Here is a 140,264-nt window from a genome sequence, read left to right as displayed (position 1 = left end):
ATCACTGCAGGCTTCTCAGAAGCCTGCTCGGTTACTGGGTTTGAAGGTACAGCAGCACCCTCCCTGCCTGCCCTGTACCCCTCTTTACACCCCCTGTGCCAGCCCTTCCTTCCAAAAGGTATTTCCCTCTCTGTAGCTGATGTATCTAAATTGCCCGCATCACTGCTTTATGCTTCAATATCCTTCAATATGCTTCAAATGCTGCAACAGCATTTCCCATGGCAGTGTTATTTCTTCCTGCGAGGAGGTAGATGTGGTCTCCACCCGTACTGCAGCTCAGTGGGGCTTCTACTCCAGGGTGCAGGATTGAACCCTGGCACGATGCAGGGATGGGGCCAGTTAGGAGCTGTGAGTTGGCGACAGCTTTCCTTGTCCGCAAGGTGCTGGGAATAGCCGTAGCCTCCTCAGGTCTTTACATGCCAGGTGAGCCATCCACCTTCCATGCTCTCTTAGTGACTAGGTCGCTGTGTTGGCTGCTATGTTGGCTCACTGGAAAGAGGTCTTGAGGACGGAGAGGTGGCTCTTTTCTATGTAGTTTTTCCTGTCACTTCCAATATGACTTTTCTTGTCCAAGCTTGCTGGTGGGAACCCATGTAAGCAAAGGAAACATCCCTGCTGTTTCATAAAACAGTAAACACTATTTCTAGAGTTTTTCTTGTTCCCCTGATTTCATTCTTCACACTTTCTCCATCAGCGCTTTCTCCATTTCAAGGGCCCCTTTTTCAGTCTGTTTGCAAATAATTTTGCCACTGTCCATCCCCCTTTTCCTCAGACAATAAATTTTCTGAAGCTGTTGGAGAAATTGTTCAGACATTCCCCCCAGCAAATAGAAGCTTGAAGTTGTTCCCCGACAGTTTTACTTCTTATCCCTTTCATTTACAGTGGGGGGGAAACAGAGATAATTGCAGATCCTGTACATCTCAAACTGTTTGTGGTGGTAGTTACAATTATCTAAAATAATTGGGAGAAAGATCTGTGGACTTAATGTGCAGGGCTAAATTAATACTTTAAATGCTTGCATTTAAACTGCCTGTGTTTGTGACATTGCCTGTGCTGCATCTTCTAAAATGGCCTAAATTGGCCATGCTGGATGTAAGGAAGCATAAAAAGGTTTCTTATGTCATTTTAGATTGAGGTTCATCTGACCAGCTATCAGGAAAGACAGGGAGGAATATCATTTGCACCCACAGGAATCTACTCTCTCCTCAACATAACTGTGCAGCCTTCATCCCTCAAAGACTTTAAATAGAGACAAAATTGTCATCTGCAAGACTGATGCGCAGGTTGTCCAGACTGTGTTGCGCAGAAAGTCAGCCTCCATTAGTGTTTCTCACCCAGTTTGCAAGTAAAAACCTTCTTCTGGGTTCCTGCTTCTGTGGGAGGCCACTGCTTCACATAGAAGATGGCAGAAGCTCATTTCTGCTGGTTTAAGGGAAAGGAAAACATCTGTAACTACTGGGGGTGCATTCCCCTTTCCCCAGAGGTGCCTGACTGATGAACAGTGTTGCTGTCCCCAGCAATAAAAGACTGAATTTGTGATCAGATTTAGCCAGAGCTAAATACTTGTGAACATCTTACACTTTTAAGGATGAGCTTGGCCATTCTCTGGATGGAGCCAGTCAGAACCTTCAGGAAAGGGAGATAGGAAAGGGATGGGGGGATGCAGACAGAGATGGTGCTTTGCCTGTGGCCACGCAGGTGGCTTGGAAAACAGAACCATGGCTCCGGCCTTTGCCAAGAGACCTCACTCCCCCACCAGCCAGACTGTGGGGAGAAAGACATTGGGAGTGAAGGGCTGACAGAGACTGACAGAAGCTTAGCACCCTGCTGGATCCAGCATTTTAAATCTGTGATGAAAGACACAATCCTCTGCGCCTCGATGGCAGCAAAGTCCCTGGTGCAGCCCTTTGTCTCAAAGATGCCAGTGAAGACTGTGCCAAGGTGCTTTTCCCTGACCATCTGCCTTATGAGCCCACATGCCAGGGTTGATGCAATCCAAAGCGTGATAGCACACAGGCCTGCTGGTTTATGAGAATCCATTTCGCAATTAAAACAAATATTTAGGATTTTTTCTAAATGAAGTGGCCAAGTCCTTGGAAGCAAAGTCTGGTGGATCTGAATGGGATAAAGAGGCTTCCCTTGCTCTCATGACAGATGCAAAGAGCATTCAAGGAGTACAGAGGTCATATATGTCATTAAAACAATCACACTGGACCTAGACAGAAAATAGAAAGGACTATAGGAACTCTAAAAGTCCAGAGGGAAAGCATGCTGGCTGTGCTCCAGGGTAGAAGGCACATCCTCTCCCTTCTGCTTGACTTAGATCTCATAGAGATAGGCAAGGTGTAAAATGTAGATGTTATCCAGTTACCAGGGATGCTGACTTTGACTTCACGTTTCCTTTACAATGTGCCACCCTGGGTCAAAATTCCATCCTGGCTCAGACTGGGTCATTTTCATACTTCTGCCTAAGCTTGTGGGGGCAGTTTCTCTTGCAGCAAGGCTTGACGTTTCCAGAACTTCCTTCTAGTGCTACCACCATGTTAAACAAATGCATATGCTTCCTGCAGTTCCTTGGCAGCCCTTTGAGTGTCTCCTACATGGTAATGATGAGGTCTGGCATGCCACTGTGCAATCCAATGGTCTCACACCCCAACACAGCTCAGCTGCAGGTCATATGTTCCCCTCTGAACCACATTTTCTGATGAAAACCTTTTTGGCTGCAGCCTCATAACCAGCTTGACTTAAGTCAACAAGACAGAGGAGATGACTTGGCCAAGAGAAAATGGCAAGTCGATAGCAGAGCTGGGACTGGAATGGGGTCTCTGGACTCAAGGGTGGTTCTTTATAGCTGTGGTCGATGAGCACAGTATGATTGCCAACCCATCCTATTAGTGCCATGCACACCTTCATCTGCTCATGCGTTTCTGATGAGCAGAGAGAAGGAAGAGAACTCCTTTATGCATATTGCCAGCCATGCGGTCAAGTATCCATCCTGTATCTGGGAACCGTATCTTTTGTTTTACGTTGATCCAGAGATGGAGGGAGGACAGGCTTTAAGCAGCCAATGTTCTTGAGACCCTGTAACTTAATGTGATATGGTTTTGGCTACAGTCGCCTAGTGTTCTGTGCTGGTGATTAAGGGACACTCAATTTGCTCTGTCTCCCTGTGCTACTCTCCCTTTTTAAGCTGTGCTGTAAAAAGGAGTGTGGGACCTCCTTTTTTTGCTGCTAGCAGGGTTCTGGCTATCATTCTCTGTGGATGGTTTCTAGACACACATTCCTTTGTTTAGGAAGACCCTGTATTATGTTGACACAGCAGCATGTGGCACTGGAAAAGGAAATAGAAAAGGCTTTTGAACACAAACTGGACTAGCATTAGAAGAATGCAGGGGTTTGCGGACAGTCCTGCTCCCTTTCAGGAAGAAAGATGATTAAATATCGGGGAGCTGTTGAAGTCAGAAACACAGAGATCTGCATCTTTGCTTTCTGAAGAATGTGGGCCAGTGATTTATTCGATTTGTAGAATGTTACCAAAGCGGGCTCAATACTAACATGGTGAGGTTCCTTGGGTAGCGTCCAGCAGGGAACTATGTTGGGTATTGTGGGTACTAAGAGCAAGAAAATGCTGTGGAAGCTCTTCTGGGTTCTTTGCCTTGTTCTTGCATCGTGTCACTTGGTGGTGCAGTAACTCCCACTCCCTAAGCCTCAGTTTCTCCTCTGGGAATATTAATGCTTATTGGTAAAGTGCTTTCAGGGCTTGTCCATGAATTTTTAAAACACGACAGAATTGCCAAAAAAATCTGTGGTTTGGTTCCAAGTCAATAATTTCCCAACCCCTAAGGACCATGTCCTCAATCAAAACACATCTGTTGCAGTCAGCGAGGCTCCATCAGTTTTTAACACCTATGGCAGAACTTTATCTCTGTTTCTCAACTTGTTTCCTAATGGATATTCCATGAAATATGCCTCTTGAATGGCATGCATGTCCAGGGCGGCTCTTTCCTGGGATTCCCAAGCATAGATTTAATTCCTTATCTTGCTGCAAACTTACCCTAGGTCTGTGCACAGAAACAGCATTTACACTTTTACCTGGGACTCATATGCATCGTTTCTAGCTTAACTGTTGCTGTGACTGGGTTAAGACACATGAAATAACCATACAGGGGTTCAGGCTGGTGTGATAACAGGGGGGTTTGGTTGTGTGTCTGAGCCCCCAGTGAAAGCAGTATGTAGGGACACTTTACACCATCTGAAGAGTCCTTTTAGAATAATGCCATAGGGTAAAACAGCCTTACAGTGTGCGAGAAATAGGTTTAATCTCCCCATGCCTCAGCTGTGCGGCTGTAAAATGGGGATAACTGGTATTTTTCATGGGGCTTTGCTGGTCCAGGTTATAAGGACTTTCAGAGTAGGCACCTAGCATCCCTCTTGATGTCTTTGGATGCCTGGCAAGGCAGAGTACCAGCTCCATGTGGCGTGATTGCAGGACAGGGAAGGGGCACAGAAATTGCCCCGCAGCCCGCAGGTCTCGCTCTCTGCGCTTTCCCTCTCACTCCTGATTTGTTTATCTCTTGGGGGCCTTTCTGTTTTGAATTCCATTGTTCCCTCACCTGGGAATTTCAGGCTATTATTTAATTTCCTTCCAGACTTCAGCCCTTCCCCCTTTACCTCCCATGTCTCCTGCTCCATCGCCAGCCCCATCGCCTCGGAGAAGGCGTTTCACTTCTCTGCCCTTCTGTGCGAGTTGGTTTTCGTTGGCTCTTGCAGCATCTCCTCCTGTCAAGGCATTATCCGGTGGGGAGCCTGATTATTTAGATTCCTCCAGTTTCCCCTTTTAATATATCTCCTCTGTGTCCTGCAGTCTGACCCCTGCCAAAGGACCTGCCACGAGGGTTGTTTCTCCCAGTCTGAAGCCCTCCCCCAGCTTCCCTTTCATCTGTGTTTTCTAAGAGGTCTGTGCTTCAGGCAGCAAAGTCAGGGAAGGGTTTGGGGCCTCCGGGTCCACCGCCGGATCCCTCCCCCATCACCTGAGAAAAGGCAAAGGCAAAAACCACTTCCAGGGCCAGTCCTGGCAGGGGGTGGGGAATAGCTGAGCCCGGAGAGGGAAAGGAAACCATTTAATCCTTTCTCTTTTAGTTTGCGGCATGGTTCCTAGCAGACTGTAGGCACTCTGGGCCAGATCCCGTGCTGTGCCCTGCAGCTTCCAGACATGGGAAAAGTGAGAAGTGGGTCCCTACAAACCAGAAAGCAGATGGTATTAATGCAGTGCTGGCACAGCCTGGCTGTGAGCTGCTGTGCTGAATGTCAGCACCCGGGAGCGCAGTCTGGGCTGGTGCTTGATGGGTCCAGTATGCCCAGTGTCCTGAGGGACCAGTCTGAAACCCCTCGTGGTGACCTCAGGGGGGAGGTTAAATATGAGGGACAGATGCTGGGTGATGTGATTTGATTCTCTACTCTGTAGAAGTATTATTTAACACTTCTCGGCCAGGGGTTTTGCATAGCAAGGCATAAGCAGTACCGATGTAGTGCCAAGGTGGAAATGGAGGTAGGCTATCTGGGATTGCTGCTGAGTATGTGAACCTGGTGCCTGCAAGTCTCTGCAAGCATAGCCAGAAGAGAGAGAATTCACTCCAACGAGGTTCATGTTTTGAAGAGCTCAGGGAGGCTGCTTTAACAGTGGGTGCGCATCTGGACACCTTTCCTATTCAAGGTGGTACAACTGCTGTGTCATTGAATCCATCACGGTTGCCCCCTACGTTGGAGCTCCCACAGGGAGGACTGGCACCAGCTGCAGTTGTTGAGATACTGGGAGCAAATCCTCCTGTGATCTGTGTGATGGAGAGCATATGCACAGCCCAGGATCTGAAGGAAATCGCCTCGCATATGAAGAACATAAACATGTTTTCCTAGATCTCTGCCAGGGTTTTGTTTGTAATATTTCTGGAGAAGGAGGAGACCCCTGGAGGTCTCCAAGCCCTAGACCCCAAATAAACTAATTCCAGAATACTTTTAGCGAAGATGATGTTGAACACAGAGAAATGGAATGATGGGGAAGGAGAGGGAATGATGGAAAGATGTATCTAGCGAAGCTATTGAGGATTTCTATCCAGAAAGCAGAGGCATTGTCTGAATGCTTCTGTGGGTGTTCCCTGCTCATGGCTCAGGTAGTGTGTAAGCTGAATGCAATCCACTGGTGCTAGTGATGGTACTGAAACCTGGCCCTACCTTCATGTCTAGGTATGATTCCGTGAAGCAGAGTTGACTGCAGTAACTTTGCTTCTCCCCAAGGTATTGTTCAGTGTGTGCTGCCCACCAAGACCCTTAGCCTGATGTCGGTGCTAAGAGCTACTGTTAACAACTCTGTCTTGGTTTAGTCTTCCTTAATCCAGCCTTGCAACAACACACAGTAAAATCCTACTCTTGCAGAGAGCTGCCTCCTTTGGAATCAGCCAGCACTGATCTAGTAATTGCTATGACTTGTCATTCCCCATCCCATCTATCACCCAGCACAACATGACACCTCAGCCAGGGAAATTCAGAAAGAAGCAGTTTTCTGTCGGCTTCAATTTACCAATAACGAGTGAGAAAGGCTTTGAAAACAGGGCTTTAAATGACTATGTTCTCGATGAAAATCTCTCTTATAAAATGTAACGGGACAGTTCTCTTGGAGGAGTATTTTCCTCCTTTCTCTAACACCATCCACCCTCCCCGTCAGGCCAATAATACCATCAGATTTGGCTCTAAGCGTCAAGGCAGAGCCCCTCACCTAGGGATGTGACCCAGCATTCATTTAAGTCCAAGCATCTGAGCAGTCCTGCTTAAACTCCCCTTGCCCTTGATGAGATACAAAGGACAAGTTATTAGTATTAAGCAACAGCTCTTCATTGCTACTTTCAAGGGGAGGACCTAGGATCAGTGAAAGACAATTTCATCCACAGCTAGGACTCTTGCAGCTAAATTCATACAGATCCTTCCAAGTACTGCGTGTCCTGGTATTCCTATGAATTGCTGAAGTTGGTACCACTCAGCCAAAGTGGAGGTTTGGGCTGGTAATAAGCGTGTTGCAGTTCCATGCCTCTGTTAAAATGCATCTGTATCGCCTCCGATATGTTAAGTTTTCAAACATTTGGTTCCAGAACTACAACAGCACTGTCATATGGTTTCAAGTAAGCCCATGCTTCTCCAGACCAAAGACTGTAGGCAACCAATATTACAGGAAGCAGAGATTTGACATCTGGATTAAAACTGCAGTCCAGTTACCTTCAGGTTTAAAAACTCCCCTAGCATTAACCTCACCCTTGATAGTTACCATCTTGCCTCTCTCCTACCTGTCTGAACAGGGCTGTAAATATAACTTCCTGGCTGATTGTTTCCGTGCTCCAGAATGTGGTGGGAAAAACTTACATGGTGCGAGAAGGAGAAAAATCATTTTTCTCTGTTGTTCTGCAGTGTGCAAGGTGTCTAACATTAGATTTGCATTATGGAATCCATGGAGTTGTCTGCATCCTTTTTAATCTTCTCTTTTTTTGGTATATAGTGAGGTGGGGGAGAGCCCATAAGCAGAGTGGGTTCAGCAAGGGCGGGAGTGAATGAGAAGGCAGGCTGAATGTAAAAGGAGCAAGGCATTCCTGCAATGGGGAGAGGTCTCATGTGGAGAATCTGGCCTGGTGAACAGCACAGCAGTGATTATTTTCTAACACACAGCGCACATATTAACTCAGAGTTCAAAATTCTTTGTTTTCCTTGGCATAGTGAGAAATGAGACCTAACATGGTGATCATACATAATACATGAAACAAGCGAAAAGGCAGAAAGCAAATAAAAATGTGATCAAATGCACAGGATACACAGCAGTACAGGGCAACCCACCACTTGTGTGCTGCTGCTAACAGCAATAACAGCAGCTCTCCTCCTGCCCCTTTCAACATAGGATCCCCAAGTACGTTGTAGAAAGCAAAACTAACTCAATGAGCATCCCAGTGCCTGTTTGAAAGTGGAAGGGAGGGGGAAATGTTCACCTCTGCAAGGAGCAAAGCCACCATCCCTAGGGGGAAAGACAGATGCTGTGTAACCCCACAAAGCAGGGCTGGATGGGTGTTAAAGCCAGGCATGGGAAGACACTGTCCATACTGCCTAATTCGGACTCCTACAGTAGCTGTGAGGCACCTAGTTGGCTTCTCTAATATAAATAGAGAGAGAAATACTCTCTATACAATACAGATATATTGTATAAGCTATACAATACCTTATACAATAAAGAGAGAAAAACTGTCACAGAAGTTGGGTTTAAGCCAGACTTGTCCTCAGTGTGGTTTGGACAAGGATCTCTTTTTCCCTGCCTCTGAGTTTGGATTGGTGCCTCTTCTTGTCCTGGGTCAGTTTACCAAGAGGCAATGAGTGATGGAGGCCTGGTAAGCATCATGTAACCATCATTGTCATGGGCTCTGAGCATCCCTAGAGAGAAAGGTGGGTCTTCCTTAAGCAATCCAGGTAAAAGAATATGCCAAAGCTTCTAAAAGATACTAGAGCTCCTTTGACTTTAATGAACTGAGTCCCTACCGAATACTCTTGTCGCTTTTGGGTTGTATGAAAGGACGTGTGTCTTGGAAAACAAACTGGAGAAGAAATAAGAATCTTGAAAGGGCGTTGAGCAAAATGAGGGAAGTCAAAGTATTTCTTCTTTGTTTAATCAGTACATGGTGATTTTTTCCCCCTAGCAGCATGTGACACATCCACCATCCCCCTACACACACGCATGCACCAGGGCAACTGCTTGGAATTTTATTGGAAAAATATAAACCGGCTTTGCATTCTTACCTTTATTTCAAGACCTCCTACAAGAAACAGGAAGGGTAAACATGAAAGATCTGTTTCCTTTAAATTGTGAGTGTGGGGGAGTTTTCCTGTAGTGAAAGGACTGTTTTGAAAAGCCCTAAATGCTTTTGAATTGAATACATCGAAGTAATGTACACACGGTTTGAATTTACAGTTCTGGGTCTCCTATCCCCCTCCATATGAATCCTATAAGTCAGACGTGTTGCTACAGTGATTCCCACCGGGAAAGTCTGGACCTAGACTAGGAACAGCTGTAGATCTACAATCCACCAAAGTCGGCTTCTGAAACAGATATGAATTATTGGTTCAGTCAGATAAATATGGCTTTGCCTTTCCCCCACAGGCAACCACATATGGCACTTGGAAAGAATTAAAACCTTTACCCTTGGCCAGGTCTGGTTAAATAATGGCTCTTTCTTATACTTTCCCCCCTCTCTCCATTTCCTCTCATTCATTCTTCTTTTAATTTTCCTTTCATGATCTTTTTGGCACCAGTATCCGAAATGTCACCTCCTCAAAGTGACCCTGAATTTTACAGTGTCACCTACAGGGCTGCGGGAGCAGGGGCAGGCGAGCGTATGGGAAAAAATGTAGTTGTTATTCAGCGGGGATGGAGCTCTGAAAGGAGAAACAAAACCACCTTTCTGCCTCTCAGCGTGGCCACGCTGAGTCCAGAAAAGCCTCCGAGGCTGCAGCTACTCTATCAGAGCCCAAATTCACCCACCATCCCTGGAGTGTACATGCAGGAGGATACTGCAACGCCCTTCTCGAGGGGCAGAGCTTACATCCTCTCAGATGCCAGCAGTGCCAATGTAGATATGCAGGCTTTTTAGTGTCTCTGTGTTACGGCTTGTGTTAAACAGCTCTAACAGTGCGGACCAGTGGTCTGAGGCTGAAGCATCACAGGGAGGTGCAGGATGTGAGGGTTCGGCTGCTGGCTCTGCCATGAGCAGCATCGCTCCAAGCCAGAGCTGTGCATGGCCAGGCACTGAGCCAGCCCTGTTCTCCCTTCCCAGGTCCCTGTGCTGCTGGTTGTACGTGTGCCAGCATCTGTCCCTCCGAATCCAGGGTGTTCAGGTGCAGAATAGCATCCCTTAGAGGAGGATTCAACCTCATAGCTAAGAAATGCTCTTACCTGCATCTCTTGGGGTCCCTGATACCCCCTCCTCCCTCTCTGCTCCTCTTTTCTACCCTTAGTCATCCATTCTTTCAGCCTCACGAGCTTGAGGAGGCTGCCCTCCAGCCCAGCCCTGCACTAGATTTAACCCAGTTCTCTTCCTAAAGTTAGTTCATGGGCTTAAAAAATCTGGAATTAAGAAACCTGTAACTTGCTGCTTTATCTCATTATCTCCTGTTTTGCATTTTAATGTGCCTGCTCTAAAAAAGACCTCATTGATATTCTGGTTCGGCATGTGTTTGTTTGTGTCTCTTGGGAAAACTGGCTACAGATATTACTAAGTCAAAAACACAGGAGAGTTTGCTGCATATTTTCCTTTCTTATTTTTCCTTCTTTGAAAGAAGACATTATTTTCTTCACTCGATTGAATGGCAAGCAAATTGAAATGGCAGAATTGTGAGACAGCTCGAGATGTAGGATATAATCTACTGATTTTGGAGACATCTTTCTCCAGCTCTGTGGCTGTAGCTCATAGATTCTTCCTCCCCTCTGCAAAAGGACCCCAGAATCCTGCTCTGAAATGCAGGTCACTGTGCCTGGCATCCTCCTACAGCTTCCTATTCGTGCGGTGCCTCTTCCTGAAGTCCTAAAAGTCACAGTGCTAATAAGGGCAATCCAAATGGTCAAAAGCAACCCTTGGGGACCTCAAAGGTGACCCCAAAGGCTAGTGTTTCTTGCTGTGAATGTGCCCCCCAGATCCTGTGGGCTCCTAAATGTGGAGCAAGCACAGCAGCCTTGAACAGATAGGGTGGCCCCAGATCATCCCTGGGAATTCACATTGCAGCACCACCCTGACTCCAACAGCAGCTCCTCAGAGGTTGTGTAGCTCAGAGCGGTAGCTTCCAGCAAGGTATGGGTGGCTTAATTTGGCTGGCTTTCTTTCCACTAGTGACTGCTCCAGCAAAATACTGCCAGAGCTTTTTTCTCCTCTCCCTTGTGACATGCAAAATTCACTTTCTGCCCTTGTGTTACCATTAAGGATCCCTCTGGTGCTCCTCTCAAATTGTCGTTTAACTGTGATGGTCCTGACATGTTTCTACTGTGTAACCGTTTGCTGCTTCCTGCTATAATCCATGACTAGGAGGTCTTAGGGTGGGAGAAATAACCCTCTGGAGGCAGCAGTGCCTCTCCACTGACTAAAGAGGGATTTTTAAATAGCTACTTCAAACTAGATGTTGAATTTTTTAGGAGAATAAAAATGAGATGAGGTGAAGCCTAGGTTGGCTGCTTGGGAAATCAGTGTCAAGCAAATCTTTGAACTGATTTTAAAAATGCAGTTGTTTTCAATGTGTCTTCAAGAATGATGGAAGTTAAAATACCCACCGTCAGCCTGGGACTCTGTGTACAAGGACTTCTTGATTGTGTCTCCTTGGTTTTTGGCACTGCATTTGTATAGGTGGCATCTTTGTGGTGGGAAACGAGGGTATATGTTAATAAATGGAGAGGATCTGGGCATGTGTGCATTGACCTCAGAACTAGGGTAGGTCTAGGGTTTACCTTGGGCAGGAGATCATCTATTAAGCCCTGTCATCACCAGAGGCCTTAGGCTGGATAACCCAGGTGTCTTCCCACGCAAAAGACGTTATCCCCTTTATTTAGTCTCTTCCTTGTGTTGTGATGCTCCAGTATAAGCAATGAATGCAGTTCTCACTACACAAGATGTCCATCCGATTGACGGCAGTGAGGCTCTGGGTGTTTTTTGCTGCTTTTTGCTGCTCTTTTTGCAGCTTTGAGCAGTGCCACAAGCTCATCTGGCAGCCTTCCCACCCTCCCTGAGTTACCTGTCTATCAACAGCAAATGAAAGCCTTCTAAAGAGTTTATCTCTCATTTTCTAGAGTGCTTTGCCCTGTATGAATTGGAGCAGTGAGCAGCTCAGTAGCGCTAATGGCAAAGACTGCAGTGAAGCATTTTTCATCTTCATTGCTCTTCAGGGGCCCAATGCAGGAGACTAAGCAGGGAATTTTCATACAGAGTTTGAACTCTGGGGCTGGATCATGTGTATATGCTCTGCAACACAGTGCATTCAGATCCCTGTGTGGTAGATAAAAGTGCTTTCACCTGCATTACAGTGCTTGCAGCACCACAGCCACCACCCCAAACCTCTGCAGGAGATGACGGTGTTGAACAGAAGCATGTCCCAGTGGTCAGGGTGCCTGCATTTATCACAGATCTCTGCACCAGCAGGAATCCTCTCTGACTTTGTGCTGTGTCACCTTTGAGAAAGCTTCATGTCTCGGTGGTTCATTTTGCCATCCTGCTTTCTGGACTCCCAAAGGTGAGGCACGAACAAGACCTGCTTTTTGAAGCAGACTCATCAGTTCCTCAAAATCAGGCTCCTTTATGGCATCTTAGCATTAAAATACGGGGCTCCCTCTCCCCATGGCAGTAGCTTTATGGGTGTCATCAACATGCGGTGTATCAATGTGTCTGCATGGGTGTAGGTGGGACATGGACCTGCTGGAGGCAGGCAGTGAGCACCTCTAAGTATCAGCAGCATCCCTGTATCCCACAGCCCACACCTGGGTGCTGTGAGCCGGTCTTTGACAGCAGCTGACTCACAGCCACTGCAGCCCATCTCAACACACCCTCCCCAGCAACATGGATCTATGTGAGGCACCATTGTGATCTAATGTTTCATTGCCTGTATTTCTACCTCTTAGACGCGCATTTATTTGTTGTAGATGCCTTTTTTTTTTCTTTTGAATGATCTTTATATTTTCCTTAAGTTTTCTGATATTTCCAATGGGACTATTGAGGCCAGCGCCTTTCTTTTTCACCTTGCTCTGCTGACCACCCCTACACAGTAGCCCCTGTCAAAACTGCAGTGAGTAGGAGCAGCTTTCAGGGGGACGGCTGTGCAAGGGAAGAAATGGCACTGTTGACAGATGCTCCAGAGAGCAAACAGTTTTGGAGCCCTGTGATTTCCCACTGCTGTATAGCAGAGGCTGCTGCTGTACAGAGGGCTCCCAACAGCACCACAGCCATGCACTTAACTGACTTTAAAAGGGACCGAGGTGAAGTAACCCTTCTTTCTTTATTTTTTTTAAATACCCTGTGGTGCCGAACTGAAATTGCAGCCAGCTTCTATTTTCAGAGGCCTCGGTAAGAGAATGTTTTTATCTGGAGATACAATGACTGTCGCCCTGTAGCCTGCAGTTCCCATGCTGGTGCTGCCAGGGCCCATGAATGCGTGCTTTATGAGCTGCTCTCGCAGGTGTTCGGGGGGCATGTAATCACTAATGAATAGTAGGGAGACATAGAAACTCGAGGCAGGCTCTGGCACAGGGAGCTAGGCCAGGCTTTTTTCATTCTGTGAGAAAGAGGGGAAAAAGTACAGTGCCTTTCCCCTGCTCCCTTTGCATACTTGACTGCGGAGGGCTCTCCCAACCTCTCCTGGGTTAGCTAGTTACCCGCTCCATTTGTACCGACACAGATGTAAATCTGGCCATAGGGATGAACACACTTTTTATTAATGCTTTGCCTCCCTCAGGAAGCTACTGCCTGTGGAAATCCTGAGCTGCTGGAGCAGGCAGTGCTCCCATAAACGTGGAGTTTGCAGGAGCTGGTCTTTAGGATTTGGCTCGGGATGTTGCGCTTTATGCTCCTTGCTCTCTTAGTGCCAGGGCTCATGCATAAAACAAGTCAGGAACAGGGACTGCAGGACGAGTGCAGTCCTCGGTATAATTTGGAATGTGTGTGTTGTGGATGGGGCCTATTATGATAATGATGATTAATTTGCCATTAAGCCTGTCTGATACTTCCTCTTCTACAACCCTAGGACGATCATAAAAGCTTGCGTGGTAATACATAGGCACAAAGGGAGATGGATTGAGTTGCACAGGCAGTTCGAATTTTGGCACGCAGGGCTTCCAAATGCTTGGCTTTGTAGCCAAGTAACGTGCTCTTAACAAAGTTCTGTGTCACATGTGGAAAAATAAAATAAATTCAAACCAACCCCAAGCAGGGTATAGTTTAAAAGGGGAAAATCTCTGTAATTTTCTGATGCTTCCACTATAACTGATCTAACACAACAACTCAGCAAAAGAGGGGAAGTCACTCCGGTTTATTTTCTGACTCTCAGAGACATAGTCTTTGGATCAAATGATTTAAGCCCTCTTGACTTGTAGGCAGCACCGAGGTGACAGACTAACCCAGCGCTAACACACCGTGTTTGCTTAGGATCTCTTGCACCTCTGATAAGCTGCCTCTCGCTTGGGCTTTGGTCTGGGAGGGAACAATGGCTCTTCGAGTATGCCAACAGGATTGACCTTGAGTCTTTTGGCTTGGAGAACCTGAACTCCAACTCAGCTATGTCTACTGCAGGGCAGGGTGTCATGGCTCCCAACGGCAGAACTGCTGGGTCTCAGAGTGCCTGGAAAATTGAGGTGCAGAACCTGAATGTGAACCCAACTATCTGCCAAAGCGGTAGCGTTTCCCCTGGGAAAACTCCCAATGATTTGTCTTTATTCTTATTGTTATTATCTAAACATCCTCTGGAAGAGACTAGCCCCCAAGTTGTGATTACTTTTATCAGTCGGTGTCAGGTTAACAGTTGTCTATAAAGCAGTATATCCTTAAGCATGAAAGGAAGGTGCTATCTTGGAAAAATATTAATATTCAGGGTGTGCAGCCAAAGCCAGTGTTTTTATTTGCGCTCATATTTTTCATTGCCTTTCTTTTACACCTCAAGGACACATTTATGATCTCCTCATGGTATTTTACTTTTGAGGTGATGGTGATGACTTGAGAAAAAACAGATCTCAGATTAATTTGGCCCCCAAAGCCAGTAAAGTGCTTGTGGAACAGGGAAACATGAGTGCAGTTCTTGGATACGTGGCTGTCTTTGTCAGGAATTTGCTGTTTTGTGCTTTATATCTGCAGTACCAATATATGCAAAGGCTTAATGTTGGCATTGAGTGTGTTTTCTTTAGAAATAAAGGGGGAGTGAAGCACTTTTTACCCTCCTGGAAGTAACATCCCTGAAGGATTTGTCCATTACATGAAAATCTAGGATACTGTCTGAACATGCCAAAGAAAATAAAACCTTCATCACATTGTCTATGTTTGCAAGTAGGGTTTTACCCTCCATAGGAGGAAGCAGAAATAACAAGATGATCTGCCAGTAAATGAGGGTAATTACTGATGAAGAAGGATAACACTGTGATTGCAGAATACTTTTCACATTAGGCTCTTCTCAGCACTGCACTGGTGGTGTTGCATCTTCTCTGTGGCTGAAGGAAATAGGGGCGAGGGAGGTGGTCAAGGTCATCTGTAGTTAGTGGCATTGTAGGAAACAAAATCATCACCTCTGAGTACTGGAAGAGGGGATGAGGCACTGTCTTGAGGTGCCTCTGGAGCAAGATGGGCTCCAGCACTCACACACCAGATCTCGTTATAACTAGGGTGGCCTGACCAAGGCCAGATGTGGGGATTGTAGGAGGCACACAAGGATCTAAACTCAGGGTATTGAAGTCAAAGTGAGGACACAGCTATTAGACCCCTCTGTCTTGACATGGAAGCAGTATTACTCTGGAGTTTGTAACAATCTTGGCTTTTCAGTATCTGAAAAGTATCCCAGATTTCCTTGTACATAATTATCCTAGGATGTGAGCATCTTTTCTGAGCTCCTCTGGAGGGTCTCCACCTTTCTACAAGCTCAGTGCCTTAAGCTAGAGCTAGTGCTGTAGCTGGATCCTCACCAGTTAGGAGGAGGGCAGAAATACTCCTTTGTGTACCCACCAGGCTTGTCCATCCCAACATTGTATTATTGGCTCACATTCAGCTTGTTATCCACTCTGCCTGCTGGGTCCTTTTCTGCAGACCTCCTAATCAGCCTGGGGTTTATTTATGGGCTTGAATATTCCTGCCTATGCCCAATGTCTTGTACTTATATCCCTATTGGATTTCATCCAGTTATTTCAGATGATTTCTCAATTTATCCAGATCATTTTGAAGGCTAATTCTGCCCTTAACATACTGGCAGTCTCTCCCAGCTCTGTGCTGTCCACAGATTTAATAAACATAGTCTCTGTCAAGGTCATTATGGAAAACGTTGAATAGAAACAGGAGCATGACAACAGCTCAAGTTTGACACCCACCATGCACAAATTTCCCCAAATCATGCTGGTTTAGCATCAGGGCAATGTAACTTCTGCCTAAAAAATCACAAGCTGTAACAGCTCTCCCAAATACTTCCCATTCTGCTTTGTTGTCAGATGTGTGTTTCACCTCAAAAAGAAATAGACCTCCCTCATACGACTGAAGTATTTTGAGATGTTTAAATAGCACCTTTCCATTTGCAAGTAATGGGACTGCAGAAGTACTTAAGATGCCATTTTCATTCATAAAGATTTTGGGCTCAACCACACCTCTCACTAGCATATTTTACTACCTCCAGAGTGGGGTGTAGCAGCCATTTTAATGATGTACAATTTAAATCTGCACATGATTCACTCCAGTAGTGGGTTTATAATTCTGTGGAGTTCCAAAGTTCTTGTTCTGTAATCAGTTGCTTCCTAACTTGAAGTCATCTCAAATTATAAATTGCTTCTCTAACCAATGCAAACTACAGCAGCTTAATATCATGATTGATGCTATAGAGAAAACTCTGGTACAGTTTGAATGCTATCAAATATAATCCTGGTGCAGGTGGGTGACTGAAGCATGGGGTAAATGCAGTTGATTAGATATTTTGTCTCATTCAGCATCCTTTTCTGTGAGCACTATATAACTAAATGCATATTGCATGAGGGGCCTGTTGCAGAGTCCATTGAAATGAACTGAAAAATTCCTGTTTCCCTCTGTGTGCTTTGGATCAGGGCAAAACCACTGTCAGGCAGACAACAGAGATGTTGTGTTTCTGCTTGCAGCAACTGTCTCTTCTAATGACAAAACCAAATGTTTTGCCCATGATGTATGGAGCTATTAATGACAGTAATTCCTTGGAGAGCCCGATGATTTGCAAATATTGAATAAATTTCCATTTTGCAGGGGAGGGGTGGAAACTGAAGTAGGGAAGATTAAAGGAGATGGCCAGGTCCTTAGAGAAGAGCTAGAGCCTTGACATCTGCTGTAGTGTAAATACACAGGGATCCTTACCCCAGCAGCGTTGTGGGGAGAATATGGGTGTGATTGTGTTCCTTGCTTCTAACATCATTCCTGCTAGGGAAATGGATGCTCTTTATGCATCCACTGCCTGAGTCCGGCCGGGTTGGTGTTAGTCCAGTAAAGGCTGTGGTCGGGAAGTCCTCAGGCCACACCAAAGAGCAGTGTGCTCCAGGAACAGAGCAGGAAAAATGAAGTGTTGGCATTTTCCAGGTCTTTTCAGTAGCAGACGTGCCATGGCAGGAACAGTCCCAGCCTGCTGCTGCACCCTCAGCTGGTCCGAGAGCGGGTCCGGGACCCAGGAATTCCTCCTGGACCCAGTTAGGAGGTGTGAGGGCAAGGAATTGCAAAGCTGAGTTTATTTTACTCTGTGTTTTCCAGTTACATCTGAGAGTTTTTCTGGTTTCCTTCGAGGAATTGCTTTCCCTCACTTGTATTTATTGATTGCTGGTGATAGGGAAAGCAGTGCCATCTGAACCAGGCTGCATGCTGCTGCTGCTCCTACTCTGCAGAACCTAAACCAAGAGAGAAGAAGGGACAGACAGCCAGGAGGGAAGAGGAATTAGTCACGTTTTGCGTGGATCTCAAACTCATGGATGGGACAGACACAGGGGCACTGTTGCCAAGTTAGGAAGAGAGTCTTTACTCCCATGACCACCTCATTTCGCTTTAGTACCTGCAGCCCAAAACCGAGGGAAGCAGCTAAACAGGGAAGGGAGGGATCCACTGATGGGACCCAGGGTCCAGGCAGGGATGCTAGTGATATGTGGGGACAGCCAGGTGTGCGACCCACCCGGCCATCCCTGCTGCCTGTGGCGAGCTGGATTTAGATGGGCTCCTGCCCTTGCTAAATGTTCATATTTATATGTGCATCATTTCTCCTTCTTCTGCCCCTCTTCTTCCTCCTCTCGCCTTATATAGTCATGCGAGGCATGGCTTCAAGGAGCCGGGGCAGCTTGCCAGAGCCTCCAACCTCCCCTGCCAACGCCGATTGCTCTCAAGAGCTGAAACTCAGTCAGAGCTGCGGCTCTCGTGTAACTATTCGCTGCATCATGAGATGTTGGTTGTGTAAACGCCCAGGAAAATAAATATATAAAGTGGTGGACACCTCGAGCATAATGTGAAGCTGTGGCTGGAGGTGCAGTCACCCCCCTGCAGCCCTCACCGGTGAGCAATAAATAGAACTCTGTTCCCCCTGCAAGGCATGTGGGTTTTTTTACCCATTTGCTGGTCTCTAGCGGTGTTCGAGACCTCCAAGAGGTCTGGGTGCGGATTGCAGTGACTTCCAACCTCGGCTCCTGCTCTTTGTGCCAGTATGGCATTATCTGCGGCTTTTCTTCTTTTTCTTCTCCTGCTTTCTTTAAAAAGCCATAAAACAGCAAGTACTATTCAGTGATTAAGATTATTTGGGTTCACATCAGTCCTGGCATGCTGCTAATAGAAAAAAACCACGTTAAAGGGTTTCTTCTCTCATTTGCAGAAGAAACTGTCTCACTATGGGAATGAACAATTAACAACATTTAAATGAGCTGAACTTGGTCCTTTTCTTCCATTGTCTTTGTGCCTTTTGAATCATCTGGAATTGGATTTTCTCTGCTGTATATTTTCCGGTGTGCTAAAATGTTTTACATAAATTGTAGACCAGTCCTAGGATGTAACCCCCTCATCCCCGTGCTCCACAATGCCTCCAACATATATGACATGCTGTGGTTAATCACCTGGATCTGTGGAACGATTACAATCTTTGCTGACCGCGAGTTTTTTCCCTGCCATTTTTATTCCCCCATAAAGGAAACACAGTACAAAGATGGTGAGGGCGTTCTCTCCGATTCCGTATCTGCAGGCATTTCTGCCTTCATTAATTAACAATGATAGCAAGGAAGGCAAGCAAAAGGTTTTGATCTTTACATCGAAAACCCAGTGTGCAGCCTTCGCTCAAACCTTTTAGCGACAGATTTCAGCGCTCCTTTCACACGTTGCAACCTCAGCGGGCTGTTTGTATCTTAAAACGTTGCCTCCCTTCCCCAGCAGCGCAGTGGGACGTGATGCAGTCAATCAGATTCAGGGTAAACCCATAGTAAAACCTCACTGGGTTTTTGTAGGTGCCGCCTTAGGTATTCCCACTGGTTTATTTTACCTGGAGAGCAAAGTGAGAAGCAGTCCTTTAGTGCTTAAGCAGTCGCTTAAGGGGTGGGTTTTGGCTGGATGAGCTTGGGTTTGCCTCTCCAAGGCAGCACGCAGCGGGAAAGGCGATTCGATGGCATTGCGCTTGGCTCGGGGGGGAGCGTGCCGGGGAGAGGATTTCACCGCGTGTTCTGCAAACTATTAACCTACATATGGGGCTGGGAAGCAGGGGAAAGCGCAGCCGCCATTCGGCGTGGTGTGGCTTTAAGAACCGAGACTGAAACACCTTAAATGAACTCTGCAGCAGACAGCTGAAAAAAGCGCCCTGGCCCTGCTGCCGCCCCGCTTCTTCATGATGTCATTTTTCAGGTGTCAGTTTGCCGGAGCAAGATTGGAACAGGCCTTGTTGCTAGGACATGAATGGAGAAGTGGCTGCACATTGGTTGGCGAGGGTTTCCCGGCCAGCCTATCGTGCGGGAGCAGTCGGCATAGAAATGAGAAGCAGAAAAGCTGCTGGCTGGGACAATTAATGTGTTTGCAGTGTCAGAGCAAATTGTGGCGCAAAGTACTGTGCGGGTACAATTAAACCCCAAATCTTCCCCTGTGTAGGCTGGTGATGCTGCCCTAATGGACCAGCCTTGGGTCTGAGGCAATTAGCAGCCATGCTGCCTTCTGTTTGAGTTGGCAGCTCAGAGCAGCTAGCGCGGAAAGAGGACATTTATCACTTGCACGGTGCAGAAGACTCTATAGCGTTTGTATTACCTTTAGCCTGCAGAAATAGAATAAGTAGAATGAATTTCCTCTCGGTTTTGTAATTATTGTCATTTAAGCCCATCATGCAAAGAGGAAAAAAAAAGGCCAGTATGCTGCAGCGACTCCATGTCAGAGGAAGGAGAGAGGGGAAAGCAGCTGATGGGAAAGGTTGGTTTCCTACCCTGCGCAGTCCGGGTATAAACACTGCAGCAGCGACAGCAAAAAGCCTGCTCTCTGTAAAGGTCTTTGAGCAGAAAGTATCGCTTTATAAAGTGTAATTGAGTATGATTCTGTTATTTCAGACCCCGGCTATAAAAAGCTTTCCTATTTAAGCTGTTAGTAGTGCCTGCCTGACAGAAGAATAGCCAACTAAGCAGATTTGCCTGCCTGTCATCCTTAACTGTTTGCTATCGCTGCGATGCTGCCATAGCAGAGGTGGTTTTCTTACATAACCACCCGGCTTTTCTGCAGCCACCCCCCTTCCTATGGGAGCGAGGCACCTCCTGGGTCATGGAATCCAGTCCCTTGCTTGCCTGCAGCCACTATGCGCAGCACGTCCATTGCGGAGAGGGATGGAGCTGGTGCCTCTTTTCTCACTGCTCCTTACTTTTCCCAGAGAGTCATCCCAGCCATCCCTTCTCTGTTAGGTGCTCAGACCCACCACTGGGACATAGCTATTGCCTCCCATGGCTCTGCAGCGGCACACAGTCCTCTTGCATGGCCAACGCAGGGATGCTTTAGCAGAACTATGTGTGTCTGGGGTGGCCCACGGGGAGGTCAGCAGCCCCATTAACAAAATTGAGTGTCATGTATGGGGTGAAGGTCAGTTGTTGCTCTGGTGAATCCCCATGGGGTGCAGGGTCAGACAGGCTCCCTGGGGACTCTGTGCTCTGGTCTCACCCACTCAAATGGCAGCAGGTACTATGCGTGCCGGCACTGGCTTGTGTTTGAAACCTCTGGTTGCTGAGAAGACCTTGTGGTTGTAGCATGGAAGGAGCGAGTGCTCCTGTCCCCAGTACTGCTTCTTGCTCTGCAGCCCCGTCAGAAACCCCACCAGCCCTAGGACTGCCTGTAAACCCAGCCACTTTATTTATACCAGGTCTAACCTACGCCAATTCCAGTTTCAGAGCATTTGCGTTTGTGGCCCATGTCCAAAATGTAAAAGAAAAGAAATTTTCTCTGTGTAACTAGAGCCCATCCTTAAAGCAGCCAGTTAACCATTTCAGTTCCTCTGTCTTCCCAGAAGCTATTTGAGATGGGTTTATATTGGTTTCCCCAGAGGGTGAGACATACTGAATGTCCCATCCATACTGGTGTGCATGTGGATGCATATGAGCAGCTTGCTCTGCCTAGCTCCCCTGCACCGTGCCCGCTGTGCATGCAGCAGTGCCCTCTCATTCCATCCCATCCATCACCCGCAGCCTGAGCCCGTAGAGCCTCTGGCTTCAGGAAACTTTGGTTCGCAAGTTCACCACATTAAAATAAAGTAAGAGGCTGGGGAGGGGTGAGAAGAGGGAATGCAGACACGCAGACCAGAGCCCTGCTGCAAAATTAGGGCAAAAGTCTGGCCTTGTTTATTCTGATGTAAATCAAGAGCCAACCCAGGCAGTTTTGTCATTCTCCACTCTGACGCATTACTGTAAATCCTACTTTCGTAACTTTGTCATTATTTATGAGTATTACCGCAGTGCTATATGAGATCAGGGCAGAGTTATGCCTGGTCACGTGTGTGTGTTAAGGGCTACAGCTTGTACGTTTAAGTAAAGGAGACAAAGGCAGTTGATCATCTTCATTTTACAAATAGGGGCGTAGGATTACACGATCTGCTGGAGAGCTTGCAGGAAGCCAGTGTCTGGTCTGGACAGGAAACGGTTTTCCTGTCCTGAAAACCTTTTCATAGTAGGAAAAAAAAACCCCTGTTTGACATTTGGGTGAAGAGTTTCAAGGGCAGGAAAATGCAATCAGTAACTGCCCGATGTGAGATCCAGATTTGAGCCCTTGGTCTGCAGGGAGCAGGCGAAGGATGTGCCCTTGCAAATTCCTCCTTGCTCTCAATGGTTTTCTCCTGGTTGGGGGCTTATGGATCTTCCTGGTTGCCAGTGCAGTCGGGGATTTCTGCTGTCCGTGATCAATGATGATCGCTTGAGCAGCATCAATCCATCCTCAGTACTTGTGGGTTTGTCTACTACATCATGTCCAGAGCATGGTGGAAAAGGTGAAAACAATAATAATAATATTAGGTCAAAGGCATTTAAAAGCAAAAAGAGGTCTCAAGATGAAAGGCTATATGCTATATATCTACCGTGTAGACGCTGTATGTGTACCGTGTCACCTATTTTCATCCTCTGCATAGGAAGATGGCTTGGTTGAATGCTCCCCATCCCCTTCCAGGCTCTGGCTGGCCTTGACCTTAGTCTTTGCTCACAAGCATGGCTACTGGGAAGGATTGCCCTTATAGCTGCACCAGCTTTTCCGTCTCCAAATTGCCAGTCTGTACTACCTGTTCCTCAAAGACTGGCGGCTCGGTTGGTTGTTGTGTGCTGAGGTACCTGTTGCTGATATTCAAGGACTTCCTCCTGGTTTATTTTGCCATATTATTTTCCTATATTTAGCTGGAGGGCTTAAATCATAGAGGACAAATGTAAATACCAAATAGTAGCCTGCCTCTCACCGACGAGGTCATGCACGCAGCCTTCACACAATCACTGCGTCTCAGTAATCGCATGTTTCTGCATAGCTCCACACCCCCATCTGACTTTCCCATCTCAAACGACAGTATCTGCTAAAACCAGATCAGGTAAATGTAACGCCTCAGTATTGACCTAGGAGGAGAAAACGACTTTCTAATCTGTTGAAGACGGTGTTTTCTTCTCAAATCAGCCCGTCCCCTCCTCCTACCATCATGCAGTGCAGTACCCAGGATAGATGAGGTCTTAGTCCACATATTGCAGAGGAGCAGTCTTTGTTAAACACAATGTGTGGGTACTGCAAAATACTTGGGAGAGCTGAGCAGGTATCTTTTAAAGGGGGGGGAAAAAAAAGGCAATTAATTAGACTAAATAAACATACATTAGGGTTCAAAATATGCACAGCCAAAATGAAAGCCACATTCTGGTTCATTAAATCTGAAAAGACTTCACACATTTTAAGCCTGTAATCATATTCACAGATGCATACCCTCTTCCCAACCTTCCCCCCTCCCGCAGATTTCACACCTTGGTAATGGCTATTGTAAAAAGGAGCTGCCGATCCCAGGCAGGCAAAGGTTTGCAGTGCAGGCAGCCTGCTGCAGGGGACGGGCAGGGGGGAGTGGATGCACATGCGGCAGGAAAATCACTGTTTACTGTGGCATCTATGTCAGGTCCTCGCCGCAGAGTCTGTCATTACCAGGAGGACGCGGGCTGGCGCGGTTCAGGTGCATGGGGAGGAGGAGGAGGCACAACACTGGCTCACACTGTGCTTCCCTACCCTGCTCCCATGTCCTGTGTGAGTGACCCAGGGCCACTCGCTGAACCCCCTGATTCCAGGCTTCCCTCCCTCCCCTGAAGGGTGGTATGTTACCAGGGAGCTAAGCTAAAGAACATATGGAAACGTCATGCGCGTATATATAGAAGAGGAGCGAAAATGGATGCTCTTGGGGACAATAAACATTAGTGTATCTGCAGGGGGAGGGGGGAGAAGAATTTCAGCTATTTGCGCTGGTTTTGTGGATTTTTGTCAGTGGGTTTTTCACTACTGTTTATAAATACATATATAATTCATTGGAATTAGTAAATCTGTGAAACCCAGGAGTAGTTCTTCACGCGGAACTCCTGGTTAATTCCAAAATGGCACAGTCGGAAGGAAAGATGCTAGGACTGCATGCCAGCAGATATTTGAAAGGAGACATTTTGAGGATCTGAAGTGATCAGTGTGAACATTTTCAAGACATTAGGGCTTGTTCTGGAATACCTTGGTAATTCAGTGCTTTCTCCTGCGTTTAGATACAATGAGATTGGAAAGAGAATGTCTCTAGTACGCAAAAAACCTCACAAGCAGCTTTGACCATTTCTTTCTTTTCCTATATTTTTCTGATATATTTAGAGGAAAAAATATATACTGAAGACTTCACCCCACCCCAGTGTGTGTGTGTGTTATTCAGCCAGCTCCATGGTCTGCAGCTCACTGTATTCTCTCTTTTCAAGAAAGCAATCCCAAGGAATCTGATGCAATTACTCAGGAAAGTAAGAAAGCTCAGCGTAAGGTGTCTTACACAGAAACCTGGATATCGTGGTTTCTCTGCCTGGATATCTTGATCAGTTTAAGCTGATTAGAGAAGCTTCTCGGTTCATTCTTGGGCAAGCTGGAAAATGATCCCTGCTTTGTATAATGAAGTATGTTATCTATCCTGCGCTATAATAAATCGAGAGTGGGGTTGGAGGGGGATTGTCATCTGGTCTAAATTAACATTGCTCCACTGATGTTGATGGCGCCTTGACAGTGCTCACCAGGTGAGGATGTGGCCCATTTAGGGAGCTCTCGTGGGGTTACAAAAGCAGCATTGAGGACCACAATTTCAGAGAAGGAAGGAAGCCAAGAAAGGAGTAGGACAGCTTGCAGGGAATCTTAAATGACATTAATTGAAATCTTATCACTTCCTTCATCTTAAGGTGAACCTGGGGCACAATAAAGAGCAATTACCTGCCATCTTCCCTCATCTGTCCCAAGTGCAGGGAGGGGAAGAGTATATCCATCACTCGTTCTGCTCTACTCTTTTTTTTAGTAGACAATACGATATATTTACAGACCTGTCACCCCTTCAAACCCCTCCTTTCACAGAAGAGCTGAACAAAAGCAGGTGAAAGCAATGGAGCTGGGAAAAGAGAGGGGATCTGGAAACTGGAACCAAGTGAAAATGGCTTCAGCTCTTCTGGAAGCTGTTAAAGGGGCTTGAGTTGCCACACATCAGGGGAGCTCATGCAGGCTGGAGGTGTGTGCTTGGCAATTAATTGAGCTGAGCAGAGGCCTAGGGCTCTCAATCCTGTTTGGGTCCAGTGCTTGCTGGGAGCTGAGTGGGGCAGGGACTTGTTAACAGACCACAGAAGTTGCCACAGCATCCAGCATAGGAACCACTGGCAATTTTTTCTACCAGCTGCCCTCACTGGGGAGGTTAGGAAGTGAAATGGAGCCTGCGGGTCCATTTAGAGCATTAGCAGGGCTGGCAGTGATTGCCCTCTTCTCGTGGACAGAAGAGACCCAAAAGCTGGATCACATCCTGGTAGACCAGGAGGGAGGCAGGTTCAGAAGGGGAGCATTGCCCTGTCCTCACGTGTATTACATCTGTTCTGCAAATACACAGAGGATTGCATTCCTGGGGCTCCTAAATTTACATCCTTCCCCACTGCTAAAATCCCCACTAAAGGTTTCAAAAGCAACATAAGTACGTAGAGTTGTGTCTGGATTCTCTTTATTAGGGGCTGTGTGTCTGCAAGCAACTGCTTGGGTATCTGAAGCAATTGAGGAGAAATCAGCTCACTCTGCAAAACATAGTCCATACTTTTTAGGCAGCAGGGAGGTAATTTTATCAAGTCATAATAGGAAAATGTGACTGAAAACTTTGAGGTGTCTCAACCAGTGGAAGAAGGAGCAGAAGCACATTTCCGTGTAGTTGCTCACTCTCTTGTGATTTATTGTGACCTTGGCCAGGACATTTAATCTCTGCCTCAGTTTCTCTGCCAGTGAGCAGACAGAGCCCTACCTCCCAGGACATCTCAGATGCATTGGGTTTTGTGAAGTGCTTCAAGGTCCAGAGACGGATTGCATGTGGTTGGATGGTTTGGAAAGCTGGGGCTGCTTTCCAAACTGAGAAGGGCAGAGCTCACTGCTGCATTGAACAATGTTTTGGGGTGTCAGGACTCAGCCCTGGGAAGGAAGGAGGAGAGGATGTGCTTTCCTGCAGGGTACGTAGCTCTGTGGAGCAGTGTTTCCCCTGCAGTGCTGTGGCAGTTTGAGGGGAGCAGGAAAGGGCACTGACACTTGAAGCACTGAGTGCAGCCCATCACGGGGAGTTGGGATGTGAGAGGGGCAGGTTCCACTTGGCTGGGTTTTGACTGTGTGTACAGAAACTCCAAGGCCATGTTGCTTTCTGACAGCAAATCGATGATGCTGTAAACACGAGAACAAAGGAGCTCGCAGAGGAGAGGGGGAAGGAACAAGGAAAAAGAGATCTGCTACGCAGCCGAAGCTAAAACAATATTGGGAAAAAGCTGAATTACTTCAGCACCTACTCATACCCTGGCCAAAGCTGGTTGCTCGCCCATTCCCAAGGCCATCGAGGAAGCCAGTGGCCTCGGATGAAGTGTGAGGGTGCAAGCCAGGAGCACAGGGTGGCTTGGCTGCTTCTGTGCTCAGTAGCCCCGGGCTGCTCGCTGGGAGCGCAATTCGCTCCCAAGGTTTAGCAACTGTTTAATCCCCAAGCCGAGGGGCTGGATGAGGCAGACGCTGTACATGTGCAGCTGGTTAAGGCTGAGCGTGCCCCTCCCCTGTAAAAAGTTGTGTCTCATGATGGATATCACCGGCAGGGTGAATTCCCATTCATTTGTCCTGTGGCTTCGACAGTGCGAGTAGTTGCCATACAGATCCTGCAAGAGAGAATACCATGGAAAAATGGGGGTTTGGGAGCCAAAGTGCTGGGACTTTCTTCTTCCTAGCTCTGCAGCGAAGCAGCACATCTGAGGCCCAGCAGGTTTAAGTCTGGGAGAGGGTCTGGCTCCTGACCTGATATTGAGGTCATATCGGTACATAGGTTTAGGGTTTAACCCATTGCTCGTGAGAGGGTTGTTCAAGATAGCCAAGCTCAGAGCACCATGCTGATGTGCATGACAGATGCACAGGTTTCCACCAACATTGATGGACTGGGAGCACAGTCAGATGCTTTGCAGGTACAACATGTCATTGGAAGGCTCAGTTTCCGATGAAGGCAGGGTTTTCTTGTTTGGTTGGGGTTTTGAGCTCATATATTTTCTCTGGCTGTCATTGGGAAGGACACATGGAAGAGCTTTAAGGACTGATCCCGAGTGGGGAGAGGGGAGTTTGGCGTGCACAGCTCAGTCCCTGAGTCTCCCCATCTGTAAAGAATCAGCGTAACAACACTTAATATACTTCCCCAACATGGCAGTTGTGGGGCTTAATTAAACTGTGCAGAGTGCTCGGAGATCCTCAGATTAAAGGCTGTGTGTACAGTGAATTATAAAAGCAAACAACATGAAATTTTCCATGTGTTGTGCTAGAGCTGTCTTCATTTACCAGAAACAAATCATTTCATGTACCTCTTATATGTAACTTGTTTATATAGGATGTGCTTATTATTCCAGTGGGAGGGAAATCTGGCACTTTTGGTTATTATTTCTGAATACATAATCCACATAAGGCATAAGATTTGAATATGATAATAAAATAGTACAAATAGGTTTTTTAACTATATATGTGTGTGTGTAATTAACCATGGGAAACGTCACCAGTTTTAATAGGCCTGAGAGATGGTGGGAGGTAAATTTAATATAGTATAAAGATAAAGGTAATCCCAGCAAAAGACAAGCACGGAGCAGTTACTAGAGTCACCGCAGGCAGAGACAGTACATGTTTTGTGTCCAACAATAGCAGCGTACGTGACTTGAAATGCTCTTTCCTTATAAAACAAAATACCCACTGGTTTGGCTTATTAGTGCTAATCTTCAAAGGGAGAAGCAGTCCTGAGGTTCCTGGTTCAATTCATAAGTTCAGCTCCGCTCTGGCAGCGCTCGCTTGACAAAGTGCCATTGTTGCCCATGGCCGGGGCCATGCATGTGTGTGTATGTGAGGTTTAACCTTCTGCATTTCCCCTTTTTTGGCTGCACAAGGAATGCCCAAAGCCGTGCAGAAATATGTCTCTGATGTATAGTTTACATGTGAAAATGCTGCATTTGAACTTGTACTGACTCTGCTCAGAGTGGATCGGGTTAAATGGACTATTACAATGGCAGGAGCTCATCTGGAACTAATAATTTTTGAGGCCACCAAAAGTAAAAAGTGAAAAAAAAAGAAGGATGGGGGGAGGAAGGATCCCAATGAGTTTGGTGGCCGGTGACTAAAGCTTCTGCTGCCATCTACTGCACATGGGTGGCAGTAGGACCAGCTGGGAACAGCTCGATTTGGACCGAATCAGCCACGAAACAGGTTAAAGGGTGAACCTGGGATGGACGGAGAAGCTCAGCACACCCCGCTCAGCCCTTTGCATGAGCATAGTGGGGTCTGTCTTGGGCTTTACTCTAAGCACTGCGGAGCATCTGGCGGGTCTGTTACAGAGGGATTGGAACGTGGCGCTTCCATTGCCGCAGGTTTCGAGCCACGCTCGCTTTGCATTGTTGCCACTCGCTTAAGGATTCACCGCCACGGAAGAAGTCTTTTTGGCTCCGATTTGGGGGGCCGTTAACAAAGCCCCTCATCAATTGCACGCAAGTGGCTGCATCGCAAATCACGCGACAAAAACCAGCGCTCGGTGACCGACATCTGTTTTGTCTCAGAAAGCGCAGCACGAAAGCGCGGTGCTGCTCAGTCGCCCCACCCGCTGGAACCGGCTCAAGCATTACCGTGCTTGCTGGCCTGGCTAGACAATAAACGGAGTCTATTTATTTATGATGGCTGGACTCTAGCAGGTCGTTGGCATGGTCTCCAAGGGCGATGCATTCGAATCCCTTTCTCTCTTCCATCTCTCCAGGCTGCTTTCTATTCTTTGTGCCTATTCTCCCAGGGGATCTGGTCTCGAAACAAATAGCTCACCATCGTTGTGGCTCTTGGTTGCGAGGTTAAATAAGTTGAGGAGGAAAAGTACATTTGAAATGGTGCTGATCCAAACGAATGAGCCAAACACGCTATTGTCCTTACCAGCTCTGAGTCCGCCGTGGTAATTTCCTGGGTACGGAGACATGTTGGCTAGGAGTTACATATAGCTACTGAATGTGGAACCGGATCGAAAATGGAGCTGGTCTTGTGACTGAACACACAACTGGGAATTGGCCCCTGGGCTTCTGTTTCTGGCTTGCTGAGGGATCTCAAGAAAGCTGTGGCAGGGGGAAAGGAAAGCTGTGCAATTTTGGAACGCCAGCCTAACCCCAATGCCGGGCCAGCAGCCCTCGAAGAGAGAGCATGGAGGATGTTAGGAGAGGGCCTGCCAAGCTGCTCTCAGCTGGGAAGCTGCTTGGGAAGGGCTGCTAAAAAAGCAGAGATGCTTGATGAGGTCTCCTCTCCAGCCTGCAGAGCTGGTGCACAGCTCTGAAGGCAGCACGTGTGCTTCAGGAGCAGAAAGGGGCTGTTTCCAGCCAGGGGATGTTCTAACCTCAATTTGTGGGGTTTTGGATTCGTTTCACGTAGGCTGTAATGTTTTACAATCACAAGCCTCAGTGTGAGGTAGTCACCTTGAGTTCCCTTTATAGCAAAGAGTACCTGACCTATTTTTAAGACTTAGGGGAAGCACTCTCTGAACTGCTGTGTCTCATCCTTGGCTACGGAAGAGACCTGGAGTGACCCTCTTAACTTGGGCAAAGCTGAATCCTGCCTAAGGCTACATAGAGCCCGGTCCAGGAGGAACCTCCAGCCTCTGCTCTATCTTCTTGCCATTGTCCTTTGGGATCTCAGGCTTAGGAAAATACGAAGGGCGCAGGTTGCCATTCTTGCAGTGGGAGGGGAATGAAAAAGTGTGGAAATTGGAGTTTGAGAATGGCTTATCCAGGTCCTGAATTTCTCCTTGGAGGGTGTCTGCTTCCCTCCGCTGGCTACAAAAAGATCCAGGGAAAATAAGCAACCCTGGAGATGTGGGGCTTGGTGATGCGAATGCCACATCTTGTCCATCTCTGCCTCAGATCCTCCATCTCTAATAAACACTCCCCTCCTGTACAGTCAGTGTCAGGTTGTAACCAGCTTCAGGATGTATTTCATTAACTCTGCTGAGCTCACACCCCCATTCACTGTCTTCCCAGGCTTCCTTCCCATGTATCTGTCTAGTTCCTTTTTCATCACCCTCCATCATTCCCTAAAGCCATGGGATTTTTTCCAGCCCAACCCCACACAGGTGCTCCTGCCCAATATGAAGTCTGGTCCTCACCCTGCTTTGCTCTGCAGGGCCTGGAGACAGCACATCTGCGGGGCATCATGTGAGCCCAGCTATGAAGATTTGGGGGATGTGGGCTTCTGGATGCCTGTAATTTAGAGGAAAGAAATAAACCACACATCCTGGAAGAGGCCTGGACTACCATTTTTCTTGCATCCCACATTTGGCAGGTTCGGAGATTTGTGGCAGGAGCCAAGATGTTGATGGTTAGCATGAATCTTTCCTTCCCACAGACCCTCTTTTCCCTCCTTCGAGCAGGGGCTGGGCTATCTGGGAGCTCTTGGCTCCTCCAGCCCAAATTCCAGCTCAAGTTCTGCTGTGAAATAACCTCAGTTATTTCATCTTTCCTGCCGAGAAAGGCTAAACACAAACGTTCAGGAGTCTGGCACCAGAAACTCGGGTTGCTTACTCAAAAGAGGAGCAGCGAGCCAGAACTTCAGCTGCTCTCTCTCAAGATCAGAGCATTGAAATGCTTAACCCATGCTGGGAAGTGCTTTTGCAGTTTCAGCCTTGTTGTATTTCCAGCCTGGCTTCCTCGCTCCTGCAGGCAGCTCCCTAAGTCCTAAATCAGCGTATCTGCATCCTCCCCCTCCTTGTGGTTGCGGGCTGTACACTGGAAGCAGTCCCTGATGTTATTTGTGGGAAAGAGAGATGTAGTTTCAGGAGCAGTAGAGTGAAGGGAGCTTGGATCCGGGCCTCCAGGCTGGGTTTATGCCATGTGCTCCAACTGAAACTGCTCCGGCGGTTGGAATCTTCCTCCTTGATGGGTTCTTCTGCGTATCGTAGTGGGGAAAAGCGTTTTGCAGTGGGAATGCTCACTTGCTTCTCTTTTTTTGTGATAAGAACAGTTTAATAATTGAAGTAAAACATAACAGTAATAGAAATAATACCAAAGCTGGATGCTTCCTGTGGCACACTGGGGTTCAGTTGTAAACCAAGAGACAACTGCGGTCTCAAAGAGAAAATGAAGTCACATAATGCAGAAAGCTGGGAGGTTTCTTTGGGAACTGTCAATGTGCTCAGTGATATTTAAGATACCATTATTTGTTAGGAGCCATTGCTTAGTATGATGACCTAAAGCGTTTGAGAGCAGGGTGTACCTACTCCCACGGGTACTACAGAGACTCTACGAGAGTCTCGTATCTTTCAAGAGCTTGTTGTGTTTAGATGCTAGATAATAAAAGAAGGTCATAAGAATGATAAGAAGGGAGAAGAGACAAAGAAAAGAGCTGGGAAAAACATCCAGTGCAGGCTTCCAGGGCAGGTAGGTGTAGTTTGCAACTGGAATTTCTGGCTGCTCTCCAGTGAGAGGTCCAAAGGGTGAGGGCCAGTGGGGTCTTGGTATAAAGAGTCCATAGGCAGCCCAGGGAAAGGTTTAAGTGGTGCTGTGTGCAGAAGCGGCTGGATTGCTCAGGCTCTCAGAGCAGTGTTTCTTCAGTTCATCATGAAGTAACTTGATAAATGGTGAAGGCAGTAAAGGATTAGGGGGAAAATCTTCCCTATCCATAAAAATCTGCAAGTTTTGTTACAAGGGGAAGCAGGAACAGATCTCTCTTCTGTCGAGCTTTTACTCTGTCAAGGTTTTCTCAGTGACACTTAGCGCTGAAGCTTGAGTCATGCTGATTACTTTAAAATAGGTGCATGGGAATGAGGTGTAACTTCTTGTACCTCCTGGGGGGAAGCAATCTATTTCAGCAACAATAGGAAAAGTCAGCTTCATTCATGAAGAAGGGGGCAACAAGGAGGAAGGAATGACTGTTTGTTAATGTTGCCTTAAGCTAAACATTAATGAAGTGCAACACTTAAGATGCTTGCATGCCTCAATTATGTCCACCAGCTCACGTTGCCTTTCCAATTATGTAGGCTAAAAAATGAGGTACGTGTGAAGAGACTGCTGCCTGCTCATTACCTCTCTCTGCAGTAGTAATTGTGCTTGCTTTCAGATGCTTGCATGTCAGGTGTAGTTGCATACACAGGGTTTCAAACAGCAACAACCAAAGAGTGCAAACACATCACATGGCATTGTGGAAATGGATTTTAACCAGCAAAATTATGTGGGCTTAGCACTGGAGATGTTGTTCTGCAAACAGGGAGGCGATGCTTGGAAAGGTTCAAATGTTGTCTGCTGTCTGAAGGTGTTGCTCACTGACTGGTGCTGACCTTGAGGGAAGGGACCGAGAACTAGCCAGATACGTGCTTGCATTATGAATGTTACTGGTACCTTTTTAGTAGGACTCTGCTGCTCCTTCTGCAGAAAGCTCCATTTTCCTGTTTCAGCTCATCCTGTTAGGTTATACTGCACGTCCCTTTTATTGCACTAGACACACGGAGACTAGATAATAATCCTGGAAACCAGAAACAGTTTTGTTTACCCAGTCCATTTTTATTTATTATCATTAAGTGGGAGAAAAAAAACTTGACAGACAAAAATTCCTTTAAAATTGTGCAATAACACGTAGCAGAAATCAATGAATGGAGAAAAAAAAAGACACAGAAGCAATTCAAATGGTATAGCATTAAACTTCACTTAAGGAAACAGATTAGAAGTTGACACTACCTCTAAAAAACTCATTAGAGACTGGCTGCTTGTAGACTGCTGCACGTTTTGAAGGATTACTTATAGATGTTACAGCTAGTTCCAGTAATGAAGATGCTCTCTGGGTCCAAGAGTAACTAAGTCAATTGCACCATTTCCCCTTCTGAAGTCCATTTGAAAGAGACTTGAAAGTTGTTTTGGAAAAATGTTATTTTGGTCTTTCCTGAACACAGTTTTGCATTTTCACCAGCAAATTAGTTAAGTTTGTCATTAAATACTACTCTGTCCCTCCAAAGAGATTTGAGGCATGCAGATCCCAAGGGTGTGCTGCTCAGTGAGAGTCACTGGCTCAGGGGAGGTTTCCTTGGTGGCTAACGTGAGTTTGGGGCTGCTTTTGGTGACTCTAGAAAGGCAGATCCCTCTCTACCCAGACAGGAGCTTTCAAGTCACTTCTCTCAGGGTTCCTAGAAACCAGCAGGAAGCAACACTGTTTAGGACCACCAACGTGACCTGCAAACACAAAGGTCCTTTGGTCATGAAGCCAAAAGATGATGGCGTGGATGGTGGTGGCTAGCATTGCACGGCACATGCTCCCTCACGCTTGTATGATCTCTCATCCCGTTTCTGGTTGGGTATGTGCTCATTTACATCTATGTGTAACTTGATCTTCGTCCAAGGAAAACAGTCTTTTCCCTGTACTGAATCTGCATCTGTCTCCCGCTAGTGCTGTGTCAAGGTAGGAGCACATGGAACAAGTTATGGCAGGGTGAGCCAGAGCGTGAACTTGCAGCAGACCAGCTATTCTGCAGATTAAATGTCTGCATGCACCCTTTTCCCCTGCGGTCAACACGACAGGCTTCACCCCTCTCTGAAATCCCTCCGAGGGTTTACCTGGGGTACAGGCTGATGGCAAGCAGCAGAGGAGCTGTAAGCTCCTGTGTGTGCCTGGAGCGGGTGCTCCATGGAGGTGGTGGCCTGTGCAGGCACTGCTGGAGCTGGGGTCATTTTACACAGGAGGAGGCAGATGACAGATGGAGGGAAGTGATTTATTGAGGCTGATAAATCACATTTATCAGCTTTTTTGACCTTGAATAGATGTTCAGGTCTCAAGCACAGAAAATGGTACCTCCTTGACTTTCTCGTAAAAACCAAAATCTCCACTCCCAAAAAGCGTGTACAAAACCTTTGCCAAAGCAAAACACACCTCACAGTCTGAAACCCCACTAGATTTTAGTGTTCAACCTTAGTCTGTAGTTCAAATGGACTTTAGAGTACCAGCGCACGTCTGCAGTGAAATGGATACAAACACAAATGAACTGGAAGAAGTTCCTCCTAACCAGGGTACTTCCCATAGTCCTTTTTTTCCTTATGGATCCAAACATTACACTGGGTTCCTATGAGGCAAACCCAAGTCACTTCCCAAAAGTTAGGGTAACAAGTTATGTCACGTTGCATAAGGCTATTGAAACAAAACCAGGACAAAATGTGCATCCACATCCACGTACCGTATTTACACCAGAACCCTCCCACCCCCTATATCGTCTCTGTGAACAAGATTCCGTGCTTCAAAAGTTCATAAAAATAAATTTACCCAGAACTGCATCTATCCTGCTCGCTCCCCACCTGGGGCTCAGGCTTCTCTATCTGTATATATAAAATACACTAGCCCTGTGAAGTTGCTTTGCTGAGAGCACAGCAGTGATTTTTGCACTGAAGAGAAAGTCTCAGAGGGTAGGGAATGCCTCTGCATTACAGTACTGTCCACATAAGGTGAATTTGGCTTGGCACAATGCCTGGCTGCTGCAGTACCCCCAAACCCCTGTGTAACATAAGAGAGTGAAGCACAGGTAACCAAGAGTGTTGCTTTTGAGTATTACATCAAAATGCTTTGCTGGCAATAGACTGAGCTCTATACGAGTGTTGCTGAGCCATGGGTACAAAGAAGTCTTTCAGAGCGGCCAGAAGTGACCTGTCCCCCAGCTGATGCTTGAAAGCATCCAACTAAGGGATTTCAGTGGAATATAAAGTGGTTACCAGGGTTCCCCTTGGCATCTGTCTGCCAGATAGAGATGGGCTAAATTCTACTCCCCTTACTGGAGCAGGATTTACCCTGGGGGTAAGGGGTAAAGGAGAAGTAGGAGAATAGTAATTCTCACCAGCCAGGTACCAGCTTCTGGGATACTATACTGTAGTTTTCAGTTACCTGTGCCAGAATCTTTTGCTTTACAAGGAATGGGTTCAGTACTCTCTCTCTGCTTTTAGGCTTTTTTCTTCTTTTCCTGTACAAAATCTGTTTTATATCTTTAGAATTATTTAGCGTCTGGATCAGATTCTGGTCTCTTTAGCTGTAATTCTAGGCAAATTGAGCTATACATGCTGGGTTGATTTACTCAGCACCTGACCCACTAACAAGGTAAAAATATTGTAACTCTGCAAGCTTGCTGTTACTTAGAAAAATCCATTATAGTTTGGTCCCAGCTTTGGGGAAAAAAACCCTTTCACTGGGAATGGTAATATGAGTAATTGAAAATAAAGTTAGTATTTCTATAGAGTATCAAACCATACAGAACTTTGACTTCTTATACATCTTCTGTATGTGAAATTAAATGGATCAGTTGCATATCAAAACATAGTTGGCCTCTCTCATTTCATCTGTAGGAAGACTGCAATTATAACTTAATCTACACAGCAAAAATACTTTGGGTTTCCACAAAGAAAACAGCGTGACAAGACAATGTGCTCTATTTCATGGGTGCCAAGTTTTGCATATATAGAGCACGGACAGGCGTGACCTGGGAACGTCCGCTCGTGTCGATGCTCTTGGGTTGGCAAGTAGTTGGATTTGTGGTGAGTTCACAATTTGCTATCACAAAGAAAAGCTTGACAGTGCAGTGGTAACCAGACATTTCTACTGCTTAGCTCTGTAGCCAGTATTATGTCTACTGGAAACGTGAGATGACTAGTGATGGGAAAATAATACATACGCATATGTATGTTATTTGGAAGGTACTTGAAGGTATAACCACAGCTGCTTTTAGGAAATGCTAATGGAGGAGGATCGAATCCCTGCTCTAAACCAAATGAATTCAGATGTTTAGTATTTGCTGCTCTGTGTGACTGTGGAAAAATCTGTACGCGAAGCTGTTTCCTAGTTGTGTACAGTGGAGGCTCCCCCTTCTGTCCCACCAATATATTAGCATCTTGGAGAAGCTCCATGCAAGAGAGGTGTTCTCATTACCTGGGAAGTGTGGTGTAAGGCTGCACTTTAACTTCAGGTAGTGGCAAATCTTTTTTTCAGTGATGTTACTGATGTAAAGTATAGATTAATTAGGCCATGTGTGATGGGCATGGGCAGCCCAATGGTTGGTAGGTATGGCAGCAAGAAACTAAGCTCATACATAAAGTATGTACGGCAGTATCTTGACTTGGGCTCTGAGATTGCTGAAAGATTGGGTCTTTCAAAAAGGGGAAAAAATGTGAAAATCAGGATTTTTATTACCTTGGCAAGAACAATGATGGGGATGCCGGGATACTACTGCCTTGCAAGATAAAGTGGCACATGTTGTACACAAGAATGTGTACAATGTCTGACAACTTTGGAAATCTGTTCTCAAGCAGATTTCCCAATAAATTAAGACAACAAAAAATACTTTCATATAAAACAAAGTCCAAAGGAATTTTGTAAAGTAAAAGCAGAACCTTCAGGGACTATATTACTTATCTCTCTCTCTACATATATAATCTCCTGAATTTTATGTTTAAATAAATTTATTCTTGTCTTAGAAAAATAAAATGAGTAGCCAATTTAGTGAACGGAAAACATCTCACAGACTTAAAAGCATGCCCAGCAAGCATAGCCTTGTAAGACTAAATTAAGGTTAAATCAAAGCAATTTGTTACTCATCCGACCTAGTCTGCAATTCACAGTTGATTACTACAAAGTGTATTTTTAAATTTCTTTTCTTTTTTGGCCCATATAAAAATAACATATTGCAACTCAAAGTGCATTTTTAAAATAAACAATCAACTATTTTTATCAAATAAAATATTTACACCATTTGGTTTTTACAGTCAGAAACGCGCTTCATGCGATGACCATGGGGACATCATCTGAAAATCCAGTTATCATTGGGGCTTCGTCATCCTCATCTCCTGAAAAACAAACCCACAGTGCTGTTATGCTGCTCTCAGCATGTCTTAGGGCTACTAGACAGGCTACTAAAACTGCCCTCAAAACCAGTAGATTGTGGCCTTATTCATACTCCTACCTGGTTGTTCTATCTGTTATATTCGGATTTGCATTAGAGGGAGCAGTTTAAGTGAAGTTGCTAGAACACCTTTGTACTCTTAGGTCAAAATCAAATCTATAGAGATATTTATGCCAAAGGTGTCCTAAAGCATGATAGAGAAGTTAGTTCTTGCACTGATTTCATCATATCCCGAAATGCCATTGCATGAAACCAAGGGCTACATACCTAAATCATCTCCTGAGGAGAATATGGCCGAGCCCAGGCGGGAGCTGTAGTGGCTGTTTGCAAAGGCAGTGAAGCTGTTCTGCAGCCGTCTGTGCCTCATGTACAGCACCACGAAGCCAATCCCGAGGGTCACCAGCAGCAGGAACAGCACCGGTACCACAATGGCAGCCACGTCTGTGGACCTACCGGCTTTTGCTGCAGAGGAGTCCTCACCTAAGATGAGGGAGGGAGAGAAGTGCTATTTGCAACTGATAGCGCATTTCTCTAGTGAGTTTGTGAGGCTTTCATTGCTCTTTGTTAAGGAGGATGGGGAAAGTGACAGGGACTTACCAGTTCCTAGCTCATCATAGAGAAGCGTGGCCGGCTCACCACACATCTGCCCGCTATACAGGCACCTGGCCTGCACGGTGAAGGAATAGTTGTGACCTATCTTCAGGTTGGAAACTTTGAAGAAGTTTTCTGTGGTGTTCCCGAGATAAGCTGTGATGTTCATCAAGCTGTCAAACATGTGAATCTCGTAACCCTAATATTTGTGAAAACAAAGATACGAACCCCAAATTACTCAGCTGCTGAGGTCAGGTTTGCTCCTCTTGGCAGAGCTTTGAAGCTTGTTTTCCCTTCTGTATCTAGCTTTGATGAAATGTATTGGGCTGTCGGTTGGGAGAGAGCAATGTGGAGTCTCTGTCCATGCATTGAGCTTGGCCAGTTCAGGGTGGAGAGAAGATCTTGGTCTGTCTGGTTCACTCTGTTCTTAGCATCTACCCGAGACCACTCAAAAGACAGGGTCCAGTAAGGGTGATGGCTTGTTTGCTGACAGAGAACATGTTACAGATTTGCTATCAAACTCTCAATAATGACAATTGTCAGACACTACTGATGTGCTTCTCAGCTTGGCTGGGCAGTGTCCTATTCCCTAGTCCTTTCACACATGTGACAGATGACCTTTTCCAAGAGGATATTTATATTCTTAAAAGGTGACCGATTGGATCTATCAGCTTTAGTGCCTTAGTTGTGATAGGAATTAAAGTGAGCTCTATCTAGAGGGCTCATCAAAGACACTTAGAGGATAAGAGCATATTGGTGTATTACAAAGAGCTTGTGAAAGGAGCCTTGCAGGAACTCTGCTCTAGGTTTTGCTGAAACACTGCCTGTAGGACAGGGGATATATCACAACTTACCCGGCTTTCATTGAAATTACTTTCCTTTAATGCCAAACTCTTCCAAAAAAGCAGAATATGGTCCTTTTCTGTTATAATTTTTAAGGCATCGGGTGCAGACAGTGGAACTGCAGAGAAAAAATGGCAGGTTAGGTTTTAACAGTGGTAACACTTTGCTTTTGGCTGAAAAACAGCACTGGGGTCACTTCTAAAACTTAGTGTATTCAGGGCTCAGCACAATACTCTGCTTAGAAAAGGGCTGTACTGGAAGAGAGGATGCTGTAGCATGTAATCTGGAAGGAGGGTTTCAGTGGGTTTTATGCAAGGACTATAATGGTACTTCATGCTGTCTACACAGCCAGCCAAACAGGTGTCTTTCCCATCTCCATCCAGGCAGGAGAAAAACTCCCCAGGCGTTGTCTGAGAGGCTTCCTCTCCACTGCTGCTGTTCAGGGATTTAATTGCCTTCCATAGGAACTGCAGGGAGGCCTCTCAGAACTAGGCTTTGGCTGTGGGAGAGGACTAAGCAATGCAGAAACACTCCTGCAGCTTCCAACCAGCACAGGGGTGGGATGGATGGTGTGCAGGGCAGGCTTTGTGTACCCTCCATGGACAGTGCTGCAAGGACTCGCCCTGGCACCCACCCAGTAGTACTCTTTACCTGTGTTGATCTTCATGCTGGATTCCTTGCTCATGTTTCCCAGTTGAACAATCACATGGTATTTGCCTCCTGGTTCAAGTTTCTTAATGGTGTACTCCACTGTACTGTTCCGGGTTTTCACTTTGTAGATTTTATCTGTTTTTCTTACTAAATCTTTAACTGCCACAGCATATAACTGGAGGGGGAGGAAAGGCACACAGTTAAAGGCCTTAGCTTCCTGCAGACTTGCTAGCAATCTTGTACAATGGTAGGACATTAAGCAGGGGGGTAAAATTTGCATTAAAGCATGCGTGTGCTGCACAGAAAGCCTGGGAAGTAAGATTTCAAGCTTCTTGCTTGACCCACTGGATCCCTGCTTGAGATGAGTATTTACAGATACAGAAAATGCAGTTACTGGAACAGATGAGGGCAGGAGGAAAACATCAGGTTGTATTTCTTAATGAATTAAAGGACACAATGCAACCTCCTGCCCTGCCAAAGTTTCCAACTTTGTCAGGAAGATTTATACCTCTCAACCTTTGTTGTTAAAGTCTCTGGACCAGAATAGGAGCGGAATGCTTGCTGAGAAAATAACTCGCCTTCAGTGGAGTGAGACCTGACTGTACGCCAGTGTGCCAGAAAACAGAACCAGGCTTTGCTGGGGCTAGAGCAGGAGGCAGAGCCTGCAGCACGGCTGGCCCGATGCCTGACCTGTGTGCTGGACTCAGGCACTGGCCAGCCTTGACTCCAGGGCAACGCGGAAGCCCAGAAAGGTGTTCAGCACATGCCCAAGTTTGCTTTCAGACTCAGCAACAGCTATCCCAGACCTGACTCTGTTTAAACGCAGCAGGAATGTTATAGACCTGCAATGCAAAGAGAGGGAACGCAGGTCTCTGAGGTGTCAGCATCTTGATGATGACTATCTGAATCGGGTGTAAACCTATCTCAGACTCAGTTCTCCATCAGCAGCAGGGCAGGGATCCATCTTTGAGCCGGGTTTTGCGTGCAAAGGGACAGGAGAAGGTGCTGTGAGGTATTACCATGTCCTGGTCAGGTGAATCATAGGGAGATTCCCACTTAATGACCGCAAACGTCTTTCCAGTGTGCACAGAGTGGAGGTGGCGAGGGGGCAGCCGGTTGTCAGGGATCATCTTCACCACAACGTAGTCAGAAGGTGGCCCTTGGTAAGGAGACATCACACGGACCTTGAAGGGATGACACAGTGGTTAATACTGTGCCTTTAAGCTCCAGTAGCAAGCTACAGCCTACAGTGTGGGTAGAAGTGGGAACAGGAAAGGAGCCTACCAGAAACAGGTACTGCTCGTCCCGCTGCACAAGCACAGTGATGTTATGGGAGGTCGTGGTGGTGTTGTGAGGGCTCCTGTACAGCTCTAGGAAGGATGTAGCATAGAAGATGCCATAGACCTGTGAAGGAAGAGCACAACAGGGATGGTAACAGTTTGGCATGGCCAAGAGCATCCACCCAAACTTTTACTGGCTGTCACTTTTGAGGGACACGAAGCAAAGACCCTTCTTGGTTTGGGCACTCTGTTTTGCCCAAGTTCAGGTTCAATCTGATTACGTCCTCCCACCCTAAAATCCAGGGCTTAGCTCTGATAACAGCAGTTAATTGAAAGACCACTGGAGCATCATGCTATCTGTATTCCAGCCACTTCACTGCATCAGTGGCTGAACAAATTGACAAGATGCAGCTTTCTGTGCTTCTGTTTAAGGGCAGCAGGTGCTTTCCCTATTTTCTTTTTGAGCATAAAGTTTTCAGGGCCTTGGAATTCTATCCCACAAATAATCCTGACTTAAGATTTTGCTTGTGTTTTGAGGTTCTGAGCTAGACCCCCTCCTGGATGGGGAGAAAAGAGTTGGTGCCTTACAACATTCCTTGGTCCGGTCCAGCTGCACTCCACCGCAGTCTGGTTGATGGCCTTGGCCTTGAGACTTGGTGATGCAGGTCTTGTCCCACTGGTCACGACATGTACAAAAGACAGAGGGCTGTCACCCAGCTCCGTCTTAGCCCAAGCAGAAATTTCATAGGGGGTATGTGCTGTCAAATTTGCCACTGAGCAAGAAGAGAAACATGCACTATTAGGTGAGGCAAAGTACTGTGATGGCAGGGTGAGAGCACTAGGAAATGGTCAGCATCATCAAACTGTCTTGGACAGGAGCCTGCCTCCCTTGGCTTGTGTTTTCACCAATTTTGAGTCATTTCCTTTGCACAGAAGCACCTGGGACTCTGGTATCTAACTTAGCCAGTGCTTTTCCGTATTGGGATGCTTTTCCACATCTTTGCTACACACTCCAAACCAGCGATTAGATTAACAGGGGCATGTAGTGTATATAAGCCCAAGAAATTGTTGACCTTTTGCAGAGCAGATAAGGAACCATAAACAAAATGTGTTGAGAAAAGGCTAGTGCAGTTCTGGGGGATAAATCCCAAATCTGCTTGAAATCTCCAAGTCCTGACAACAGAGGCCAAGGATTTGCTGGTTTGTCCTTTCCAGATGTCCTCTATACTAAACAGAAACTACTAGTTGCAAAGAAAGAACACATCCTTCTATAAAACCTTCCGTTTGCTGTTGACGAAAGCAGAATTTTATACTTAGCACAGAATTTACCTTTTTGGATGGACTTTTCTCCTTCTATGATCAGAGTCCTTTTTTCCTGCCTGTGTGTATCAAATGTCCAGTAGATGTTCACAACGTAACCGCTGACCTGTCAAGCAGCAAGGGCACACAATAGGAACTATCAGCTCAGCTGGTTTTGCATGCAGTGAAAGAGTCACTGCTGAAAGTGTCTGCATTGTATTTTCCATCCTAATGAAGAGCTGGGGCAGTTTATCAGTAGTAAGAAATGATTTAACATAAAATAACTAAGTAATTTCAACACTTACATAGTGACAGCTTATCCCATCTAGTATTTACCATTTACCCAATGCATGCCTTTATTTCAGTTTCAGAAGTAAAGGTGAAAATGTTACCTTGATATTAGTAGTCATTTTCAGGCTGAAGCTTATGGAGTCCTCACTGTAGCTCTCAATGTGTATCACAGGAGGTGGAATGACTGGAAGGAAAGAGAAACACAAAGAAATACAAATAGTTATTGCGAGGGGACAGGTAAAATACAGGCTTTCAGTATGACAACCAGCTCTCAGACCAGGAATCCTTGCTTGTCTCTAAGACATCCACCATCCACCATTCAGAGAAGACATGCTATACTTCCATCATTTTCTGTCACCCACTCAAAAGCTGTCTTATCTGTGCCTTGCTCAGCACAGGCTGGAAGCAGAGAGGTCTGGGCTCAGGTATTTTACTTCTGAACTCAGTGGGACAAGTTCATATCCCACTTAATGGCTTCTGGCCTTCTGAGTAACTGGTGAGGGAGGTCAGGAGCTGTTGGTGGGGACAGCTGCCAAACACTCATGCAAAACCAGAAGTGAAAATAGTTACAGTTCTTTCTACCTCTGTTTTTTATCTGGATCCTGCAAGTTTAGTAGCATGGTGTTTCCTTTCCTTCCTTTGTTAACATAGTGAGGATACACTTTTATCTAACAAATTAACAGACAATTTAACAAATTAACAGACATCAGAATATGGGTTTGAAAGAAAAACTTGGCATCAATACAAGTGATTTCAAAAGGTTTTTCTAAAAAGAGTTTGGAGGGAAATTATCTACTGTGGTGTTTGAATTTATCTACTGTCAGACTGCAATGTTGTGGTAGTTGCTGGGAGCCTTAGTGGCCTGTCAGTGGTCTAACCTACATGAGATGCAGAAACCATCATTAATCATAACCTAAGAGGGAGAAGAACAAGCAAGCATCCTTTCAGAAGGAGTTGGTGGTAATGTGTCTTGCCTATCTGAAGGTAGGATCTAGCCTACACAAGCTGGAGGGAATCCATCTGCAGTCTAGGAGAGAGGGGCACCTTCTGGATAGGCTTCTTGCCCACTTCCAGGCCAGTAGATCCAATCTACATGCCACAGAGTTCAGAGGGAGAGTCAGAGACACGTTCAGACTTGCCACTGAACTTTGAGGCAGCTGAAGTTAAGCAAAATGGTACAGCAAAGCGTTTAATAGTGTAAAATGCTCCATAGGGGAGAATAAAGGACAAGGAGGTGGTTATGCTGGTAGTGGTATGCTGATGCTAACACTTCAGGTTTATCTTCTGCCTTTTTGTTATGTTGTCCAAGTTTATTGAAACAACAACATTTACCTTTGCCTTTTACGGTGGTTATGGATTTGGAATCACTCCAGTTTCCCACTCCTCGACTAGTTACTGCAGCAACCTTTTCAAAGAAGAGGGTTGGTTAATATGAACAAATGTATAATGCCAACATTGTATAATGCAAACAGAGAATGAGGTTAAAGCAAGGTTACGGACATGGCAGAGCTCATGGGAAAAGGACTTTGAAGCAAACAATAGCTTAATTACTTGGCAATAAAATGCTTGTTACAGAGATAAAGCAGACTACTTTAAGTCAATTAAAGGAATCTAAGAGGAGGGAGGTGCATCCTCTTTGCAGATAACTCTTCTTTTACAGGATCTTTATGAGGAATCCATCAAGATAAGGAGCTTTGGACTCTATTGGTCCAAAGAATCACACTGGTGAAGCCCATGCAAGCTCTGAATCTAGTTCCAAAGGCTTATTTGGGAACAGATTAATATGGGAAGGAACACCCTGGAAGGAAAGATTTGCTCCAGCCTGCTGTAAGAATAACAGTGATTCATGGGAGTGGGGTTTTGTTTATCCCACCTCCAAGTGAGCTCCCCCAGGAACCCATGATCATTCTGCACAGGGAGGGATGGACAGTGGCAGAGCATACATTTCCCAGGGTTCACAGTGCAGACTTTTATTTCTTATTCTTATTACTTCTGTCTATAATTACCCAGGTTCTCCCATGTGCATATATTCCCCACAGGTCAATCTGCTGCTTTTCCTAGTGATATAGTAAGGACCAAATTTGTCTCTGGCCCAGATCCACTGCAACTGCAGTGACATTGGAATGGGCAATTAGTGCAGATTTCGTAATACAGCCTGGCCGCCTGGGATGGCCAAATGAAGGGCCTTAATTCAGGCCTTGAAACTATATACATTAGCAGTGCAAATGCCAAGCCCCCATTGTGGGTTGACATTAAAGGGCAGGATTTTAACAACATACCTTTTTAGCAAGTACTTGACTGTGCAGAACTTAAACCATGTAGTGAAAAGTAATGAGAGCATGCATAGATAGAGCTTTGAAAATACTCACTCTAACTGTGTATAATGTGTTGACCTGTAAGTTCTTGATCTCAGTGTAGTTCTTGGTGGTTCTAAGGGATGACCACTCCTTGGATCCACTGCTGCTGTATTCCACCTAGGAGCACCAAAACAAAGGATGAGAGTTTCACTGCAGGGTGATAGGTCCCTCTGTGTCAAAATGTCAGCAGAAAGAAGTATGAAAGCTTAGAAAGGGAGCCAGAAATGAGATTATGAACTTGAGGGTGGCAGCGCTATCTACAGCCCTGCAGCATTTCTTCTCCCAACTTGCCATGATGCTCTCAGCAGATTACCTCTACAAAATGCCCTATTCCTGGCCCACCCTCCTCTGCACAGATAACTGTGTTAAGACAGGCCAGCCCGTGCTGCTGTGAGCCTCCAGCAGTCTTTCCCATCCCACCATAGACTCACGATGAATTCCCGTATGAGACCATGGGCATTCACGGGGGGACTCCAGCAGCTCATCACCACCCCCTCAGCTTCTTTATTCAGGGACAGCTGAAGGTTGAAGGGAGCATCTGGTACTAGGGAGAGAAACAAAGGTGTTAGTGACTGTCGCAGTTGTGTATCCAGATCACATGGGGAAAAGCAGTTCTGGCTCATGCGAGATGTCTTATTCCTGCAGTCGTGTCCCAAATCCCCGTCACCTCCCTCTGGAGCAGTGGAGCCTTGTTCACAACTGGAGCGAAGCTAGGATTTCACTAAGCTCTTTGCTTTCTTTTGCATCCCTTCCTTCACCTGATCTCCACTCTGCAGCTAGAAGGCTCCTGCTCCTTGCAATACTGAACAGTCCCACAGGCTCAGCACTGTGAGAAGGGATGAACATCCCAGGGATACCAAACCACTAAGCCATGGGGAAGAAAGAGGGCAGGTTGGTGACTTGGTGCAGGACTGACTAGGCTGGGAACCCACAGCCCATTTCCCAGTCCAGCACAATTCCCAGGCCTGCGGAAAAACTCCTTTTGTTTATAACAGGGATACCTCTGCAGTAAATACTTTCTAAGCCAAAGCAGCATGCATCAGGTCACTGACATGAGCCATGCAGGTCTGCTTACGTCCTTCTGGTGCCCGGAGGGTGATGAAGTCATTGGTGTTGTAGACTCGGCTGAGACACTGCACTTGGACTTTCACCTGATAGGTACAGTCAGGCTTGAGGACTTTCAAGACGCTGTTGGTTTTGTTGCTGTGGGTTTCCAAGATCTTCCAAATGCTTTCACCGACCGTCCTGCATGAGAGAGTCACACCTCTCCAGTCAGGATGGTGTTTAGTTACACAGGGGGCACAGCTTGTCTCAAAGAGTGAAGCCATCTATCTGCATGTTAACAGCTTGCTGCTTAGTTTTCTTTTCAGGAAAGCCACACCACTGGCTTGAAAAGATGCTCTTTGAAAGCCTGAACTAAACATAGCTTAGTGACTTAGAAGCACCGTCCTCTGAGGTTTTCTATAACTTCTGTGCTCTCATTTCTTGACTTCATTCTCACTGCTAGTGGTCCCACAAAGACCCCCCCCTACCCTGAATAAAGCTCCATTACTCTTTGAGTAAATAGTCATGGGAGAAACAAACATAGCTTTTCAGAAATTAGAAGATTTTCCAAGTAGAACTAGATTGCATAGCTCCGTCTTTCAGGCCTGATTCTGCACAGTACTTTGCTCTAAGCATAGGCACATTGATACCTTTGCTCGTGCTTCTCCTAGCTTTTATTTGATATACGGATAGCACAGGGTCATGCAGTGCAATGGGTGGTGTACCTGTAATAGATGTTGTAGACACAGGAGGTCGAGGACATTCTTTTTGGCCGAGCCCAGGTCAGAGTGACGTCGCCAGAGAAATCAGCCGTCCATTGGAGGTTCTGGACTTTGTACACGATCGTCTCATCTAAGCAGGCAATGGGAAAAGTTAGTCTATCGCACGGAGACAAGCTCTTTGCCCGCAGCAGAAACAGGAGTTATGTTTGTAGCACAACCATGTGGAGGTAGAAACAGTAGTATGACTGAAGGGAGTGTCTGCACCATTCAAATTAGATGTGTAATTTGGGTGGGTGTTATCAGTGGAGAAGAGCATGCTTGTCAGAAGGCAGTTCATAGCAGGAACCATACCCCTAGTGCTCTTAGCTCTCCCCACAATGTCTTGTCTGTCTTTATGCTGCATGAAATACTCAACATCATTTTGGAAGTTTATGAGTGCAAACTGATCAGTGCAAGCTAAGTCACTCTTCTACTCCTGCAATGGATCTGTGCTGTCACTGTAAGCTATCCAGGGCCTTTCTTTTTGTGGTTTTCCTTATCACACCTCGTGTTCAGCAGAAGGACCCAAGCAAAAGCTGGTAATTAAGGCAGTAGTCTGGGGATTGCCTTGATGCAAGCTCTGCAGCTGAATCACCACCTGACCTTGGGAGAGGCATTTAGGGGATAACAGCACTGTGAAATCCAGTGGTGGAGACTGGTGGTGCTTATCTGAAATGGCTCCAATCCATGCCCTGCTCCCGCTAGGCCATTCCCTGCTTTCTCCCTCCAGGGACCATGTGTCAGAGCCCACATTCAAATGCCATGGCCTGGCCCCGCTCGGGTGCTCAGCTTCATTCCCAGTGCTGTAGGGAAACCAAGTGGAGCAGAGTCAAACTGCTGCTACTTCATTTTCCCTAACCAACTGGAAATGAAACCCAGCAGGGATGTGGGTCTGCAGACAGGCACAGCGAGACAAGCTATCCAAGGGAAAAGAGATGGTTTCCTCTTGGTGTAGCAGCCAAGCCATGAATCTCAGCAGCTCCTTCCCCCTCCCCTGAATCTGCTAGCCTCTCCCAATCAATATTTAATTAAAGAACTAAAACCTGATTGATGCTCAAACCCCCAAGCAGGTCACTAGAAAAGCAGCTCAACCTCATGGCTGTCCAGAGACAGCAATTGATCGCTGCTATCTGCCCAGGGCTGGCTGCTGCCTGCATCCCATGTGCCTCCACAGGGCTGCCAAAGGCCAGTGTGGGAGGACCAGTGATGGCAGCAGGGGACATGCCATTGTTCACAGGGTCACCCTGCAGAGGAGGATGGAGCTGGAGACCATTGCTTCACCTGTGGGCCATGTAAAATAGACAGCTTTGCTCCTACCCGTCCTAAAGTTGTTTTTCTGTGCGTAAGGCTGCTGGAAGGCAAATAGTCAGTGCAGAAGCTGGCTTGGAAGTTTGGTATAAATGGGTGAGGAGGGAGGTTGGACAGCTGAACACAGGCAGATGTGTCTAGAATGTTACGAATGAAAGGTCATGTATCCAGGAGAGCACCTCTGCATGCTAACACAGAGCAGGGCATGAGAAATGGGAGAGGGCTGCTGCTTACCGGTACAGTTCTTCTCATCACTGCTGTCTGAGCAGTCCAGAAATCCATCACACCGCTCTGTCAACATAATGCAGGTCTCTCCATCCTCGCATTTATAACCATTAGGGCATGACACGGTGCTCTGAGTAGCTGAAAGAGGCAGAATGGTTTCAGGACTCAAGGCAGGAAAGTTTCCTCACCAGCACTGGGCTATTTTCAGTGCCAGTGCTGTTTCAAAGCTGGCATGATGCTGGGGCAGCTGCATGTCAGGCACAGTGTGTCAGTCATCGGGCTATCTCATTCTGGCTGCATCTCCTGGCATGGCAGCATCAAAAGAACCTGGAGCTTATCCCATGGAAAACAACCACTGGATTTCTAATGGGAATGTCTCTGGTTGTTTGGGTCTTTTATTCCTTTTTTTACTGTAATGCTGCATTTACTGCAAGGATTTCACCAGCAATAACATTCCTCAGTGGCTCCACTGTCCTTACAAAGAGGTTCCCAAGGGAAAGGGCAAGTGAGATGTTGTCCCCTCCCCACACTTACGGCAGCTCCTCTCGTCCGTGCCATCCTGGCAGTCCCGCACGCCGTCGCACCGCTTCCAGTTGGGAATGCACTTGTGCAGCTGCTGGCACTCGAACTCGAACCTGCTGCAGCGTCCCTGCAGCGCCGGGGAGGTGGCCGTCACGTTGGGTCCTGCACACAGCAGCCAGTGAGGAAACCACCCAAGGCACCAGGCTGCCACAGCCACCCAGAAGCACCAAAACCTGTCCCCAGGTCTCGACTCCACTAGATGGCAATCTCTTCCCATCTATCAGGTAGCTGGCTTCTGCTGGGAGGTCCTAAGCCATCCTCTCTTCTGACTGCAGAGGGCTGGAAAAGCAACTGGTTTGCAGGAGATGTGCTGCAAACACAGCACATCTCAGCAAGATGCTCAGCAAGAACCACAGTGAGGAAAAAACCCTCTTTTACCTTCAGCGTAGGAGTGAGCTGGAAAACCCACTCTGCAGCCCTGCTTTCCATGTCCCTACACAGTCTAAGACATGTAATTTCAGCAGGGACCTGCTGTAATTCAACCCTGTAATCTGGTAAGGCTCTGAGACTAAAAGGCCAACAGCCCTTGGGGACATGATCCTACAGAGGAAGAGGAAAGCTTACGTGAGGTAGGACAAGCTTCCTCATCGGAGCCATCGGTGCAGTCCTTGTAGCCGTCGCAGACCCAACTGTTCATGATGCAGGTACCACTGTTGCAACGGAAGTGGTTTGGTAAACACGTTGGTGGGATGGATGTAGTGATGGGATGAACTGGAGAACCTGAAAATACACCGTGGAGAGCTGATCTGAGATCCCTGCTCCTGCATATGGGCTGTAAGCTGGGCTGCAGGCAAAGTGTTACAAGCCCAATTTTCATCCGTATCGTATCTGCACAGCTGCTAATCAGGATTTCCAAAAACACACAGTAAAAAGATGCATGAGAGTGCACACTTGGCCATTCATAGGGGATTTTTGGAGCCATGGGGGCTGGCACAGGCTGTCCTGAGCACCCCTACAGGAAGGCAGCTGATGCTAAGAGTAGTCCTTCAGCATGCCACAGCCCAGCCTCGGCCAGGGCTCCTGTGAGCAGCGTGCTGCGTGCCCTTACCCTCACAGTCCTTCTCATCGGACCAGTCCCCGCAGTCATTCTCCTCATCGCACTTCCACCGGTTGGGGATGCAGTGCCCGTTCCCGCACTGGAACTGGTAGTATCGGGAGCAGTTCGGGGCCTCTGTTGGGTTTTCTGACAACAAGAGGGAAAGTCCTGTGAGCTCCAGTGTTATCTCACTAATCTTCAGCAGAGCTGAGGCATGGGAGCATCTCAGAGGCTGACCCAGCGAGCATCACACTATCTATTTGCTTGGGTAGCATGGGCAGAGTCCTTTCTCTTCATTCCCCGCATCCCCATTCCTCACAGCCCTCTGTGTGCCGGGTGCTTCATGGCCAGACACCACCTATGATCTCAGCACCAGAGGTGACAGCAAGATTCAGATAGAGCTTGGCAGAAAGGGAGAAGCAAACCCTGCAACTCTGAAATGAAGACGCAGCTGCATCGTCTGGCTGGGTACAGCTCCTACAGCTACCCAGGGAACAGTGGTGTAAATATTGAGTTTGGCTGAAAACTGCCTGTCTGCTTTGGGCTGGGAATCTGTGGAGTAAATATGGTCACATGTGACTTAGTCAACCACAAGATGTGCCAGCCATATCAGGTTATACACGAGTGCTTATGTAAAACATGAAGAATGCTCCTGAAATTCAAAGGAGGCTGGAGCTGTGGTGACAAGAGACCCTGAGGTACTGCTCACCACAGTTTGCTTCATCAGAGTAATCGCCACAGTCATCCATCCCATCACATTTCCACACCAGGCTGATGCACACGCCGTTCTGGCACTGGAAGCTGAACTGGTCGCAGGTCCGGTGGAACTCAGGGTCCTGGGCTGCAGGGCAGCATGGAGAGACATGAGAGGTTTATTGTAAAGACCAAGGGCTTGAGGGAAGCTCATCATTGAGGAGGAAGGAAGGAGCACACTCAGAGACAATCATGGATTTATAAGCAGAGCATTACCAGAGCCACCTCTCAGCAGATGTGGCAGCTTTCTGGTACCCTGGGGGATACACTCTCTTCTCCATGCCTCTGGTTTCATTCTCTATCCAACCTCCTTTTGCAAAGATGCACAATATCGCACTTACAGCAGCCAGCATAGTTGGCATCTTCATCTGATCCATCTCGACACTGGATGATGCCATCACACACCATGGAGTGGAACAAGCATTGCTGCCGGTTCTTGCACACGAAATCCATGTAGCGGGTGCACAGGGGTTCTAGAAAAATGGGAGGTCAGGAGGAGAGGGGATGGCACCCCTGCTGTCCTTGGCAGCAGGAATGCCACCCACTGTGGTCTGCACAGACCTGAGTGCAGCAGCCAGATTTCAGCTAGTTACAGAAAGTTTCCAAGGCAGATTGCTCGAGCTCTGTCCCTGTGCAGGCTGCCCTCACCCTGTAACGCACTGGGGTGCATGCAGGTTGGTACAGGCACCAGGAAGGGTTTGGTCACTCCTTGAATACAGCTCCTGACAGCGCATCCTTCCTATGTGTGACAGCCCTGCCAGTGCCTTTTGCTGACACTCACAGACCAGCTGATTTCCCAGGGGGCTCGTGAATGCTAACTAAGGCTTTCCCATTATCTCACCAGGGCTTTTTTCCCAGTGAGACAGGCTTTGGCAGACCGTGCAGGCTGTCAGCTCTCGCTGCCAGAGCCCCGCCAGCTCCCCGCAGCCCCGGTACTCACCACAGTGCTGCTCATCCGAGGCATCGGAGCAGTCATTGATGCCATCACAGTGTTTGCTGGTTGGGATGCAAGTGCCGTTGGGGCACTGGAAGCCGTTGCACTTCTTTTCTGAAATGCAGAATTGGGTGGATGCTGTGTGGGGGTTTTTAAGGCTGCCTTTAAGTAGTTACAAAAAGCCATGGCACAACCCCAGTTGTCTTTTCCCTCCCCATGGCAGAGCCCCATCTGCAGTTACCGCAGTTGGCAGGGTCCTCATCGGAGCCATCCTGGCAGTCAGCATCCCCGTCGCATGCCCAGCGCTGCGGGATGCAGTGTCCATTGTGGCACTGGAAGCTGGAGGCCTCGCAGGTGTGATATACTGCTGAAACCAGAGCCAGGGGGGAGGCCTGAGTGTGGGGCACTGCCATGACCCCACTGAGCTGTGGTACATGTTGTGTCAGGCCCCACCACCAAGCCCCAGGCAAGAGATTCCTGGGTCACGCTGTGGTCTTTTCCTCTCCATGCTGTGCTTGCTCACAAGCCTGCTGTGCATTGGGGATGGCTTTTGGAGGCTAGCAAAGCCTCTCAAAGATCTCCTTCCCTTTGATCTCAGTTCTTGGAGTGAGTGGGAAAAGGTGGCAGTGGTGGCATCTTGCCAGAGATGGCAAGAAACATCACAGCTATAAGCAAGCCTTGGCGGAGCAGCGCGGTCCCCCATGCAGGGCAGGACAGATCAGAGACAGCCTTTAATTAAGGCAGGCAAGGCTGTTCCGTGTTGCCAAACCAGATTAGACAATTCTCCTTGGGTTTCCAAGGGAGGAGGGCCCTGGCTTTCCTCAGGCTCCTGTCACAAGAATATCTGCCTGTGGCGTATCTTGGTTGAAGCCTAGTCTATGTTGTCGCTTAAGAGACAAATACTGCTCTTCAACCAGGAGAGCACTCATCGTTATTGAGAAGAAAAGCAGTGTTCAACTTAATTAAATTGCATGATAGTGAATTTTAGGTTAGCGAGTGACATGCACTTGCAGACATTTCAAAATACTGCAATCTTGTGGCAGTAATATTCTATTAGGTATTCAGTGTGAAATGTAATTATTTTAGATAAGAGCAATAATTGCCGCTGTTGAAGTCAGATGAAATGTTTCTCCAATAATTGTGATCCTCTTAGATAATTTCAACTTCAGGCTTTACAAACCTGATACGCTTTTTGAAGTAGGTTCCTTTCCTGTAGCAATTCTCTTTGGAGAAACTCATATGAGAGATAAGTGATACCAATATAAATTAAACCTTCTTATATAGCCATGCACTCGGAATACTAACAACCAAGATCCCCAGCGTCATGCTATAAACCCTGTAGGCTTCAGGCACAGTAAATGCCGCAGGAGGTGAGCACACAGGAGCTTGGAGGCCTGAAAGGCATCTCCTAGATCCACCCCAAGCTGAGCTGCAGGCTGCCTGTCTGTGTGGCACAGCTAACAAGAGGGAAAACTGAGGCACAAGATGTTAGCTGCTATCTTATAGCACCTTAGGCTGCAAGTAAGGAGTGTTTGTAACAGAAGGTTATTGGTCACATCAAAGCGCTTACCGGTGCAGTTTGCTTCATCGGACCAGTCCCTGCAATCGTTGTCACCATCACACATCCAGGAGAGACGAATGCACATCCCTGAGCTGCAGCTGAATTCATCATTTTTACACTGATGGGCCTCTGCAAACAAGCACACGCAGTTCAGATGATGTCAGGAACAGGGGAGAGGAGGAGGAGGAGATCTTGACCAAGGAGAGGAGGCTGGTATCTCAGAGGCAACAGACTAGAAAGCCCTGCATAGCAGACTCATCTTGAAAGCATGTTCTCCTGCCTTGCCTAGCCCTGAACAACCAAGAGCTACCCCATTGCTGTTTACCAGCCTCTTCTCTCTCAATTCAGCACCGTATCTCTCCGAATGGATAAGCTGGATGTGGATGCCACAAACATGGCACCACTGGCAACCCGTGCCTTGCTGGGCAGCTGCCCAAAGTCAGCTTGTAATCTCTATCAAATATTTGGCTTCGGGTCCAGGAATACCCAAGGAGCAGAGGAGGAGAGCTGGATGATAGCAGTGCAGAAGTCTCCCTGCCAGACCCCAGTGAGGAGAAGAACCAGCGCTATGGCATCACTTTGTTCTCCTGTTCCTCATTTCCCAGTACCCAGTAAATGGGTAATTCCCTGTCTCAAACCACTGTGCCCTCACACAGGGACAGGGAAGGAGGTTTGAGCGAGGGCACTCACCACAGTGACTTTCATCGCTGTTATCCCCGCAGTCATCCTCCAGGTCACATTTGTAGGACAGCGGGATGCAGGTCCCTGAGCCCTGGCAGCGGAACTGGGTTTCAGAGTCACACACAGTGGTAGCTAACACAGCAAGGAAGGAGAGGAGGAGGAGAAGGAGGTTAAGGTGGTGGTTGGGAAACAGTTTCTGTTGCCCAAGTGTGTGTACTTGATGCAGGGAAGTGAAGCGAGCAGAACAGCATCCTACAAGCTTTACTCAATGCTGTTCCTACCTTTAAACCCAGCCCTTGTTCCACGGTGCACTATTCCAAACCCTTCAGGCTCTGCAAAGCTATGGAACATCTGCCCCTCCTGCACGCATTGGCAGTCCCTAATTTTACCCAGAATGTGACCTCCATCTTTAATGTGTGAACTTGATTTATTAGCTCAAGAAGCCCATGTCCGCATGATGCAGACAGAAAGTCACTTTCTATCTGCACTCTTTTCCTCATCATTGGCTGTGCCCTCAATTAGGCTCAGAAGATAATTACTGCAAGGACAACCCTCCCATAAGAGCTGGCACCAGTCGCACTGAATTTGAGACATTTACACCTGAGCTGGTCAAGGGGGAAATACTGGCCCTTGCAGGACACAACTCATCTGACCAGCTTTGGATGCCTACCAAAGGAGCACCTCTTGCTCTCCATGAGTGTTAAGGGAGCGTATACCATCGGCTCAGGTGCGCTGCCAACACAGCAGACATCTAAATTTGGACAGGCAAATGCCACCTCAGGACACTTACGGCAGTTCTTCTCATCGCTCATGTCCCCGCAGTCATTATCGTTGTCACACTGCCAAATGCTGTTGATGCAGTTCCCATTGAAGCATCTGTACTGATTCGGCAGACACGTGTTTTCTGGTGCAAGAGGGAAAACAAAACCAAGCTGGCATGAGGCATGACGCTGCGCTTTCAGAGGACAGGCCATACTCCTCCTTGCCCAAGGGGCAGCGGAAAGGTCATGCCGACTTCTTGCAATGGCAGAAGCCACCCTTCAACATTTAAGCAGCAGCAAGAACCAAGCGTGGTTTTACCTTCCTTTATGCAAGTGTTGTTCTTCATGACGTAGCCATGAGGACAGTCGCACCTGACCTCCCCTGTGGGCAGCACAGTGCTGGACACCCCCTCGGGGCACTTGCAGCTCCTGCCGTTGTTCGACTTGGGCAGGCAGAGCAGGCTGCAGGGCTTGGTGATGCAGGCGTTCTCTCCTGGGGTGAGGACAGAGGGCTGGAGATGCAGTGGGAAGCCCAATTTCACCTGCTATCCCAGGTTTTGGGTTCATATTCCCACTGAGAGCTAGCTCTGCTAAATCGCATCTCTAAATCACAGAAAGTATAGTCTACACACTCATGTAGTTACCTGTTGTCTTTCCTCTGTAAAAGATTTTCATATCCATGATGCCATTCAATCGGCCGACTAAGATCTCCATTCTTGAGCCACTGTTTTTGGATGCTCTGAAAATACTCAGCTGTGACCAGTCGTTCCAGTAGATTTCATTCTGAAACACAGGCTTTGCTCTTAGCATGCATGCTATGGAAACGTGTGTCGACGGGAAACAAGCCGCTACCTACATACCTTAAACACAGCAATAGCATAAGGGTGAGGGAGGCTGTCCAGGATCACAGATCTCTGCATCCCATTGAAATCCACCCTCTCGATCCTGTCCATATAGGCTTCGGTCCAGTAGATCCAGCGGTCATCCACAGAGATGCCATTTGGCCACCGCACGCCCTCCGAAACGATGCACCCGGCCGATGACCCATCCATGTCGCTTCGGTAGATGCCAGCTCTGGAGTCTCCCCAGTCTGTCCAGAACATCAGCCTGACAACAGGCAGAGAGATTACTCGACATAATAACAAAACAGCTCATCAAAAGGAAACAGGGTATGAAGCAGAAGTTGGAATACTTTACATTCCACACCTCTTGCAAGACATGCTTTGGAAAAAGGGAGCTCTTTGCAATTCAAATGAACGCTACCAGCAGATCTACAAGCAGCACAGAGGCTTCTTTAGCTGCAGGTTCTGTGGTGTGAGTGCAGCTGTAGGTTAGCTTGTGTTGAACTGCTTTGCTTTAGCACATATGCCTAAATACAGCTCAGGTTTGTCAGTGCTATATTTGCAGCGCAGCAAAACTGTACTCAGAAAGGTTTAACTTGCATTTGGCTCTTGAAATTAAGTGCAGCTCAGTTTCTCACGCATTACTGCAGTACTTTCCTCACTGACCAGACCAGTTTTACTGGCAGGAAGAGTTATTTACTAGTAGATACGTACGGATAGGAAAACAGCAGTTAAATTGAAAGAAGAAACAAAACAGTTTGTAATATCTGCTGGTGCATGGGATGGCAGGAGTGGGCTGCATGGGGCAGGACTGCTATGCTGCCTCCCATTGTTCCCGTCCCCACCATCACACCCTTTGGGACCAAGTCTTAAAAGCTTTCCATGCAGCACTCTCCCTTCATATTTGCCTCTTACGAGGGTAGTGGTGAAGGACCAGCATGATTCCCCTGGGGAATACCAAGGCACTTGGCTACTCGCGATGCTTTCTTTCTTACCCATCTTGGGGAACTAGAGCGAGGGCTCTGGGTCGTTCAAGGATTGAGGAATTGAGGACGGTGAGCCGCAGGTCTCCATCTGGATTGGCAACCTAGAGTGGTAACCAAAAACCAGAAGGGGTGTCTTTATTGCAGGCAGTATGAGGAGCAGTTGTGCTGGTTAAAGTTACATGAAATCGATGGCAGGTAATTACTGCTACCTAATAAAACAGCTGCTGTGGGTACAGGGAGCAGTTCCTGAGAGGCAGGTGATAAAAGAGGGTAGATCCGTGTATTTATTGATGTTTCTACGTGACCGAGCGCTCTGTGTACCCTGTGGTGGCTGTGCATGCTGCACAGGGATGATGGTTTTTCTCCCCCATTTCTGCTGTGCGATTCAGTCTCACAAACTGACCTCATTTAAGTACGGAGGGCTGAATGTTGTCATAGCTTGTTTGCGTTTAGATCCAATGAAGTGGCATGTGGGTCAGTGTTCAGTAATGTCCCATCAGCAATAAGATTTCAGCGCAGCAGCTAACTTAGGGCTCAGGCACCTCAAAGATGTGTTGACACAATCACCTCTGTGGAGCACAGTGAGCATAGCTGTACCTCAATTTTGGGAATCCCGGCATTGACCCAGTACAGCAATTGACTGAGAGGTTCAAAGGCCAAAGCTTCCACTGTTTCCAGCCCGGTGCTTATGATTATTTCTTGCCCAGAGCTGCCGTTGAGACAAAGACGCTGAAAAGAAATAATTAAATCAGGAAAGCAGATGAGGAAGTTGCTCATGAGCACAGTCAATAACAGACAGCTTGGAGGGAGGAGTACCCAAGGTAAACATTTGTATTGCGGGGCGTGTATACAACCCTTGCCCCGGGTGCAAGGAGGCGATGCCATGGGTGGCTGGGAGTACAGCATCCTCTCTGCTCCCTGTCTCACCTGTATAATGTCAAGAGTGACATCAGCCCAGTACAAGCAGTTGTGGTCATAGTCAAAGTCCAGAGCGACCGCCCCTCGCAGCCCAGCCAGGGGCAGCTCCTCGCTGACGCCAGAGGCGAGGTCGTAGCGGTGGATGGAGTAGCGGGTGGCGTAGAGAATGAACTCGTTCTCCTCTGCAAGAACACAGGGTGCCTTATTTAGAGGCCGTTTTAGGCTACTCAAGGGGCAAACAGGTATTTTGTCTTACCCCTGGTGCATGTTTTAGCACCTGAGTGTAAGGGAGGCAAAGGCCCTTTGTCTCAGTGGGATTAGGTTAATGAGAACACACTAATAGCCTTGTGCAGGTCCTGTGTGTGCCCAGGAACACACTGCAGCCATTGTTTGTTCCAGGAGGAGGTGAGCATGGCAAAATGGGGCATGACCCTTCCTTCCCACGTTAGTGTGCTGCCAATTGGAAACTAAATACTGATCTCCTGTTCCCCAGAAATCTCATAAAGAAGGTGGGAGTGATGTAAATCTATGAGTCCTGGGGGACACGGGCACTGCAGTCAATATCCCACAATGGGTTTTGTTTCTGAATTGTGCCAAATCCAGTGTAATGGGATCCTGGTCTAGGACAAAGTCTCCCGGGCATTAGCACACTACTGGTAAAGTCCAATAATGCTATTAATGAGTAAGGCTAATGTCAGTAAGTAACTCCGGCTGTGCATCCCTAATGAGATAATACAGAGATACGAAACAGATACGGTACATGAAAGTGTTACCATGGTGCGAGCCAACACGTATCTGAAGACGATCAGCAAATACTCTGGGAACACGGCACTTCAAAGCCCAGCCCAATAGGGACTGCAGGTTTACTTTTCAGTCAGCAGGGCCCTTCTCAGCATGACTAACACAGCTCTTCAAATAGCTCAAGAGGGCTCGGAGGGGTGAATAACGTGTCATGCTCTGCACGAGGAAGAAAACTAAGCATGGCATTGGCATGAATCCCAGCAGAGGGAATGTTTCCCCAGGCACCTGCTGTGCTATTTTGCACCTGGAATATCTTCTGCACCCTGAAACGTCTTAGGATGACACAGGGAAAGCTCACGCTGGTGGGTCTGTGAGCAGGCAGTGCCAGCTCAGCCACCCCATCCCTTACACAAGCCTCTTCCCCGTGTCAGGCTCGCTTTGGAGCTGCTGCGCTGCAGCATGCTAATCACGCAGCTCATGACGGCAGATTAAATTAAAGCTGTAATGAGCAGAATGCAAATACTGTTGGCAGAACAGGGGCAGGAGGCTGTTTCAGTGCTTTGAGAGGAGAAAATAAGGACAGAGGTGAAGTCTGGTGGGCACAATGCAGTCCTGTACGTACTCACCAGCCAGTGGGCACGGTACCAGCTCCCCTTCGAGCCGCGACTCGATGTCTCCACCCGTACAAGTGTCTCCAGAGATCTTTCGGTAGCTGCAACATACAGAACCAGGCAGTTTATTTCATGGAAACTATTAACATGCCATCATGTGCAGCTAGAATAAGCAGCGGTGCTTAGTTGCAATGTATGTCCAAACATGCAATTTGTTTACTGCCACTTACGGGGCATTTGTGTGTGGATTTTGTGGTCGTTTGGGGTTTTCTAATCACCAATAAGATAAATCCTCTCCCAAGTCAAAAACATACCCTCGAGTCCTCTTGTAAGTTGAGCCAACAGGGCAAGGGACTGGCGGGTCATATGGTTTACCAGCAAATTCAGGGTCAGGGACACAAACTTCTAGCGATAAGTCGTCGCTCAGTTTAAAGCCAAAATCACTGCAAGAGGAAAGATGTGAGAAAGGATGGGGGAGAAGGAAAAAACTCAGCTGTGCTACACTATTGCTCTGCTCTATTTTTGCATAGAAGTTTTAAGGACCCAAAGCATCTCAGAAGTCTGTTATTATCAGTATTTAGCTGCACAATAATATCATACAGCTTCTGTGTCCAGGGTGTTTCAAGAGCATTTTGGAACTAAGCTTGCCAGTGGCCGAGCAGACTAGGTAGGTGAGGCAGCAAGGCACAGCTGAGCCAGTGTGCCCTGAAAGCCTGGCTGCAAGCCCCAGTTCTGCTAGCTGGCTTAGCTCACTGATCTGTCTCTTGGCTTTTCCTGTTGGTAGAATGGGAGTTACAGTGCGGTCTGTTCTTTGGAAAATGCTGTGGAAGAGGTTATGTCAACCTCATTGTAAAGGGAGTCCAGGGCTGTGATTCTGAGGCAGCAATCTGATCCCACAAGCCCTGTTCTCAGCCTGCTCATGATGAGCTGGACTCAGTCTCTGTCTCAGCATCAGGCAGGCACATCTGGACCCTGCCCTTAACTGTGTGTTCCAGGCACTGGAGCAGTCTGGCCATGAGCAGTCCAGTCCCTGAACAGCAGTTCGCTTTCTAACCCCAAACCTTTGCATCAGATAGCTAGAGCATGGTTCTTCATCCTGAGAGCTGTGCAGGGCCAATAATGTGCAAGTAGCAGATACAATGATACAGCAGGGCCAGTTGCATCCCTGTGGCTAAAGGGTCCCTAAGCTTTTTGGTGAAGAATCTCTCTATGTGATGGGAAATCGTCTGCCATCATTTGAAAGGTGATGGATTAACAATGCTTTCCTCTTCTATGGAGCCTTTCAGAGGCTCCTGAAAGGTTCTAAAGACATTAATTAAGTCTTATGCCCTGTTATTAATGAAAGGATGTTTTCAGTCTATTTAGTTTCCTCTCTGCTGTAAAATCAAGCAGTGATACATAGAGTGAAGTAAATTGGATGTTTGTGCACTTTGAGCGATTGGTCAAAGGTATTTATCTCAAACCTACAATCCAAACTAGAAGAAATTAATTGGTATTTACCATTCAAAGTCTTCCCTTGTACAAGAGCAGTTGGAGACCATGACAGGCCTGTCAAAATCTTCCCCATTGAAACAGGTCGCATGAGGAGTCCTCCTTTTGAAGATAGTTTTATGCCCCAGTAAGCATTCATTGCCTCGCTCATCAGAGGGCGACCATAGTTTGTAGTCATTCTCAGTGCAAGGGACCCCTAAGAGAAGCAACAAGGTTAGGGTAAAGAGAGCAACAGTCCTTGTGGCACCCCAGAACAAGGGTTTAAAGGCAAGGGAACAGCAGATACCCCTCGGCACTGCTGTTGGTGTGTGCCTGGTGAGGATGCTGGGAGTGAGAGTAGGCACCCGGCCATGCAGAGCAATAATGCCCATTGTCCCTTCCCTCCCGCTGCCCTCCTGGCACAAAACAAGTGGCGTCCTTCCGACTGCATGGCTCTAGCCCTGGCCCAAAAGCAAAGGCAAAGCAGGAAGCATTTCAGCTCAGAGCGTGCAGCAGCACTCAGTGACAGGAGGCAACAAGCAGCTCCGTCGCGGTGACAGTGAATTTGTGATGCCTCATTTAAACGGAGTCGTTCTGGTTACCAAACAGATCCATTTCTAACAAAACGTCAAGGGAATTGGTTATAAATTTTAGTCAGGGAAATTCCTCTGCTGGGTTTAACTGCTCTTTGATTAAAACGCTGCCTTGCAATCAAAGCTGAAATGGGTTATAAAACATTCATAGCTACAAGCCTTCAGAAGGATTCCTTCTTTTTTTTTCATCCCCTTTTCTTTTCAACAAAGTGCTCAGTGCAGATGGAGAGGATACAGGGAGAGCACATGGGACATGAGTGCCTTCAGCAGCCGTGTCCATGCGGACATAAGCGACAGGGCACCCAAACATGGATGGCATACTGTGGCCTCCATAGGAGATGCCCTTTGTACCCCGGTTCCCATGGGACAGCCAGGAAAGTGGGGTTGGTCTGCTGCTAATGGGACTTTAGGGCACCTCTCTGAGATCTTTTTTGGGAAACAGGATAGAGGGCAAGAGCAAAAAAGGTGTTTCTGCACCCGATTCGCATTTCGGCACCCATCAGTGGGAATGTATGAGCCTTAGATGACTAAATAGTTTGGTTCATAGCCTGACGTCTCTAGGTAGCTTTGGACATCCAAAAACCTCTCCTGCGCCCCCTCCTCGCTCTCAGCCCCCCTGGAAAGGGTATGTGAAGATCTCCCTTGCACCCACAGGGGTGCTGGGCACAGGCTGTGCAGTCTGGGACTGGCTGGTTTCAGGTGAGGGCTTATTAAAGTGTGTAACCTGCAAAGCTACAGTGTGGACACTGACAGAACCAGAGCCAGTGATGGCTCTGTCACCTGTCCCCTTACCCAGCACGTCAGTGGTGTTGATCTGCAGTATCAGCCAGCTGTGGCCATTCTCTTTGTACGAGCCAAAGATGGTGAATATGGTGCTTTTCTCCCCGGGCTCGGTAAGCAATCCATACACAAACACTGGCTTCTCTGAGAAAGTGAACACTTTCCAGGTTTCCCCTTCATTCGTGCTGTACCTGGAGAAAGAGGATTGGGAATGCCATCAGGAGCAGGTTCTGCTGGTCACAGGGTGCTCTCTCCCAGGCCGAGCACCAGAGGCAATCCCCCTGCCCTGCCACTCACTTGAGCTGGTTGGTCTCGGTGCCTTGTGCGATGGCCACCAGAATGCCACCATGGTCACCCCAGGTGTAATAGTGGGGTCCAGACAGCGCCTGGAAGAGAAACGGAGCCAAGGGGTACATTAGAGCTGTGCTGAACTAAGGGAGAAGCTTGGATGGAAAGCACGTTTTGACAGGAGTGCTGCCTGACCAGAGCTAATGTTACAGGTCGCCTGGGTAGAGCCAGAGATTCGAGTGTTTATGGGCTGACATTTGTAGACAAGAGCAGCCAGCCCCATTTCCCTAAATGTATAGCTGTGTTTAAGAGCAGCACTGCACTCTGCTCCTCCTGCACCATGTGCAGGGAAAGAATCACTGGAAAAAGTGCCATTACATGAAACCAGAGTCCATCGCTCCCCTCTATGTCTGCCAGGCTTTCCCAACACACAGCAAGGACTTGCCACCTTCCTAGGGCTGCAGATAAGCGTTGGTTCTCAGGCTATAAGGTGTTTTGAATGCTCTAAGAGAAGTGGAGCCATGGCATGCAGAAACAGGCTCTGGACATAGCTCATACATCCACTCCACAGAAAGAAACCTGTACTTCACGCTCACCTCCAGCTTTATTTAGTGACCACCAACACAAAAATCACCTTTGCTTTCCTATCTGGGGAGCTCAGTGCAGTTTAGGGTGAAAATAGGAAGCACGTACGTGCCTGACTCTGCTCACAGAACGCGCTAACGCACTTGGGGACGTTCTTAGGCAGGGCACGGAATGTATTGTTTCTTTCTTTGCTGTGCTGTGAGATCATAGCAGTGATCTGGAGAGCAATGAGCCTTCCAGCCTGCTGCTTGCCAAAGCCGAGAGGGGGGAGTTGTGTTACTGCTTCTCAGCTGAGGAACACCACTGCTGAGTGTCATTCTGCACCTCTGCTCACGATACAAAGGGCCTGAGTAACTTGGGAGCTGTTAACCATGGGTCAGCGCTTCCTTGGCATGTTTTAATTGCACTCCAGCACAAACCTGCTTTGCAGCACCTCAAAAGTCTCAGCTTCCCGATCCCCTTCCCTGGCCGTGAGCGCTCCTGTGTTGCCTCAAGGCTCCTACAGGGATAAGCAGCAGGTCCCCCTGCTTTCGGAGGTACCCGCTCTCAGCCAGGGCTAGCCTCTGACCCATAGTTGGCTTTGGCAGCAGTCAAGAGCTGTGGCGTGTCCCCACCACTGCTGCAGCTGCCCAGACCTCATCCCAGACCGCGCAGCACTTGGAGGAGGAAAAGGAGGCCGCTTAATTCACAGATTTAAATAGCTTGCAGATGTTGGAATACCACGTTACACTGGCTGGAGAATGCACAGGCAGACCACAAGTACTGCCGCAGACCAGAACACCCACTTAGTAAACAGAAAACTCCCCATAAACCGACAGCAACATCCCATTTTTCTGGAAGATGTCTCCAGACACTCTCACATATAAAGTCCTGGCTGTCAGTCCTGCCTAAAAGGGGCCAGATGACCCGTGCTGAGGGCAAGTCCTGCCACTTGAAAAGAAGAAATAGAAGAGAGAGATCTCCTGTGTTTGAACCCATCGTCTTCATCAAGAGAACTGAGAGGTCCATCTCCATGCCAACCCATGAGTGGTCCTTCATGTAAAGACCTTTTTGCCTTGGTCTCAAAGGACATTCAGCACCTTCCAGCTACAGCTCTTGGACACGTATGTGAGGTCACCTTTAATGCCCAAGAGCTGCACATCACTTATGTATATTGCTGCCAACATCCTACCTGCTACACCACCGCCTTGGCTGAGCCAGCAAGTAAAAGAGCATCCTCACCTCTCTCCACCTTGCTCCAGCACTGCTTGAGACATAGACATTGGTTTTCTTTGCCATGTTCTTGCCAACGGAGCCTAGGAGAATGGGAGAAATCGTTCTTCTTGAGGCATGCAAAGTGATTGCTTAAAATGAAGCCAGACACCTCTAAACTATTTTTATCTGATTGAAGAGCTGATTTTTCACACTATAAACTAATCCCTTCAAAAAGCAAATCTTTTGAAGACTATTACAAGTTTTAAAAGCATCTAGGGAAAACCCCATGGCTATAAATACGATCGAACAAAATGTTTGTCTTCTTCAGTAAAAGAGTGAGACAAACAGGAAGTTCTGTATGTTCAAGAAACCCTTCACGTGGATAGTGGCAGGAAAGAGGATCAGAAGGAAGCAGACAAGGTTCCTTACATCACCATGCTGCAGTATAACGCACATGCTGTAATTGCTGCACAGGGACTGCAGCAGAGAAAGGACAGCAAAATGTACAATGTAACTGCATTTTGGTAACCTGCAGATACAAACTAGACGCTGCCAAGTTCCTCATGTCCTGACAACAACGTGCCCCAAGCCCTTGCATGGCTGCAGTACCGGTGGCAATGATCAGTCCTGGTGCTGACTCCTTGGAGAGAATGGGCATCCTGCGCAGCTGGAAATTCAGCAGCTGGCTCAGGCGCTGGGCTAGGTGGAGAGAGCAGCCTTGGGAGAGCTGGAAAGGCAAAACACAGTGCATTAACCCTCCATCCCATGCCCTCGTCCCTCCGAGTCTGGCTATCTCTGCTTGGAGGGATGCTCTCCCAGCGGGACTGTGTTCTGGTCTCTTTTGGAGGAGGCTTCTCCCTACCCCTTCCCAGCCTGCCCTACCTCGCAGTCTATCTGCTCCCCATAGCGTGTCTGCGCCGGGGGCTGCAGCAGCTCCCAGGTGCCCCCCTTGTCGAAGGTGATGACGGAGCGCATGTTCTCCTCGCTGAAGGAGCCGTTGATCAGGGTGGCGATGTAGACACCTCGCACGCCTTCGACACGATGGAAGTCTGCAAAGGGCTCGTTGGCAAAATACCTGGGAGGGAATGCAAAGGTGGGATCAGTGAATCGCAGCCTCCCTGGTCTGGGAAGCGGAAGAATATCAAGCCTGGAGATCAGGGCAATGCTTTGATTAAACACTCAATGACTGTCTGATAATCCCATTAGGTGCATCCCGCATTACCTGACTAAGGTGTCACTTCCAGCTCCTCCCGGGCTGTAGTAGAGCACGTTTTCTAAAGACAAGGAGAACTTCAGGCCCTCTGCTTCCGAGATGTAGAGGTTGGTACGGTTGTTATCGTGGCTGACACACACAAACACCTGGTCCTCCGAGGCATCGGCAACATAATATTCCTTTGGGATGTAAATGACAGGTGAGCAGGCTTCATACATATGGGCATATAAGCAGAGTATACACACAGATTGGTTTAGCATTTCCTTTTAGCTGGCTTAATGTTATTCTTCCCTCCACCCATTTGAATTTCTGCTCAGCCCATCCTCTCCCCAAGCAGGGTCATATGGGGTCCCACTCCTGCAGAGTCTAGTGAAAGGCAGAGAACTTCTGGTGACATCTGAGGGCATCCTTGGTAAAAGAGGGAAAGAGGAGGATGTCTTGGAAAGCATCACTTACCTTAATTGGATGCTTGGTTACAAACTGTGCCACACGCATCGGCTTGCGGTTGAAGGAAACCCAGAGCTGGACCGAAGGTGGCTGCGAGCTGCCTGGCAAACGCTGCGGCAGAGCAGAGGGATGTGTTAGGAGCAGCTCTCACCCCCCAAATCACCTTCATCACCAGCGGCAGCCAAAAGGCAGACTGGGGCAGACCCACACGCTGCGTCATGGGTCTCAACCCTTTCTGCATGCAGGCAAAGCGTGGCCTGTGACTGATGGAGAGCAGCGCTCCCCACTCAAGGTCTACAGGTGGAGGTAAGGAGGCTGGGTTTATGGTTTTAATTCCTCCTCTCTCTGCAGAGCAGTTTGTCCTTTCCTTCCTATTTTTAGCAATTCGCACAAAACGAAAGGCACCAGCGGGAAGCCAAAAAAGTAACAAGCTGGGGGCAACCTGTTTCGTATGGGATGCCAATGGTAAGAACCTAAACCCAGATTTAGGCTCCAAAAATAAGTGGCCTGATTTTCCCAGGCTCCGTATTGCTAAGCAACCGCGACTCCCACGGAAAGGAGCACAAGTCAGAGTCCTGGGTGCCTCTGCCACCCAGCCTGGCCTCTCCCCATTGCGCCGCTCCCATTGCAGCCAAGCTTTGTTGCGTGTGCCTGGTTCCAGACCTGGGGATGTAATTTCCAAGGCAGGGGTTTGCAGCCAGGCTGGCCTCCCTCCCAGTCCCTATGTTTCCCATCAGTCTTTTCCTCGGCACGGAATACGAGTGATTTTAATGTTGTTTAATGTAACACCAGCGATTAGAGCTGCACGAGGAAGCATGACGGTGACTTTGAGCCCTCCAGAAGCTGAAAAAAACCCCAAATGGAGTTCGTGCTTGGAAAGGCCCCTGCACAAACCCGCCTCACGCTTTCAGGATGTTGCCCTGTGAGGCTGGTGGCGTCTCCACAGACATAACCACCCCCTGTGTTTCACCAAACACCAACAGCAAGCCTAGATAACATCTCCTGCAAACCACAGCAGGTTTCAGATCAGGCATAGCGCCAAGGGGATGGGCCCCAAGAGTTGCAGGCTGTATTACCTGCAAGAGAGACTTCCGAGAAACAGAAAGCGCTCTGCAAACATATCCCCTGCAAACGTAGGAAACCCTACATGGTTCTGCAAGGAGTCACTCCTAAATGGCAAAGGTTGCTCATTAAAACAAGCTTGATGGCAGCAGCAGGAGAGGAAAGCAATGCTAGCATGTTCTAAGAAGGAAACCAGCCCTTTATTTCTGGAAGGAATAGGGCTTTACTCCTCTGGTGTCATGTCTCTGATTGTCTAGAAAGGACTTGTCCTCAGAGAAAGCACAGATGCTTTCTAGCTTGCTTTCAGGTTGGTCTGAAACTGGCCAACAGCTGCAAAAGGTATAGGGGGGCCCTGGCTGCAGGGGGACCAAAAAGCAGCTTTCACCTATCCCCTTTTCTTAGGAAAGCAAACTGAAAACCCAGCTTTCTTTCCAGGCTGGAGCGCATTAGGCTACTTGGACCTAGTCCACGTTTGACGGTAATCCTCCCTGACAAGCGGCCTCCTAACCACCAAGCTGCTGAACCACATCCCCCTTCTCCTCACCGGCTTTCCCAGGCATCCTGTGGTTTTTCCTGGATCCCAGCACTTCCCAAGCTGACCTACTTCTGCCCAGGCTGCAGAAAAGCACCGACCGTCACCCTCAGTGGTAAGTTCCTCACACGATACTCACCACAGACTTTGTTGCAAACATGTATTTGTCCCTGAGCTGGAAGTCTTCAACATCTTCCAGGATTATCTCTTTATTTTCTCGACTTTGAAAGAAATCAGTGCTGCGAATGACAGTGGAAGCCCCAGAAGGCTCGTGTCGCTCAATGTACACTGTATTTGGCTTGTCATAGGGCTCAACCCCCCTGGAAAGGGCAGAAAAAAGGTGGTGGTGGTATCTCTGCACTCAAAGCAATGCAGAAGGCAGTGGTTAACAAGCAGCAGGAATGCTTTTAAGAGATGGGGTGGGGAGCAGACAAGAACCAGGGTAAATGTGGAGCATTCCCGGGTGCCTGTGTTGTTGGCTGTCTCTTGGCCCCATGGTGCAGGGTCTCTGCTGGGTTTGGTACCCAGGTCCTTGGTTTGCACAGAGCAGCAAATGAGGCAAGAGGTGAGGAGTGAGAGAAGACAGGAGCTGGGCAGGTATCAATACATACACAGGTGTGACACATACCAAGAAAAGGACTTCACGTGTTCCTGAATCATTATCCAGGTCTGGCCAAAATCATCTGATTTCCAGAGCTGCAATGACACAAAGAAGAAATGCCAGTGGGACTGGGCAACCAAAAGAGACCCAATCCTTTAAGGAGACCCCATCTCAGGCAGCAAAATCAGGATGGACATGCGTCCATCGCAAAACCATTAGCTACTTTGATGACTCGTCTTTAAGTGGTATTGCCTGGAGCAACAGCAATTGTTCTGGCTTCAGGGGAATAACCTAAAGAGGCAAAATCTGTCCACCTGGTTTTACAGCAACTCAGAAATAACAATAACTTGTTGTGACGTACTGGTGGAGGGCAATAGCAAGGGTAAATATGTGGGCAGAGCCGCCTATCCCTCGGAGGCTGCAAGCACAGCGACACACTGTTGTTGCGGATGGCTGTTGTTGTGAACATCAGTAAGGCAAAGGTCAGGAGGAGAGATAGAATCTTTCATTGCACCAAGGAAAGCAGCAGCAATAAACACACCTGCCCGCAGGCACATCAGCTCCCCTGCGGATCCTGTCCCTCAAAGGGTCTGTGTCGCTGAAACCAAGCACTATGGTGGCACCCAAGCTGTGATTTTTGCTATTGTTTTGCAGGTACATGGATATGGCCAGTCAGATTCCAGCCTCCACAGCCAGTCCAGCAGCCTGCCCAGGGAAGATATTGCTTGTGGCCAGCTCCATCCCCCTGGGAAAGCATCAGTGGCACCCTGCTACCACCAGACTGCAAACAGCACAGACTGTATGTATCCCTCTCAGCTGTCCCCATTCACATGTTGGGAGATGCTTGTTTTGCTTAAGCTGCCTGGGTCTATCTGAGATGCTGTAATTATTTACAATCTTTACCCAATAGCTCCAGGGAAAAAAGGAAGCAAAAAGAATGTGTTTGTTTTCAAGAAGCAATTTGTTATGCAAGACCCAAAGCCAAACCACATGCCCACATGAAATACTGCAGAGGTCAGTCCTGCCTCAGTGCCAGCGCTCCGTGGCAAGTTACAACTGCAATAGTTGGGGAGATCAATACAGTCAGGAGCAGCGTGGATGGACCAGAATAAATGAAGGAAAAGGGAGAGGAAATCTTTAAGGAAGCCATGCTACAGGTACTACCAACTCACTGCTCCAGAGCTCAGAAACCAGACTGATGTGTAGGAAATGAGCGTCTTGGCCAATCTGGGACAGCTCTGCATGCAGCAGTCCGAGATCAGACACCCTGCACAGTCAAAGCATGAACCCACACGGTGCTGGCATGAGGCAGGGTGGTTCTTGGCTCGCTGTAAGGTCTATGGGGCATGTAACAGGCCTGGGAGAATACCACAGTAGAGGCAGGATGCTGGCCCTCCCATCTAAGCAGAAGTGCTCACCTGTTTTTTAGGATGAGACCTGTCGAAGCCCAAGAGGAGGTTGGGGTTCCTGCTGTGCAGGAGGAGGTCTGCTGCTCTGAAGGGAATCGAGAAGCCCTGGATAGTGTTGCAGAAGTCGGTGGTGATCCAGAGGTACGGGACAAAGGCATCCACGAAGATGTACTGGGAAGAGAGGGACCAACAAGGAAGAAGGAGAGCAGGCAGTCAGGCTCCAGGAGGTCAGAGCAGAGCTCAGGCTAGCAGTAACAAGGGCACACATCCCGGGGGAGCCTTTGGGAGGACAAACTCTGAAGGAAAGGAATTTGCCTGCCAGGAGAAAGGTGACCTTGGTGTGGGTAGATAAAGCCTGAATTAACGTTTGCATCTGTAGCTCTATAACCATGTTAGTGATGGCCACGCAGCTTGTCACTGTATTGGGATGTGCTGCTAAGGATGCAGTCACTCTGTGATACCTTTACAGTTACTCCTCCCATACCAAGGAGCAGCTATATTGCTATGGGCACCGTCACCAAGGTATAACTGCCCTGGCACCAAGGGCCACGTGTGTTTGTGCTGTTGGTGGCAATAAAGTGGCCCTGCCCTGCAGCCTCCTCACCCTCTTGTTGTCGGCCGGGCTGTGGTAGAACTGGGCCATGGCCACCTCGCTGCTGTTCCCCTTGCTGAAGCTGAATCTCTCCGAAATCTTCTTAAAACTCTTCCCATAGTCATAAGATACGTAAACCTGCAAAGGAGAAGCCCCAGAGTGACACTGTGCCTGGTTCAGAAGAGCAGGCACCCCAGGACAGCACCAGGTTGCATTACTTACATCGCTGTTTTTGGGACCCAGCAAAGACAAGCTGTCTCTGGCCAAGGCCACAATCACGTTGCTTTTCTCTCCCGCCCAGTGAACCACCATCTGATTGTGGGAATCATTGAGGCTGACCTGTAACACCAAGGAAAAGGACACCCTAAGCCACAGCTTTGCCCGTGCGGACAGTCAGAGAGCAAACAACCGCTTGTACCATCCCTCCTTGAAATACACAGCCTTTGGGGAAACTTATTCAACCCAGAGGGCCTTAATCCTACTTCCAGCTCCCAGTGGGAGGTAAAGAGAAGGTTTCCCTGTGGGAGTGGTGTTCAAGCATGGCCTCATGTAAAGCAGCATCTTTCACGAACATGTTGGCAAAATGCATGCCTGTTTTTTCCCTTTATAGAAATAGGATTTGGGAGATGTGAGCAGGAAAACTAAAACCAAGGACGGAGATGTGATTTCAAATCCAGGCTAACTAGGTGAAGGGCCACAGGGAAACAGACACTGTTTCCAGAACAGAAAAGTTCTGCAGTGACTTCTTCTGTATCCTGAAGGACATGCTGGCTTCTAACACAAATGCAGCCATACATGATCCCATTATTCCCTCTGCGTGCACTGCATCTGACAGTGCTGTATCAGCACCAGTCATGAAGGACCTTTTTCTACAGGGAAGCTATCTCAGCCATCACTGTGGCAGGAGCTGAAGGTGCAACAGCCTCTGCGCAAACCTGTAGCAACCACTACCAGCGAGCAAGGATGACCAACACTGTAGGGAAGCAGTGGCTATAGCTCAGCCATGGATGTGCATGCCTGAGCCACTATGCATCACTATAGCTGCAGCTCAGCCGATGGCTGGTGGCTCCTAAGCTCATGGGAAGCTGTAAAAATACAGGGCTAAGCCTTTCTTAGGCCTGGTATCCTGTGGCTCCTGCTGACCCCGGGATCAACGAGGTAAGAGGCTGGTTTAACCTCCACCAGTGACAGGCAAGTAAAATGCTTGGGAAAAACAAGGTCTTTATTCTGGAAGAGCGGGGGGGGCAAGTGAAGCAGAAGCCCTCAAATCCCTCTTATGCAATATGCTCATATAAGGGGGGTGGAAATAATCAAAACCTCACAGAATGGCAGCAAGCAGCCCCCAGGGCCCTCAGTTATATTCTGCCTGCCTGGACAGAGACCCCCCCGACCATGCAAACCACGCTGTAGTACCCACAATCAGAGAGAGCAAACACAGCAGAGATTTAGGTCAGGCAGCAGCAGCTACAAAGCAAGCCAGCAGTAGCCTTGCATGCCCGCTGGAAAATAAAGCAGCGATGCTGTTTGAGGATGCAGGGAAACAGGGCGGAGAAGGAATTGCTGATGCCCACTGAGATAGCTCCGGGTCTGAAATCCAGAGCAGCTCCCAGCTCCAATCACCCTCCCCTCCTTTAAAAGCAGAATAACCCCATCTATTATCTCCTACATCTCTCTTTCAGCAGCACTTTGCATGTTTTTTCTCTCCAGGAAATCCAACATTAGGACAGCTTCAAAACCCAAAAACCACAGGAGACTCCTGCCTGCATCTTTGCTTTTAAGCTCTGCAATAAAGCTCTACAGCATTTTCCCCCATGACCTAAAAGACATGGTAAGCCCCAGAGAGATGCCTTCTCAGAGCAGGGACACTTGTGTCAATCCCAAAGGCCAGGGGCACCTGTTTGGGCTTGGAGGAGCCAGTTGAGCTGCCTTACTCATTAGCTGTATGACTTTAGGCAGCCCAATTAGGGTAGACCCCCTGTATAAAGGCCAAATTGAGTTTGAGCAAGGTTTGGTTCTCTGGTAGGAGCGAGGAAGAATGAGAGGTGCTGAGTACCTAGGGACTGTGCTCAGCAGAAAGTTCAGGAGTAGCTGAAAACTGCTGGAGCAGAGAAGACAACAGAAGGATGTCTTATGCTGTAAGTCTCCCATGAAGGGCTCATGCAGCAGTTTGTCAGGTTTAGGAGCTTCACACATTAGTGTCTGCCTGTTCCTGGTGCAGGACACCACAGCCAGCAGCCCTGCTATGGCCCTTTGGAGCTTTGTGGGGACCCAAATGGCTCACGGGAGCCACAAACAGGACCCCAAGTCTTTGCTGTCCTGTAAAGGACACTTGAGGCATTGTGCTCCAAGTGAAAAGCACTTGATGTCCCATTGACCAGGATGTTTCTTGTGATATAGCTTAGCAATAAGGCTGTGGTTATCCCCAGCATGAGTAACCCTGCCCTGCTTGCTGGGATAAGGCTTGTTTGGCAGGAGCCCACTGTCAAAGACTCCCCTAACAGGGGAAACCTTCCTTGAGAACTGGTTTAACCTATGAAAGGGCAACGGCTGGTACCTAACAGAAACATCATTTAGCATAAATTCCTCTTAATGGGGAAGTGCTTTGGTCTTTGCCAAGTGCTTAAGTGTATATGAAATATGCATGAAATTCTAATTTGTCCTCCTAATATGCAAGGTGCCAAATGAAGTCCAGGAGGGGAGAACTGGAGCCAAGACATAGCAGAGGCTGTTTGTAGGTCTAGTTAATGTAGTTAATGCTGCTAGCTTTGCTCACACTATATATTTATTTCTTGTTAACAGAATCTTCCCATAAATGAATCCCCTGCAGAAATGAGGTGAGAAAATAGCCCCTGGAGCTGCTGGGTGAGATGAGGTGAGAAAATAGCCATGGAGCACACCCCAGAGCAGGTAAGAGCTCCCCTGTGGCTCAAGGGGAGTGCGCCCAGCCTGGTCTGGGAGGGGGAATGTTGTCTGGGTGTGTGCTGCTGTGCTGAGACAATAGTATTGCCTTGCCCAGCCTACCAAGGGGATGACAGTGGGTAGATGAGGGGAACTGGGTGCACAGTGTGAGGTGCCAAGCTCCTCAAGCGCCCAGTGCTGGGGGAAGTGCCTTGATCCCATGTTCCTCAGCACCTGCAATTCCTAAGTGCCAGCTCTTCTTCCCTTGACATCCCTTCCAGTTGGTTATACCCAGAATTAGAGAGGCTAGTGCTCACTGGGGGTGGCGCACCCCTTGCACATGATGAACTCCGGTGTTAGCAGGCCAGAGGATGAGTGACTGTGCTGTGGGTACCTCACTGTAGCTGCTCTTATGGCTGCATCTCAGGCCTTTCTGTCACTGGAGGACTCTAAATCCACGCCTTTTAGCTGCTCTGCATGGGAAGTATAACTTCCCCATGCAGAAATCACACCATTAGCTGTGATGAACTGCAAGCAGATATATTAGTGACTTACAACAGTGCCTAGCACCCGTGCATGGTGCCAAGTGTCGGGACGGCATTAGAGGCTATTCTTGGTGCCGAGTGGGCTTGGAAGCTAACTGTGTGTGTCGATGGGTTTGCTCTGTTGAGGATTAATGCTCTAGCTATAGGACTTGGACCACAGCTCAACCCAGGCGCTCGCTATTAATCAGGAGGTGATGCAGTGCGACTGCTCAGGGGGTGAGGCTCAATGCTGTAAAATTGGGGGTGTGCAGAAAAAGGAGGCCTAAGGATCATTTATGTGTTCTTTTGTCCTGGTAATGCAACTGGAGATGGGATGCCTGCAAACAAATGCCTAGGACATTTCTGAGTAGTTAATAGGTTATTATTATGGCTTGATAAGTGAGGGTATTGAAGAGCAATGGGTCTGTGTGGCAGCGAGCGTCTGCTGCAACAAAGTTTTGCCAGCAGCTCTCATCTTGGCTTGAAGGCTGTCAGGAGATGCTTGTGGAAGGGGAATCAGTTAAACATTTTGCACCCAGTAGCCGGGGGAATGAAGATGGGGCTGAAGAAAGCTATTACCGAAAGGGGTCAGAAGCAAAGCCACAGCTCGGTTAGCCCTAGGCTTTAAAAGGAAAGGTGCTCTCCCCAGGCTCCTCATCATTCCGCCTCGCTGGAAGCTGCAGTGGACAAGTGCCGGGCCTTTGCATCCCGGTTTCCTCTGCCTCCCCCCGGCAAGGCTTACGCAATAGCCTGGCATCACGGATAGTCGAGTGCCATGGGTGGCTGCTGCACTCGCGGCATGCCGCGTTCCCCGTGCGCTCCCACTAAAGCTTCATTACTGCACCTTCTGCTCTGCTCCCGAGCATCTGCTTCTAGCCCTGCCGTGGTATTTTAAAACACAGTCTGTGCCTGCCGTAGCGCTGCTTGTGGCTTGGACTGAAAATGCCAGGGTCTGAAATCATTGATATGAAACACGGGTGACTCATTTCACAGAGTGCCAGGCCCATGTTAATTTTGTTAATACTGAAATCATCTGCTTTGCAGGGCTGTTTTCTCTCTGCTAGCAGCAATAGAGCTCTCGGTTAGCTGTTGTTTCTAGGAGGAAGGAGGGGGAAGATGGGGTTGAGGCACGAGCCCTGTTTACCCCAGAAATGAGCAGGTCCCTCGGTGAGAGGGTCCCAGAGATTGGGGGATGACAGAGAATTGAGGCTGCCCTGGCAAATTTGGGTAAGTGCTGATGAAAGTCACTCCCCCATAACTAAGGCACGGAGGAAGGCAGCAGAAAAGGTCTAAAGCACTGCCGGCGAAGCGTGCCATGAGCCAGTTATTACAGCTACAGAAAGCTTAAGCGGTGCCCCTGGGACGCTGCAACGCTTGCTTAGTCCAACAGCAGGATCTGCGAGGAACCTGCTGGAGGGAAAACAATGAATAAAAAACACAAATACCTCTCCTGGCTGCTACCCTGCCAGGAGCAGGGACTGTATAGCTTCCAAAGTCCTGTCTCTCCTGGCAAGCTCAGGCATAAAAGCAAGTACCAGGAGGCAGGAACCTTCCCAGAGTGGCTGAGAAAGGGGAAGATGCAGTGATGGAGAGGGGTATCTGTCAATATGAGGAAGGATGAAAAGGCTGGTCACCAGCCCTCTGCTAGGACCATGCCATCACCATCCAGCATATCCCCATAATCTAAAGTCTAACCTGGGAAGGTCTCTGCCAGGCTGGCAAACTAGGTCAAAATTAAGCACAGGTCAATTCCAATGCAGTGATTGATGCATCCATTCACATCGCTGGATGGCATTTGCCCTGCACTTTCCTCCTCTGAAAGAAGAAAGGCTCTTTGCCAGTTTGCAGGTTGTGAGGGAAGGGAGCTAAGGTGGGCTCCCTACCTGGGATGTACTAATGGCCTCAGAAGAAGAGAAGCTTCAGCTCTCCCTCTGTTCAGGCACTATCTTGACCATGTGCTCACAGTATTTTAGGGTAGTTTGCCAACATGACCCAGGCCACCCTTGTCCTTTCCCTCAAAGGCAGGTTTGGATGTCACCGGGAAACAGGAAGCTTGAGAGCAATGAAGTAGATTGCCCCAGAAGGGAAGATGAGCTGATGTTAGAGCAGGCAATAATGCTGGTTCAGGGGATGAGGAGGCACAGAGGTGATGGCCAGGCACAGATTAGGCGTGCGGGGAGAGTCTCAAGGCCTCAAAGCAGCCATGCAGAGGGTGATATGGCTGCTGCAGGAGTGGCCTGCAGTTAGATGAGATATCTTTTGTCTCAGCATGGTTTAAGGCAAAGGTTTCTTGTGAGCTGCGTGCTTTTGGGGGAGGCTTAGATAAGCCCTTTCCGAAGAAGGGAAAGGGATGTCTGCAGATAAAGCTTAGACCTGTCTGTGTGTATTAGCAGCCCAGCAGCGTAAATGCTCTCTGTAACTGTGATCCTCTCTCTTGCCCCTCAGGAATGGCAGACAGAGGCTGGCCTCCTGCCCCAGCACTTCTCCTCGTGCCTGCTGTGGCTATGACATGACACTCGCTAGACACCAGCCTCATGGGCACCAAAGATGCTTCAACCCAGCACACAGGTAGGCAGCCAAAGTGGCTGCTTTTTTTCTCCTTCTCTGTTGCACTAAGCGAAATCCTTGAAGATGATGTGGTTCGTGGCTGGGTTTTCCCCAAGAGGGGACAGGATTTACATGGGATGGTGGGGACGTGCCTGGGAAATATAAGATCCTGGAGCCGAGTACCTTTATCCAGGTCTGAGTAGGATTGTGTAGGCAAGAGCATGGAGACTGTTAAGGGACTGGAGGGTAAGCTGCAGCCTTGGTAGTCAGGGGCTTGTGACAGCAGGAGGGCAATGTGTGGTGCTGCAGTTGCTAGAAGGGGTTTGGGGAGCGCTGCTGAATCTGGTGGGTGCAGGAAGCAGTTGTCTTGCCCTGGGGATGCTTCTCTGCTGCCAGTGGCAGCCTAGAAAAGCCCTGTCTTTTGTCAGTGCCTGCTTTGTACCGGTCTGTCCATTGTAACGCTCGCCAAGAGTCCCACAGAGGTGAGGGCTGTGCAAGGGAACAAAACCCCCTCTGTCTCAAAGCTGATGGTATCTGGAATCATGTGTTTGGTCTCTTGGTTGCTGGCGCTTTTGGAGCGAGAAAAGCAGAGGAAAAGCCACAAAGGTACAGGGTTTTAGGCTGCTGGTCATCGTAATTCACTGAAGTTCCCAAAAAGTTTTGCCACACATGCAAGCTGTGGGAGCCTGCCCAGCAAGGATGTGATTGGTGGTGAGGATCTGGATGAGGAATCTTGTGTCTTTGGTGTCTAGGGCAAGAGGGCTCTGAGCCTGTTACTGACAGTGTGTTTGGCTCCTGAGGAGCCGCAAGGGTTTGGACTTCCTTCCCCTCCTTGTCTCTGGCTGGTGTGATGCATCCTTCCTTCTTGCTCTGGTCCCCTGCCATCATCACCCATAGTAGCGACAGGCAGCACCGACCTCTCGCGCTGTGCTTTCCTTCACCTCAGAGCCAGCCTGGGCTCTGAGGTGTCCTATGAGGCTGTGTCGAGACCACAGTCGAGAGCTAGGGAAGGGCAGGGAACTTCAGGGCACGAGCCAACGTGTAGCATATGGCCAACCAACCTGCCAAATGCACAGGAGCAGGATGTGTCCCAGATAAGCGACTGCAGTGGCAAGGCACTTAGGATGCTCGGTCCAAGCACTGCTCCTTATAATGATGTTCCTGATAAAGGACCGCTTTTTGACTGCATGATTTTCTGGTGCCAAAGATCTGGGGAAGGGAGGACTTGGGGATCATTAGGTGCCTGTGACAAGTCGTGAGACTCCTGAGCATCACGTGCACAGCTTTCTGGCTTCTGAGTTATTAGCTATTCCATACGGTCAGATCTATACAGGGGCTAGAACACACAAGCTCGCTCTTGTCCCTTTTTATTAAAGCAGACCCTAATCTAAAGCACTGTAGCACTCGAGAGAACTGTTGTTTAGTGCCAATAAACTCTTCCTGGTGATATGTAGTACCTGAGCATTAAAACTTGTACATCCCTGAAGCAGCAGAAGCAGCAGGTTTTGTAAACCAGCCTGAAGCCCTGTGCTATGCCACCGGGGAGAGTGATTCCATTCTCTGGGCAAATTCCCTCTGAAAGCTCAAAGCAATATGGAAAGACCAAACAGTGGCAAACTGTTGAACTCCCATTGCTGCCTATTAGTTCTGTTGTGGGTAGCGCCAGGGTTACTGCAAAGTCTTAGATCTGCAGCTCCATGACCAAGCAATAGGGGCTGCTCCTGCCAAAGCAGCTCCCTACCTGATCCGGGCAGGTGAGTTAGATGAAAAGCCATGGGGAGACAGAAAAGGAAGGGCCACAAATGTCTCGCTGTAGATGAGAGACAAGTGCCATGTTTGTTCTAAAATGGGGTAGCTGTGTTATGCTAAAACCAGCCAAATGTTGAGGAGGTAGAAGAGGAGGCGAAGCAGATTTTCAAGGGAAGGAGGAACAGCTTTTTCTGTCCTCTAAACAGGGGAACAAGAGCAGGGCTTTAGGAGCAGCACCAGCCCCTTGTGTGCCCCTCCAGCAGCTCCAGATCCAGCCCTGCCTCTCATGGTCGGCTCTTTCTCATCCTACATGTAACAAAAAGGGGAAATTATAGGGCACCCAGAAGGGAAAGTGCAAGCCAAGGGGGCAAATGCAGATGGTCCCTCCGTGGGCTGGTGTCCCCGTGTCCCCCCTCCAGCAGCCTTTCAGATGTATGATAGGACACAGTCAGCATAAGCAAGGAGGGTCAAGCAGAGCAGTGGATAGTTAAAGCAGGATCTTTTAGGCTGAAGCTTTCCATAGCAGGCAACCAGGCAACTCAAGTATAATTCCTCATCACCCCTAAAGTGATGGTTGTGTATAGAAGGGAGGGTGAGGGGGAGCCTTCATGGTCCTGCCAGCAAAACTTGCCAATGAATCAAGCCCAAGAAGGGATACTTTTAGAAATAGCAGTTTCTATGGGGTTTTTTGCGATGAGCAAGTCCTCTCTCCCTCTTTCTCAAGGAGCACTGGAAGATGGATTAGAAACGCAGTGGAGGAGCCCTTCTTATGGAGAAGGTCACGGTGCCTCTTCCACCAGCCACCTCCCTCTGCCCAGCTCCTGAGCATAGAGATGTTCACCAGGAGCATCCCCTAGGCGAGGAGCTGCTGCCCACCGCCTGCCTGCTCCCAGCCGCAGGGAATCACCTCCCATCCGGAGAACTAGCAGAGGGGACAACCTGGCCCATCTCCCTAGCGCATGCCCTTGGCCACCCGGCAGCTACCGCTGCGAATGAACCCCGGAATAGAAACCGCAAACCTGAGCAGTGCCACTACTTTGGGATGGCTCTGGGAGAAACGGGAAGAGAGGTGGGCAGGGATCAGCAGTGCGCTTCCAACGGGGCAGCGAGCCGTACCCAGGGCCCGCCGGGCATCCCTATGGGGGACCCGCTCCATCCCCCGCCGCCGCGACCCCCGGTTCCCCGCCGCCAGCCCCGTGGGTACCGCGGTGGTACCGCGCCCGGTGCCCCCATCCCCTTCGCGTCTCACCTGCCCGTACACCTGGATGGGCTGCGGCGCGGTGTCGGCGTGCGGCGGCGGCAGCAGCGCGGGGTGCCCGCCCGCCGCCAGCAGCAGCAGCAGCGGCGGCAGGAGGCGGCGGGGGAACGGGCCGGCCCGGCGCTCCCCGCCGCTGCTCCGCGTCGCCATGTTCGAGCCGCCGGGGGCCGCGGCCGGGGCCGGGTGGAGCGGAGCGGAGCCGCCGCGCCGCCGCCCGGAGAGAATGTGCAATGGGCAGCGGAGCCGCTCCCCCCCCCCACACCCCGCCGCCGCGGGGTCCCCTCCCCGGAACAGGGCGCTGCGCCCTCCTCGGGGATGCTCGGGACCCGAGCGAGGTACAGGGAAGGAAAGGGGTTGGAATGAAGCCAAACGGAATGACGAGAGATGGAGGTAAATTGAATGAGAGTAAATGGAATAAACTCAAATGAAACGCATCAAAAGCATTGCAGCACCTTCCTGCTATGGGGATGCATGAGGTTTTCCTGCCACCCTCCCTAAAAAAAAGCCAAGCTGCGCTTTCCCTCCCCAGCAGTGTGCGCTCCTCAGCCATAGGCCTAAAGCACCCCGGTATCGGTGGGAAGTGGTGTGATTGTCTGTGGAAGCACCCAGGCTGAGGTTTAATAGTGTCCAGGATCTGCTTGGCTTGTGGTTTGGAACCTTTTCCAGCCTCCTGGAAGCGCCCTGCGGCTCGTTCCCACAGGTCCTGCTCACAGCACTGTGCCTGGTCCTGCTTCTTTCTCCAGGTCAGTTTCTAATCGGTTTCTCTGGTAGTTTAGTTTCTGATGCAGAACTGTTCCCAGGAAGCCCCCCTTGGCTTTAAACTACCAGCCTTGTGCAGTCACGCAACTGGGGCAGCGATGGTTTTCTGTGCATTGATTTGAGGCTCCTTGCTATGCCTTATGTGTCACGGGAAAGAAGAGCAGCCAGTAGAGATCTGTTTCCTATAGCCAAAGGTCTGTGTGGTATAAATGCATTGGGGAGATTATCCTGTAGGTCAACAGTAATGCTTCATGTCTAGTTTTTGTTTAGCAGTGTCACAGTGTCAGGCTCCTCACCTAGGGTGCAAGAAGAAGAGGGACCTATTGGTGGGACAGCTTGGTAGGCAGTAACATAAGCTTGAGCCCTTGGTGTTGGGAATGGTGGTTTGGGTGTGATGAAGGGCTGTGCCTGCCTCTGGATGGGAAGATAACGGCATAGGTGGATGTCAAAGGGAGAGAGGAAAAGCACAAATGATTTCCTAGGTTATGGTGATAGACTTCCCCCTGTATGGTTCTGGTAGTCCTCAGAGCTCTCCAACCCAATTTCTGCCATCTTCCTGGGCAGAGCTGGGAAGGTGAGCGCTGCTGTTCTGGGATTTCAAACACTGTGGGGAAAGCTTCAAAGAAAATGGATGTGACCCAGCAGTGAAGGAATGGGAGCCTGTAAGTCCTATGGACAGTCCCAAGGCAGTCTTGTTCTCCCTTCTTTCACTTGCTTTAGTAGCAGAAACATTGTCCAGAGCTTTCCCTGAGGTGCTTTCACCTAGAAACCTAGTTAGTGTATTTCAATTACCGAGTCAATACAATTATAAGCCCTCCTAATAAAGCTTTTAGCGGTCTTCACTCAGTGTAACGTCCCTCCAGAGGACTGGAGGTCACCGTGGGTAAGGGCAGAGTCAATAAGGGAGTTTTATTGTGCAGGAATCCCAGTTGCACTCTGGAGTGAGGTGAGAGGCACCCAAAAAAGCCATGGCATCTTTCCCGAAAGCACTGCCATGTCCAAGTGTCCATCCCATTGCATATGAAATGACTGTTCTTTGCCAAATCCTCCCCAAAAAATAGGAATAGAGGGAGAATAGGACAAGAAATAGTAAAAAATTAGTAACTGGCTTTATAGCACTTTCTAAATGGAGACAGTTGGTAAGTGGAGGGTTCTCCATCCTCCTCCTGGCCTCTCTTGAGCACTCCTCACAGAGCACTCTGGAGCTGAGAAGGATTCCTGTCCCTGCCATGGGGCTCCCTCCTGCCAGGTCACTGTGGTGGGCACAGGGGAGAGAGCAGTAGCAAGGAGTGCTTGGGTGAGTGTAGCGCCGGTAAATGCTAACAGATGAATAGCTCTTTCTGTGTGCAGGGAAACACACGTTTCCTTTGCCAAGGTATTTTTTTGTTTCTTGAAAAAAAAAAAGAACCCGTCTCCTGCTGTACAGGGGAGGGGGAACAGAGCAGAGTTTATTTTAAGGTCCATCTGGATTTCATCAGCAGCAAATACTGTGAACTCGAAGAGCAAGGCGAGCAGCCCCTGGCCCCCCAGCTTTCCTTCCCTTCTCTCCCTCATCTTTCCCTGGTGCAGCCCTACAGGTTTTGGGAGGTTTAAAGGGACGCAGGGGCTAGAACAGCCACCGCTGCAGGGCCTGTGTGGATAGAGTTGTTTAAAGGATGCATTGCATGTTGCTGGAGCCAAGTCTGCGAGTAAAACAGCCTGATCTCAGCCCCAACAAGAGAGCTTGGTGCGTGGGGATGCTGGGGATGAGATCCCATGAGCAAACCAAGGTGTGTGTTCAGTGGGCAGGTCTCTGAGCAGGGCCGGCAATTTGCTTTTGTTCTGGTTTATCTGGGAAGCATCTCTCTGGGAAAGTGAGCCCTTGTTGTGGGGTCATAGGATGCAGGGAGCTTTCAGAGAGGAAGGCACCAGGTCTGAACCAAAGTTCTCAGGGGATGGGACCTCTGAGCCCTCCTGCTCCCCTTAGGGTTTCCACACATCGTGTTTTTGCGATCTGGTGTCTGCTGAGAGAGCAGTGGCCTGAGGAGCTTTTTGTATAGAAGAGGCTGTATGAAAGGGACATTTGCTAAAGCAATGGGGATGCCTAGGGCATTTGCAGAGCTGCTCTGCAACTAAACTGCTTATTATGGTTTGTGTGATAGGTTTTTCTCCTCAGCCCAGGGAATTATGGCAGCAGAAGGGCCCTTTAGCGTGCTGTCTGACGGGTCTAACAGTCCCGGCGACCTTGGCACAAGGAGCTGCATTCTCAGCACACACTCTCAATCCAGTGCAGTTCATTTCCCTGTGCCTTCCCTTGTCTTTCTGCTTGACAAACATCCAAAGGCATTAGCACACCCTCGGCACTAACAGCCTATAAAACCTCAGTCCCAGGAAACCACCAGAATAAGTTATTAAAAGCCAGCAGCATGCTGTCTTGTGAGCCCAAACCAGCCATTCCTTACACTGGCATAAGCTCCGGGCTGCCCCCCGTGCATCCTGCAGCAGAGCTGGCACAGCAAAACCATTCCTGCCTCTGGGCCCCACGCTTCCGGGGCAGTGAGGAGGAGGAGGAATGCTGCCCATGCAGGTGCAGCTCCTGCCGCTGGTGTGCTGTGAGCAACATCTCCATCTTGTGGTAACAGCAGCGTCAGGGTCCCAAATACACAACCGCATTTGGCTGTTGGCTGCTTCTCACTCCCCAAGTGCCTTCCCAGGGATTTTCTGCTCCAAGGCATATGCCTGACCACCCTGGCAATGGTTTTGTGCACGGTTTAGGTGTTGGCAAGCCCACTGCTGTGCATTAGGCTCAGTGAAGGCGGAGAGACAATATGATGAGAAAGCCTGGGGCTTTTCCCTAGGGTCTAATGTCGTTAGGGAATATTAGGGAAAGGTTAGTGTGGTGGTTTGCTGTGGTTGATGTGGGCTTTGCCTTGACCCTTAGCAGTTCTCTGGCTCCAAGTTAATCAGCAAACAGGGGTCAGGGTTCCCTGTGCACGTCGGGGAGAAGAAGCTGTGTGGGGAGGAGAAAGCATAGCATGGCCCAGGCAGGAGACTGTACCAGCAGCAGAACAGGACACCCCAGGGCAGTCAGCACAGGGGATACCACTGGCTTTCCCTTGTGGGAAAGGCGTTCCCTCATGCTGTCGGGAGCTACGTGGTGTAGTGGTGTGACCTCAAGCCCTATCTTGCCTGTGGGATGGCTGAGATAGAGCATAGTTATGCAGGGAGCAGCAGAATACTTTGCTCTAAGGGGTTTTTTGTCACTGCAACCCTGGAGGGAGCTCACCAGGCAGAGGAGCCTGGCTGTACCATGCTAGGGAAACATACATGCGCCCTATACTCCAACACTGTCCATGTGCTGCATGTGAACAGCCTCTGGTGAAGTTCCAGCCCATCCTCACAGCTTTGCGTGAGTCCGGATGTATTTTCTGGTTCTGTTTTTCAGGGGACATGAATGGCTTCAAGAGAAAAGGGACCAAACAGCAGCCAAGTTGGCAAGTAAGATTTATTGAATGCAGGTCGCGCCCAAAGGGAAGACGACCGGGTTTCAGCAGGAAGCACATCAGGCATTAAAAGGAGAAACCAGCCACAAACCCTCAAGAAAGGAGCAGCCCCCATCCCTTCCTTTCGTGCACCTATTCCTTTTCTTCCCCCCACCCAATGTCCTCAGGGAGCTCAAGGGGACCCACAGGACTCAAAGCGTATCTTTGTCCTACAGGATGCTGTTTCCAGGATGCATCCCATCAGCACACCGCAGGACATCCCTGGGAGAGAAGGAGGATGAGAGTGTATTGAGCACTGAGGAATCCCGCTGCGTCTTGAGGCTGGGCCGCCACCAAGCTGAGGAGCCATCAGGAGGACCCACGTTGCTCCAAAAGGTTGGTGTTTGCGGCTTTTTTTTTTCGCGAAATACAGCTCAAAAAGAAAGAGAAGGAAAAGAAAAAGCAGCATCTTCAGCCTCTTGACTCATCTGGATTCGACTGGACTCATCCCAATGGACTCCGTGTTGGCAGTGTCGAATCGGCGACAAAGGCATGGAGCACACACGAATGGAGACCCTGCTGCGAGCACGTTATTGTACTGCTTGTGCCATGTTATTGTTCTGTTTGTGCCATTGTTCTTTCTGTAAAGCAGCAGCACAGGGATCTTAGCAGAGATCCAAAGGCAGCTGAATTGGAATAGGAGCAGCAGGCAGGTCTGTAATGTAGAGTGAGGCTGGACTCCGCCGTTTTGGGAGCAGGGGAAGGCCAGAGCGGTCGCTGAGAATCATCCTGTGTCAGTTATGCCATCCAGGGACAGGGGCTCTTTGTCCGTAGGAAAGTAGTCTCAAGGCCAGGGACGAATGGGATGAGATCTGGCCGGGGAATCTCATCCCAGAGAGGGAATAGGCTGGGAAAGCCTACTCAGTTTTGGAAGCCGGGACACCATTGGGTTCCCCTGCGTCTTTCTCTCGGAGCTTGCGCAAGTAATCGTGGGGGCCTTTGCCCTCAAAGGCCGTGGGGCTCTTGTAGGAGCCACCGATCTTGTCCCAGAGGGTGAAATACTGCCCGTAGTTGTAGTCGAAATACAAGTGGTGGTCGGTGTGGTGGGCCGAGCCATTGATGATGTGCTGCAGGAGGCGAGGGACGCGGTAGTCGCCATCGTGAATGGAGATGGTCCAGACGTTGACGAAGATGTAGAGGCCCAAGTAGGTGACTTTGTGTAGAGGGAAGAGGAAGGGGTAGATGTGGTAGGGCAAGCTCTGCATGAAGCCGTCGACGGGGTGGAAGGCATGGCTGGCGAAGGGCGTCGCGATCTTCCAGAGGTGGTGGGGCTTGTGGAAGCGCTGCAGGGAGATGGTGCGCTGTGAGTGCTCAAGGCTGATGGTGATAATGCCCTCTTTTAGGGGGTTTAGGGATGACTCATTGACCAGGGGCTGAGGGGGCAAAGGGCCAAGGCTGTCACCACCCAAAGGGCAGGAGAGGGACACACACCTTAATGGGCTTTTGGCTCCCATTGTGGACCAAGGTGAGGCGATGCCTCCTATGGTCACACTGACCCCACTGTCCCCTCCAGGGCACACGTTCCCAAGGAGGAACATCTTGGTCATGGCCCCAAGGGGTGAGGGCTCTTGTCTAGACCATCCCAGACCCATCTCGTACCTTATAGAACAGTTTGTGGTGGAGACCACGGTGTATCCAGTAGATGCCCATGTCAGTGAAGAAGAGGAAGGACAGCATGCTGAGGAAGACACCTGACCAGCCTGGGGGAACAGGAATGTTAGGGGTGGCATTCGTGGGTGCTAGAAGACAGCAAGGAGCTAGGGTCTGCAAGGGCCAGGGAGGCAAATGTGAGTCACATTGGGGTCTGTCTCATCAAGGAGGTGTGATGAGAGGGTCAGACAGTCCCCTATGAGTTGGGGAAAGTGAGTCAGGCACCGGTTTGTTGGGACCAGCACCCAGGGAAGGGAAGGCCTTCTCTTGTGGAGGGGGACATGTATTGATCAGGCTGTCCCCAAGCCGGGGGTAATGGGATCCTCATGTTGTCCTAAAGAGAACTTGGGATTGTGACTACTAGATGGGACCAGCTCGAGGCAGGAGGCACCTGGGTGGACTTTTTTTGGACTCATACAAGGTGCATCATCATTAGGAGAAATGGGGGCATGTCCCTAGCCTCGGATGGTGGGGAGAAGGCATTGGCCTGGCCGGGGGACACCGGGGAGCAGCTCACCATATGGGGAGTCCTGGATGTTGTCATAGAGCTTGCTGTAGCCCCGCACCTCAGCAAAGAACAGGGCGACGGTGGGCACGCTGATCCAGGGGAGGGACTGCAGCGCGTAGGTGATCTCCCGACGCACTTGGTTCTGTGAGGATGCAGCAGGTCAGGGGGACAGGGCACACCAGGAGCTGGGCAGAGACCCCAGAGCCCTGATGTCCCAGCCCCTTGCAATGTCTGTGCCATGGTGTGGGGCACAGGGTGCTGCTTGTTTGGAGAGAGCCGTGCCGACAGCAGGACAGGGTGCTGGGTCTAGTGCGCTGTGTAAGTGGTACTTGTTTCTGGTCAGGGATGAATGAGGGCATGGATGGGGACCAGAGGGGTGAGTGAGGCAGTTTGTGGCAGCTGGAAGTGGAAAGCGGGATGTGACGGGTGTATCTGTAGGGCCCAGTGTTTAGTGGGCAGGAGGCTCCGTTTGGTGGTCAAGGGGGGGAATCAAGTTGAGTTTGTTCAGCCTAGAGAAGAGAAGGCTCAGGGGAGACCCTATAACAGTCTTCCAATACCTAAAGGGGGCCTACAAGAAATCTGTAAGAAATACACAAGAAATCATGGCACGTAGTGACAGGACAAGGGGGAATAGTTTTAAACTGACAGAGGGGAGATTTAGATTAGATATTAGGAAGAAATTCTTGACTATGGGGGTGGTGAAATGCTGGAACAGGTGACCCAGAGAAGCTGGCAGTGTTCAAGGGCAGGTTGGACATGGCTTGGAACAACCTCGTCTAGTCGAACATGTCCCTGCCCTTCCTGGCAGGGGGTTGGAACAAGATGAGTTTTAAGGTCTCTTCCAACCCAAACTATTCTGTGATTCTACGATCTCATGAGTGGTTCAGGGCAGGGGTTGACACATGGGAGAAAATCTGGGGGGGTGACATAGGGCACACCCACCTCTAGGAAGTGAGGATGCTTCTTGAGTTCATGGTCAAAGATGAAGTAGTAGCTGAGGGTACCGAAGAGCAGGTAGAGGGTGAGGGCCCCCAGATTGGTGATGACGAAGAGGCTGAGGAGCTGGCGGAAAGGCTCATTTTCAGGCCAGCTGGAGGGGTACACGTAGGGTGTGAGGATGTGCTGGTCGGCAACATCCAGGACCAGGTCCATGGTGGCTCCTGCGGGAAAGAGAGAGGGTCAGTGTTACTGATTGCAGTAGATGTCCCACCTCTGCAGCCCCTGTCCAACCATGGGGCTATAGGGGCCAGGTCCAAGCGGTGCAGGCTGGGTCGTGGTGGCAGGGAGGTCCAGATCACCTTAGCCAGGTGCACGAGGCATGTCAGTGAGATGTAGGTTGTGGGGTATAAAGCATGGACCATGGAAGATGCTTTAAACCCCACAAGAGGTCTGGGCTCCAGTGTTTCTGTGTCCTCCTGCTCTGGGAAGACGGCATGTACGATAGGGTCCCATCCCGGGGAAAGGGTGACAGCGGGGTGTAGGTTTTGGGTAGCAAAGGGTCCTTTTTGGGCAGCGTATGATGCGCAGGGGGCCCATAGCAGCGCCTGTCGGTTTCAGCGCGATTTCAGCACCGCCTCTCGGTGGTCCCGATGCGGGCAGGGAGATGGTGCGAGAGGGGCAATACCCGCGTTTCTGTTCAGCGCACGGCGCAGGGGGGTGTCGGTGTGTTTGGAGGCGGAAACGCGTCCGGGGGAGGGGGGTGTCAGTGCCGGGAGCTCCGCTCCGTGCGCGCCCTCCCCGCCGTGACCCCCCCCCCACCGCGCCCCTTCCCCATGCCCCGGCCCCCCGGTACCTGCTGCGGGTCCGTCCCGGCGCGGCGGCGGCGGCGAACGGGGGGGACGGGACGCAGCGGGGCGGAGCCGCCCGGTAGCGCCACGCAACGTCACCGCCGGGAGCGGCTCTCGCCACCGGGGGGGCGGCGACGTCGCGGCGGGGCGGGGATACGGCGATGATGTGTAGAGCGAAAGCGATCGGTGCGAGCAACAGGACGCGGGAGGTGGGATATTGGGATGCTCTTCCCTATGGGGGTGGCAGTGTTCAAGGCCAGGGTGGACGGGGCTTGGAGCAACCTGATCTAGTGGAAGTTGTCCCTGCCCTCTGGAACTAGATGAGCTTTGAAGTCCCTTCCAACCCTATGATAACCAAAACAGGTGGTTTATGGAAGTTGTGTACACTGTATTGATTTCCAAAGGTCGGGAATGCACTGTTTGTGTAAAACCAAGTCTGTTTTGTCTGCTTTGGGTGAGCAGAGGGGGGTTTGCTGCTCTGCAGTGCGCTTCGTGCTCCTTCTTCTCATGTGGAGGGTCGATTTCATGTTTATTTCATGTGGTTTATTTCATGTTACCCAACATGTGTGTGCCCTGTGAGGTCAACCCTTAGAGAGGCTGTGGGGTGATGGGTTGTGTGCTAAGAAACCAGTTTGTTTCCCTGCACTCTGCCCTGACAGTAGGGATAAATACAGTGTAAGCTTTGGAGTGTGCATTAAACCCACTCAAAATGAAGGAATTTCCCAAGGCATGGTTTGAAATGGGTAGTTCTGTAGATGGTGAGCCAAATTCAGTGCAGAGGCTTAAAAACCACCCCATATTCCCAGGTTTCTTGCAGAACAATATCCTGTTCTCAGTGTCCCGTTTCTGTCCATGTGAGCAGAGATTGAGGACCAGGTATGGAAGTGAGATGGCAGTGATTTGAACTGAGGCATGCAGGGCATATAAACAAGATGGGACAGTTTGTAATCATTTCCATTACACTGTTTGTGTTGACATGATAGCTGCAGTGTCGTTTCTCTTCCCTTTACAAAGTTTGATGTAGAGGAGAAGCATGGGTGTGTTAATGCCTGTTTTCAGTCATGGGAGGCTGGTATATTAGCTTGACCTTTCAGTCATCTGCAGCTTATTTGTCATGTTTTAGTTTGTGATTCCATTTTTTTCCTATGGAGATTAATTAATTATCCTCTGATAAAAAAGCTGGCATTCAATGGTGATGTAGGAAGAAGGGCAGGTTTGCTGCCACGTGTCTTATAGGAACCCCAGGGAGAGAGTCTGCATGTGGTTCATAACAGGAACCTTTTCCCTTTTGGATTCACCACTTGTAATAGGCTAGAGGAATAACTTTAGGTTGATATATGTGTTTGTGTGGGAGACCCAGCTTTTGGCAGACTTTAAATCCCTTGCTGGGGTAGCACAGGCAGTTTGTGTGATGAAGGGAATAGGAAGACAGATGTTTTCAAGTGCTCTGTAATAGCTGGGTTCTAAAATTAGAAGAAAAAAGCGTTTCTCATGCATGAGTTAGTTATTGTAGAGGTGGTGTACAGGACACAAGCATTGGGCTGTACGTGGCCCATTGTAAGCTCCAAACAACGTCTGTAAAGGGGGGGGTGTGTGTGCCACAATTACACGAGGTTTCTATCATCAAGTGCTGGGGGTTGTTTTATTGTCAGACTTAAGGTTCTTCAAGTGTGAGGACTCTGCGTTGGAGTGATCACTTGGGAAAGAGGCAGGATTGTCAGGAAAGGAAAGGAGATAGTGATGCTGTGTACGGGGAATGGCTCATATGTGGGTCTCCTGGTTCAGAGACGAAAGTGATGGATCTTGGAATCCATAGTCGCACGGTCAGGGGCTAGCCTGCAATACAGTCTGGGATAGGATGGGGCAATTGGTGACAGTGAGAGATAGTTCAGGTTAACTGGTGACAGTTGTCAGTATAAATGAAATCAAATACTTCATAAAATTAAATACAGTGGTAGTAGCTTATCCTAAAGAATATTTGTTAATAGATAGTGGAGGTAATAAGCACTTCAAGAAGCCTGTTGCATCATTTGACTAACCCCTCTGTAAAAATCAGATGAAAGAGTTAGTTAATAAAATTAACTGCATTGATAGTAGCTTATCCTTAAGGAGATCTGGGAAGAGGGAGTGCAGGAAATAAGCATTTGAGGAAGCTTCTTGCACCCTGTGATATTAAAATTAAATGAATTTTTGTTAGATTATCTTTACTTTCTGTCAACAGGTAGTCCAGGTAATAAGAATTTAGGAAACGTGTTGCGCTGGTAAAAATCATATCAAATACTTCATAAAAACAAATGCATTTTCAGCTTATACTTACATGGGTATATACTGTTGTGTGTGTGTATATATATATAAAAAAATGTATATATATGTAGTTATATATATTTATTCAGAATAGGGTATATGTTAATTTATATATGGGTGTGTGTATATACATATGCAGTTATATAAATGAATATATACCCTATTCTATATAAATATATATGTGGGTGTGTGTGTATATGTGTATTTATATGTATTGATATAGAAGAGGGTATATATTCATTCTATATAGCCATTTATTTTTATTTATACATATTTACGTATAATAGGGTATATATTCGTTCACATATGGCTATATATATGTAGTTATATATCTTTATGTTAGGATATATATTTTATATTTATTTATATTTATCTGTAACAGGATATTCATTTATATATGGCTGTATATGTATGTACTTATAGTTACATATAATAAATATTCATTTATTTGTATTTATATATACTTGTATATAACAGGGTATATATTCATTTATATGTAGGTGTATATAGCTGTATTTATATATAATAGGTTATATATTCATTTACGGATAAATAATAGGGAATATATTCAGTGATTTGTATTTCTATATTCATATATAATAGGTTATATATTTGTTTATATATAACGGTATATATTCATTTATTCATATTTCTTTATATACACTTGTATATAATAGGGTATATATTCCTTTTTATTTGTATTTATTTATGTGTATTCATGTATAATAGGGTTTATGTTCCTTTATTTGTATTTACTTATATATATATATTTAATAGGGTATATATTCATTTATATGTGGGTGTATGTATATATATATATAACAGGCTATATATTCATTTATTGATATATAATAGGGTGTGTATTCATTTGTATTTATATGTAATAGGGTACATATTCATTTATTTGTATTTACTTATATATACTTGTATATAATAGGGTATACATTTATTTGTATTTATATATGTTCATATATAATAGTGTGTGTATATATATATACACACACACACGTTTATTTGTATTTATATATTCATATATAATAGGGTATATATTCATTTATATGTGGGGGTGTGTATATGTATTTATAATAGGGTATATATTATTTGTATTTATATACACTCTTATATAACAGGGTATATCTTCATTTATTTGTAATTATTTATATATTTTTATATAATAGCTTATATAATGATTTATTTGTATTTATATATAATAGGGTATATAGTCATTTATATGAGATATACTTTTATATATATGTATTTTTATACATAATAGAATACATATTTGTTTATATAGAGATGTATCCTATCATATTTATGTATTTATATATAGTAGGATATATAGGTATATATTGCTATATATGTATTTATATATAGATATATACTGTTACATATATGCATGTGTATATATTTATAATAGAATAGGTATTTATATATAAGTGTATACTGTTTTATATACATATATTATTTTAATATTATGTATATATTGCAAGATCTAAGTATTTCAAGGAGCCTGTCTCACTGATTATCATGCTGTAAAAATCATATCCCATACTTTAAATGCATTTATTGTATCTTATCCTTAAGAACATTTGTTCATAGTTAGTTAGTGCAGGAAACAAACATTTTAGGAAGCCTGTTGCCCTGTTTGACCACCCTCTCTGTAAAAATCATATCACATCCTCAGTACATTGGTAGTAGTTTATCCTTAAGAACATTTGTTAATAGTTCAAGTAATAAACAGTTTTGGATGCTCTGGTATGTGCTCTTTTAACCACCAGGCTTTGTATGTCCATACAGTCTGTACTAGCTATTTTAACCTTGGAAAAAGAGCTAAATGTACCATTTGGTGTGCTAGTAACCCAAACATTGACAAGAAGCTCATGAGCATCATCGAAGGAGTTGTAAAAGAAGGAATAAGTAAGTAAGTCCTGGGGAATATTTGCAAATACACCTGTCAGGATTGCCTTTTGTAATCAATAGAAGTATTTTCTGATGTTAATGAATACCTACAAAGCTAGAGAGGTAGTTAAAAACCTTGTTAAAAGAAATTATACCCTGATTTGGTCTTCCAGAATCTCTCTCTTACAATAATGGGACTCATTTTATTGAGGAAATAATAGTACAAGGGTTGTCCAAGTTTTTACAAATTAAAAGGAAACTACATACCCAGCACAAAAGAAGAAAGAATGAATCAGGATGTCTGAAGACGCATTGCTAAACTTTGCTAAGAAACACACCTCAAGTGGACAGAAATTACCCATAGCCCTTCTGCAAATTCAGACAGCCCCTTTGAAGGACTTAGCCCCTTTGGATTTGTATGTGGCAAAGCATATCCTACTAACTCTTTGAATGTTAAGGGGGGCCAAATGCATATAAATGGAGAGACTACAATTAATTAGATAATAGTCGATTGCTATTTCATAGACTTTTTCTCACTACACAGGTACCTAAATCAACAGGCTTGGCTTGGACGCACCAGTGCACCCATTCCAACTGGGAGACAGTCTTTCTGCACACATGGAAGGGTGATGCCCTGAAAGAAGTGGGAAGACCTGTACACTGTATTGCTCAAAACTTACACTGCAGAAAATGTGGAAGGAATCCACTCCTGGATCCACTACACACAAGTAAAGGCAGCACCTGAATCTGATGAACACAAGATGTCCTGATTGACAAGAAGCCATTGATGGACTGCTCTTGGGAAACAGGACTTGCTTATGTAGAGGCTGAGGCACCTATGATTAACTGTTTTTCTGTGTTTAAACCTATGCAGTTCAATAAAAAGAAATAAATAGTAAAATATAAGAGACTCCTCAATTGTCTCATAGTCTCAAAGAGGAGGAATGGAAGTTGCCATGGTGAAAATGGTGTCTGGCTAGATTGAAAACATCACCTAGAAAAGCAAGACTTTGTATAAGCAATACATTCCTTGCTAACTAACCTTAGAAAAAGAGCTGAAGGACTCATAAAAGGAGAACATCTGCACCAGAAAGTGCTGAAGACAAAAGAGTACTAGCTTATCATTAAGATTTGTTAATAGTACTACAGAAGTACAAGTACTACAGAATAAAGTAGTTAGTTAGTTAGTTAACAAGAAAAGGCAGTAACTGGGTGAAAGTGAACAGTGGCAGGGATAAGATTGTGATCATTGACTCAATTGAGGACCAAAAAAAGCTTGCTCCCAAAAACACCATCATGGAGCACACGTGCTAATTTACATGGCAAGCAAGAGCAATTTACCCCATAGAAGATAGTCTACTGATGATTAATCATATATTGGCTAACTTTTGACCAATTAAATGTAATTTCTTTGTCCCTGCATATACAAGCCATGGCTCTATAATCTTCCTGACCTCACTTCCAGAGAGCTCACACAATTCCTTTCTACTCTTGAGCTCCACAAGGAGTTCCCACTTCAGCACAGCTGCTATTCTGCTCCATTCACTTGACTTAGAACACAGTAGTATTGCCTGCTCCTGTGCTTCTCAAAGGTGGCTCTTAAAGACTGACCATCACCACCTAACCACTGCTCCCCACTCCTTGTGGGGAGCCTCTCCCCATCCTCACCACCATCACGCACAGGACCACACCAGTTACGAAGAAGGATTACAACACATTTTATTCCCACGCAGCCGTTTCACTGAGTACAAACACAAGACACAACACCAACAACACAGACAGACAGCCCCCCCACAAGGCCATTCTCCACCCTATGCCAGTGATCCCAACACTGCTCTTGCCCTCAAATACCTGACACGGCGCACCACACAAACACAGGAGGGAATTCCATCCCTTATTCCTCTGGCTCTCACTCCTGCCCACCAGAAAGCACCTCTTTGAAAACATTGGGACTGGCTTTTCACCACCACAGTGCAGTAACAAGCTTCCCAGACCCGCAGGGACAAGCTCAGCTCTCCACTGCATCCTCAACACCACCTCTGCTCTGGAGAGCCAAAGGGTGACACGCTCCCAACACATCATGACATCCAACAACGACGCTGTGCTGCTCCGGCCCGCGACTCGTGCCGCAACACCTACCTCTGGTTGAGTCCATGCACTCACAAGGCACCAACAGCAGCTCTGGAGGATGGTGGAGACCACCCCCCCCACACACACTGTATGTACAAGGGGACAGCCCACATTTCAGCCCACCCCACGCTACCAACAGGGGTGTGGGCCACCTACAGTGCATGCTATAGGGAAAGCCTGGAAAAAACCCTCCCCCTCAAGTCCCATATTGATGTCAGAAACCTGCAAAAAAAACCCCAAGTCCCATACTGATACCAGAAACCTGCAAAAAAAACCCCCTCCAAGCCCTATATTGATGCTGGCAAACATGCAGCTTTGCCTTGATGTTGTTGCTGCTCCTGCCACATGCCATCTTCATGTCTGTGTCCACTCTCTCCAGGTCAAGTCCTCTGTTGCTTCCATGCAGCAGGACGGGTCAGCAGCAGTTGGCCGCTGTGGGGGTGCTGTCTCCTACCCTACAAAGACTCAGGCTGACGTGAGAACAGTCCTTGGCTGGGTGGCAGAGCCATGCCTACGAGGTCAGGTCCCGCAGAGCTGCGTGCAGCCAGAGCTGGGCTGCCACCAGAAGGGTTGCTCGGGCACGGTGCTCCCCTGAAGAGCTGGAGGCTGCCAACACACCACCACCACCTGTATGAGCTGGTATCCTGGCACGTGCACAATCCCTCCCTCCCTCAGACACCACACTTGCCCTGCAAACTGCACTGGTCATGCACTACCAAGCACCTCTTTTCCATGGGAACAGTGAGAATCCGCCTCCCTGCCCTCTGCCCCCCCATCTGTGACACACTGCACATTCCAGCCACCTTTCCCACCCCACTGATCCCTACAGCCCCTCAAGCAAAGGGGGCTACACTTGCCCGACTTCTTTTGCACTGTCCCCAGTACTTGCCCCTGCAGCTCTTGCCATCCCCTTGCAGTGTCCCCGTCACACAGCTGCACAGGGGTCCATCCGCTCGGCTCGTGCAGATCTGCTCACAGCCTCCGTTGTCCTCGCACCAGTCTGATCCTGGGCAGAAAGAGCAAAGGAGAGCACCTGAGCGATGCTCCAAAACCCTAAGCCCCAATCCTTGACTGCTTAACACCCCACTCCCACACTTGCTCCTATAATAATGGGGCCCACAAGAACAGGCCCATCACCTGCTGGGTACACCTTCACATCACACATGGCATGGGGATGATGCTAGGACGTAGCTAGGCTCCCATCATCTCTCATGACTCCAAAGCAACACCTAATCTAATGCTAACAACCCTCCAGAGGCCTTCTGGGAATACAAAGAGGAGCACCCACAGCATGGTGCCACATGGGCAGAAACAGGACACTCTGTGCCCCCACTACCCACCCTGCTGTCACGCCATCTCCTGTGTGATGGTCCATAGACTCCTAGGAAGGTGGTGCAAGCAATGAAGACCCCTAATATGGCCCACACCTGCATCCATTCGACCTGCATCCTTCCCTTGCCCCAGTGCCCCAGAATCCTGCCGCTCCCTGTGGCACACCACCAGGCTCTGCACTATGGCAGACAAACCCCTGCAGCCTTCCTTGGGGTTACACACACTTACGCTTCCTCCTGATAGGCCCCACCGAGATGATCTGCTCCTTGGTCTCCTCGGCGAACGCACTGGCCATCCTTGTGTGCTGAGGGCAGTTCTGTGTGGGGATAAACGCTGCCTCCATCACTCTCTGCTCATGTCCCGGCCCTCTCCATCCCACTCCAGCCAGCTTGGCTCCCTGGGACCAGGCTCAGAGAGCACACGTTCTTCCCAATGCCTAGAGGAACACGCAACCCTCCTGCTCCCACCATCTCCATCTACCTCTGTGACACTGCAAAGCAAGCCACCCATCCCTCGGCTCTTGCCCCACTTACTATTTTGCAGGAGTATTTCTCCGAGTCGCAGAGCGAGACGGCGCAGTGGAGATGGACTTCATCATAATCCCCGATGAACTTGAAGACGGTGACGTGGAAGCGACACGTCAATGACACCCCATTCTCCTCTATGCCAATGGTGTTGTCCTTCATGTTTTGGCACCTGTGCAAAGCACCAATGCTCATCTCAGCCCTCCTATGACCAGGACCCTCTCTCGAGGGATGCCCTTGTCCCTGTAAGGCCCCATGTCCTGCTGTGCCTGCCTCCACTGGACAAGAGCCTTGTGCCCTGCCTCTGTAGCATGACATCTCTCAGGCACTTCTGACTTCATTGTTCTCCTGCTTCCTAAGATGCCTCCACCATAACTCACAGTCCCCTGTCACACAGAGATGCTCCGATGCCCATGGCATTGGCCATGCAAGGAAGGCTGCTTCTCCATCACGCAATGATAGCCCTTCAAGCACCTTCCCCAGTGAAAAACACCACACCAAAACCCTACAGTGCATGCTGGGCTGCCTGGCCCACGGTCACTCACCCCCCCTCGATGATGAAGTAACGCAGCTTGTCATTGCTGTCCCGTGAGGGGGTCGCGTAGCACTTGTTCAGCATCAGTATCAAGTGGTTGGAATCGGCCCCGACGACAAAGACCCCCACGTAGAGCACGTCCCGGGTGGTGAGCACCACCTCACCCTGCCGGTAAGGGTGCTTGTAGGATGAGTTCTTGTACAGGGCCATCTTTGTCGTGAAGCTCCCTTCTTGCGTCGGCACCGTCAGGTTAATCACACTAATGACCAATAAAAACATATCAGCCTGGATAGAGGAAAGGCTACGAACCCCCGACTTGGTGCCTTGCTTTGGATCCTCACCATGTCTCCCTCTGCCTGTCTGCTCCTGTGCCTCTGCAACAGGAGAGGCTACACGGCTCGTCCCGGCTCCTACCTGAGCATCGGCCGCACGACTGAATCCAGGGAGATCTTGATGTCCAGCTCATAGGCACAGGAAAACTCCACGTTGATGGTCCGGTCCCGGGTGATGATGTTGCCCGTGTTGTTTGCACTCTCGATCCACACCGTGTTCTTGTACACTATGTGTGTGCTGTTAGACTGCAGAAGGAACGCAGGGCATCACTAGAGATTGCCTGTCTCTGCTCCCCTGCTCCTAATGAACACCTCAGCCCCGAAACAAGCTGTGTGACACTGAGGGTCCCCCACCCCTCTGCTCTCTCTAGCCAGAAAGGGTATGGTATGGTGGGGCTAAGAACTGCTAGGCTAGTCCTTATTCCTGACCCTCACCCCATGAAAGTGCCTCCTGAGCATCACACACAATGCACACCCCTGCCCCTAACCCTGGCATTGAGCTCCTAGCCCTATGTGCCTTGTGCCTGGCTCACCTGCACCAGGTTGCCACAGTTGCCTTTGGTGTTGTTGATCTGGAAGGAGATGAAGTCCTCCCCTTCGATGCCAGGGCAGTGGCGGTCATTGACCCGCACGCCCTCACGCTCAAAGCCCAGCTGGAACAGCTTGCACTTCGAAATGGACACCTCCATTTGGGCAGCTTTGCAGGTCACCTCCGCATCAATGATATCATGGGTGGCTAGAGGAGCAGACAAGACAGCTTCGCATCACCACAAATGGCACCATAGGCTCCATTTGTGGAGCCTCTCCACAACCACCAGAAACGGGCTGGGATCATCCACCTCCACCACCAGCAACAGGCTGGGATCATCTCCTGCCTGTCTGACATCCCTGCTACTCAAAGTGCTCCTGAGCCAGAGATGCCCATAACATGCACTCCAGAAAATCTGCTCCTTGCTCCCATCTTGAATGGTCACAAACCCCATCTCAGCAGAGGTCCTGGCCCTCAGCATCCCCCTTCCCACAGCCCCAGCATTACGACAGCCAAACACACACCCGCTCTGCTTGGTGCCAACCCTGCAGCCGGGACCAAAAGACTCACTGTTTCCATAGGGAGGGGGCTCGATGCAGCCACACAGCTCCCCGCCGTTGTCCAGCTCACAGCTGCGGTTGGGGCAGTCAGCACCTACACAGGGATCTTCCACCACTCCTGCTAAACAGCACAAGACACAGCACAAACAGGATCTTTACTCTCAGACCGCAAGGCGGGTGCCTCCAACCAGCAGAGACCACCCCCCTTCTGCTGGTTGCAGTCCCAATGGCACCCAGCTCCCTCAACCCAGATGGCCCCCGGCTCTCTTACAGCAATTCTCCTTCTCGATCCACTCGGTGCCCAGGATGCCGAAGGTGCGGCACGCCTCGCCGTAAGCAGCCAGCGAGCCGCATAGCTGGACCTTCTTGTGGTTGTAGCAGCCATCCAGAAAGCAGGACTCGTAAAAGGGCAAGGGGTCCAGGAGGCCGTAGCAGGGCTGGAAGAAGCCTTTCATGTCGGTCAGCTTCAGGCAGTAGCTGTCGCTCTGCAGCTCCTGGATCTGGACGTTGTCGCAGGAGGCGGTGTACTGCGAGTACTGCAGCTCGTTGCAGCTGTGGGCACCGGACACATCGCGGAGGATCCCGTCGCAGCCGCCCCGCTCCCGCTCCCGCCCAGCGGGGAAGGGCCTTCCGAGCGCTCACCTCTTCTGCATGCCGTTGGTTTTCCAGCTCTGCGCCAGCACCACGCTGCTGACCGCCGGCTTCCCCCGCAGCGTCGCGTAGTCGTCCGTCCGGTCGCCGTTGAAGTTGCCGCAGAGGCCGCACACCTTGTTCTGCAGCCGCTCCCCGATGGTGATTTTGATGACGTTGAAGCCGTTGTAGCGGATCTGGATGTCGGGGCTGGAGTCGATGACCAGGAAGCCCTCCTGGCTAAAGATCTTGGTGGAAAGCCCCGTGATGAAAGGGATGCTCACTTGGCTGCCGTTCACCTGATGTGGGAAACAGCACTGGTGACCCTGCCATCCCTTCTGCCCACAAACATGGGCTGCCCACAGATGGCTCCATAACTACCTCCCACTATCCCAGCTGTGAAAACACACCATCTTGTCTTTGGCAGGGGCTGGCATATCCTCCTCCTCCTTCTTCCAGCCTGATGGATCACTCTGAGCATGCTGCCTCCCTTAAATGCCCACACAAGGCTGTGCCACTAAGGGAAGCCTACTCATATGCAGAGGTTCTAGCCTGGGACTCATCACTCACAAGGAAAGGCCACAGATGGTGCTCTTCAGAGACACAGTGACACCGCAGCGATAGCCAGTCCTCCATACCCTTTGGTCGAAAGGACAGCTTCATCCATGCCACCAAGAAGTGGATGGGCGCACAACTACAAACTCCCACAGCTGCCTCAACTGGGACACAAAACCACTGACAGAGCCTTCCAGGGCTGTCGTGTGGCCCCGTGTGCCATCCCGCTCCCCCCATCTCATGTCCCTGCTCTGGAGGGAGCAGATTGCCCTGCCAAGACCTTACCTTGACCGTATTCCTGTCACTGATGAGGATCTGCTCCTCGTTGATGTAGAAGTACACAGGCGAGATGATGGTGAGGTTGGGCGAGGACCACTTGTCAAAGTTGATGATGAGCTGGAAGGAGAAGTCGGGCAGCTTCTGGCAGATGGTGGAGAGGACGAAGGCGCAGTTGGCGGGGAAGCGCAGGAAGGCCCCGTCGAAGGTGCGGAAGACACCCCCTCCCGCAGCCAGGCAGAAGGAGCTGCGGGTGCTGAAGCAGCCGCGCACGCCGTTGCGCAGCCCGCACTCCTCGTCAGACTTGCAGTGCCGCGGGTCGCACTGGATGAGGTTGCGTCGGAAGCAGCGGCACCGGCGGGTGCAGTCCCCGTTCCAGAAGAGCTGCTTGGGCTGAAAGAGGGACCCATCACAGGCCGGCAGGGCTGGGGATCTCTGCCCTACCCTCTGCGGACACTTGGGCAAGCAAGAGCTGGCAACGAGGACAGAGGAAAAGGTGCAAAGAACACGCTGGCAGCTTGCACCTACCTTGCAACATCTCTGCTACCCACAGGCATGAGGCAACGACGTGTTTCCCCTGCCACTTCCCTCGCCTCTCGTACACGCACAAAACCACAGCATGCTAAATACCTCCTTTAAATACCTCCTTGACCTCTTTCTTGCACCTTGCTGGCTGCCAACCCATCTGCAAAGGTCCCCATATGACAGTACCCAAATACTGGCTCCTTATGGATGATTTTGCCAGACAGAAAGACTCACTATGGAGCATGCTGTGGAAAGGCATCCCTCTCCTCTCTATGCCCCCAGTGCACCCTAGAGCTGTGAGAGCCCCGTGCTGCCACTGCATCATCCCCTCCCTCACTGACAACCTCAGTTTCTATCACCAGCATGGTACCAGGCTCTTGCCTTGTGGAGTTACTGGCACCACTTTTCCCACTCCTCTAGAAGATACAATTCCCATAAGCCCTCTAATCAAGGCTTCCCACACTGGCCCTCCTCACACCAGAGCTCTAAAAGAGTGCCCATGCAAGCCCAGCCTTGACACAGGGATTATGCTCTGCTGCTCAGAGCAGGACTTGGGACACTGCAGGACAGCTTGGCCCCAGCAAACATCCCAAATTCCATTGCTGGGATTTCACTACAGATCCCACTTTGCCTCTTTCTGCCTCCGCTAGATGCACATCTACCTGTTCTGCCCTTGTTCTCTGCCCACTCTTGCTCAGTGCAAAAGCACCAGACTTCAGAACAACTCCCGACACGGCCATGGATGCACGATGCTGGTGAAGGAGAGGACCTGTTCCTCCTGGCCCTGCAGAGCACCGAGGCCATGACCCTGGCAAACAGACCCAGTATGACACTCATACCAGCCTGGCCTGACCCTCATCCCTGCTCAGCGCTCAGAAATATCACGAAGAAGGTGGGAGAAAGCCCCGAGAGAAGGATGTGAGTGACGTACCTCATAGTATTTGCCATCAGAGTAGCAGCCACAGTTGTGGGGAAGGATGCAGCTCTTGCCATTGAGGACGTACCCGGGGTCACACTGGCATCCCTCCACGCAGTAGTGGCTGCAGTCACTCTTCAGCCGGATGGCAGCGCACCGGGGCTGGCACAGGGACACACAGCTCTCGTAGTGGCTGTTGGGGGGACAGCTGACGGCTGCAACGTTACCACAGGACAATACAGGCAGATTAGCTCCCCAGATAAAACCAACCTGGCAGCCAGCCTCACGTCCCTGCTGCCAGTGTCCCTGGGCATTTAACTTCCCTGCTAAAGTGGTTAACATGGACAACGCTACCCAGAGAGGGATGCAACTGAAGGGAGAAGGCAGCCTTCATCCCTCTGCTCTATGCTGCTTGCCAGCTGCACAGTCCAAGCTGAGCAACACTTCTCTGTTACTCACCACTGTCTCTGAGCTCCTGCGTGCTGGCTCCCTGCTCTCCCCCAAACAAGCCTGCTCACTGACACCAGACTAACATCTCCCTGCAGGAGGGATGCTCATGCATCCCTTTCAGGCAGTGTTCAGAGTCTCTGTGCTCTCCATACAGGGACACGTTTCAGGACACGTTTCACTGGGCTGTCAGTGTGAAGCCTGTAAGGGATGCTGCCCATGCCTGAGCAGGCCACTTCTCCCCATGCTTCAGCGGGGCCAATTCCAGATTCGGCATGCAGGGTGCTGGTGGGCAGCCTCACCACCCTGCCCAGTGAGAGCAGCGCCTTCTGAGCCACGAGTTAGCTTGTTAGAAGGCACAATGACATGAATTTAATTTTCAGTCTTGTTAGCAAAGACAATTGCTTCCCATCAGATTTGCCAGACAGATTGGCTGCCAGAGAGGCTTGTGGCCCTTGTCCTCAGGAGCCTAATTGAACATCACATCGTAATCTTATTGACAAGAGCATGTGGCTTCATTAGAGCAAACACGTACTCCTGGCTTTGAAACCGACTAATGTAATTTAACAATGGAGGGGGGGCTGACACCTTCTGAACCTGAGGCTTCTCCCTTTCCGTCCCTCCTCCTTCTATACTGCATGCAGCGTGTAACAACTCCAAGAGAAGATAGTGCCCCAGACATGATCCCACACCCCTGCCTCAACTGGCAAGCACGGGAGGGAAAAGCTGCCAGCCCTACTTCATAACTCACCACTCTATTGACTGCCCCCTTATCTGGCAGTAAAAGAGGATCCCCAAGGCCACCCCCGGGCAGTGACCGTGGGGATCCTGGATGTGTGTGGGTCGATGACCTAGAGGGAATGGGTGCCTGCTGGTGCTCCATGTGGTGCTCCGCTACCTCTCTACAGTGTGAGCTACAGTGGACAACCCCAGGAAGCACCTCTAGTGAAGGAGGATCCGGGCACAGGGTGACACTTACAGCATGAGGTGAAGTTCCTCCAGCCAGTGATGGCAATGCCCTGTGTTTGGCACGTGCTGGCGTAATTCTGCAGCCAGCTGCAGGCTGTTTGCATGGCTCCCCCATCGACACAAGTGTCAAAGAGACAGTTCTTGTAGAAGAAGCTGGGGCTGATCTTGCTGTGGCATTTGGCGAAGACACCGCTTTGGCTCGGGATGAGGCTGCAGAGCTGCTGGGGTTTCCAGAAGCCTTCCACCTTCCCGCAGGCAGGACAACGGTCACCACAGCCCACACGGCAGAATGCGTCCCGCTTCACCCAGCTCTGGACGAAGTCAGTGATGCTGGCAGCTGGTGCACCTCCTGCAGCCACCAGGTCATCCTCGGGATTGCCATTGTAGCGGCCACAGAGGCCATAGGTGAGGTTCTGGAAGCCACGTGGGATGGTAACAGAAAGGAAGGTCTTCCAGTCGTACACCACCTTCAGCCCGAAGTCAGTCTCGACCACGATATGAAAACCAAAGGCAAAGATGTTTACTTTGCCCTGGCCCAGCTTCAGGGGCAGGTAGAGACGTTCATCATTGACCTGAGGGGAAGGAAACAAGATGCACCATGAGTGGGAATGATGGTCAGAGCTTCCTGCAGGGAGCCCCCCCTGCTTCGTGCAGGGGGACACAAATGAGGGCAGCTCAGCACTCCCAGAGCAAGGTCCCTGCTGGCCTTGCCTATACATCAAACAAGGCAGCCAAAATGTAAGCCCCCTCCAAAAGCTGTGCCTGGCAGCATCCTAGGGACGAGCCCAAGCGTACACATTTTCCTACCCCTAGAAAACCTTACAAGCCATACAGTGCCTTGTGCCTAGGGAATCACTCCACAGTTTGGGAGTTATGGCAGGGAGAAATAATCACAGCCCTCGTGGCCTTATACTCACCAGCACAGTATATTTGTAGGCACGGTGGATGACGATGTTGTAATTGAAGACCTCCACTTCGACTTGTTTCACCCACAGAGCCAGAGACGTGTCCCGATCCTCATTCTTGGCTGTGACAGTGAACGCTGGGAATGTGTCCGAGCGCTCTGCCCTTGGCCAGGCAATGGTGGTGCACAGGACCAACGCACAACTGCTCTGGAAGTCGAAGGAGTAGCCATCAAAAGTCAGGTAGTGTCCGTAGCCGGAGATGATGCAGGAGGCGTCAGTGCGGACGTGGCAGTAGTAGAGGCCATTCTCCTCCAGGCAATACTCATCGTCCTTGCAGGAGACGTTCTCGCAGTAGACGCTGTTGTCGGAGCCATTGCAGTAGCAGAGGAAGTGGCAGGCGATGTCCATCCAGAAGGTCTGGTTGGTGGCCAGCTGGCGCCCCTCGAAGTTGCAGCCACACTCACCACGGGGAACGCAGCGGTTGTTGCGCAGGGCGAAGCCCTCGTTGCACTGGCAGCCCTCTGCGCAGGTCTCCGTGCACACAGGGCCCGTGGCCAGGGTCTCACAGGTCTCCACACAGCTCATGCACTCCTCGAAATGGCTGTTCTCCGGGCAGGTGAGAGCTGCAGGGCCAACAGACATGGAATGTGAGTTCCCAGCTCATGCAGGATGGGGTGGAACAGGCTAAAGGTGGGAACAAATTGAGTGGTGACCAATTCAGGGAGGAAAAAGCAAGAAGGGAAACAGTCCCAGCACCTTGCTGGCCACCAGCTCGTCCCATCCCCTTTGCAGCCCCTTCTCATCTCAGCCATCACGCTCCTCACATCACATCCCTGTGCCACCACATGCTGACCAACACCTTCTCTCGCTATTTCAGAGGGTACAAGGCCAGGACTCCTGAACAGATGCCTCCACAAACCTCCACAGTGAGACAGGGGCTGCCTCCCCACCGTGTAATTCCAGGCTGGGGATTTTTCACATTCACTTCTGAATTATGAATGTTTTCCCATCAACGGCAAGTTTATAGCAACAGCTGAAATGAAGCGTTATTCAAATTACCCTCTGGTGGTGGCGTACAGCACTGTCAGACACCATCTGCAGCTCTGGAATGCTCCTACACCACAGCATGAAACTTGTGATGCCTCCTGAAACGCCACCCTGAAACCGCTTCACTGGGAAATGTGTCTCTGCCAGCACGAGCACAGCTTAGAAGCTATTGTTAGTACATGGGGTGGTGCTGCTTTGCCTTCAGGCTCGTGACACATACTCATTCCTACTGCAGTTCTTCTCCATACACTACATGAGAACATGCTCTGTATGTGCCAGTCCCCCTGACAGCAGAAAGCTCTATTGGGCACAGCTCTTTCTCCAGCAAAGCCAATCTTTGGTTGACTGACAGAGAATAGGAAAATCGCCCGAGATTGCCCCTACCCCTTCATATGACTTTGGACATTTCATGCTGCTATTAGTGCTGTCAGGTCCTACCCCTCAAATAGCTCTTCTATTGAGTGTCTTCCAGCTCAGCCACAGAGGAGCACACTGTGGGTCTGGGGTACCCAACAGAAAGGAAGCAGGGGAGAGCCCAAACTTCTCAGCATCCCATAAGAAAAGCTGCTCTACCTCCGTACACCCGCAAGCTCCTGACTAAAACACTTCACTTGAGGTCGGTGGGGTCTACATCCCCTTCTTCCCACCCTGGTACTTAAAAGCTTTGGTGGATGGACTCACGGCAAAAGCTGTGGCTCCTCCACTGGCCAACATCCACCTCGGCGTTCTTGCAGGCGCTGGCATAGCGTGCCACCGAGTCACACAGCTCCGACAGGTTGCCCCCGCTCTGGCACAGACGGAAGAGGCACGTCCTGTAGTAGGCCGAGACGTTGACCACACTGTGACACTCCAGGAAGGAGCTGTTGGTGGGGTCGTTGATGATGCCGCAGTTGGAGCGGCTCCTGTAGGACTTGAGCAGCTCCGAGTCGTTGTTGCAAGCCTTGAGGAGGTCCCCGCACTCCCCATTGCAGATCTCATCAAACGTGGTCCAGCTCTCCAGGAAGAGCTCCAGGTTGTCCGTGCACTTGCCCTTGGGCAGGCAGAATTCATCGCTGGCGTTGCCATTGAAGAAGCCGCACAGGCCTCCAGTGCAGTTGAAGTAGGTGGTGGAGAGGCGGATCTCCAGGAGGCCTGAATCATAGTAGGCAATGGCCAGGAGCCCCTCCGACTCCATCACGGTGCCGTTGTCACTACGGTAGATTTCCAGGCGGCCAGAGGGGTGGAAATAAGGCAGCTCCATGTCATAACCATTTACCTACAAGTAACAAGCAGATCACGATGCATGAGGGAGAGTGATGTGACTTTGCATGGCTGCTCCTGTCTGCTGGCCACAACACACTGAATACACACTTCATGATCTGTAGCCACCCTCCAAGACCCAAAACCTCCTTTGAGTGAGAGCATACAGCTGCTTCCTTGCTTTTTGCCCCATAGTGAATGTTCTTCCAGGGGAAAAACAAGTTGCAGGAGTCAGCTGCAACGTCAGGAAAGTCTCCAGGGTTGACTCAGCAAGCAAACAGATTAACAGTGCTGTGACAACTTTGCACCTTCCCACAGGACCAACACAGGGCTCCTCCAAGTGCCACCATGGTGCCAACCTGGAGGAACAGTCCAGGGCCACAGACTCACAAGCCCATCTCCAAAGGGACATGGACCACACTGTGGGTCACCACCTCCCGCCCCGGCCCTGGGGTATGCTGCCCTGATGGCAGCACCTTTACCTTGATCTCCGACAGGCTGGTGCCTCCAATCTTCACCTCTTGACCGACCACCTGGACCCGCACAACACGTGGCCCATTGGGAGCAGATCCAGGCTTCTTCTGGCTGATGTCCACCTCGATGAAGTCCGGTTTCTCCGCGCAGGTTTTGAGCAGCGTGTAGGAGTTCTCCAGTGGATAGGGAAAAGCAACGCCATCAAATGTCTGCAGCACTTGGTTCTGCCCCACCAAGCACAGGGTCTCCCGCTTGGGATAGCAGCCCCGGTAGCCGTTCTCAATGGCGCAGACCTCTCCTTCAGGACAGGTCCTGTTAAAGCACTTGGCCTCGCCGCCGTCCTCGCATTGGCACTCCACGGTGCAGTCTGCCACTGCCCAGAAAGACTCCCCGATGGCGTAGTACCGGCCGTCCACGTCGCAGCCGCACTTGTGTATGGGGACGCAGCGGTCGGTGCTGAGGACGTGGCCCTCATTGCACTCGCAGCCCTCGGCACATGGGGAAGCACAGGCCAGCGGGGCAGTGAGGTCTGAACACGTGGCAGGGCAGCTACTGGCACACACCGAGTAGTGGCTGAGCTCCGGGCACTGCACAGCCGTCACTGTGGGTGCAAAAGGGAGACAAACAATGGGAGGACCACATTACAGCATGGCTCAGGGCTAGTTACCTCTTTCCTGTTGATCCACAGCAAAGACAATGCAGAGTAACCCGGGCGCCTAGCTTGATGGTAGAATTGCCCCCTCCATTTCCCTCCTGTGCCTCCCTGGCCATTCCTCTCATGCAACAGTCCCAGAACAATCAAGTCACCCACAGCTATTTAATGCCTCAAGTGTCCCTGTTCTGGTCCAGCCTCCATCTCTCATCATGCCTGACTTGGGCCAGCTTTCACTGGTGCAAGAGTCTGATGCTGTGGAGAGAAGGGACCAACTGGCTCTCATCTGACTCCTTCCACCTTAGATGAGTCCGTCCCCTGGATTTCTGCCCCCTCATCTCACACGCTGCTGGGTAGACTGCTCCAGAGGGCAAGACTCCCAGCACAAGCACGCAAACACTTACTGCATCCCGTCTGGGTGCGCCACTCTCCCACCGAGATTCCCAGTCCCTGGCACACGGCGGCATATGCCTGGATGGCTTGGCACAGGCCAGTGCCGTTATCCCGAGCACCGCAGAGGTCATAGACGCAGCTGTGGACGAAGGCAGTGGGGTCCACAACAGCGCTGCACTCCCACAGAGGCCCACCACTCTTGTTGATGAATCCACAGTATTCGGAGGTGAAATAGAGCGATTCAGCAGCAGCATCGCACAGGCTGCAGTTCTCCAAGCACCCGGATGAGCACTTCCGCTCGGGATGTGGCACTTGCCAGCTCTCGCCCAACTCCGGCACGGATGTGGCCAACCTCCCGTCTGAGCGCAGGGCATCATCCTCGGGGTCTTTATTGTAATTGCCACACAGACCGCACGTGGCGTTGATATATGAGCCCGGAACGGAGACGGAGGCATAATGTTGTCCATCATAGGTTACCAGCAAACCAAAGTCAGTCTCCAAGGCTGTGGACAAGCCGCTTTGGTAGACTTTTATTGCACCCAGTTCCAAAGAGATAGGCAGGGACACCACCAAGTCATCCACCTGCGGGAATAACACCAGACATCTGAGCTGCACATGAAATAGCAGAGCCCTCATACTGGGACACAGACAGGAGCTGTACATCCCTGTTACAGGGTCTTGATGTAGGGATGTGTGTAGAAGGACAGCCATCAGTAAGCCACAGGCATTTTCCACCTGCCCAGTCCCCAAGGGATGCACAGGGTGCAGAAGTGCTGTCCCATGCTCTCCAGGCTGCCATGCGGTCTCACCACCACCTCGGAGGAGCTGACTCTGCAAGTTCTCCCCCTTTCGGTAGGGCTCTTACCTTTGCTTTCCCAAAGCTGCCCTTGGGGAGGACGATCTTGTGCGAGTAGACCTCCACAAATATATCCCTCAGCCAGGAGACGGAGGAGCCGCCTCGATTCTCGTTCTTGGCCTCCACGTTGAAGTAGGGCAGCTGGGAGCCTGGCCAGCACTGCCTGGTGAGGAGGTAGGAGCAGGAACCCTGGAAGTGAAAGAGGAAGCCATCGAAGGTGTGGTAATGTGGATCTCCGAACACCACGCAGGTGCTGCTCTCCACCGGCACGCACTGGAAGAACTTGGTCTTCGGCTCGCATGCTTCATAGGGGCCGCAAGCCATCTCCTGGCAGAAGATCTCATTGTTGAAGTCCAGGCAGCGGCACTTGGTGGTGCAGTTGGCGTTGTCCCAGAATATCTCCCCTTGACGGAGAAACTGTCCTAGAAAGACAGAGAGGGAAAAACCCATGCTAAAAAGAACAGACTCTAATTGCACCGCATCAGTCCTCGGAGGGGTCTGCCAGCCCTCCAAAGCATCATGCTACTGAGCTTCTTGGCTGCTTTCTTTGTGCAGACTCCCAGCAAGAGCCACTCAGCAAAGCACTATGATCATAAGCTTCTTTTTCAATGTACAGTATGTCCCCTTCAAGTCCTATCCATGCTGCAAGTCCATGTGATGGTGTGAGCGCTGTCATGAATCTGGTGTCAGTGCTGCATTGAGCCGACTGGTTAACTTGAAAGCTATTCCTCCTGCTTTCAACACCTACCACTCTTCTTGTGCTTCAGTATCGCAGGACACGAGCCATTTGTGCTATTTGCTCAAAGGGAGAGTCCACTGGTAAAGCTTGTGCCTTACGGAGGCCATTTCCAGCACTGTTGCTGTACTTGTGCCTTCCTTCAGCTTTGTTGCCATCCGCATAATTCCTCCATTCACACAACTTTGCCAGTCGAAGTGTGACTCTGCCATCAGCTGCCCAGAAGCAATTTATTCCCATTCAGAAAGCGCTCATAGTAGTTATGAAACCAAAGAGCTGTTGATAAGTAATTTCCACACCATACACCAGTGACGACAGGAAACGATGAGTGATCACACAGCAATAGACTGAGCAGACTTGTTACACAGCGGTACTATAAAGGGAGGCAGGTTTGTCTGGTGAGAGACATGAGAGGCAGAGAGAAGACGGGAGAACAAGGGTGGCAAATACCCGTGAGAGTTCCCCTCTCTTCCATATGGTTGCCGTTCACACTTCTTATGTGCATGGCTTCCACTGTGCGCATTGCCTGAATTTACCTCTCCTAAACTTTTTGTTCTCTTCCCTGCCTCCTCCTACAAAAAAAAGCACTATTTTCTACTTCCCTGCAACAAACAGCATCTCCTCGTAGCAAGACCCACTTGTGAGGGCTCCTGTGCCAACCTTCCTGGTGTGGGTTTGGGTACATGAGTACCACTAGGCACAGTGGGCCTCCTCCCCTCCAATGCCACACATTGCATCACCTCTTGGGAGGGACTGTGAAACGCAGATCCAGTGGTGGGTCTATCCATGCTGCCCTCATCACCTGCATAGCTAAGACTGGCTTTCAGCCCCTTTACCTTTATTCCTGGGGTCAGCAGCTGCAACAGTGGGACCTGAAACTTCCATGGGCTCCAAGAGCCTCAAAGCCTCACGGGCCTTCTTTAGTATGGTCCTTAACCGGGACATAAAGAGGCCAAATGTCTCAGGTTGGTGACATCTCTAGCGTTCTTTGGCAAGTGACAATCCTCTCTTGCTAGAAAGAGTCCTGGAGCAAAGTCAATGCTCCTGACAGTTTTATTTGTCGAATGGTAATGCAATAATCTCTCTGCAGCGGAGTCCCTATGCAGTCGCTGTGGGCATCTCTAAATCCCTTTATATCCCCACGCTGTCAGTGACACATGCACAGACACTGTAACTGGTGCAGGGACATGGCATTTATCCTGCCCTGAAAACCTGATATTCTTCCTGCTCCTGCAGAAACAAGGAAAATGGGACCAGACCATGAGCTTTGCTACCCTGGGGACAAGAGGAAATTGCTGTGCCCAGGTCTTTCCCATTGCTGCCATCAGCATCACAGAAAAGAATCGAGACGATGGCTCAGTGGCATTGCATTCCGGCAACACACTCAGGCTCCATCTGCCCTTGACTTTGGGTTAGGGTCTTTTGGGCCCCAGAAAGAGAGGCTTACAGCAACCCCATGTTACTGAATCCCAGGAAGGAAAACAAGCTAGCACCAAGGATAGTTTTGTCAGGTGACAATGTGCTGCATGCAGCAACTCAGACCCTGCTCTCATGTTTCTGTCCCAACAGCTACAGCTTGAGGGGATGCCTTGGCAAAACCACACTGCACAGCGTCCCTGAGCAGTCAGGCACCTCTCCACCAGCACCCCAACAGTGTTACCTTTTGCTACACAGCCCCCCCAAACCTGAACAAAAGGCAATGCCATTTCCCCCTTACCTCTCAGGCTGCAGCCATTGGCTGGATCTATTTCTCTGCCATCTATTTTGAAAGCCCAGCGTCCGGGGATGTTAACGTTGGTTGTTTCTTCAATATTGACTATGTCTGGGGTTCTGGAGCCTGGGATGCTGAAGAAGTTGGTGATATTTCCACCATTAAAGCCAGCCTAGAACAAGTAGAAGAGCAGATGTTGTTATACATCTTTGCTATGTGAAAGTGATGCTGCATTTCCACGCTCCTCTGTCCCCCACAGTAACTCCTGACTTTTAAAGTCTCTTTTCAGAGATTTCGGTTTTCAGGTAGTTCAGACGTGAGTGAAAAGCTTAACAGGTACTACAAGCTGTATGGATGTATATTTACACATTTACACATGTATATATACATGGAGCACTCATCACCTGTGCCCAGCAGTGAGCTTGCAAGGCCAGTGCTGGACTGAGTGGCATAAACAAGCTCAAATACACTGGGAAAGTTACAGGCAGCCATCTGAGAGCTCAACAGAGATGTGAGTATGGGAGTGAGAGCCTCACCTGGGCCATCACCCCGCCAAGACCAGTTAGGGGGTCCCCTCCACTGGCTGTCCCCGTGGTCCAGCTGATTTCATGGTAGTTAAATAAGGCAAAAGACGACAGTCCGTCTGTGATGAGGACAGCTTGGAAAGTGTTCACCTGTTGAAAAACATGAGCACATTGACAGGGTGATGCTGCTTTTCTCACACTGCTCACCTGCCCTTCCGCCACCTTCATCTCCAGCATCATCCGGGCGAGACGTGGGAGGACAAGACCTCCTCAGATCCAATTTAACGCCAATAGATGGCAGCATGAGAACAAGCTCGTCGGGAAAAAGCAGTCGGCAGGATTCGGGTTGTTGTGACCTGTTATCTTCCATTACCCTATCTTAGCTTTATTCCTCGCCACGCTATCTCACCCACTTCCCTTCTGCATTCGTACCCTACAATAATGTTAACGGTGCATTACATCCAAGTCAGCCATGTATATGATGAGCTGCTTTGCTTGGCTGACAGATGCCCTTGCTACCTGCTAAAGCTGCTGCTCACATTCTTCCTCTCCCTTGAAATGACTCTGCATTTCCAGCCCCACAAACTCCAGATACATTCACATCACTGCCAGCCCGGGCCCCAGGCTGGAAGGATGTGCTTTGCCAGCCAAAAAGGGTGGCATAGCCCCAAGCTCTTCCCTTTTACAGCTGCACAGGAGAAAAGAGGCCTCTCCCCTTGAGATATCTCCTCTATCCGTGCAGACCCAGCTGGGATACTTCTCTCAGCTTTCTGCATTTTCCTGTCCTTCCCATCCCTGCCCAGCCTAGACCACTCTGCACTGGGACCACGCTGTTCCTCCTGCCTCTGAGTGAGCAGGATTTTAGCAGAGGACAAAGTGTGGGCTGCCCACTTTCAAGTATTTAAGAGCAACAGTAGGAGCCTAGCTACCTGGGCACTGCAAACTGTGAAGGAAATACAGCCACAGAAACAATTATCAGGTGATATGGGAGGGCACATTGATGGAACCATCTCATGCTAGGAAGCATTGAGGCTTACTCTGTCAGCAGCCCCCAAGCACCACAAGCAGAGAGAGCTTTAGAAGGTGAGCACAGAGACCTGCACTCACTACTTGCATGCCACAAGGGATGTCACTTCCAAAGCACATTAGGCTCTTGAAAAGGGAGGCAAAGCAGCCTGTAGGAGCTGTCAGAGAGAGTGAGAGGTGTGGGAAGAGCTGCTTCATGGAGCTGCAAACGGTGCATTTCACACTGGGGCAAGCAGAGAGCAAGCTAAGGGGAAGCCACCATTTCCACTCCTGCATCCTTTCCCTGGGATCCTGCCTCCTATGCCTGGTTTCCACTTCAGCACCTTGGCACTCTTGCCAAGCCTTTCTCCATGGCCGTGAGCTCAGAAGGCACTAACAGAAAGCAAGATCACTTTGATAGTACAACAGCTCTTCAACGGAGCAACAAAACGTGCTCCAGTCAGGTGCCTCTTAGGGGTGGTGGAGTTGACCTGGTACCTGGAGGTTTATGATGTTCATAAACACACACTGAGCACCCCGAACATCCAACAGGACTCTCAAGAACTGAACCTGTTTGCTCAGGTGTCATTGAGGGACAGTACCTGCAGTGTCCCTGAGGCCACATTCACACAATTGTTTCCTGCAGCTTTTCTGCACTGTGATGAATTCCCTGCTTAAGTTGCATCGTGCTGCTCCACGTGCCAACCCTGGCTGCTATTGAATGGGGAAGGCTGCTCTATAACAAAATAAATTGCATTGTGTTGCAAATGTAATTCTTCAGGCAATACACGAATCTCTATATTGCTTGCTGTCTGCAAATATATATATATTTGTATTATTTTCTTCTGCAAGCGCTGCCAGGACTGGCAAAAAACATGCATTAAATCTTGAGCCTCTCTAACAAATGGAAAAGAACTGATTATCAGAGCCAGCTCCTTGAGACAGAAGACGACAGCTTTTGGCACTCACAGCACACAGGCTAATCCTAAACAACACAAACAGTAGCAATGATCCTTCGCTCGCTATCTGTGCCCCAAGCTTCCACGTGGGCTCTATGAGCAACACATCAGTGGTCCAGCACAGACCTCCTAACATCAGCTGTGGTTGCTGCTCACGTATTAACCAGGTTCTTAAAAGCTGTTCAAGCCTTGAAGCATCACGCTGCTGTCTCCAAACTCTGAGATACAACTTGCACATGTATGGAAATATAAGAGGTACCATAGCTGAGTTGCTAGTGTGACTCTCTGGTCACCACTTGTCATCACAAAAATGCCATCGGTATTCCCTTTGGTTTTCCCCTTCCTATCTCAACATCTGCATACAACAGCCATTCCACCCTTTTCTAGGAGATGCTCTCGCCACCCTCTTGGATTAGTGCTGTGGAGAGAGCATTGCAGCCTCTGCCACAGAAAAAGACATCATGATTTGAAAGAAAAAGGGTTTTTTGCCAAATAAATACATATTAAAGCTCCCGTTTTCTCTTTCCTTTCTCCAGCTCCTTGGAAACTGCATTACTTCCAAAACTTAATTTACCACAGATTCCTGCTCCTTTTCTGCTGGAGCAGCCCTCCCTCCTCGCAGAGGCAAGGAGCAAAGCTTTGTTTCAGAGCTGCTGGGGCCCTGCAAGGTGAGCTTGGGGTGCAAAAGTGAGCAAACCCTTGTTGAATCCCGGTTAGAAGTGGGGAGGGAAGGGCAAGTTACAAAATCCAGCCTCAAGAGAATGACCAAGGAGAAAAAGGGAGCACAGAGAAGATTCTGGCTGGCCAGCCAGACAAGGAAGGGCTTCCCATCCACCTCCATAGCCCGTTCTTTCCATCACCAGTTTATCCTGGACTCCTGTAGTTGACAGACTCGATCCAGCATGGGAGCAAGTGGGAGCCTCTAATGGTTTATATCACCATATAGCTACTGTTCCAGGCCAAAACTTTGGCTCCTTTATAAAAGACTTTGGTCAAAGGTCCCTGTAGCCCCCTGCACAAATAGCTCTGTTCTATCACTGCAGAAGCACAGGCAAAGTGAAGGTGGCGTATCACAGTACAGAGAAGAGGGAACTGAGGAGCAGGAACACAAAGTGGCTCAGTTTATGCACAAAGGCCAGGACAGCTTTATACATACACAGGTATCTACTCAACCATCAAACATTACTCCTCAAGGAGCACGGCTGACCGCTCTTACCGGAGTCGTGCTGCTTCCTCCATAGAAAGTGACTTCCTCCCAGGTGACGATGAAGATCCAGGTGGCAGAGAAAGAGGACATGTCCTTGAAGTGCTTGCGGATGTCTTTGGAGGCTCTCCTCAGCAGCTCGGGGTCCGTGCTCTCTCTGTAGTAGATTTCCCCCCGGATGCCATTGTGCACATCAGCCCAGAAGGGCGCGACGAAGGCCCGTCCGTCCGTCAAGGGGAAGGCTTCTGGTGTGAACTGGCTGACGAGTGCGTTGAAGGAGATCACCCCGTTGTTGTTGACCTGCACAGAGACCCGCTTGCGTTGGAGCAAGCCTCTGCAGGGAGCAGAGAGCTGCTGCTTTATCAGGAAACATCAGGTGAGTGACTTCGGGCAGAAGGTGTCTTATGTACTGAGAGCTCTGGGTTTACCCAGCCTTTGGAGAGCAGCTCTGCAGCACTGAGAGACCCAGTCCTATGACAGGGGTAGCTGCACAGCCTGAGGGTTCACAAGGCCCCTTTGCCATGCTTTTGCTGTGCTTTCACCTCAGAACAGCAGCAGCCTGTCCTTGACTCAGGTACCTACATACAGGTCCAAACCATTGCACTTATTTTTCCCCCTACAGGTCTCTGCATGTTCTTATTTCTTGTCATGTAACAGCAATAATGTTCCTTGTGTCAAGGCTTTAGCTTTGCTGTACTATTTAATCACCTACAAAAAATTTATTGCCTTTTATATTCCTTCCCCATGAACATTAGCCCATTAAATATACCTTTGACATTCTTAATCATAAAACCTATGAGTTCATGAAATCTAAGAACTTGTCAGGTAGGTGCTAATAAATCTTCCAATTGCTGACGATGGGGAGAACGCGTTTAAAATGCAGCTGCTAATGGCAAGAAAAAGAATAAAGGGATGGTCTGCTTCTTCACTTACATAAACGCTCCTGTACGGGGCTCCAAAGAAGATGAACGGGACGGAGATCTTGATCTCAGGAGAGCTTCCATCATCCACTTTGGGCGTTTTGGTGTCGTTCTGCCAGAACGGATACAGACTCTCCATGGCGTGAGCTGGAAGGAGAGGGAGAAGAGAGTCCTTATGGCAATGCCAGGAAGGTTCTGGGGTTGCCTATCCCCACATGGTGACCTCCTGTGAACAGCAAAATAGCTGCCTTGCCCTCACCTCCTTCCCCGGTGTGGGTGTGCCTGAGGTGCCACAACAGCTCCATAGTTTGCTGGCAAAATTAGGTTTCCTGCTAAAAGGCACTGTGAGTGACCATAATTGTCTCTCCTCAATGTATTTCAGAAGACAGCTTTGATGTGTTTCAGTACAAGCCTGACACTTTCTACCAGAATAAAAGCCATTGGCTTGAGTTGCAAGCGTGCACTTCTGGCCCTAGGGCACATGTCCTTTCCCATTGAAGCCCCTACTAGATCTCTTCTGTCATCTCACACCCTGTTTCTTCCAGTTAGCGACTGGTGTGGCTCATCACAGAGCAAATGGGGATTCTGCTGCGTTTCCCTCCCTTCCCTCCCCTCTTTGATGTCGAAAAGCAGCACCCTGTCCTCGTGACATTCAATCTTGGCCGACAGGCTGTGAACAATCCCGGCTCTGTTCTCCTGGATTCAGGACATGCTTTGATTTCCTAGCCCATACCCTGCACCATTCAGGGGCCTGCAGCTTAGGACAGCCTGCTCTGTGCCCTGTTATGGATGCAGGAGGAGCTCTCGGTGTTGTCCAAGCTCTCTCCCAGTCACCCTGAGGATGCTCCTGCCTGGGAATAGGGAGAGTCGCCATCCAACCCTTCTTCACAGGTTCAACTGGTCCAGCTTCCCTTGGGGAAAGGAGACAAAGGGAAGCCTGGCCTAACCCACTGGCATCCTGCCTTCCTAAGCCACACATGTGCCCCACCGGACACAAAGGGAGGTGGCATGTGATGGTGTCCAAGCTGCAAGCCTGGTTTCACAGGGTATGTCCAGAGGGCCACAGCAAAACTCCAGGCTGCTAGGTAATAAAACAAGTCACTTCACAGCCGTTATGCACCCGATGAGTTATTACAGCTGAGGCTTAGCAGTGAGACAGGGATTTACTTCTTTAAACTGGCAACTCAGCAGAAACTTCTCGATGCCAGTTTCTTTAGCACTTACTAGTGTGACACTATCATGCTTTAGTATGCATCGCCTCATCCAGCCAAGCAGCCCAGCAGTGATTGTGATCCTTGCTCTGGTGGCATTTCTCAAGCTGGTCACACATGCCAGGCAGTGCACGTCTGCCACATTACCAGACTATAGAGGCTTTTCCTGCCCATACCAGCTCCGTTTGCCATTCTTCAAATTGAAACATGGCAAAGATTAAGTATCCCACGAGACTGCTGAGCAGCTCCGGTGCTTTTCAACATCACAGAGAACCACGGCTCGGAAGGGCTCCCCGGCTGGTCTCACCTCCTGCCCAAAGCAGGGCTGACGCCAAGCAGGGGCCTCATTCAGCCCATATGTGCACATCACCTCTTCACAAAACAAAATGCACTAAGAGAAATGGGGTGCGAGCACAGGGAGAGGCACTTCCACCTCTTAACACCAGGAATCTTTCAAACTCCAGACCATCACCACCTCTGAATGCCCCATGTGCACACACACAACCATATAAACAACGTCTGTGCTCACTGAGCTCAAGAACATCAGTGTCCTGTACATCCTGCTGGCTTTGCCAGCTTTGTATTCAGCACAGCATGCCAGCTCCTCATGCGACGTAAACCATCGCTGCTTCATTGCTTTCAATGAAGTGAGGGCCATTTGTGTCAGCTCCCGAGCCATCTCCCACGGCACAAGCTGTCACTCATGCAAAACTGGCACCTGTGCTTACCCAAAAAGGCACACCAAGCTCCCTGCTTAGCACCCACCCTTAAAATTGATGGTCCTTCCCCACAGAAAGCACTAAGTTCACCATGGGTCTTGCCCTTGCTCCAGCCAAGGGGCTGGGTGTGTTTTCCAAGCTCTCTGTACTTCCCAGCAGAGCTGACCAGTATCAGCCTCCCGAGCAGGAGATACTCACCTCGCTGCCGTGCAGTTATCACCAAAAGGGCCATCCAGGTCCCAAGAAATGATCGCTTGTTCATCCTACAAGAAGGAAAGAAACCCAGACGTATCACATCAATAGGAAACTGCATCCTCGAGCAAGCCCCGGGTGATGCCGAGTGCCATCGCTTCCCGAAACCACTGACATGAGGATGCTTCAGAGATTGAGGTCCCTCACCCGCCAGGCAGACCCTGGAGAAATGCCTGCTCCATTCAGTGGTGTAATGAGACTTCCCTGGTGATAACAGCAGATCGCCCTGCAGGTATTGGCAAAGTAAGCCCATAACCACAGGGAAGAGCCCCTGCTAATTGCATGCAGCGTTTGGAAGTTGTAGATAGCCCCAGCTCTCCATGGGCTGTCTGTTCTGATAGTTCAAAAGCAATTCCTTTCCAATCTGCCTAGTGTGAGGATGGACACTTCAAGGGGAACAGCTTTGCACTGCTCCAAACATGAGAGCTGATACAGAGCTGAAGCGTGCTCTCATGGGTAAGGGGCTTCAGGCACCGCTTCAACTAATGCTTTGTGCTGGCTGCTAACACAACAATCACTTACCATTTTTGACAAGTGTGGAAGAAGCACAAACATTTACACAGCTGGGCAACTCCTTGCTGTACAGGAATCAATGATAGAGAGAGAAGCACATACAGGGCTGGGAAAATGCAAGCGTAATCCTGTGCCAGCTCTAATTCCTTCTGCGCCTAATGCAATTTGTTACTCATTATTAATTCAATAGAAACCATCGCTAAAACACCTGCTTTGATTACTTTGCCTGTCGCTTTCCCTTCATTACATGCAGGCACAGCTCACGTAGAGCTCCCAGGAAGGTATCGTGTGCTCCCAGCGTGTGCGCGCCCGCCGGATTAAGTACGTGATCAGCTTCAACACAAACTCATCTATGCATTACGTACAGCCTTAGTTTCAATACCTTTGCCTTCTCCCTTTCTGTATCTCATGCATTTCAGTTGCACGGACACACTGCCTACTAAACCTAGCATCTCTTTGTGTTCTCCTTATAGATCTGCTTCAATAGTATATGCGGATCGGACAGATCCAACTCCTTCCGAGTATACCCACATACATACATAATGCATAGAGCACAGGACTACAGTAGGGAACATGTCATCATCTGTTCCACATCCCTTCCACTTGTCTCCCACTACCAGGAGCTCAGAAAGCATGAAACACAGTGGAAGGAAAGTTCCTCCCTGCTTTGCTGCTCCTCAGCATGCCGCTCGCATCAACGCTGGCCACAGCAAGTGTGTTCTGCACTGAGAAGTATTCAATCCACCAAGGAAAAGTTTTACCACTTTCCCTATCTTGGAAAGGCAAAAGGAGAGAGACAGAATTGTATATAAATCCTAAATCTGAGTCACTGTGGATTCACTAGCAGAGACTGGGCAGACAATGACTAGAGGAAGCTCTGGCAGTCAAAGAACAAGAGCTTGGGAAACATGACAGACGATAAAGAATACGTTACTTAACATATCACACTCAAAACTACAATTTTTTAGGTATGGAAAAGAAAATTACCAACCTGTTTTGTAGATAGAGGAGCAATCTAAAGCTGAAATTTTAGACAGATCTTGGTAGACCAGGGAGAAATCCTATGTCAATGGAGAATGCATCCCGGTCCTCCTTTGCCAATTATTGCTGATGACTGAAACGGTGTCTCAGTCCCCTCGCTCTCGCAATTGAAAAGTCTGTTTCCTTCAATGCTGTCCCAGGGCTGGAGGAGTGTTGAGTTGCAATCACAACTGTTGCCTCTATTGATAACCAGCAAGCTAATCTGGAGATCAGATTCTGGCCTGGAGAGGGAAAGAAGCCTCTTTCTTCCCCGAAAACTCACCCCCCTCAGGTGGATTCAGATGGAAATGTCAGCGAGCCGGAGCTGGGCTTGTGGCTGTGCCGCTCAGCATCGCTTTTTGCTGAAGGGAAAAAAGAAACCAACTCAGAAGAATTGAGCCCCTTCCTCCTTTGTGTAAGCGAAAAAAACCACCCATCTATATAATGTTACAGGATTAGCATTAAAGAGTGCGAGGCTTAAAGCTGCGTTCAAAGGCAGTGCCCCAGAGTTTCAATGGAGTTACTTTTCCATCCAAGTCTTGCTTTACTTTCTGTAATTTACTTCTGCTTTTACAGGTGGAAAAGGGAACACTTACCCAGTGCAGTGTGCTCGCTCCTAATCTGCTAGAGAGGGCTTCCTTGCTGGTCCTGTTTCCACCCTTTCTGGAAGGACTGATTGGTGTTTCTACTCGAGCCAGTGAGAAGCTTCACTGGGGGGCTGCTGCAAGTGTTATTACCATTTTCACCCATGCAGCCTGCAATTCCACAGGGATATTCCCTGCCTCTGGTGTCTGGGATGGTAGATACACAACTACCTTGAGAGCCAAAACTGAGGGCTGCACTGAGGACGCTGTCCATAAGTGTGCATTACATGCTTGCAGGACGGGGACATAATGGGCTGAGTGAGGATGCTCTCCATGCCCGTGGTCACCTGAGCTGAGCAGCTACCAAGGATGCTTATCATTCCTCAGTGCTTGGTGGTGGCTGCTGCTTGGTGAACGTTTCCACCCATGCTGATGGGCTGGCTCCCTCACAGCCTTGGTAACACCATAAGCCCCAGAGAGTGGTACCTGCCAAAGGTTTGCAGGCTGTAAGCCTCAAACTGTGTTACAGAGACCAAAGCTCTTCATCTGTAGCCTAAGAAAAGATCCCAACTGCTTTAATTTGATGCCCATTGATCTCAGATGAGAGAGGCAGAACAGCAGCCGAGGGGTGATGGATGCAGCCAGCAGAGCCCTGCGCTCCCCATACACCCACTCCCTGCCCTTCCATGAGGAACAGAGAGGGGACAGGAATGCCAGCAGCCAAACAGGAAGCATGTAGAAGCCCATGAGTCTTTCCCAGGACCCTGGGTGCTCCTAGAAGTGTGTTTAACAAGTTCAACCCCAAAGTGCTGCATCTTACCTCAGCAGTTTCTTTTAGTACACCAGGGCACCAGGCAGCGCACCGCCTCCACAGCACATCCCGGAGCTTGCTTGCTCTGTACACTCCAGCATGGCCTTGCTAGTAGGAAGCTTCCTTTTTTAATGTATTTTCCCCCATTTCTCAACCAACAACTCCTTTAGGAGGGCCGGGGCATTGTAAAGCATTGACTAGTATTTCAGGGGCAGATTACTTCCAGCCTGCCATTCCACATACCCTGGTTCTTCCTTTCCATCCCATACAAAATGTAAATGTTACCAGCCACACAAAAATCAATTGACTCTTCTCAGCCTGTTTTGTAACACAGAGAAAACCAGTGAAAATAGGTTTCCCTCTGCTCCTTTGGCAACTTAATATTCTGGTCCTGTTCATCCTGGGCAAGTCTACACTGATGAATTTTGATTAGGTTTCACTGTCTCTTTGGGGAAGACTTTGTCTTCTAGGCTATTTCATTTTGGCAGGGGATGCTCCCATCACGCAGTGCTGAGCATCAGAGCTGAGCAAACAACTGCTTTCTCTCTTATTTCATCCTTTTACCAGAAAACCTCCTTCCTCTGCCCAACCTCAAGGAAAACTCAGCATTAAAAGATAAGGGGATCTCTGGCTGCTTGACCTTGGCAGAACAACTGCAGGAAGAGCCTTGTTGCATTCCCATTCCGAGGGACACGGCCCAATCCAGGGAAGACTGCATCCCATCCAGAATCCCCAGGGTCTGCTGGTGCAGGCCAGCATGGGCTTAGCTGATGACCCCTGCTTTAGTGGGCCATGCTGCCCTCCCCATCAGCACCCATAAACCTTTTCTTGAGGGTGAAGCTTGTTTTAACCCTAAGGCCAGTTCCACCCAGGACATGGAGCAGGTAAGAGAGAGCAAGCTCAAGCCTTCTTCATCACCTGGAGTGAAGATGAGCAACTGCCATGGAGGAATACAGTCCAGAAGAGGACTAGGTCTTCCAACATCGTGACTTCTCCATTCAAGAAGCACACGTTGCACAATGAGGTGGCTCTGCCCAAGCTCACCGAGCAGACAGGAGGCACAAACAGTCAGCAGAACAAAGAGATGTCAGCAGCTTTCAGCCTGCCAAAGGTGTGTGTTAAACATACAGGTGAGAGGGAAGGAAAGGTTTTGCTTCAAGGAACACAGAAGTGCAAAACTTGGGACACTTGGTTTTGTGTAAAAACTTACATAAGTTTATTGAACTGATCCAAACCAATTCCCTATTTGGCCTGAATTCCACTGCTAAGTCTGCGAGCAAACCAAAGGCAAACTGTGGGAGCAGGAAGTATATCCCCTGTGAGAGAAACCAGAATAAAAAACGAGCTGGACTTACAGTTCTTCCTTTTGTCTTTAAAATTACATATGGATGCATCATTAATAGGGAGCAGGGATAGACCTTCATGTTTAAATTACATCTGAAGTTTCCAGTAACTGCAGAAAAGCAATCACAGAGGCAAAGGCCCGCGATGGCTAAAGCCCTTCGAACGCTGCTCTGGGGAAGGCGTCTCTCTACCACCTACAGAAGTGCCACATTCAAATGAGGGAGGCACAGCTGCCAGGAATACATATTTCAGCCTCTGGGCTGCTTTCAGCACCTCGTTTGCATTTTCAACTCCACACACGAACAGAACCTACAGAATCTCATTTACAAGCAAGAACAGCAACCGACGGAGGCAGAGCCGCCAAGTCGCCTTCGTCAGATTACAGACCCGAGTAGGCGAGGGCAAACCAAGAGCCTATCCCCAGAAGCAACGAGCACCATTCGGCTCAGTTCCTCCGAGCCACCACGGGCCACACAATTATCTGCCACCGGAATGTGTGCAACTCCCAGTAATGGGGGTTACAAATCCCACCGAGGAAGCAGAGGACAGTCGTCGCGCCATGCATATTCATCACATCGCCAGTTAAGCGATCGCGCCTGAAACATCTGGTCAAAACATGGATAGTCAATAGGAACGTATCCAAAAACACAACAGCACAGCATCTACTCTCGACACAAGGAGCCGTGCGACACTTTGGTATATAGCTGTCACCTAATTCCTTCCGAACCAGGTGCTTTGCCCACTGCTATGCATGAACTAGCACAAACAACAGAACAGTTCTTGACAGAAGTAGCCCTCGGATAGAAGGAAACAAAAGCTAGAGAAGCCTGCAAATCTATTGTGTGTTCTCAAAGGAACGGGACAGACCCAGGGACCTTTTGCTAAAGCAGGTATATGCCAACACCACCAGGTCACAGCCCCTCAGGACATCGCACTGATTTAAATCAAGCCTCCTGCCAGCTCAGGACCGTCCCAGATTGTTGGCACCCACCCTCAGCCCTAAACCTCCTCTCTCACTCAGAGGCCTCCCTCTCTCCCAATGACACGGTCCCCTCTTAAGCAGTAACATGGCACACATACAAGACCTTTTCCCTGAAGATATTACTAAAGGAAAGTGATCAAACTTGGGGTATTTTGCCACATCACTTACATGCCATTTGGCCCCACTTTTCAAAGGCACCCATCTGGACGCATAAACTGTCCCTGGATTTGGACATGACTCTTTCTTTGCAGGAAGCAACCCAAGATATTTGGTTTCCAGCCCACGAGTGCTCTGCTGGCCACACAGAATGTGAATGGCTTGAGAACGTCATCCAGAAACAACCTTCCCCTGACAAAGTGACAAGGCAGTGGTATTCACACCGTGACTTTTACTGACCTGAACAGACCAGGGCAACCGGTTTGGGCCTTAGCACCAAATCCCTGCCAGCTCCATGGCACTTGTCACCTTGTATGCCAGTAGGTGTTCTCTTTTCCACCTTCCAGCTGCCATCAGGTCCACCATAACTAAAAGCACGATGTACTACCAGTTCCGAGCTGGCACAGTGACAGCACTGTTCCCTCCATGGACGGGCTAAACTTCTGTGGGTGAACAAACTTAAAAGGACATACTTGGAACTTCTTTAACATCCCATTCCACTCTTTAATGGTGTTTACTTCCTTTTCTGAAACCGAGACATTCAATTGTGCTGAGGATGTTGGTCAATAGTTACAGCATCTCGTTAATACCAGTTACAATACCATAAACATACCCATATAGGTAATGACTGCTCTATAGAATTAGGTCAGAGACACTTTTGCATCCCCATCGCTTACCTCTGACACTGCAGCAGCTGAGAGATAACTTACTTAAACTGGAGGTCAAGGGGAGAAATAGGCTTCTAATATTAAACAACCATATCTTCATAAAACTTTGTTTTATAACAAAATATCTTATTAAACACAACTTTTCCTATGCCTATGTATGTATATATCATACAGAAGTGTTGGCTTAAGAGTTCTGCTATAAGGCAGCAAATGCCTTGCACTGCCCAAATGGAAAATACATCTTCAGTAAAGCTCTAGCTTAGAAAAGCATCATCTTATGTTACACTGCCACCATCTCCCTGCTCTTTTGTTTCATGGGTACCACAGCTCCGCGGGTACGCGTCGCAGCCTCTACGCTACTTATGGGGAGTCTTGCTCCATTTCCTATTGCTCATCTCAACAGGGCCAGGAAATTGACATTTTTGGCAGGGGGACGAGGCACAAATTATTACCTTATCTTAAATCCTCCCGTTTTTAATCATTACTCTGGATGCAGAACTACTCCCCTCTGAATGGTCCCCACATCCCCAACCTGAAGACTATGAGATAATACTTGTTCCCCTCCCCATCCTACCCCACCCCACGATCTAAGTAAAACATGAAGAGGAATACACAACTCCAAGAATACAAAAGGAGCTCGGTGATATGGGCAAAAGCATTATGGGAAAGAAAGTGCATATGGGGATAAAGGAGCATTTCAAAACTCACGGCAGAAGTTCACGTGTAACTAAAGCCCTCACTGCACAGCTTCAAAACCTTGTACGCAGCTGCTTATGAGTAGGTAATTTGAAAGGTCTTCGACTTGTCAGGGGGACAGAGGAACAAGGGCCATAAGAGAGATAAAGGAAGGAGGATCTCATTGCACAAGAAAAGGAATCTGCTCTGCAGTAGAAAATGGAGGCTAATTTAAGCAGCAGCCTGCGATGCCTACGAGGTGCGTGCAGGGGGGAAGCCAACACAGAGAGTGAAAACCTGCTTTACAATAAACAGAAGTCTAGTTGCTTTGTTATTCATCTTCTAGAAGCTGATCTGAGCCAACACATTCTCCTAGTTCAGACTCTAAGCTGGGACCCCGCAGCCAGGGGCCCCTGGGGAAAGTGCTAGGTTTCATTTCTGGTGCAACAGCAACAAACACAAACTTCAACTTTACCCTTACTCTCTCCCAGGAGAGAAATCAACACTTCTTCTCCCCCCCCCCCCCTCCCCCCCCAAATCAGGACAGTGTGGATATAAAGCCTGCATTTTGAAAATAAATTGTTTCTTTCTAATAAGGGTCTCTTTCTTTCCCCCATTTCGTGCACTCATCTAACCCAAACCAGTGGAATTAAGTGGATGCACTAAGTACCTGAGCTCTGAATCAAGCGGAATACTGTTTTAGATCGTGTCACTGAACTCGAGCGTAACAAAAGGTTGAGACAGCACCTAGCTGCAAACAAATACTTGAGCAAGCTCGAGCCACAGTTGGATAGCTAGGCCAAAGGGTGCTCTGGTGGAGCCCAAACCCTACCAATTTAGACAAAGAAAACAAGAGGTCAAATTCTGCACCGAGCTACCGTCTCCCTTATGGACCCTAGCACCCTTTATAGCTTGAACAAGTGACCATTCATGCCAAATCACGAGTATACCGGAGCATCAAAGGAAACATCAAGGTATTGCACACACTGAAACACACGCACTGAAGTCAACTGTCACCTCAAGGTCACCTGCAGTGGATGGCAGGCATGGTTCTCAGATCAGGGCACTTCCTCCGGGCTAAGAAATCACCTGCTACAGCAACACAACCAAACCTCAACCAACCAACCGAAACAAAAACCTTGCCAAAACTCCTTAATGCATGTGTGTGGGTGTGGGGGGGTATGGGTGTGCACGTGCGTGCACCCACAAGGTCAAAAGAGGCTATTTCATTCTGGGCTCCACGTAAATTTTATCTCCATCCCGAATGCCGTAGGAATGCAGTGCTCGCGAGCTGTATTTCATCTCCTCGGGACCAAAGGGAGCTTCCTGGTCCAAGTAGAAGAGCAGCATGTTGCTTGTCGACAACTGCACAACAGTTTTTAAGTGCTTCTTCAATTCTGCCACAGTCTGATCCAGACGGATCGACATCTCTTCCACCTTATCCTGGAAGTGAACCTCCACCTTCACGCTGCTCTGTGGCCGAAGGTCCACCACCGCCAAGGGCTCCAGCTTCCCATACTTCGTGACCAGCTCGTGATACCTGTAAAATTAAACGTGTCCAGAGTTACAGCAGAGCTGCTCATACGGTTTCACAAGTCAGTTTCTGTTTGACATTATGATTCTACCTCACTTGAGCTGCCATTTGATGCAAAGATGCTATTAGGTTGCAAACCTTGGCACGGAAAGTACAGTGAGCGGATGACAAGAGGGCGAGCACAGATCCCAGGGTGTGATTCGTTTAAAGCCCAGAACTCTGATGAGAGCTAAAAGCAGAACCCAGACAGAAACGAGCTGTCCTCATCCTCCATAGCTGGCATATGGCTCTTCTGAAACATCTTGCAGTTTAACTGGCACTTCAGTCAAGGTGGGAAGGATGGATGAGGCTCTTATGAGTCAAGAATATCGCTGAGGTAGCATTCAAAGCATAAGTGCATCCCTCTCTCCATACAAGTCTCCCTTTCTCTCCACTGAGCATGGCATCACCAAGGTCACTGAATCAAGGCAAGCTGCCACATGGATTGGAAGCTGAAAACAAACAAGGGACTTCTTTCCAACTGAATTTTCCTAGCAAAGCCATACATTCCTTTCTCCTCGGAGCCAAGTTCTCTGACTGTTCCTTGCAAGGCCCATCCTGGGAAGCCATCTCCTGCAATGGAAAGCCCATCTCACCCTCCCACTCCCTTCAGCAGGTATCACTCCAAGTCTGCATCTCCCCTGCCTGGCTGGGAAAGAGGCGAAATTGGCCACACAAAACACAATGTGATTGAAATGACAAAGACCAAGAGCTGCTGAGAAAGGTAACGTTTCAGGGGGCCTCCTGAAAGCTCTTTTTGTTCCCAATCCGAGCCTGAGCTGAATGCGATCGGTGCTGTGTCACGGCCCCTGGTGAGAGATGATGGGACCTGGCAGGCTGGGTGACCCCAGGGAGTCCTGCTGAAGGCAGGAATGTTCCTGGAGAACAGCAGGCCCTCTGTCTGCCGGGAAATGAGGTAAGGGCCACAACGCACTAGGATTTCCCCAGTCTCACAGACAAAACGAGCCTTCACCAGGGCAGAGCGCCCAAAGGCAGGCTGGTGCCCTGCTCTCACAGTCACCTGGGCAATGATAGGATCAGGCCTATTGCTTTGGAAAAACCATTAGTGCTGAAAGGAGACAACACACTCCCCATATTTTACCCACTGGGCTACTGCCTGCAGTAAGAGCAAGTGCTAGCCAACGTGTCGCCAGCGGAGAGGAGATCTTTGCAGCACAGTTTCCGACACCTCTGGAAGGATGTGGTCAGCAGCAATGCCTGACAGGAGAGGGGCAAAGAGCAAACCTGCCCTTTGCTGCCTCAGGCTCTTGGACCACTTTGGGTTATCCCTTCAGCTCTCACCATCTCCACATGCTGCAGACCAGCAAGCATTTCTTACATGCCAACTAGAAGCAGTGCATGCGCTGGGGAAACTGCAGTGAAGAGGGCTGATGGTGGGAAGAGTATAAAGAGGGGGACAAATTTCAAGCCTGCTGACAGAGAGAAGTACCATGAGTGGGCTAGGATTACCCAAATGCATGCTGTAAGTATGCAGAGGGTCAGGCGATGTTGTCTTCAATTTTCTCATGATGAGGAAAGGCAGAACAAGCTTTGCAGCCTGCTCCTTGTACACTAGCTGCAGCCTGCAAACAAACTTAGGAGCCTGAATGACTGGCTTCCCTCAAATTAGTAAGAATGAAGGCACACTGCTCATATGGTTCTTTTGTACCCCGATAATAGGCACCCTGGAGACTTTCATAATCACCCCTTGCAGGCTGGCAGTCGCTGGCTGCTAGAGCAGAGGATGCTGAAGAACTGAGCGTGGCTGAAAGTGTCTCTGATACTCTGCAGATAAACAGCAGACCAGACAAGCGGAGGACTCATTAAAAACCCACAGACACAAAGATGTCAATCAAGAAGACAGCCAATATTGGACTGTACACTCAGCGTTCCTTTCTAACCCACAACATCCAGAGAGAAAGAGAGATACTATTCTTTCCATTTCCCTCCTTTCTGATCCCTTTGAGCTGCAGCCCATGAAGACAGGCAATGCAAGCAGAGGGGTTTGCTGTGTGCTGTTCACTTATCGCATGCTGCACCTCGACAGTCTTGAGGGGGGCTGCTTACACTCGTGAGGTTTCCATGCCCAAGTGTGTCTCCTTCCTCTGCTTGAGGCAGCACTGCAATGCAGATGCCATACCCCAGCAAGAACATGCATGTGTCCTGACTAGATTCTAATTATGAATCACCTTCAGAGCGACCACACCAGATTTGGGAACAAATAAGAGGAAGCTTTAGCAATAAATACACACAGAATCACTGCAGCGAATGCCAGGTTTCCCTTCCTACAAGGGCTGCTGCATGGGTCCAGGAACTGAAAACCAGCCCTAGGCACTAGGGACACTCTCAGCCATCTGCAGCCTTGTTAGAAAATAGTCTGTAGTGGCACACAACTCCTCCAGAACAGAACAACCCTCTTTAGCAGGTGCATAAGTCCCTTGGAAATGCTTCACAGATGAAGGGATTCAGACAAAGAGCCCATTGACCAAGAAAAGGGCAGTAACAGTGTTTAAAGGTTAAGAAATCAAAGGGGGAGGTAATTCTCCTGTATCTTAGCGAAATAGCATAAAGCTACATGTTGGTCATATCCAGCTTTTTTGGATGGGGTGAGATATTAAGTTATTTCTTACATGAGCTCCCATCTGGAAACCAACCCCAGTTGTGTGTAGTACTGTGTGCACAGAGCCTGCTCCCAAAGTCCATGTCCTAACAGTATCATCGAGCTAAACCCCACTGTGTCCTTAACAACATATGGGTCCTGGACACGCAAGGGACCTGTCACCACAATACCCAGAGACACAAGCCCAGCATGAAAAGATTCAGAGCCTGGCATCGGTTCATTTAGTTTCCCTTTTGTGCACAAACCCTTCCTGCCGAGCTCGGGGCTGCACACGCGTTCCACCAGGATCAAAGGGCTACTCGTACCTTAGTTCCCCTCTCAGTCTGCAGCTGAATATATCGTTATTCTCCTCTTCTAGAGCCACAGACACAGAGACACAAAACAGTTTTGGGAGAAATCAAATGTTACGGAAAATAATCCATTTCGGGAGCAGCACCATGAGCTCGCGGCCCCTGTCCCCCATTCCTCTCCCCTGCATTCTCCGCCTCTGCTGCAATTCCTGCCAATATTTCTTGCCATTTTTCTGCTTCAAGGACTTTTAAAATTGCAAGCAGGACTTGTCCTCAGAGAAAGGCACCAGAGGGATCACCAGCTGTCTTGCTTCCCTGACTACATTAGTACCACTTGCCTCTGAAGTGACCCCACTATGCCTTCAACAAATACAGTAATCGCTGGACCTATTAGTATTCATACAGAATGCCATGCCCTCATTCCCCATTCCAGCCTTCCCTTGCCCTTATTGTATTGGCAGGTCGCATACACAGTGCTTTCAAAAGACAAGAGTCAAGCTGGAGGAAACACTGGCCAGCCAATGTAAACACCAACCAGATTCCATTTGCACCTTTGTCATCCATACCAAGCCATACCTTGGACCTTCTCTACCTCAGTTTGTCCCTACCTCTGCCTGTCCCCTATGGAAACACACACACTCTTGTCCTACTTTCTTTCTGTAAAGAGCAAGCTCTGAAGCTTTGTTGTCTGTAAAGCACATGAGGATTCCAGGGCAAAAAGGCACGTAAATGCAGTGGCTTGATGTTCCATGATCCTTCCGCAGCCCATTAAGAAGCAGTAAGTAGATGCTGGCACAGAGAAGATACCAACTGAACAGCATCTGTCAAAGTTCATTAGTTTACCAAGATAAACGGATCATTGGGCATACTTTTTTGGCAAAGAAAAACCATCAGATTTGCGATTTGTGGGCCTGAAAGTGAGGGGACAGCTTCCCATCACCAGTCACATTCCACACACCAGATGGTCAAGAGAATTAGACGCCCCGGCCTGGCACCAGAGAACACGGTCTGTACTGGCTTGTGGGGACTCCCAAACAGAGGTGGGTTATGAAGCTAGCCGTCAGGGAGGCCAGGAAGCAATGAAGATCGTGAACTGAACAGTCATGTTGTTTAATGGCACTTGACACAGACACTTTAAGGCTAAAATTGACTCAGAAGTGATTCTACAAGTCATCAGACAACATTCTAATATAACGACACTAACTAAAACAGGTTGAGGAAGGCAAGACAGGAGGAAGGCGAAGGATGGCTTTTTCATGGAACAGCTAACCTGATGTAACATCCTCTGTTCTGTCACCTCGCCTTTTGCCTTGCTGCCCTTCTGCCCCTGCTCTCCACTCCATGACAAAGAATGCGTACCTGAATGGGACTTCCTCCTCTGGGAATTCCATGTAATATCGGATGAAGAATCGCTCCGAGTCCTCTCGCTCCCCATCGGCAACGATGCTTCCATTAAGCTTGACGATAGATGGCAACCTGCATGCAGCAGGAAGAGAAACCCACAGGGTGACTGACAAGACAGTCACCACCACACTCAAATCAAGGCATTTTCACTTCACCACGTATGTGCATCGTGTGCACGGGTACGTATCAGGCTCAAAATTCACTGAGAAGCAGAGAAATAAGACTTAACATTGCCACTACTCCCATTTTCCAACACGACAACAAAAAAACAAAGCTCAAATCTTCCCAAGAGGTGGATTCATACCAAACCCTGTCTCCTAACAGCCTCTTCCTCCAATTACTCACTCCCAGCCATTCACTGCCATGGAACTCTTCTAATGAGCAGAATGAACAAGGAACAGACCTGGCTATTAGCAGCTTCCTGCGTTCCTCAGTGGTGTAGGACTGCAGCAAAGGGATTCCTAGCAATTTCACTTCCTCGAGCTTGGGAAAAGAATTTAACTTGTCAATGTCTTCCCAGCAATGCAGACCTGCTCAGAAGAAAAGACTTGCTTAAACAAACACAGATAATACATCGTGTATCCAAGATAACAAGACAAAGCCAAAGAATATACATGACAGGCGAGCGTCAGCTGCTGTTTGTGGGAGAAGTCAGCTTTTTGATCATGATGCACTGCAAAAAGTCTCTTTCATTTGCTAGAAGACAAAACAGTTTCAATTCACTCATGATGGTTTGGAAGTCTAGAAGGATGATCTCCACGGCTGATTAAGGAGCTTAGTTTCATGGAGTCTTTGGCCTCGCTGCTGACAACAGACTAGCATCAGTTGTGACGGCTGCATCTATAAAGAGATGCTGCCTTACGTAGTATTAAAGTTGTCAGGACTTTGGTCATTCTAGACATCACTAAATAGCCATCAAATAGCTTTACCTCGCACACATGACCACCTTGAGTCCCATTTCCATTCCTGACCCAACAGTAAAACAGTCCCAGAAGCCATCCAGCCATTTAATGAAAAAGACTTTAACTCAATTTCAGTCCCCTGAAGACCTGACATTTGGGATAACAAAGCAGGCAGAGAGGGTAAAATAAAATAGGATTGAGCAGCAGTTCAGCCCTCATTATGTGCTGAGATCAACACTTCTCATCTTCTCTTCCCCTTGCTGTGACTGCAGAAACATCTTCTGCGATGCTTTTCTGATGACTGTTCCAAAAGCTTACACTGGCAATGTGAGTTAGAAGACTGGTTTCTCTGAACAACATCCAACAGCTTCACCCACACAGTACAGAAAATGAGAAAAAACCAGAAAAATTATTGGTTTCAATAAAATCAGGGTCTCATTTGAGCTAAGGAAATGCCAGTTGCAAGCCAAAACCATGTGTCACAGCCTCAATTCAGAAGAAGGGGCTCTTTATAGAGCAGAAACAAAACTCCTGAGTATCATGGCAGGCAGAGAGAGTTTCCTTTCCCCATAGCACTCAAACCACCTCTGCCAAGTGTTTAAGATGCTCCTTGGGATTTCTATTTGACTTTCAGCTCCCAAAACATCAAAATGCAATACAGAATCCAGAGTTCTTGAACACCTGGCATCCAAATTGCAAAACTACTTACCACAGGAGCACTTGCCTCTCTGTGAGACAGTGCTTTCAAATCCAGCTTAACAGGCTTTTCTTCTCCTAGTTAGCTTTAAGCTTTTATTATATGGATTCCTTGATGCTTACGTTGCAGAGCATGTTAATAAATTACCTTCTACCTTGGCTAACACTTAACTATCACTTGCACAGCATATAAAGCTGTAAAGAACAGAAGATTACGATGCATTAAGTACTCCTGCAGAAGAACTTCTGGCATACATGGCAGCTCACAAGCACTCACAAGGAGCTGCCCTGCAGCTCCTGCTCCCTGAGCATGGGGTGTTCTTCCTGACATGCCAAATGCTGCTTCTCTTTCTGGAGCGTTGGCTGGAAATTCTCTGGGGCTGAAATGTAAAAGCAGCCTCAAGTATAACTTGTGAGCTTCTAATAACTGAGCACACATGATAGACAGCTTCTGCTGGTGAATGTTCAGCCCTCACATGCCACATACCTACACAGACGCTCATTTTTACCCAGAATAAAACAGGGATTAAAGGCAAATGGGATGCTTTCATCCCCTCCACAGCCAGACATTTATCCTTCTCCAGCCAGGAGCATCTGAGGCAGGGACAGGAAACAGAGGGGAAACTACTAATGTAAAAAACCTGTGGTAGCTCATTTTGAGTAACTGCTGGTCCATGCTCCTCTGACTCATCTTTTAGATAACGACTAACCTCAAAAAGCAGCAGGTGAAGCCCACAGAGACAGGCAAGTTGATTTCTTGCCTGTTTTCCTCTCCTAATGCTACATTCTTCCAGTCAGGACACTTTAGCACATCTGCTTGCGCAGCCCTGCATTAGCACCATTAGAAAACTGGACTTCACCATGCTAGGTCTGTTGGGATTACATTTATCAACAGCTTTTCGATTCTGCAGAGAAGCAGGACAGACTTCTCAGAGGTCACTGGGCATTTTCATCTCTACTACAGCAACAGAACTATCCCAATGGTTCAGACTCTTGCTCAGCACTTCGGCCTTCACCTGCCCTCTCTCATACTTTGCAGGAAGCAGTGCTGACTGCAGGCTACTGCGTGCCAACACAGCCTGAGAAGCAACCACCTCGAGGCCAAAGTTTCAAAGAGCACAAAGCAAGGGTGGTTTTGCACCTACTGAGGACAAGAGACTCAAATCAGCTGCTGCCACTTACGCAGAGAACAAAAAGCGTAGTGCTTCCAGGCTCTCACCTGACTTGTGCAAATTGATGGATCGCAGGTTGGGGAACAGCCTTGCTAGGGAATCCTCTGACTCTTCAATGGTCGTGAGGTTGTTGTTAGCCAGGATAAGTGTGTCCAGTGATGGAAACATAATGCCCAGTTTTCGAATTTCAGTCCAGTCTTGAAGATTATTGTCAGTTATGTGGAGCAATTTGAGAGACTGACAGCAAACTGGAGAACAAGACACTGTTTCATAGTCATTAAGGCACAGAAAAAGCTCCTCCAAGCTGCACAGGGGAAGAAAGATCAGATCACCATCTCAACATGCATCGAGATCTCAGGTACAAGGACAAGCACATGTGATTTTAACATGACTTTCTACAACAGCTCTTATGTGATTTCAGAAGTTGGTGTAGAGAAGACCTTTGAGCACTCCGAATGGAGCACTTGGACTACATCTCTGCTTCCATTTATAAGCTTCCTCCACAGATGAAAACCACCTCCAAGCATTCCCCTAGCCCCCAGTACTAATCGTGTAACACACTGCTCTGGGTGGTGTCCCACATTCGTGCCCACCAAGCCACCAACCCAGCTCCAGTGGTGATTGGTACCTGCTCTCAATGCTCACCACTTAATTTAGAAAGGTGTTTTTATACAACACGGGTGATGTTTTTCCCCCCCCATCACTGGTTTTGACAAAGATCCCCATTAAAATAAAACCAGGTCCCACTAAGTTTTCAGCCAACTAAACCAGCTCTCCTAATCCCAGCGAAGTGAACATTGACCATGCAGGTTATACCGCTGTCATCATCTCTGCTCACAAAGCCATATAAAGAGGGATCTGTTATCAAATCGAAGCCACTGAGGACATCTGCAGAAGCACAATGCCTTTGCCAAGGTGGACTGTAGCCAAGCCACACAAATCAACACTTTTGCACAGAAAAGCATGATGAAATATTACTTGACAAAGGGCCAGATCCTCAGACTTACATCTCATTCAAAAGCTATTAGTACAGGTATGCACTGCACCATTCATTCTGCAGTGACTCAGAGGAAAGCATGTCACCTCCTACATTGTTGGGTCATTATCCCTCTCTGGTATTCAGATTTGGACAAGAAGCTCAAGGCTTTGCAATGCCACAGAAGTTCAGCTTTTAGGACAATGTAAAGTATTTACCTGGCTGGTTCCTAAGCTCCCAAAGAAAAAAAATCCCTTTTTCCTTAGTTATCATGTTTATATCCTCACACTCCTCTCATCCCTCACCATGTGATTTGACCTGCGTGCAGAAAGGACCCCTTTCTATGCCCAACTCCCCACGCTTACTCTGGCAATTCCTGCAGGATTGTGTGGACTGTCTCCCAGGAAGCTTTGCTGTTGTTGAGCACAAGTTTGCGGACACCAGCGAAGGAGCCAGCACACCTTCTCTCTAAAACGGACAAACTGAGAGGGTTGGAACTCAAGTTTAGAAACTCCAAGTGGGGAACGTTGGACACAATTTTACTGACCTAAGTGGGGAGGGAAAAAGAGAAAGAAATGTGTTTCAGGCAGTAATCAAACCTCATGCAATAATATCCCGTCTCCTAAAAGCGGGGCCTTCGGAATCACCACAAGCCAAAGAAATTATATGGGGGGAAAGAAATAAGGCTTCTGGATCACTACCACCTGTAATTCATACTCCAGCTATTCACTGATCTAAATCGATTGGTTAATTGCTCATTCACCTCAACAGTTCATTTAATTACACTCTCCAAGCAGCTTGATAAGAGAAAGCCGGTCTCTTGTGAGAGGTCGTAAAATCCACCTCAACACCAAGATTAAGCAGCAGCACGCTACAGGAGCCAGCATACTGGACCCCTCTTTTAGCAGGAAGGGAATAGGCACATCTCTTGGGTTTATGACCAACACTCCGATCACTTGCTCAACTTGCTTCCCACTAGCCACAGACCCCTCCATTTTGCCCAACCTAAAAGACAGAAGCTCACTTCTGTACACATACAATGAATTTCTTACTCCATCATTCTGAAAACAGCAGCTTTCTTGCAATCAATCCCATTTGGATGGGAGGAGATGGGGCAGACTATGACATACACAGGTCAATAACAGGACCCAGTTGCTAGCAAAGGGCAGTTTTCTCATGCAGAGGTTGAAATCAAGTGTTGCGTACGTGATGCTGGAGGTAGTTAGTCTGCCTCAGAATTAAGACAAGTCAGGAGACACCATCCCAGCTCTTAGCAGATATACCCCTCATTAAAAACCATCTTCCCTGGCTCTAATCCCAACAGACAAGCCTAACGTCTCTCTCCTACTCGCTAATACCTTCTAGGCTAACAAGGAAATAACAGGAACAGGGAAACCTATCCTGCTTCTGGCTTTTCAACCCCTGTGCCAGAGCTGGGATGCTTCTGCAAACACTGAGTTCACTACCTGTTTAAAGGCATAGAAGTTTGATGCACGTAAAGAAGAAACACATTAAAATTATTATCTTGCAGATCCTGCTCTTTTCCATGTATTTCCAACAATAATCACTAACATAAAAGCAGAGCATAAGCCGGTGAGGAACTGTTAACAATGCCTGAACACACTGCAACTGGTTTACTCATATTACACTGCATTCATCTAGCATATTTCACCCAAGCACTTCAGAGGATTTTACAATAGCATTTAGCATTAATCAGTGAGTCCTCAGAAATATCCTGGTTTGCAGACAGGGAAACGAAAGAGGAGAGAGAATCAATACAGAATTGGTAGCAAAGCTGGGAATCAGCTGCCATTACTCGGACCTTGTTCTTGCTCTGTTAAAAACTGCACTGCTCATTGACCTCCTGACATTAGAAATGCCAGTACAAGTGCTTTGCATGATGAAGATATATATGTGTACATGTATTTGTCACACCCAGGCCAAGATTGTAAGTCACGAGGTAAATGGATTGAAGTGCCCAAATGGATTAAATTCATCACATGCATTGCTTAGTCAACGTCAAAGTAAATAAGCATCAGCTTCAAAGATGAGAAAGAAGCCAGAGAAAATGGAAATCCCTCTCATTTAAATGAACAAAGCACTCTTCTAACCTGCATTTGCAGTCATAGTAATAGCTCTCAAAGTTACTCAGAAAGATGCACATGTAACCATTTTACCTCATGCCAGTCTTCCAGTTTATTGTCAGAAAGATCTAGCTCAGACACATGAGCACAGAAGGCAGCGATTTCATTCTCATCCCCTGCACACGTTATGCCACAGCTGTTCAGCACTAGCACGCTCGGAAGGTTGAGGCGATCTGAAACAGGGGAAAAGATGCCCTCCGGTCACCATGGCATTGCTTGCTTTTAGAAGGTAACAACAAGCACAAACAGGACATTCAGCAAGAGAAAAGCTCTACCAGTAATGCCACAATTTGCACATATTTAAGGATCTCAGGATAAACATGGATTTTTATAACAAGTGACCAACAACAATCAGGAAGTCTTCTTTTGTCTAAACATGTAGTACCACTCAGTATCAGTGCTCTTCAGTTACCACATGTATTTCTGTTCACATGGCAGCAAGGATGGGCCAGTCTTCCATAGTTTGCAGGATGGCTCATATCAGTTCTTGCCAGAACTTATGCTCTTCCCCAGGCATCTGCTACTGCAGATAGGATACAGGACTAGGTGGACTGTTAGTTGCACAGTCAGACTCCCTTATGCTCTAGTACTTAGCCCACTTGTGGTTACTAACAGCAAGGATGTATTTTAACATTTCTTTTCTAAGCTTTCCCTTTTCAACAATGTAATACATTCAACGTTCTTACAGCCTGGAAAATCTTATGTCTCTGCTCTGCCTTCAACATTTCTGTTTTGCTCTAGTTCCTGCTCATGCAGGTAAATGTTCTGGCAGCTATTTCGCAGGCAAGGACTTGGATCACAATCACAACCTCATTTGGTAAGGCCAAAACCTGACAAAGTTTAAAGCTGTAGATTTGTAACAGGAAACCACTTCAACACAAGAAATCCACATTTAGGCAAGGCAAGCCATTGGTCTTACACTCTTTTGCATATAATATGGCTCTCCCACCTCTGTGGAGCATCAAAATTTAACAGCAAGGTTTTTCCTTAAAAGGTGGCTCTTTTTCTCTCTCCCTCATACTTGATAGTTACACAACTAGAAAGCAATTCTAGCAGCAGGCAATTATCTGGTGTGATCAGAGTTTGCATGTTTCCTGCAAACTTGTATATTAGCATTCGGCTTCTTTAAAGGATAGTGTTGTACTTTGGGAATTAGTTATGATACGCTTGCAAGTCACATCTCAGTCACATTTTAGACTTCCAAACATGCCCTTTTCCCAGCATCTAAATGGCTCAGTTAAGTGGGTGCTCACACACCGGAGAGAGGGCACTGACTGAATAGTCCATCAGGCCAATTTCCTGTTCATGTTAATTTTGAGCTACACGCTGTTCGTTTTATCCTCAGCTGAACTCAGGCCCTTTTTTCTCCCCTGTCAAACCCAGTAACTGTGAACTTCATCCAGCTGACTTCCGTGGCTCTTTTCCCCTTTGGGGCTGGCTATGATACAAATTGACCTGACGGAATTTAAACTACTCTTAGAGATCGAGATGGGGCAAGCGGTTACACAAAGAAGAGGCAGTTCCACTAGCATGTGGCACCGACCTCAAATTCAGATCAAGTGTTATGTGTTTAAGTGATCTCTGCCAAAATACCCACAGTTGCAGCTAATAATAAAATAGCTGGCATCACTAGTCTGAAGGTAATGAACTCCAGGGACTGCTGAGCCCTCAAAAGTCAGCACTGCAAGGGGCCTTATTTCTATCTTTCATAGACAGAGTCCGATTCTGTCATGCTGTAGGGAAACTTACTTTTTACACCAACTGGTTTAGTCACTAGATCAACTTTCTGTCTTTGTTAGATTCCAGTCTTTCAGCTCTTCACTAAGGAACACATTATAATACATCGTGATGTTTCTTCTTCTGGTTAATTCAGAACAATTCTTCTTTCAACCTAAGAACAACCAAGAAACTGATTGCACCCAGAACCCCACAGACGCTCAGGAAGACCACAAGCCTACCTTTCATAGGGGAGCCCTGGGGAGTTGCTGGGACATGCACCCCCATACCAGGTCCACGACGATATGGGAAGTTCTCAGGGCTGTATTTCTCACAAAGAACTTGCATGAAACTCCTTCCGCTGGGCTGGTCCATGCTCTCTTCTTGGACTTCTGGTTAGCACCGAAAAAAACAGAGCACATAAACAGTCAGCGACTAATAATCATCTCCAGTAGCGGTCCTTGGGAACACAGGACAAAAAGAGACCAGATGGGTCATAGGTTTGACTTCTGAACTACAGATGAGTCTAATAGGTCCTATTTCCAATCCAGAATTACAGTAAAACATTACTACCTGAAAAGAAACCAAAACCGAACAGAGGGCCTGAGCTACACAAATGTGCTTTCAGTCATATCCCAACAAGCCAAGTATGAGACCTCCTTGTCCCACATGTTCTTACAGGCCAATTGCCAAGGTGCCCCGGGCTGCAAAACAGGATTTCTGTACCTCCCAAGAGGACTGTGAGTTACTCACAGGTATTTTCAAGCATGTTTCCAGGGCAGCAAGGAGGGGAAAGAGCAAGAAGCTGTTTATTGCTCAAACAGGTGTGTTCGCCCTGTAACTCCCCTTTTCTTTAACTCAGGACTTTCAGTTAGGATCAGCTTTTTGGATGGAGAAAAAAAGAAAAGGACAAAGGATCCACAGCTCTCTGTTTATAAAGAAACACTCTGCAAAGCAGGTTATGGTTTGCTTTTGCAATATCAGCCTAACATCCTCTGCTAGCAAGACTTAGATCAGCTGGCTCAATGGGTGTCATGGAAATACTTGAGTTTGATAGTAAGCTTAATCAGGATACCTCAGTGCTCTCACCTTCCCTGACAGTGGCTCATTCAAAGCAAGTTTTGCCTCAAAAGAAGCATCATCATTTCTTCTCTGACATTAGCAATGAACTACACATCTTCCATCCTGCTTGCAAACCTGTTCTTCTAATTAGATCCCAATTGCTGTGTCACGCAACACTCTCAAGCACATATGAGCACATCATTTGGCCAGTCCAAAAAGCCAGTTTTGCCAATTCAATTTTGCAGCTGCTTAATGTATCTGGAAGATAAAAATGCCCTTCATATCTACGCCTGCCACAGAACAGACAGCACAGGAAAAAGGACTCACCACACTGCGGGCTGCTGACCTGCCTAGAAAGATACCAAGTGTCAGCTGGAAGTATATTTGGCACAAAGATACCGTGCTGGTCGGCATTCTGCTGTACCCTAGGTGAAACTAAGCTTATCTGTCCTACTTTCCTGCACATGGTCTGAACTTGACATTTTATAGTTTTCTGGATAATAAAGGAATTTAGCTTGATACATGCATAAAAAAAGGGCACCACATTGCTCCCAGGCTTCACGGAGGTTGTGTAGGCCAAAGCAGGGCCTGCTACCAGCCATGGCCACGAAGGAGAGATCCACATCCACGGGTTCTAACACAAGGCACGGATCCAACTGCAGATTTCCTACAGGGTACCATTAGTCATGGAGCAGCATTTTCACTAAGAACTGCAATAATTACAGTTCTAGTATGCTAGCAAAACCCAGCTCACACAGATACGCACATTCTGCACCTAAACCTGCACCTCCGGTACTCCTGGTGGGAATCCTTACTTCTGAGTTCGTGGTGGGGCCACATGCAGGTTGAAAGCCATGTTGCTAACCAATACCTAATTAAAGTTCCTGCCTGCTGCCATAAACTTTCCTTTAGATTTATTACAGGCAAGGATAGATATCAAATCCTGAGCAAAAGTGATTTAACTAAGGTTCAGGTTCCCTTTGCTGTGAATCAGCTGTTTAACAAACTCTACTTCTTCATAAACAGACTAAGACACTTCTATCACAAAGGACTTCAGTAAAACATGAAGCAAGCTGACTGAAGCCCGTTATAATTGTTGTATTAAATAAAAAGTTTACATGTCATTAAGAGGGACTTAAAGTATAGGTCTTACTTAAAAAAACCCAACAAAACACCACACCTTTTTCAGCCCTCAACTTGGCTGATTCATATCTCAAACTTAACTTCTTGTACTCTCTATCTAGAATGAAAACCAAATCCTCAAATGGAAGTTTGTGTTAGGAACAAGGCATTTAGTTTTATGCCACATCATTCCGCATGCTACAGGAACAGTCTGCATTGACAGCCAAGGCTTTAGGCTGAAAGGCCTCATTTCAGAGAGGTTTTGGAGCTCAGTACTGCAGGACAGACAGACACTGCTCTCTAAATGCACATTCAGACATCCTGGTCTGGAAATTCTGGAACTCCCCCATGCATAAAGCCGTTTGTCCTTCACATTGCTTTTTTCATCAACTCCATTCCCCTTTATCTGCTGAGCAAACATCAGCTGGAAATCCCAACTGAGAAAGTCACCTTTACATCAGAAAAGAGGCAAAAGATTGTGTTTTCAGCTACACTCTGAGAGCAATCCATAGTGAAAAAACCACCCTAATGACATTTACATGCAACAACCTTGAATCACAAACATTTTCTTTCTCAAGCTATACTTTTGCATGCCAATGCCATTGCCAGATGACAAAGCTGTCAGGCAGTGGGGGCAGTCACCTTTCCCACTTCCCTTCACATTTCACATTCACTGTAATCATCTGTCACGCACGTGGCTCCTCTGAATCACAACAATTGCTCGAGAGCACGGATTACCAGAGTATACAAAGAAAGCATGACACATTTCAAGTGCATGTTGTCTGTCCAAGGGCAGGACGGGGCGATTTGCAAGGTGCCCATTTCCGAGTGCTTTCCTGCTGACTGCAGAAGGCACGACTCATATCCCGAAATAACTTTGTGGTTTCTAAATGACAAACGTACGCTGCAAAAGCAGCGCTCGAGTCTTTGAAAGGTGTCAAGGAGTAGTTTTTGTTGTCCGTGTTTAAATGCGCTGCCGGAAGGCTGTGGCTCCAGTGACATACAACATGGCAAGTGTCTACAAAGAGCACGAGCCTGACTTAAGATCCACGGCAGCTTAAGTCAGCCGATGAGTGAAGTGACAGGAGAACAGCAGAAATGACATGAAAAACGTCTCCATCCCCGTGCTATAAAAGCCTAAGAGGAGAACAAGAGACCCTCCAGGAGAATTACATCACTAACACCATTCCAATGAACCCCAGTGCCACTCGAATGCCCACAGAGCACGTCCTGACCAGCCACGCACCAAACACACTCTGACATGTTTGGACACATGGAAAGCAAAGCGTAAGGAATAGATGCCACAGAACCAACATCTGTCTACGAGAAGCTGCTGCATCCTTCTCCTAAGACATGATTCAGGGGAATTATATATGAAGTGATCTTGACAGATAGATAGATGAACAGTATCAGGGTATTTATCAACTCCATTCCCCTTTATCTGCTGAGCAACCATCAGCTGGAAACCCCAAATGAGAAAGTCACCTTAACATCAGAAAAGAGGCAAAAAATTGTGTTTTCAGCTACACTATGCAAGCAATTCACAGTGAAAAAACCCACCCTAATGACATTTACAAGCCACAACTTTGAACCACAAACATTTTCTTAAGCTACACTTTGGCACGCCAATGCCACCGCCAGATGACAAAGCTGTCAGCAGCCACCGACCCCCTGAGCCACCCAAACCACACACCACCCTCCGACACGCCACCACTGAGCCAGCACCCCCCTTGGGGGCTGCTGCAGACACAAGCTCCACGCACCACTCGCCGTGCAGCCCCTCTGTGGGCCCGCACCCCGGGGGTCCCCATCCCCGAGCCCCCGAGAGCCGCTGGGCCGGCCCGGCCGCCTCGGACACGGATGTTGAGCGGTCCCCACCGCCCTGAGAGGGGCCGGGCGGGGGGAGCCCGGTGGCAGCCCCGGTTCCCCCCCTCCAGCACCCCCGGCCCCGCTCACCCAGGCCCGGCCGGCCGCGTCCCGCATCGACCCGGAAGCAGCTCGGCGGCAGCCAAACATCACGTGAGGGAGCGCGGTCACATGGAGACGGGCACGGCGGAGGCGTCGCGGTTGCTATGGAGACGGGGACACATCCCTCCATCCCCTCAGAAGGACCGCGTCCTCTGACGTCACCTAACCGCATCATGACGTCAGAGAGGGAGGCAGGGGGGACACGACAAGATGCCCGCAGCCCCTTATGGCTCCCAACCCACCCTAAGGGTGCCCATGGTACATGATGCCTGTTCTCGATGTGATGCCAGCCTTTGAGCGCCCCTATGCAGGCAGAGCTCGTTCCTTATCTGCCCTGTTCCCTCCTCTGTGGTGGCATCTTTCCTGCGGTGGCTGGTCGTGACCTCAGGAGGAGGAGGGAGGATATCGTGACATCAGGAGGATAAATCGGCCAGGGAGTAAGGACAAATCTGCCTAGCAACAAGGCAGGTTCCTCAAGGAACTTGTGCTTCCAAGACAAGGAACCCGCCAGGTTCCCCATCTCCATCCTTATAAGCATCAGGAACTGCCCGAAACGTGGCCTCGCCTTTCCTGCATTTTGGAAGAGAGCTGCATTAGTCATGGATGAATAGCTGCAGCACATCTACACGCTCTCCCCAGCCTGTAACATCATCAGGACAACTTCATTCTGTTACTTACACACCCTGATTTATGCACAACCCACCGAGGC

At 48.7% G+C, this 140,264-nt stretch overlaps 4 protein-coding genes and 2 long non-coding RNA genes across 11 annotated transcripts; 1 reads left to right on the top strand and 5 right to left on the bottom strand.

Moving 5' to 3' along the window:
- Positions 1 to 36,124: 36,124 nt before the first annotated feature.
- SORL1 (sortilin related receptor 1) lies at positions 36,125 to 77,849 on the bottom strand. 2 transcript variants are annotated; one of them, XM_030505272.1, is made up of 48 exons: positions 77,654 to 77,849; positions 68,909 to 69,025; positions 68,699 to 68,824; positions 68,104 to 68,265; positions 66,713 to 66,780; positions 66,224 to 66,404; positions 64,500 to 64,601; positions 64,053 to 64,222; positions 63,713 to 63,905; positions 63,440 to 63,557; positions 62,858 to 62,931; positions 61,061 to 61,149; positions 60,776 to 60,954; positions 59,421 to 59,607; positions 58,235 to 58,363; positions 57,936 to 58,021; positions 56,578 to 56,750; positions 56,248 to 56,379; positions 55,660 to 55,751; positions 54,683 to 54,929; positions 54,467 to 54,605; positions 54,142 to 54,315; positions 53,852 to 53,965; positions 53,071 to 53,193; positions 52,390 to 52,509; positions 51,061 to 51,186; positions 50,826 to 50,933; positions 50,227 to 50,358; positions 49,842 to 49,973; positions 49,145 to 49,279; positions 48,661 to 48,816; positions 48,049 to 48,198; positions 47,524 to 47,652; positions 45,946 to 46,072; positions 45,252 to 45,421; positions 44,608 to 44,720; positions 44,189 to 44,293; positions 43,152 to 43,224; positions 41,921 to 42,003; positions 41,559 to 41,655; positions 40,818 to 41,002; positions 40,234 to 40,353; positions 39,969 to 40,133; positions 38,950 to 39,124; positions 38,310 to 38,416; positions 37,462 to 37,654; positions 37,132 to 37,344; positions 36,125 to 36,808 (listed from the first exon to the last, which is right to left on the bottom strand). In XM_030505272.1, the coding sequence occupies exons 1-48, from the start codon at positions 77,810 to 77,812 to the stop codon at positions 36,741 to 36,743; spliced, it is 6,516 nt and encodes a 2,171-aa protein (XP_030361132.1). In that variant the 5' UTR covers positions 77,813 to 77,849; the 3' UTR covers positions 36,125 to 36,740. The 2 variants fall into 2 exon arrangements, with proteins under 2 accessions (XP_030361132.1, XP_030361133.1); XM_030505273.1 differs by having other exon boundaries at positions 51,061 to 51,183.
- On the top strand, positions 65,973 to 81,980 carry LOC115616259. Its single transcript, XR_003994255.1, has 6 exons — positions 65,973 to 66,199; positions 67,340 to 67,484; positions 70,394 to 70,514; positions 71,486 to 71,593; positions 74,554 to 74,676; positions 81,846 to 81,980. It is a non-coding gene; the product is annotated as an uncharacterized LOC115616259 (long non-coding RNA).
- On the bottom strand, positions 81,888 to 86,051 carry SC5D (sterol-C5-desaturase). Of its 2 annotated transcripts, none has more exons than XM_030505275.1 (5): positions 85,893 to 86,051; positions 85,043 to 85,260; positions 84,110 to 84,242; positions 83,542 to 83,642; positions 81,888 to 83,225 (listed from the first exon to the last, which is right to left on the bottom strand). In XM_030505275.1, the coding sequence occupies exons 2-5, from the start codon at positions 85,250 to 85,252 to the stop codon at positions 82,800 to 82,802; spliced, it is 870 nt and encodes a 289-aa protein (XP_030361135.1). In that variant the 5' UTR covers positions 85,253 to 85,260; positions 85,893 to 86,051; the 3' UTR covers positions 81,888 to 82,799. The 2 variants fall into 2 exon arrangements, with proteins under 2 accessions (XP_030361135.1, XP_030361134.1); XM_030505274.1 differs by lacking the exon at positions 85,893 to 86,051 and adding an exon at positions 85,531 to 85,552.
- Positions 86,052 to 91,792: 5,741 nt separating this feature from the next.
- On the bottom strand, positions 91,793 to 115,167 carry TECTA (tectorin alpha). 2 transcript variants are annotated; one of them, XM_030505326.1, is made up of 23 exons: positions 115,104 to 115,167; positions 112,989 to 113,122; positions 112,068 to 112,355; positions 108,900 to 109,037; positions 108,370 to 108,535; positions 105,926 to 106,338; positions 105,072 to 105,642; positions 104,024 to 104,616; positions 102,984 to 103,557; positions 101,268 to 101,878; positions 100,361 to 100,922; positions 98,950 to 99,149; positions 97,503 to 97,886; positions 96,675 to 96,961; positions 96,304 to 96,584; positions 96,043 to 96,153; positions 95,477 to 95,679; positions 95,026 to 95,189; positions 94,622 to 94,870; positions 94,086 to 94,248; positions 93,781 to 93,868; positions 93,110 to 93,226; positions 91,793 to 92,826 (listed from the first exon to the last, which is right to left on the bottom strand). In XM_030505326.1, the coding sequence occupies exons 1-23, from the start codon at positions 115,165 to 115,167 to the stop codon at positions 92,732 to 92,734; spliced, it is 6,456 nt and encodes a 2,151-aa protein (XP_030361186.1). In that variant the 3' UTR covers positions 91,793 to 92,731. The 2 variants fall into 2 exon arrangements, with proteins under 2 accessions (XP_030361186.1, XP_030361187.1); XM_030505327.1 differs by lacking the exons at positions 91,793 to 92,826; positions 93,110 to 93,226; positions 93,781 to 93,868; ... (3 more) ...; positions 95,477 to 95,679; positions 115,104 to 115,167 and having other exon boundaries at positions 96,067 to 96,150; positions 112,989 to 114,166.
- A 2,212-nt stretch (positions 115,168 to 117,379) lies between these two features.
- Positions 117,380 to 122,423, bottom strand: LOC115616285. The gene is made up of 2 exons (XR_003994262.1): positions 118,095 to 122,423; positions 117,380 to 117,445 (listed from the first exon to the last, which is right to left on the bottom strand). It is a non-coding gene; the product is annotated as an uncharacterized LOC115616285 (long non-coding RNA).
- Positions 122,424 to 122,843: 420 nt separating this feature from the next.
- TBCEL (tubulin folding cofactor E like) lies at positions 122,844 to 139,642 on the bottom strand. Of its 3 annotated transcripts, none has more exons than XM_030505329.1 (8): positions 139,544 to 139,642; positions 135,646 to 135,805; positions 133,721 to 133,860; positions 131,909 to 132,090; positions 130,615 to 130,871; positions 128,201 to 128,327; positions 127,753 to 127,869; positions 122,844 to 123,450 (listed from the first exon to the last, which is right to left on the bottom strand). In XM_030505329.1, the coding sequence occupies exons 2-8, from the start codon at positions 135,776 to 135,778 to the stop codon at positions 123,132 to 123,134; spliced, it is 1,275 nt and encodes a 424-aa protein (XP_030361189.1). In that variant the 5' UTR covers positions 135,779 to 135,805; positions 139,544 to 139,642; the 3' UTR covers positions 122,844 to 123,131. The 3 variants fall into 3 exon arrangements, with proteins under 3 accessions (XP_030361189.1, XP_030361191.1, XP_030361190.1); XM_030505331.1 differs by having other exon boundaries at positions 135,646 to 135,795; positions 139,544 to 139,609; XM_030505330.1 differs by lacking the exon at positions 139,544 to 139,642 and adding an exon at positions 135,977 to 136,152.
- Positions 139,643 to 140,264: the final 622 nt, after the last annotated feature.

This window comes from Strigops habroptila, chromosome 17, assembly GCF_004027225.2.
Source record: "Strigops habroptila isolate Jane chromosome 17, bStrHab1.2.pri, whole genome shotgun sequence".
NCBI classification, from domain to species: Eukaryota; Metazoa; Chordata; class Aves; order Psittaciformes; family Psittacidae; genus Strigops; species Strigops habroptila.
The sequence above is the reverse complement of the archived record's forward strand: the minus strand, read 5'-3'. Positions and strand labels throughout refer to the sequence as shown.

Bases quoted from the DNA above. Each gene is read 5' to 3' on its own strand.
- SC5D (XM_030505274.1), bottom strand. From the start codon at position 85,552: ATGGGACCCTATCGTACATGCC. The intron at 85,261-85,530 runs GTCTTCCCAGAG...TCTTTCCCGCAG, and splicing joins GGGACCCTATCGTACATGCC to GAGCCACCATGGACCTGGTC. The intron at 83,226-83,541 runs GTACGAGATGGG...ATCTCCCTGCAG, and splicing joins ACCACAAACTGTTCTATAAG to CGCTTCCACAAGCCCCACCA.
- TECTA (XM_030505326.1), bottom strand. From the start codon at position 115,167: ATGAACAAGCGATCATTTCTTGGGACCTGGATGGCCCTTTTGGTGATA. The intron at 101,879-102,983 runs GTGAGTCCATCC...TTGGCCCTGCAG, and splicing joins GAGGAGCCACAGCTTTTGCC to CTCTCACCTGCCCGGAGAAC. The intron at 96,962-97,502 runs GTAAGGTCTTGG...TTCCCACATCAG, and splicing joins GTGACAGGAATACGGTCAAG to GTGAACGGCAGCCAAGTGAG.
- TBCEL (XM_030505329.1), bottom strand. From the start codon at position 135,778: ATGGACCAGCCCAGCGGAAGGAGTTTCATGCAAGTTCTTTGTGAGAAA. The intron at 132,091-133,720 runs GTAAAATGGTTA...CTCCCCACTTAG, and splicing joins AACTGGAAGACTGGCATGAG to GTCAGTAAAATTGTGTCCAA. The intron at 130,872-131,908 runs GTAAGCGTGGGG...TCCCCTGTGCAG, and splicing joins ATCCTGCAGGAATTGCCAGA to CTTGGAGGAGCTTTTTCTGT.
- SORL1 (XM_030505272.1), bottom strand. From the start codon at position 77,812: ATGGCGACGCGGAGCAGCGGCGGGGAGCGCCGGGCCGGCCCGTTCCCC. The intron at 41,003-41,558 runs GTAAATTCTGTG...CTTCTTGCTCAG, and splicing joins AGAAAAGTCCATCCAAAAAG to TGGCAAATTTGACAGCACAT. The intron at 40,134-40,233 runs GTAGGCTCCTTT...CATCCCTTCAAG, and splicing joins ACGAGCAGTACCTGTTTCTG to GTCCGTGTGATGTCTCCTTA.